We start from the raw sequence: 144179 nt of genomic DNA on the forward strand, positions 1-144179 counted from the left end.
TTAGATGAGTCAGTACATCTCCCTTGCACAGTGACTTGCTCTGTGCATGAGAAGGCTTTATTGTCATGCCTAGAGCAAGCCAGATGTGTGCTGTTATGCAAGAGGAAAATATTTCTGTGGAGCCCCTTTTGGTAGGTATGCTGAGGGCTATACTATCAATGCCTGTCTAAAAAGTTTTAAAGGAAAATAAACATGGATTGTATAGAGAGCTGTTCTGTTAATCCTCCTTATTTCTTTATTATTTCCAGAATGAAGGGAAGATATAAGGAGAGTTAACGGAAGTCAAAATGATAGTGTAACTATAAAATGCATTGCTTGAAAGCTGTAATGTGTAGAATTGTGGATTGGTGTCAAAAATATTTAAAAACCTTACTCTGTAACACAAATGTGTCAGCCTGTTCCTTCGTTATCTTTCTATTTTAAGAGGAAATGTGCAGCTAGGACAGGATGTGCATTTATATCTATTCAGTATTATCTGCTGATGTATGAGCTCCATGCCAAGTCTTATCTACTGTTTACAAGTTTCATATTTTTGTGACCGCAGAAAGATCAGCTGACCAGTGAAATCAGGAAGATCAGTGTCTGTTGAACACTTCAAGTGATGATAGTTTAGTTCTTATCTAAGTATTTTCTTTTACATAATTTTAAATATCTGGAGGAAGAAGTAAGTCCAGTTTCATAAATCACAGTGATTTGGATTCTGCAAGATTATAAGAAGCATGCCTAAAAAATTAGACACAAAGTACTTAGCTTTTTTCTTTCTTTTAATCCTGTAATATAGAATCATACATATACATATAAAATGAGATAATTTCCCAGTATAAATTCAGTAGGCCTTGTCTAGCTCAGTACTTATCTGAAAACCTCTTAAAGAAAACCTCTGTTAAAAAGTTGTCTGTGTTTATCGTTAAAATACATATACATGCAAGTTTTGTATGGGTATGCATTGTGCATCGTAAGTAGAAATAACATTCATAGACATTGCTATTACAGATTTCATATATTTAGTTAGTAGCTCTTCAGACATGACCCAAATGTTTCACAGCCAAATCTTTAACCTCATTTGCAGAAGTATTTTTGATTATGGGGATTTTCTGATAAGCAAAAGTGGACACCGCTCATCAGGAACTTGAAATGTGGTGCCTTTAATTGCTCTCTTTCACAATCCATGCAAATCTACAGAATCTGGAAGGGGTTAAAGCTAAATTGTAAGAAAAAGTTTTGATCTAGCCCACAACTGTAGTTCCTTGTGTTATGCGTGCAGAAACATTAACAGATAATTTTAGATTACTCCTCTTTCAGGTCAGGTAATCTTCCTAGAAAAATATAGATCTATGGATCATACTATTGCTGTGCGAAATTATGTAAGGCAGATAGGGGCATAAAATATTCACTATAAACTGTACTCCAGAACCTGGAGACAATCAGGGAGTCATTCCACATGCAATTAAGATAAGATTAAGAGCAATAAGTTGGAAAGCTGGGTAACCTAGAATTCTTCCTGTTAGCTAGAAGAATATTCTTTTCCCTTCAAGAATTTTTTTCTTCCTGGCACAGCCTTTCATCCATCAAGTGCATCTTCTATCTGTGCAAATGTGTGCTCTGTGTCACATTGACTAGGACTGTGCTGATTATGAAGAGAGTACTCAGTTTGCAGACTCAGAGGTGGATCAGCTACCAAAGCACTCGTGCTACTGGAAGACCACCCAGCTTCTGTCTGTTGAGTCGCTCCAGTTCTTAAGGCCAGCCTCACACATGATCCACACTGTAAGCCTCAAACAGTGCCTGAGCTGCTGATTGCATAATAATTTGCCTGAACACTGGAGACTGAAGTCCTACGTTGGCTTCAGGACAAATTAAATTCCTCACTGTCCTTTAGTTTTGTATTTTGTAACTTACGTAGGCAAACAGCTGCATTAAAGAATTAACAAAAAGTTAACAACAATAACATCTACAAGCAATAAGCCATTGAAAAAAGGGAAATACAATTTAAAAACATTTACTGTTAATTATTACTTAGTCCAGTCATGGGATCACTTTTGCATTTGGTTTTCCAGTCTGTCTCTCCTCCTGAATGCCTGATAGCTGAAGAGGATGTTCAGCAGCTTTACTGCTATGATTCTTAAATAATTGCTTTTTTTTCCCCCCACTTCACAGTCATATTTTGCTTCCCTTTTTTTAGCTATTACAGGAAATCTGGCAAGGATTATGATGCAGGATCAGCATAAAAAACCAAAAAAAACACTACTCTGTCGTTTTGTTTTGTTTTGTTTTTTTTATTGTCCTCTCAAGAAAAAGGTTAGATAATTTCAGATTGCAGTTTAATGGGCTGGATAAAATGCTGATGGTCAAAGATGGGTGTGGGATGTGGGATGCAGCCTGGGCCTCTATGGGGGAAACTACAGCTGCTTTAATACAGTCCTTAAGGCTGTTATGTGCCTGATATGTTGTACTGGTTTGAATAGCAAAACCAGTGAGACTTCAAGTCAGTAATACAATTTTTAATAGGGAAGAGAAAAAGGAAAAACAAAATACATGCAATAATTAAAAAAAACCAAAAACACTGATAGAGTCAGAATACAACCTGATACCCTATCAGTCAGGGTGCTGGTGCAGTTTTCCTCCAAAGGGTCCAGCGATGATGTTGAAAAAGCCTTGTTCTTCCTCTGGAATCCAGTGGAAAAAAGCTGCTTTTGGCGTTCTAAACCTCAGTTTTTATCTAGGTAGGAAAGGCTTGGCTCGTCCTCCTGGCTGGAGCATCTCCCAATGGGATGATGTAATCTTATCAGTTATACAGTAGGACTCAATGGCCCATTAACAGAAGACATTTCCCAGAGATAAGGATGATCACTCTTCTCAAATGGTAATAGAATATATATCTTGTATTGTAAACCAGGACATATGTAAATAATACTTTGTAAATAATAGAAGGCATACATGAATAATATTATGAATGTCTTCCTAGAGACAGACATTAAAATAATAAACTAGAGGTCAGGTAGAGATGAGGACTTACCAAAGTAAAATGCCAACCTGGGACTCATTTTTGCTGTGGTTGCACCAGTCCTTACAAATGAGCATCCATGCAAACCCTCACTGACTGGAGAGCTATTGAGGCATTATGATGACTGTTTCTTGATGGGACCAGGACTTACCTTTCAAGTTCCACAGGTCTAGCCAATGCTTTTGAAAAGGGATGAGGAGACAAAAAGGTGGGTGTTGTTCTTAACTGCCTTTAATTAGACAACATGATAGGAACCCTGTCTAGTCTGAATTCTCAGATGAGCCAAGAAGTCCATCCAAATGCATATGAACTTAAGAAATCATGTTAGTTTTGTAAAAACAACCAATACTGGCTGCTTGAATTTTGCAGGGCCGATTTTCTTATGTCTTTGCTATTTGTAGTGTTATGTAGTAGTGCAATGGCTTGTGCAGCTGACTTCCAAACGTGTCCTCAGGCACAACGCCATCAAATCTTCTCTCACTTCTCTTTCTTTCCAACTCTCAGTTATTTCCTCTGCATTGCATTCTGCATCCCTTTTTCTGGAACACAGTTGCAGTTCTACTACTCTAATTTTGCCTTTTCCAGAGCCTGGGAATCCAAAGCTGTAAGGAGACCACGAAGACTGACAGTGTCAGATATGGTGTTCATGGTCTTTGCCAGCCCACTATCAATGTTATACAAAAGTCATACTTTGTATTAAGAATTTTACTTTGCCTCCATTGTCACTTTCAGCAGCTGCATCTGTGGAAAGTAAAATATAGGACTGTAATATCAGAAGACTGAGGACTTCTCTTACACATATTTCATCCAGAATACACAAAAATAACTTTGTGTTAGTTAGTAATTGTAATTTTCAGCAAAAAAAATTACTTTTCATTAGATAAGAAACCTTCTGGAAGTGCTAAATTCTTTAATGCTAGAGTATATGATAGAATCACAAAATCATAGAAGGGTTTGAGTTAGAGGGGACCATAAGGATGGTCTAATTCACCCATTTTCATTAACTCAGACTGCCATTTAATTTAAACCTTCTCTCTTTCGGTTTACAACCACTGCCCCTTGCCCTGTCACTATCTGCCCATGTAAAAAGTCCTTCTCTCTCTTTTGTTCAGCTCCCTTTAGGTACTGAAAAACCTCAGCAGGATGTCCCTGAAGCCTTCTCTTTTTCACCTCAACTCTTTCAGCCTATCTTTGCTGCTGAGGTGCTCCAGCCTTCTCAGCACCATTGTGGCCTCCTCTGACCATGCTATTTGAAAAGAAGTATCATCAGCAGTCAACTGTCAATATCGTGTATTTGGAGCAATCAGTATTTGTTTGTCAGACTCCATTCCACGTAAGATAACCTCCATCTTGCACTTAGATATCTGAATCTGCCCTTAAACGTTCCTAACCTCTCTTGCAGACCATAATGTTCACAGCCACTTCTGTATTACCAAGAAAAGACAGCAACACAGAGCTGCAAAAAGAAATTTAACCAAAAAAACATAATCAGTTTTTAAATCACAGTTCAACAGTTCTTGAAAGATAATTTTTTAATATACAAACATCTCTTATTCATTAGCCGGGAGCAGTTTTCTCTTCCGTTTTAATCTATTTCACAACAGATGAGCAAAGGACAGACTTGAACTTCCCATCAGGTTCACTGTATATGGTCACTGAATCCTGTGTACTGGGCTGTTTTAACTTCCATTCTGTGGCTAGGGTTCAGGTCAGTGAACTGTGCCTGCCTGACCTGCTGTAAATCATTAACAACTTGCTTGTACAGGTATTTCTGGTGAGAAGCGTTCACATTTAGTCACCTAGAATGAACTACTGTGAATTTAGCTGATGAATAATTTTCCTCCACATCTCCTAATGCGGTTTATTGTGTATAAAGGGTTTAAGAGGAATTTTATGTATTGCTGCTGGTACTTCTGAAGTTTTGATTACAGTTACATTCTCTTGGAGGCCTGATCTGTTAATGTAAAGATAAATGTCTGAATGCAGTATAATAGAGAGGTTTGTTTAACTTTCTGTGTGTTCATTTATCCAGATCCATAACCATTTTATGTGTTAACTCAGTGAATTGTATTGGAGAGCCTAAAGCTGCCTGCTGGATTCCTGGCGCAACTGCATCACTCCTGTGAGAGGAGGATCATTGTGTGAGGATATGAGATCTGTACAGATACCCTGCTTTGGGCACTGCATGACTACATTTACTTCTTGGTTCACTATGCCAAGCACCAGGAGCCTCAGCAGAGTCACACCAAGCTGAAGGAATTTTCAGTTTTCCTCTATGGTTCACAGGACTGCCAAGTATTACTAAATACACCGGTATTTAATAATTACCAGTATTTAAATACAAAAATGTGGAAGATTTCCTACAGCTATGACCTTCTGAATCACCTCTTGGGTATCATCAGCAAATTTTTTATTCCTTCAAATGATAAAGAACCACTGGTTTTAAGCTCACTGTGGTGACTTGGAGAATTTATGGACTGACAGAATTATTGCAGGATAATTGCAGTAAGTAAACAGAGCCTGTAAGGAACTCAGAATAGATTTAGGTGTTCAGAAACTAGGGTCTGTTTACATTTGTAATCTGTGCGATGATTGTGACTGAGGACACATCTGATAAAATATTTCCCTTCCTAATGACAGTGTGCTTCAGATAGGTTCAAGCAGAGATAGGTTGTTCATTATTGTAATGGAATTTCCAAGTAGAAAACCCAAACATTTTGCTACTGGATCAGAGCTCCTTTAAGTCCCATTTTGTTTATAAGTGGACAATTGCATGTATCAGCTATTCCTTTGTTCACTCAAACATCTTCAGGCCTACATCAGAGAATGTCAGCTTTAGTTCCTTCCTTTGAATTCTGAGATGTGTGCATTTAGTTACATTATTCTGTGATTTGCTTTACTTCAGTGTATCTTTCTGCCCTTCACTTAAGTGACCCTTTTTTTTTTACAGCATTTATTCAGGTTTAAGGCCTCATAAACTAATAGAAATTTCTTTATATAAGCATTAAGTAACTCTAACAGCTGTTACTGTTGCAATATTTTCCACTATAAGGTATGAGTAACTACCTTGAGTTGACAGAGATGTCAGAGAAGACAGAGAAGAGCCAGTAGAGAATTAAGGTTCACAAGTGGACTTTGAATTCTGTGTTTATGACATCCTTCAGTCACAAGAGCAAAACAGGCACTGAAGTCCTAAGGCCTCACAATAGGGTTCATGCTGAATCTCTATTCTGCCCCCATCCTCCCATTATTTGCACATTACAAATCTCCACACCAGGCATTACCAGAATGTGATTTCTGACAGTCACAATTCCTTGTCCTTTGGGATTGTGGCATTGTGTTGGGGTTTTTTAATATATTTTTATAGTTTTTTTTTCTCCCACGAAATATGTACATTACCAATCTAGGTAACAGAAACAACAAACGATATTTCTGTGCTCTGTTGCTTTGAAAAGTTTGGAACATGTCAGAAAAGGGGAAAGCTTATGTTCAATAAGAAAGGAAGGGGGCTATTATTTCCACCAGATCTATTATCCTCCTGCAAAGAAGAAAGAAAATGAATAGAAACAGGATGATCATTAAAAAAATTATTGTTTGAAACTGAGGGCTTGTCCAAATTAGGAGTTCAGAACTTGCCTCCTGCTGTGAGATTGGACCAAACTCAACAACTAAGAAAATACTTGCAGTGGAAAGCAAAAATTAATATTTAAGAAGATTGTCTCTTTACAAGCTATAGACAAAGGGCTACAGAAGCCTATGAAGAGAAAGGGGATTAATGTAAGAAATTGAATGGTCAGACTCCTAGAGTGTTAATTTGACAGTTATTAACAGCTTTATCTATGTTCATTAAAAAATCCTGTGGAACTGGATTTTTTTCCACTCAGAAACAATAATTCTTCAGACTGAAGTTTAAGCATATTTAATTTATTCATTTCTAAACCAAATTAGTTACATCTATCTTAATCCACAACCAAGATTATATTTCCTACCACTTACTTTAAGGTAGAAGAAATTTTTTCCTTGGTAAATATTGAGGCAGAACAATGATCTCAAATAGGGTGAATGTTAAAAAGTAAGATGCTTATGGCTTATCACTGAGAACATAGTTGAAGTCGTCTTAATATTATAAGAGTTATAATAAATATAATAATAAATAATACTACATATAGTGTTTATTGTCACAGTGATAATTGCTTGCAACAGTTGCTTCTCATCTCTCAGTACGGCAACTGAGGGTCTGCAGGTGTCTCTGCATACTGTATGGGAGGAAATAATAACTTTTCCATAGTGACTGTCCATTTCCATCCCCATTGTGCTTTCTGCAGCATGGTACTTGTTTTACATGATAGCTGCTTCAGCTCAGTTCATTCTGTCTGTACTCTGAGTTCTTCAGTACTTGTGAGCTGCATGTCTCAGCAGCACTCAGTGGTATTACAATAGCGTTTATAGGTTCCGTACTTGTTAATCAAACCTTGTCCACATCCTCTCTGCAAAGGAAAAGGAAATGGAGATGGAGTACTGCTCTTCCTTTGATAGTGTCTCCACTTGTGTTGCTATAATTGGCAAGAGAACTGTCAGTCACTAATGAGCTGCATTACTTTTATTAGCCCTATTAATAGAGCTGTACCTGCTTCATTTTTGTTGGGTGCCTCTGTGCTCATGCAAGAATTGGTGGATGTGGTGCACACCAAATACTTCCAGCCAACCTTACAGGATTTTATCAGCACTGAGAATCAACCCCAACACTTGAAGCAGGAGGTGAGCAAATAATCTGTCAAATGGAACAGTAAAGGGCAGTATTGCAGATACGAGGGTTTGGTACCAACCCAGCTAAAGGGTACCCTAACAGTATAAGGAATACAAGCACATTCCACTATTTAAGAAAACTTCAGGTCTAGTATGAAGTCTGTCTGTTTCCTGCATTGTGTCTTCCAAGACTACTGAACAGAAGTTCACATCTTTCTAATTCTTTCCACTGACTAGTGGAAAAGAAGTGAATAGGATTTCTGCAGCATAAACCCCCAAGCTCAGCAGTTCCCTTTCTCGCATCCAGCCTAAAGCAAAATGCTTATCTGTGCAGAAGATTGCCTCGGGCCATAGATCTAAGCGGTATCAATCTCACCACCTTGAACTGTGAGAGCACACCAGTTTTTAAACATTGATTTCCCCATAAACACACATAACATGTACATTGAAGGAAATCAAAGCAAAGCAAACTGCTGTTGAAATAAAACCCATCACACATAAACAATTCTCTAACCAAAGAAAGAGAATAGGGAAACAGTTTAACCTGGATGTCCACAGATACCTCCATGATCCTGGGGTTAAGGAAATTAAATACAGTGAAATACGGAGGCTCGGGTACCTGCTGACAGTAGGTAGAGCTTAATGACTTTCGTGTACCTACATTGATTTAAATGTCTGAAGTTCTGGGGTCTAACTTTCAAGAGAGTTAGGTTCTACAGAGGTTCTACATAGAAAAGTTTGAAACCAGAGTGATATAATCAAGAGTGTCTGGGCCAAAGGAGCTCAGTATGCACATGCCCTCAGATGGAGCACAACATTCTCTAAGGCAAATATCAGATAAAGCATATGAGAAAAAACCTGCTAGCTCAGCGTTTTTGTAAATAGAGAAGTACCTTCTCCCCCTCACTGTGGTTACCACTGTGTTCTGAAAATAATGACTCCTCATCCCATTCCCCCCCCTCTGATCGTACCACTACCTCCAGCTGACTGGGGTGACTGACAAACTGCATACAAAGGTATTTGAAGTCATGATAGTAAAAATACATTGCTGTTATGCACAATAAATGGTTTGCACTTGGGATTAGTTAATGGAGAAATATTTTGGGTGCTTTTGCTCAAGGCGTTTCCTTTGCTTGCAGGGTCGTTCAGAAAAAGCTCCCTGAACTTTGAACCATTTCTGCAAAGTGAGATAAACAAGCGCCATATAAATACCACAGCGCTTTTCCCCACACTGCTTTCTTCTGCAGCGGAGCCAGGCAGAGCTGCCAAGAAGGGGGAGGAGGAAAGGGTAAGTGTGCTGGGTTTGCTGTGAAAGAGCTTAATGACTTAAGATTTGGCAGGGTGTTTGCTTGTTTCTTTGGCTGAAAAGGCGGACTGTGGAAACTTCCATTGGAAACCAAATGGAAAGTTGAAATATGAAGAGAAGTAGAAGGCAGGACATGGCTCTCCTGCAGCTCCCAGGGCAGACAGCTGTTGTTGGGCACTGCATGCCAGTGCTGTGGAAAGCTGCTGTAAAGGCAGGGAAGGATATCAAAATGTCATGGGAGTCTTATGTGTTTATAATGGATGCAAAGGCAGGCTGCTTTCCTGATGTGTGGAAAGAGTGGAAAAAGGCTGTGTTGGTATATACTGGACCACAGTTCAGTCTTCAAAGTACTTTACCTAGAACATCAGGAAAGAAATGTCATGGACAGCTGGATTTCACAAATGCAGCAACAAATTGCTCTTTTTTTGAAAGGCCAATTATTATTAATCTTTTAGGCAATGGCAAGATTGATGGAACATGTATTATTTATCAGAATTTATTTTTTCCTGACTATTTTGTGGCCACTGTCAGACTTTGATATAAGTGGTGAAGTTATACAATTCCACAACCTAGGACATCTTGGGGAGCAGCTTCATAATTTTATGCATTTATAATTTTAAATATTTCTTGGTAATGGCTGTTTAAGCAAAAAAATATGTTAATGGAATAAAACAAAAAGGTAATTATAGAATTTCCTCATGCTTACATTTCTTACATGCTTTGATTTTCACAGATGTAAGTATGGATATGAGATTTTTTAAGATCTGAGGAATCCTGGAATTGAGTTTTCATTTCTGGGTTCTTGCAAAATCGTTTTTAGTGCCTGACTTCTTCACAGATTTTTCTCAATGGTATCCAGATACTCCAGACTGACTTGTAAAAACCTTGAAGTATTTTTTATTATTTTCTGCTGTGTTCTGTAGTACTTACTGTGTACTGAAATCCACTGTTGGTGCATGCACTTGTAAGACAGTGGAATTACTCCGGAATCTGGAGTGAACTGTTCTAAATTCCTCCCGACATAAACAGGCTTGGCACAATTGATTTCAAAACACAAGCAGTAAGGCCACTTTAATATTACTGAAGTGTTAACAATGGTCAAAAAGAAGTTACAAAGAGGAAGAAATAACTTAGTCTGATTAGTAGTACTAAAAAAAATTCAGTCATTCTGAATGTTTACTTCGTAGCTGTTCAAACACAAGAACAAAAGAACCCCAAAAACCTTCAAGCACCACAAAGAAAAATACACTTGCCTCTATTAAAGAGGAACTCCACTGAAATAAATTGAGCAGCAAACAAATAGCTCAAATTTATTCTTACAGGGGTTTGATTATTTTTTTTTTAACTGAATGGAGCCAATATGCTGCTGCGTTTTCTTATGGGTATTTCAGAGTCTGAACTTTGTTTAGGCACTGGCCTCACTTTATTTTTTTCTCTTCTCAGGTAAAGCCCAGCCATGTGGGCAGGTCTGGGGCTAATTCTGGCCCTCTGTCTCCTCCCAGGAGGAGGGGCAGAGAGCCAGAACTGCCAGGAGCCCCCAGAATGGCGTATTGGGGAGGAGGACCCAATGTGGAACTCCAGAGGCTCAGTGACAGTGGTGGCTCTCCTCCAGGCCAGCTGATATCTGTGCCTGCGGCAGGCTTCCAGGTAAGCATGAATCTCGCCCCCATTTCTGTTATCCAGCTGGGAATACTTCATGTGCCCTGCCACAGATGCACTCCATGAATTCTAGCTGCCCTAAATGGCACATCACAGCTGGAATGTGTGACCCAGTTACCAGGCTCACTATCAGCAGACGGTTCTGTGCCAGGGTGTCACATTCTTTATCTCTACTCCTGACTGACAGATCATCTTTTCCAAATTATGTTTATAACATACCAGTATGATCAACTTAACATTAATGAAACCCGGACTACAGAAAAACATGACAGAAACAGCAACAGATGGATTAATGTAGCAAAAATGGTGAAGCCAAGAAACATTACGATTCTTCAACATGTTTAGATCATCTGAAATAGAGATATCTGAGATCACTGATTTCTTATCTAAGATCTGTAGGGGAAAAAGAAGTCAGAACATGTGCTTTTAATATGGCTTTTCAGTGTTCAGAGATTCTATGTAAATTTAAAAGGTCCAGAAGTTAAGGTAAATACTGTCCTTTCAAAAAGTTGATGAAGCATTCAAGGAAGCCAATGCTTGGCTTTCATCCAAGACCCAGGGCATTAGTGTTCTTTTTCTAGAACCTACTCCTTGCAAATAATTAGCTATCATGACAGTAACAACAGTCATAAAATAATTTCAAGCTGACACCCAAACAGGAATTGCATAAAGCTTTTATCTTTGATTCACTTGGGGATTGTGAAATTATTTTGGCTTAAAAATTCATAGTGCCAGTTTCAGATTTGGATTTTAGTCACAGTGACAACACCTTTGTTTGTCTCTCTATGCTCACAACTAGCATTGTAATAGGCTTTGCAAGTTTATTAAGAATTAGATTTAAAAACATTGTAGTAAATCAAAGTTGAAAATGGGCTTTGTGTTTGGCTTTCAAGATAGCTGAGTTTGGTTCTAACATTTTAGAAAAAAATTTAAAGAATCTTCCACATTCTAGACTATTTCCTGTAACTGAAAATAAATGTTTTCTAGAGCAATTCCACAGGAAAGATGCAAATGAAAAAGGAGAAACTCCACATCACACAGCCGTAGTAAAAGCGAGATGGAGCATATTAACTTTTCTGGCAAATCTAATGATTCTCTAATGGTTTATGGTCTTGCTTCTTTACATTCCCACTAGTTTGGAGGACCTGCGAGTAAAGTTGGAGAATGAAGGATTGGTCAACATCTCGTATGTGGTTGTCAACCATCAGGGAGCTCAGTCCCGGAGGGAATTTCACCTACTAAAAGAACGTGTTTCAGACTACATTACTGTCTACCAGCAAGATGAACAGCAAGAGGATGTCTGGACTACTTTAAATGGAAACAAGGATGACTTTCTTATATATGACAGGTGTGTGCATACAGACAAGCATGGGAAAATATTTGCATATATTTTGAGTAATGATTTGTAAATCTCTATATTATTTCATTGATGTGCAAGTAACAAAGACATCATGCTCAGCTTCTAAGTTGAGCTAAGTGAAGTATTTACTAGTATTTACTGGAAAAACAAAGTTACAAAAGCAAAGTCTGTTTTTGCACAAGTAATTTTGGAATAAATATTTTTTTTCTTTATGATTACCATGGATTTAGATGAACATAAGTGAGTGTAAAATTTGGTAACATGTTAATGGTTTTATAGTGTTTTTCTTTTCAGATAACTTCATTACAACCATGCATGTCAAAGCAGAATCTTTTATCTCATGGAAACTTTTTGATGAGTGTTGTTGAAAATGCTATGTAGACATAAAGAAAAATTAGTCTTTAGGTAAAATTTAAAACTTCAAAAGAAAATTGCTTTTCAGTGTAGGATTCTGCCACAAATATATTTTGGCAGCACCAGTAGGAGCTGTAATTGAAATCCCAATTTTTCAATTTTGATGTGATGTAGTTACTTGAGAAATCCTACACTTGAAAATGTCCATCCTAGTTACTTTATATTACTGTAATGAACATTCCAAGTTCATACTAAACCATAAATAAACTTAATAAAGAGTTAGAAAGTTACTATTTTTCTGTAATGTGATGAATTTAAACAAATTAGCTACATTAGGTTTGTGCAGTGAAACTAGAAGTGGAATGGATCATCTTGAATGTTACAGCAGCTAATATGCCCAAGTAAGGAAGGCTGATGTCATACAACAGACAAACAGAACAAGGCTGTATTTCATCTGGGAGGTGGCCCAGACACCTTGCCCAGAGCATTTGAAAGGTTGACCAGTTCTGTGCTGTTGACACACAGGAGATGTGTACACTGTGAATTGGTTTAGCACTAGCCTGGCTGTGATGCACTACGGTTCTAGGAGCCTGTGTCCTTATTGTGCCTTAGACACAAAAGCTTTGCCTGCTGCTGGTCCTAAATGTGCAGTCCACGCATGGGGAGCTAAGGCCAGAGGAGTGAGTGCTGGCCCAGAACGAGCTGCCCTTGTGTCCAGGTTCTGCATTTACTCCAGCTCCTTTGAGCAGACCAGCCTGTGCAGTCAAGTGCATATCCGACACTCAAGTGCAGACATGGGGCAAGCAGGCACCATAACAATCCCCTCATGCACAATAAATCAGTAATGCAGGTGCTCTGCAGTGCCCATCCCAGTCAAAATACCTGTTATAAAAACACTTGGTAAGGATGCAGCAGCCGCTGTGCAAACAGCCCTTCTCAATAACCCAGTGGGTCTGTAATGAGTGCACCTCTGCCTGTCTTAAGTGCCCTAAAGGAGAGGCTTCTGGCAGTGCAGTTACCACATCAGCCAGAAATCAGGCTTCACATTCTGGCCAGTGCAAGTGAGCGGGCAAGTGTTTGTAAGGAAGATACTGGATTTGCCTGTGAACTGGAACAGAAACAGTCCCCATGGAACTGTACAGTGTGGGGCAATTGATGCACGCAAAATGAGATATCATAAGAAGAGAGATTGAATTGTAAGTATTTGTAACCACAGAGTTCTTTCTCTCCTTAGATGCGGCCGTCTAGTGTATCATCTGGGTCTGCCCTACTCCTTCCTGCATTTTCAGTATGTGGAAGAATCTATTAAGATTGCATACTGCGAAAACAAGTGTGGAAACTGCTCTTACACGGTATTTTCTTATCTCATTCTGTGTATAGTAGAAAAGGAGATTTATTTGGTATTTTAAAAAATTATTTCAGTGTGATTAATCAAAAAAGATACAATTTCAAGTTTACACATTTCACACATCTTGACAGATAGCTTTTAAACATTTTTCTAAGTGAATTAGATTTGATTTCCAATAGACTGACTGATTATCTGAGTTCCTGTCCTTGATAGAAATTAAAATAACTGTCAGGAATATAAATGCAGTCTTGGAGGGTAATTCTGTTTCTAGAGCTATATAGAGGTAGTGAGCAATTAACTACTCTAGTTTTGTGGGATTGTTAAGTACCTAAAAAAACCAGTATTTTTTTAAAACCCGGGAATCAAGCTCAAGCTGGTTTGCATTACTATTCATTGTAGTCTGCATTTAAACACAGTCTACAAGAGTTATTTAAAAAAGTGATAATATGGAGTGACAAATTCTTGTTACTGCTATAAAAGAAGGGTAGCCTTTTTTAATTTATCATTCAAGGTCAGAAATACCTTTAAGGATTATTAAGAAATGTACATATATAGTCATGGAAGTTCAATGAGAATAATAATTTTTGATCCCATCATGCAGCATTCTGGCTAAATGTAGACCACAGACAGGTCAGACATAGGATCAAGGGTAAGAATACTTGTTACTAGCAATTACTGAAATTATAATTGCTAAAAAAGCCCTGTCTAGCTGCCAGTGGTATGACAACATAAGGCTATTTTTGTTATGTTTATACATTTGTCAGTGAAATAGCACAAATAACTTAAAAATGCCTTTCATGCTCTGCAGAAATGTTAATATTTTACAGCTAGTTTAATAAATACAGCGCCCTGTATTTAATGCAAGCATCTGTTTTGCAGGAACCTGATATTGATGGTGTCTGTGAAAACATCACTAAAAAAGCAGGTGAAGAGCTGTCAGAGGTAGAATCCAAGCTGACAGGTCAGCATTCCCATGCCAACCTGCACAGACATGGACACCACCACCGCCGCCACCACCACCACCACCAGGGCAGTCGTGATCCCAAACTTGAGAACCACCAGGCTGCTTCTGAAACCGACAGGCGTCATCCTCACAGCAGCTGGCGTCACAGGCTTTTTGGCCCTCACAGACATGACCAGATAGGTAGTCAGGAGCACGTAGACACTGCCCTTCCAGAAGAAATTGAGGAAATTGTACAAGATAGAAAACTACGAAAGAAAGGGAAAAACAGCTGCAAAAACCAGTTAGCTTGAAACTGGCAGACAGGATCAGACTCAATCTCTAGCAGCTGATCCTGTCATTGCCGACACCTTTTGTTTGAAGAGCTAGGGAATTCTGTCACTTGACAGTGTCGTGGAGCACTACCAAATTCTTGCAGGTGACATGGGCAGCTGGCAGCAGAGGACGTTACTGAATCTTGACAGTGACGTTTGCTCTCTGCTGCCTGACATTCAACACCAGCAGGAGCAAGTGAAACTAGTGACACCTGACAGTGACAGGAAAAGGCAAGAAACTGATCCTGAAAAACAAACTAAGCACCTTCCAGAAACAAGGGAGTCCCAATAACTCAGTTCATGTAGTTGCAAGTGCAGAAAAATGAACGGATTAAGTGTTTTTATAGTGCAAAATTCAAAATTATAGTGACAGGCATGGAAAGTTAAAATATTGCAAAGAAGCATATTTTTAAAGCTGCACTCTTAAAATTATAGAATACCTGTCAAATTCCATCAGTGAAAAGCTTAATGATTTAAGGGAATTTGGTTGACCCCTAGTTTGTTTTTCAGTTCCACTGAAAGGTGTCTGCATTCTTGATTAATTTGTCTTCCTTGTTTCTCTTCTAACATTCTGCTTGCATTTGTGAGGACAGGAGCATAAACTATGACCTAGGGGTTCCTGTCTGATGTTTTGCAATCAGGAACAGAAGATAACCAAGACAGATATTTTAATAATTTTTTATTAAGAAGACAATATATTTGAAACTTGAGATTTATGTTGTTTCTTTCTTTTTTATTTTTAACCTGGGGATACAAATCATGTACAAGCAAAAGTTACTCCTAAGCAATGTGACAGGATAATTCCATGTCAAAAATGTAATATACAGATAGTAACTGCTTTATTTTCAAGTAACAGATTGATATGCTTAACTTTTGTGGCTCTTAGATACAGTAAGAGGGTCCATTAATACATACTGCTATGGCCTGTAAAATCCTACTAAATCAAATAAATAATAAATCAATAAAATCACCCTGAAGTGAGAACTCGTGTTAACAACTCAAGAGTCAGAATCAAAAAGAGGGCAGTATGAAACAAGTTTAATCTTGGTGTAATGTTGATCTTTGTTTATAATAGTGCTGAATTTGATAAATCTGTAACAATTAGTAACATAAGATACCACTTAAACTTGTATAACTTCTCTGTCTATAGCCTAGCATTCCTAATGTTTGATTAACTGAGTGGAAATAAATCCAGTTGTTTGAAGGATTCCTGGATGAAGAAGAGAATATTCATGAAATGAAAACTGCTATGAAAGCATACACCATAATTAATGATGGTTTAATAGGAAAATTACTATTCCTACAAAACCTGAATCTTTTTATTGTGAATGCTGATTAGCAAGAGAGTAGCTCTGAATATACACAGAATGCATGTCTTTGGAATATTTGACAAGAGTGTTTTCAATAAAACATACTTTCTTCATCTCTTGTTTTTATGTTGAGATGCACAGTTTGAAACACTGAAATACTTAATATCATTTACTCAGAATCTCCTCCGTTTGAAGGGCAGGTCTTGGCCTTTATTAAGACGTTGCTCCAAGTCTCTTATGGTGTTTCGGAGAATTTCAATTTCCTTGTTTTTCTCTTCCTGGAGATGTTGCAGCTTCTGTAAATATGCAGGCAAAGGCTTCACTCTTAAACATCACATAAAATTACACAACAATACATTTTGCTACTACAAGTAAGACATATTCTAATAAGAATATTTTCCTCGGTATTTTGTATCACAAAATTACAAAAACTATTTCCCCAAAATCCTGTGTTTTGGCCATCCCAAAGTCTGAAGCCTACCACAAAAAAAAGAAAAAAAAAGCACATTCAGAATTTATATCAATGTCACTGATATCAGTTCTAGTTTAAGTTTCTAGGTTAGCAATTCTGTAGGAATTTCCTCACACATAGCTTGTTGTTGTCGCTTGCCCTCAGTAGTATCAATATGTCACAAACCAGGACAATTGGACTTGATGATCTTAAAAGCCTTTTCTATCTTAAATTATTTTAGATTCTATGAATTCAGTTATGTAGGGGTCAGACAGGTGTGTGGGAGAGAACACACAGAGAATCCCCAGGGAACTCCCACTTCAAACACCCTGAAACAGTATCTGTATGCTACAGGCTATGAAAGAACCTACCCTCCGATAGATGCTTTGTGGCAAGACTGAAGCATCTGAAAATGATTTGGTGGTTTTATCCTGAGCTCTTGCCAATTTAGCATTGAACTGAAAGAATCAGGCAAAGATAAAATGGTAAGAATAAACAGGGTGTGTGGGGGGAAGGTGTATTAAATAAGTGCAATTTTCACTTTTTATTAGTTGCATTTTTTTACCTGAGGGTAGTAGCAGTAAGCCTTTCTACTAATCCTAGAAAAATTAAACTAATGTTTATTTCAAAAATAATGCAGTTACAACCTATGCTCCTTCAAAAAAAGCTTCAAAGTTTTGCAAAAATATTACAAATATGATAAAGTAAAACCATGTAGATAAAAAAGATGCTTCTGAAAAAAAAAGAATAAAATTGAAAGCTTCTCTGCCACATAACTACAGGAGGAGAAAATATAAAACCTCCAAAACTATTATTCTTCTCTTATGTTACAAGAATAACTCAGCCTGAACACTTTCACATCTTATTTCTTTTTTGATGTGTGAAAGGTTTGAAGTACTTCCTTAATTCTTTCTGTAATGGGAGTTGTTTAAAACGAGAGCAATGGAATACATGTTGAATGCTCTGTCTTAAATCTCTGCAGGGCTAGTTTTTTTTTTTAATTTTGTTTAAAAAATATATATTCTCACAATTCAGAAATTAAAAAGAAAAAAGTTAAGCAAAAAACGTTGAATTTTTTAATAGCTCAAATTCTAAAAATGTTTTGTAAGCAATTTAATTTGGAACAAGAACAGAGCAACCTTCAGTCTCCCTCCATGGTAGTTGGAACTTGACTCCTGTGCAATAGTCAGTTACCATTGTGGAAGGGAGCACCTGCTGCTGATCCTCAAAAAGACAATAAATAATTAAGTTTTCTAGATTCCATCATATTACTTTGTTAAGTAGAAATTAACATTTTTTCACTGCATGGTCTCTTTGATGCTTACCCAATGCCCAGATCAACTCTAAGTCAGCTTTGTAATGCATACCTCTATCTGCAGTTTAATTATTTCATTCTGCTTCTCTTCATTTTGAATTTTCAGCTGTCTAGTTAGCTCTAATATTTCCAGTTCTTTTTTCTCTCTTTGTTCTCTATACTCCATTTCTTTTACTTCAACTAGCAACACATTAACACAAAATATTATGATTGTAGAAGATGTTTAGATAAAAATTAACATAATTTTTCAAATATTAAATCTTTCTTGAACATCAGGTCAACATTTCACTGGAAGACAATTCAAGCAAAAACCATACTGAAGCTATATGAAAACCACACTGTCCTATCTCGGTTAGATGGTGTCTTTTTAAAAAGCATCATAATTTACAAAAACTTTCCTTGTTGTTTTCTCCTGTATGGAAGACCAAAAAATCTTACTTTTTAAGGTTATGTCTCTAATGGAGAGAATGAACCTAGAAATCAGTTTTTTCCCATTGCAATACTATTTATTTGTGAAAATAATGTCCTACTCTCCTTAACACATCTAGAACATTGTAACAGCAGTCGAGCTTACAGTTCAGAGCAAGGTTCTAGTTAACACTTAACCCAAAACTTCATTACTTGAGATTTTTAGACCCACATTCCCAGCCTTTGTTCTATTTGGGAATTTCTGATCATCTTGTGTTGCTGTACTACCACTTCATTACCACTGTTTGCTCTCTTCAGCAAAGATAAAATTTCATTAAACACTGCCCACTTCTAGTGTTCACGTATTTCCACTGAGAAGGGGAACTCATATTTATCCTAGAAGCAAAGTAACATCTACAAGTAATGATATGTTTTACTCATTGCTAAAGCATTCAGGCTTCAGAGAACTTACATTTTTTCCTTATATCACGATTTAACTGTGTAATTTCTAATTCGTGGTCTTCCTCTTTGTTTTTAATTTCTATCATGAGTTTCTCAATTTGATCTTTATACTCCTGTGAATGTAAAATGTTTTATAAAGATCTTGCAGTTTCTGTGCTCTTAGCCTTCTGCCAAGCACAACCATCATGTAAACAATATACTCTGTAATTCAGTACTGGCTTTATACTCAATCTTGTAAATTTAAATTCTCAGTCACTTCTTGCACGATCTGGCTCAACTCCACTGATGAAAAACATAGCAGATTTCATTGTATTACAGCTATCTGTTAATATAAAATTAGAATCTGTACTTCTCAGAACAGGCAAATGGAGAGGTAATAATCCTTTCCCAACAACAGTATCTGACACAATGATGCAGTTAATTAAGGGGCTACAGTTTCACCTTTGTGAAGGTTTGCATCAATCTAGGATTGCATGATTCCAGTGTGAGTTTTGTTAGTATTGCTTATATGAAGGATTCCACAACTTCAGGTTGACAGCAGTAGACACATCAGTGATACCAGCAGTAGTGATGCGGGTGGCACTGACACTCAGAATTTGAAGATGGTAGTTATAAATTTACTCCAATAACTACTCCAGAGTTATAAGGAATTGTCTGTAGCTGCCACTGTCAAGGTGCTCACTCCAAAGCCTTCTGACAAGATCTCCACTCACCAGAGTAATGCCCGAGGGCACTCATAAAGGCAGTTACTGACAAGGGATGAGTACATGGGGACATAGTCGGGCGCCTTCAGAACCACACCGTGCTCTCACGTGTGTTTAATGGGTGGAATAACAGTTTTTCATATTCTTCAGAAGGCATTACTAATTTTTTACTTGAATAGTCAAGATAACAGCTCTACTAGTATAAATATTTTATTTTAACTCATAGTACAAACACAGGCAAAAGAAATTAGCAGTGAGATTTCTGATCCTAAACAGATAACAGATGTGCACTCGTCACACAGAAAACTATGAAAACAGAGAACTATGACTAGCACTGCTGGTTTTACCTCCTTTGCAAAGATGATTGCCATAGATAAAAAGTACAGAGATCATATATGAAATTTATTATGAGGTACAGTTGAGACTCATTATCTTTGTGGTATTTGTTCCTGAAAGAACTGTACAAAATTCAGACTACTCCCAATTCTCTGGCAGTACAACCAGGCATCTTCAATGTGAAAACCGTATTTCCACACAAAAAAAATATTTTAGTGCAAGGGGTTAAAATTGTGAAGGTGAAGTTTAATTTAAAGCTAAATACAGCTTAGGAAAAAATCCAAGCGCATCTTAGATAGGGTCAAAGTTCTCAGCACCAAGGAGTTTTAAATTCTTAGTTCTTGTAACACCTTCTCATATGGATACTGCCATGAGAACAAGCCTTCTCTTTTTACACATGAAAAACATTAAAAGCAGCAATAACAGTATCAGTAGCAAACCCTAAACAAAAAGATATACAACATAGTTGAGATACAATATTATTCCTCTACCTAAAGAATGATAATTTGTAACTTACCTGTTCACAAGTCTTTAATTTATCTTCCAAGATGTGAATGGTTCCCTTCAGTCTATCATTTTCATCTACATAAACAAAAGCTATATGGTACACTAAGAAGTTCATATTGGCAATTTCTTTAGCATGAAAGCAGAAGAAGGAAATTACTTGCATTTTTTGACTTGGCTGAACTTTGAGAAACTTTTTTGTAGACATGATAATCATCATTACAGAACTACATACCATCAGTTTCCTTTTTTTAACAAGAAAAATCATAGTCTAATAATAACAATATTTGCCTGGTATTACTACATACTTTATTTAGTTGTCTGATAAATGATTCGAGAAAATCTAGATGCAAGTTCTTTGACTAAGAAAATAAAGGACTATTATCATGGCTACAACAGTTTCAAACTGGAAGATGCAAATGTTTAAGTACTTGTTTCCTAAAAACTAGAAAACAGTATTCAAACACAAAATTTAGAGAAAATAGATTTAAAAAAAATATTAATATCAGTTTGAGTATTAAAAACATTCGTATACAGCCAATGTTAGAGTTTTATTAATATATATGCTAATATGCTTTGAATGCATAATGGTTATACAATTAACTTCTTGATATACTGCTGAGCTGTAGTATAAATACATAGCAAATATTTGCATATTCTATTTCAAGTAAAAATGAGTAGTTGTCAAGTATATTGGATAACAGCAATAACATTTATTAACATTATCTGCTAAGATAAAAACACTTTGGTTTAAGAAAGTAATAAAAAATAAACATAACATAAACATTGCATAGTCTACAATCCAACAGCTGAATGACACTTTCTCACCTTTTGTAAAATTGCCTCTGTTATGCTAAAACAAGTTTAAAGCCCAACTATTGATTAAAATAACCTCCCTGAGGCAGTTTCTAAGTAAGATAATGGCAATAGACATTTATTACTGCACAAGATTGATTTTAGATAATTTCATTTGTTTCTCTTTGCCTGCCAGTAAGTTTCTCTGCCTGAAAAAAGTCAGTAAATATAAGAGAAAAAATTAATGCCTGCTCATTCAAAATTACAGTACAGCATATATATAAAATAACATTTTTGCCTTTACCTTTCACATTGCACTGGTTTTCAATGGTTTGTGTTAGACCCTTTATCACATTCTGTAAAGTACTGCATTCTGAAAGAAATTGAAGATCCAGTATTTTTGAATAGTGTCTTCATAAATTAAAATTTTGTTTACAAAATTTTCTCAAACATTTTATAATAATTTTGGTTAAATATTACTCTAAGTATTTTTACTGACTGTAGAAATGACTCAGATTATTATTACATGGTTACTGCTTAATTTTAGCCTTTAGTTTGATGATTGATTAAAATCAATTTTATGAAGCAATACAAAAAATTTCCTAAAACTATTACATGTTTGTTTCTAGTCAGAGAACAAGCATCTTTTTGTTTACTGGGCAATGCTATACATTTTCCATATCAACCTTCCAGCAATTTGATGTGTTTAATGAAACTGAGACTTACTTTCCTGACATTACTTCCTTTTAAACAAAATATTATGTGCCAATATTCTTTTTAACAAGATCAAGAGTATCCACTCATTGCAGTTTCTCACCACGTTTTTACCCCTTTCTTGATGCATGTAACATTAATCTTGTGGTTTAACATAAGCTTTGAGAGATTCAGATTGTGTGCTATGTCTCCATTATCTCATTTCATACAACAGAATTAAAGACACAAGCTCATATCAGTTTGCATACTTGCATTTAATAATTTCATTTTTAAATGGTATTTTTAATATTCAAACACCATATGGATTTCCTGTAATATAGGATTTGTTTTTCATTAAATATGACTTTTATCCCTTATGTTCATTGTATATTTATCAGTAAAGAAGCAAAACTGCCAAAGACTGAGAACAGTGGGGGCTCTACAACTGAGGTTGCTTACTTTTAAAACATCTCCTTCTCTTTCCTGAGTACCACTGCATTTTTTAAATGATTTCCACAACACATAAAAGTTTGCAAAATAACACTCATCACTCACTCATCTCATGAGTCACTCATCTCATCAGACTAAAGTCCTTTTGAAGACTATCTATCACATAATTAAAGACTACATTACAAATAATGTTGTGACGAAGATGAACTAAGATCCCAGCTAACAGGTTGTTTTCTGCTCAGTCTTTTTGACCGCCAGCCTAATCTTCCATCAAGTCTGCTTTTCATGCAGCCGAGTACGGTAGCCAGATATCTTCTCCCCTTCCGTGCTTCCAAAAAAAACAGTAGAGGGAGCACAAGCAGCACAGAAACACCGCCTGCCCCTCAGTTCCTGTGCCGGATCAAAAGCAACTGTGGAAAAATCCTATTCAAAGTTGGAATGACGAGATCAGCATGCCCGTTGGTACCAACTAGTTCTACTACAAATTTCCTCCCGTTTGAAAATGTACGGAAATAAACTCAGATGCGTGTAATTCATGCACAGTTTGGAAAGACATCTGAGTCAACACTAGAGCAGCAGCTAGTCTTTAAAAAGAACCACACTATTTAAGTGTAAGCATCTCTTTTGTACAGTCCCAAGAATATCTGCTTATCTTTCTTAACTTTAAAGGACATATCTTGGCAAGTCTCATATGTACTTAAAGTTGCGACTGGAAAAAATTCCTGGGAACCCACAAGTTTTGCTTGCCTACATTAAAGAAAAGAAACAGAAATTTGCTTAATGTTTGCAGCCTTGTTGATCACTGTCATAGCATCTGCTACAGATTCTGTGTAGTTCCTTCCCTATATGGAATACTGCCTACACGCAGAAAGATTGAACAGCGTAAGTGTTCCTCCACATTTATAATTGATTTTTTAATAGGGCAATTACACCAACCACTTTTTCCTTTAAAAAAGAAATTTCCTTAGAAATGCTTAAATAAACAAATACACAACCCTGAAGATGCTAAATAGAACCTCCTTAAGTGTTTCACAGACAAACATGTGAATGCTTTCTTTTAGAAGACTACATTAGAATTTAATTCAGAACTGTAGCATCAAAAGAGTCTATTTAGCCACCATAGAAAAGGTTTATGAGTAGAAAACAAAGATGTCAGACTTGTATCTGTCTAAAACACATGTGCAATTATGTGCACAAAACAAGACCTGCTGTTTTGAATCTCATCTTTATTTAGCGAAGAATGTATCAAGAGAAAATAAAGTTAATTTCTGACCTCTCAGAGAGTATACACACTGGCTAAGCTACTTTTCTTTTTCCACCTTATCTTAAATAGAATTGTTTCACTGTCCTCTCCCTTGTTTTTTAGATGTTTTTTTTTTCCTTCCTTTGCATCTCCTTCAGAAGTTCCAATCTTCTTTTACCTTGAACAGTTCTAGGAAAGACTTTTGAAAAGGATGTCAAAGAGTCTTCAGGTTCTCACTTGTTAGAGATTTCTTGGGGTATGAAATGCTTTCATTTGTTAGTTTGTTTTTGGTATTTTTGATTTTTTTGTTTGTTTGTTTCTTAAAACAAAGTGTTCTTCAGCCAGGATAAAATTCCACCTCCTCCAGCCGCCTACCACTGCCTCAAACCCTTCAGGGTAGGTGGTACAACAGCCTTTCCTTTCACAGCACTCTTTCTTCCTGTTCCTCTGCTGTAAGCAATTTCTGTTGCCTTTCGACCAAGTCTTCAAAAGATGCCTCAGGAACTGTGGCTGAGTTGGGTTCTGGGAAACAGCTTGGGACATAAGGCTAGGAGAAATTTTTTTCCAAGCCACAACTGGCAGTATCACCCTATAAAAGCCATTCTCATTACTACAGTCTGTTAGATAACCATTGTCAGACTGAAGATTGAAAGCTATCAGTGATGCATGTGGTCTCTGTGCCTCTCCAGTGCTGCACAGGACCCCTCTATAACCCCATCATTATTACAGAGGATATGGGGTCTCTTTTAATCCCACAGTGCCTTGGCCTTTCAAAAGATTTTCATGTAGAATTGAACTTTTACATGCAAAAGTTTTAGTACTATGATTCTGAATACCACATGTGCTATTACCTTTTTTGAAGAGTCAGTGTGGAAGGTCAATTTAACAAAGATGCAAAGACCATTTCTATCAATTGCAACCAGAAAAAGAAAAATGGTTTAGAAACTTCATAGACTTACTGATTTATAATCACTACATCAGCCTTTCACATCCTTTTGAAATACTCTTAATGACACCACCACATCTCACAGGCTCTACTCATCTCCAGTAGCATGTTAACTGTTTACCTGAAGGTTTCTGTGACATATTCTGCCACAGTTTATGTCAATTTTCTGCCCAAGATGTTTTTTTGAAACTCTGCTTTATGAGCACCAACAGTGAATACAGTTCAAAACTACAGACTTACAAGCATTTATGCCCTGATATTTGAAGGGTTTACCTTACTGGGAAGTGCATTATTCTAATAGTTCACCTTACTGCTAAGTACAGAATCACAGCATCATAGAATGGGCTCTTACTGGGTCATCCGGCCCAACCTCCCTGTTCAGGCAGGGCTATCCCAGAGCACATGGCACAGGATTGCATCCAGATGGTTTTTGAATGGCTCTAGTGGGGGAGATTCCACAACCTCTCTGAGCTAAACCTAACAGAGCAGTTGTGAAAATTGTCCTTATTTCTAAATAAATTCCATACCTTTGGTGACTTACTCATATTTTACTTCATTATCATCAAATAACTTTCAGAATCACCTCTTGGATGTCTCACATTGTTCCAAGGTCCTGATCTTCACTTGTTTTTGTCAAATTACTATTATCTCTGCAATAACTCTTATTCATTGACCAGGATCCTTGTCTTCCAGCAATTCTGCCTCCTATATGTATCTGCATTATCCCTATGACTTCAATATTGTTGAGATTTGTTTTTTTTCCTGACCATCTCTGTTGCTGAAACTTTAGTTCATATTTCAGGCTGATTGCTCTGGTATTTTTACTTGAACTTCCGCCACCCACACTTCTTTTTCTATCCTGTGTTTCAAAAGAAGCTCCACAGGCTGTTCTCTTGAGTTATATCAGCGTAACTATCTCATAAAATAATTTCTCTCATCACATGAAAGTGAGGCAATACTGTTTACAAAGCTCAGATCTCTCTGCTGACTTTTATCTGTTTTCAGTCCATTCCTCTTTCTTACTGCAGTCATTCTTGCTGCTCTGGTTTCCTGAGTTGTCACTTTCACTTGCTCTGCTACCTTTTATACCATAGATTCTATGGTAAGAATGATTTCTTTTTGTCCACCTTTTCCTTTCCTAGTTTTACAAACTCTTTTATATAAAGCCACTCCTTTCTGGTTTCAATCAATAAAGAAGCCTCTTCAGTTTCTGACTGACTGTCCTGCACTGTCTGACTTCTGTGCTTAATAGATGTAGAAGTGTTTCTGACTCAAACCAAAGTTCCATCCAGTTCTCTATGCCATTTCACAATACACACTACAAGATAATTCAGGAAAGATGAAAAAAAGCTAGATAAATGCAACCATTGGCACATTAATACATCCTCTCAACTTCCCAAACACAGAATGAAGGAGGACAGTGAGAAATACTGTTTTTGTGTTTAAAAAAATGTTTTTTTTCAATTTTTTCCCCAATCTTTTTGGATTAATGTATACTTCTGTTATGAATTCCTGTGGAATTGATTTATTTTGTAATATGTGATAAAGTTCCTCCTTTTGTCAGCTTTAAATAAATAAATAAACATGTTTTATTTCCATCTAGCTTTCTTATTACATTAGATAAAGAATATTCTACTCTACAATCACGTTCTCTGTGCTATTCACAATTTTACAGCTATGGGTAATATCAACTCTATTATTTGTCTTGGCTGAAAAGTTCGTAGTCAACCAAAGTCTTCCTTCAGATATTCCAAAATTGTGACCAAACCTGTGAAAATCCCATGTGCATTTTCCCCCATGCACCTTTCTGGGGGTTTGGCGGAGCACAGGGGCACCGTAGAAAGAGTATAGATGACAACAGTGAAAAAAAGCTGGCAGCAGATTCAGAAATAGCTGTCTCTCCTTCCTGTGGGAGCTGCTTGTAAACTGAGGCTTTTGCCCTTGGCTTGTTCTGCAGCTGTGTGGTAGCCACACACTACACCCTGGTCATGACCGAGGGAGTGATTTTCTGGGTTGATATAAGACCTACCTCATCACTTGGGACCAAGGAGAGATCCTTGTGTCATGTCTGGCCTTTGTTACAATTTCTGAACTCCATTCTGACTCAGCCTCCTGAGTTACTCCCATCACTAAACAGACTTGTTTGGTAATGCTGACTTTTGGCTGACCATGGCATTCCTTGCTGGGCCAGCCCTGCATGGGCACAGTGGGAGTGAGCCTTGCATGGTTAAGACCCTAGATCCATGGTCCTTGTTACAGGAGTGTTTTCTGATTCCTTGTACCTTGCTCCTTCCTGGAAATACCAAGCCTTGTCTCCTTCTCTGTTACCTTTTCTAGTTCTGCTATGTCTATTTTGAGATATGTGGACCAGAATATGACATAAAAAGACCTTATAGAGTCGTAATGCTTATTTCTCTTTTTCTTCCCTAATCATGCCTTACCACTGTGTTTGCTTCTTTGTCTACTGATATTTTAAGAGAATACAAATATTTAAAGATAACTGTTTAGAGGACACCAAGATCTCTTCCCTGAAAAGCAGTCAACTAACATCAACCATTGTTTACATAAAATGCCTCCCATTTGCACTGCTACTGGTGTCCATCTCCCCTTTCATCCTGTACCATGAGTTTTTTGGTATATCTGAAGAGATTATCACCATAAGCAAACTTCACTCACTCAATAGCTCAATTTCTGATAATGCTAAATTATCCAAGTCCCAGTGAAGATTTAAATAAAACCCAACTGGCAATCTCCTTCCTCTGTGAAACTAAGTTTATTCCCACCTTGCTTCCAAACTGAACAGGTTGACTTCCCAGAGATGAAAGTCCTACAACAAGATGTACCTTTCAGCTACTTTACAAACTACAGAAAAATAAGCAACCACAAATCCAGGCTAAGCAGTAGACATTGTTTCTCATTTCAAATAGTCATCTGAAAACAGTTCTAGAATAAACAAATCTTAATTTTATAGTTTTCTCTGTAATTCCTCCTTTGTTTCACAATTTAAAAATTATTATTATTATAGACTTATAATTCCCATCTTTAAATGGTAAATGACATTTTATTAGCATCCATTGAACAGTCTGAATCCTCATAAAATTAATATGAATACTAATATTTACTGCGAGATGGATTTCATTACAAGATTCAAAATTAGGCATTACTGCTTTTCCCACAGTATCTTATATCCTTGCTATGTTATTTTTATGGCTGAAAATAATGGAAGTATCTCAGAACTTCTTGAATATATGCAAAACTCATACCTTTCTAATAAAATAACTTACCCTCTTTTACTGATTCCTCCTTTGATTGGCTTAATGTTAGCAATCTATTACATTTTTCCAGCTGATGAATCAGAAGGTTATTTGCTTCATTAATTTCTGATATTTTCTAGAAAATGGGAGAAAGACTAACAATATATTAACATGTTTTAAGTTTCAAGTGAATAAAAAATTAAACAGCTCTGCAATACTGCAGTCCAAGCCTGTATTATGTCCTATTCAGGAAATTCCTTTATAGAGAAGAACAATGCTAGACTTGAGATCCTTTGCTATTCCAAGTTTACCCTTACATCATAAGTTATAAACTATTTTCCTCTCAGTTTTATATCCCAGAGTCTGAATCAATCCTTTGCAAAGTTCTTTCTACTGCTTTGCCTATGAGGCTGTCAACACTCTTGCAGAGCAAGAACTTGAACAGTATGTAGGAACAGGAACTGGTATAATAAGTTTATTCCAAGAGAAATGCTAAATTTATTTCAGGTGCTCCTTTTATATTACTTCTAGTATGGATTTGCTGACCAGGAAATCAGCAGAAAGCTGACCAACATCTGTCTAAAACGAAACACTGTAGTGATTTTCCTCAGAGGGTCAATCTTTAAAGAAATGACACATGTATAGATAATGGAAGCTCAGTACATATGGAATGTAGGAACCTGTGCTCCTGATAAGGCAGTGACGTTTTTCTAGAACAAGGAACAACTTCTGAAAGGATACCCCAGCACTAGTCCACATAGTCTGGTGAAAAGTCTCCCTTCCTACAGAAGGGGGCTTGGAACTCAGTGGGTTTTAAGGTCCTTTCCAGCCCAAAGGATTCTGTGATACTATGAAAGCAGTGCAATACAGTTAATCTTCAATACCATCTTCCACACTCTTAATGAGAAGCCAATTTGGCCTCTGGATGATTAAAATTCCAGGGCAGAAACAAAGGCTTCTCAGACTTCACAGAATCCACTCCTATGACTCCAGGATGTGGGCAATACAGTTTTCCAAATGAAGCTGGTATTACAAGGCATAACAATAAGCTGATACAACTTAAAGAAATGTTCACTCAAAAAGATTTTGAAAATGTCAGTAATTATACATGGAAGTCTCAACATTTTTTATCTTCTTCATTTACCTTTTCTATCTCTGAGAAGTCATCTAAAAGTTTATCAAGGTTCACTACACTGGTTTTCTTCATAGTTTCTTCATCAGTATGATTCATTTGTTTATGGACCATATAACCAAATTATCACTAGATGTATGTAAAAAATAGATCTATAAATTAATATATTTCTCATTCACACCATGTAAATTCTTAGGCAAAAAATATAAGAAGAACAAAGAAAACTCATTTTTAAAATTAAAACTATTTTTGCATTAATGCTAAACTTCAGCCTATTTAAGATCTTGCATTTCTAGGAAACACAATGAATGTCAGAGACCCCAAAAATAACTGTCAAACTGATATACTGTGGTTGAATTTGGAAATTTTTCTGCAATTATTAAGTTAACCTGGATCCATTTGCATAGACTGTGTAATGCACCAGGCACGTATTAATGCAGCATCTTTTACCTGTGTAGATGCTCTAATATTTGACTACTCAAGTTTAAAGGTACTTACATATTTTCTTATAAACAAGAGTTAAATCAGTGATAGGCACTGCAACACATAAACCTTGATGCAGAATAAAAAGACAGTATTTTGAAAGGGACCCATATAGTTCCAGGTTTTTCACACAACTCCTATTTTTAGAAATTCTACTTACAGAATCTTCAACATATATTTACAAGATGGATCTGGAATACACAACATGAATGCTCCTAAAACTATTCAAACTATCTCTCAACATCAGGCTCCATGAGACAAAAATTTCAATACCAGTAAACCATGTGGTCAAAACAAAATCACCACTTCTATGTGGTAAAGTGTAAACAGCCTTTTTACAAATAACAAAAAAAATGTAATCAGGGAGATGAACCAGAAGTTAAAATGTGTTCACCACCCAGAAACTGAATGAGTTTCCAGACAGAAATACTTGCAGTAAAGTTAGGCTGAAATAGGTAAATGCACAACACTAAGCAGGAATCAAAATTACATAACTGAATAATTTTCTCAGTCATTCAATATTTACTATATTTTATATGTAACTTCTAGAACAAAGCAGTAAGATACTGGTTCTGAGTGTTTAATATTTTTTTTCTTGTGCCCACTCTGTCCTCAGTGAGACTAAAACTAAATCTTAAGTAAAAGCTCATTTTTTTTTAAATTAACAGTTTTCAGACTATAATAAACTTTGAAAAAAATAATGCTTCTAAGTTAAATTAATGGGGTTTTGTTTTGTTTTAATTAATTAGTAATCTTAATGACTTGCAACTTACTACAATTCAATGATTTATTAAATTGGGGTTTTAAATATGTATTCAAGACACTCAGATTTTTAAAACAATTACCCATCTTACGTTAGTTGATAATCTAAATGTACCCTATGAATGTCAGTCCTTTGACTTTTCCAACCATTATCACGGACAGTATCTTACATTTGTCAATCACCATTCTTTTCATTATACTTTTAAAACTGTGTTCCACTCTCCACATTTTGACAGAGGGTAGAATTCAGGGAGCTGCCACGTTAAGCAGTTTTGTTTGTGTGTTTCCTTATTCTATGGCATCACTTGTTTTCTTGAAAGACAGGATGTGCTCAGCACTTGGCAACAGTACCACTGGGTACAAAACTCCTGCTGAACTGGAACACTAAATTAAAAATAATGTTGGATTATTAATGTTTTATTTTTTTTTCCAGCAGGAAAACTCATCACTGTTATTTTTGTGCATATTACTATTACACATTATGTCTTCCAAAGGCATTTTAATTAAACCTCTCATGACTGTTTTTGAACAATATTTATGCCACTGGAGAAAAAATTAAAGTATTTAAATCCTGTGTTTGACTGCTGCGAAAGTGACACCTTCCTTCAATGCCTCTCTGACTCCTTGCCACCCATGCTTTCCCAGTATCACTTTTAAAAGTATTGTAGCTGATAATCCCTTTTTAAAGTTTTCAAATTTTTGCTGCATGTGGCAGTTCAACATATATAGAGAGAGAGAGAGAGAGAGAGAGAGAGAGAGAGAGAGAGAGAGAGAGAGAGAGAGAGAGAGAGAGAGAGAGAGAGAGAGAGAGAGAGAGAGAGAGAGAGAGAGAGAGAGAGAGAGAGAGAGAGAGAGAGAGAGAGAGAGAGAGAGAGAGAGAGAGAGAGAGAGAGAGAGAGAGAGAGAGAGAGAGAGAGAGAGAGAGAGAGAGAGAGAGAGAGAGAGAGAGAGAGAGAGAGAGAGAGAGAGAGAGAGAAAGAGAAAGAGAGAGAGAGAAAGAGAGAGAGAGAGAGAGAGAGAGAAAGAGAAAGAGAAAGAGAGAGAGATTAACTGAATGTAGGAATTACTGAGCAGCAGGCACGTCAGGCCTTCCCGTCCTTGGCCGACCCTCCCTCACGCCGCCGCCCCTCAGGCCCCTGAGGGGAGCCCGCGCGCCCGCCAAGGCGGGAAACCCAGCCCCGCCGGCGGAGCGTACCACTGCGGGCCTGCAGGGGGCGCCCCCCCACCCCCCTCCCCGGTGGGCTCGGCCGACCCCCGCTTGCTTGTTTGCAGCCTGCCCTCAGTGCGATGAGTTCCCTCTGAAGGCTTGGATAAGTCCTCATGAAACAGAGACAGCTGTTAAATTACTTTATAGGCTGTATAACTGTATTCCTGCAGCTCAAGCTGCATTCTAGTATGTGACATTTCACCCTTTAGGGGAAGGGAATAGCCAGGATTGATAAATGCTTGTGGTTGAACAGAAAGACAAAAATCAGGGGGTCTGCAAAGGTGTGAAGGGTATGTCAGTTCCTGACCTACTCTCTAAGCATATGGCAGTGGGATAAAGGGATCGGATGGAAAAAGAAGGAAGGGGAAGGGGAAGGGGAAGGGGAAGGGGAAGGGGAAGGGGAAGGGTGCTTCCAGGGTCTTGATCCCCCTGATAGTCGATGCCCACTTGTAGGCCTTATTCCTGCACTTGTGCTGTGCTGGGTTATGCTCCAGAAACTGGAACAACAGTGTTTGTCCTGGAAAAGTGCTGCCCTACCTCTGCCTGGCCCTTTCTCCAGCCATATATTGTTCTTCCTCAAACTGTGTTAGTATCAACAGTCCTTGGTTATTATCAACAATTGTCTGTTATTGCCAGCAGTCCTTTCTTGGCTCCACAGCCATTCAGCTATCCATGTTTGAGACATACACATTGAGACAGACATCCTTATCTTCTAAGATTCTAGAATATAAATGGACTTCTTGTCCAAAATGCTAAATTCTCTATAGCTTTCTCAGATGACCTGGTTTTGTCTGTAATAGAGAGGGAAAGTATTACATTTTGAATACTTTTTGGTGCTGTCCCCATGAGCAGAACTGTCTGCTGTGCAAATCAGATGTGGGTGCATGCAGGACTTTTTGTGCCTGCAAACACCCAGAGAAACAACATCCTACCAGTCATGGTCACACGTGCTGTTTGGCAGGCAGCTGCTTTATCGGAACATCTGTTGGTTGGTTGTGTCCACTGGGACACTGACTAGGCAAATTGATGAAAATAATTTTCATGGATAGAAGGTCTGCAGCTGAGATATGAGTGGGGAAATGACATAGTGCCAAGTGTGTCATGAACAGATACTAATAGAGAAAGAGGTACCCAGGAAACCTGGTACATGCTACTTATGTTTTCTACCTCACTTTCCCTGCTTCACATACCAATTTTTACAAAACCTGTTTCACAGTTTCAGTTGTCCTTGTGAATGGCACAGATATTTCAAAAGGTTTGGTACTTTCAAAGAAGTATAATTAAAAATTTGTAATTAAAGTTAATAAAATTGTTAATCACAGCAATTAGTGTTCTTCGACCTAGTAAAAGTGCAGTCACTATTGGTTACAAAGAGAGAAAACTCCCAACAAAATCCTGAGTAGCATTTTACTGCACAGTAAACCACACTATATTGCACAGACTGTTTTTTGTGTTATTTAGCTGTAGCTTTATTGTATGGATTATATTAATAGGAAGACAGAAGTGAAGACTAAAATGCAAATATTATGATTTGACAAAAATGTTACTCACTGTTCGCATGTTATATTTGTAATAACGCTATGCTAAATGACCCATGTGTAAATATGTCATTTGACCTCTGGGAAGGTGATTATTGTGAACAGACTTGGGAAAAATGCAGAAAATAAACATTGATGGAAAAATGTTTGACAGATTTTAACATAGAAATACATGGAATGAAGACTATAAGCCAGGAGTAGATCTGGCTTGTAAAATGTTTAGTGGTCAGCAAATATTCTTTTGTTTTGGCTTTTAAAATATTACTCTTAAAATAGGCACTTTAACACTACATGCTTCCAAAAGACAGGAGTTTAATCTATAGTTCATTTGGAGCTCATTCTAATTTTTTTTTGTCCTTTTATAGGGTAGTAAGTTCTTGTGCAAGACAGTTCAAGAGTCTGGTGGTCACTGAAAAAATGTTTGACATCCACTGTGTATTGGGCAGGAAAGCAGCAGGTGGTTGTATAAAACATACTCCAACAAACCGAGAGTTTCTAATTCATATGGAAAGCACTGATGACTTTTATTGCCATTGTGAACATCCCTGTAAGTGAAACTGCTGCACCAAAGATCTGTGACAAACATTGTTTCATATTCTACTCCTCACAAACAGCATCATCTGTGTACATTCGAAATGTCATGGTTAGGCATGGACTTGAGCAGTGTTTTAGTGATTTTTATGCCATTTTGATGGTCTTTAACAGCCTTCCATACAACCCCAGCCTTCTCAAATGGAGGCCTCAGATTCCTTTACAGAGTTAAGCTTTGCAAGATTTAAGGCAGTTTACAAAATTATTCATTTTGTCTTTTTCTGAAGAACACACAAAAGGAAGAACATAGGTTTTAACATGCTCTAGATTGCCAGAGCATTCATCCCAGTGTTTAGCAGAGTATCACATTGACTTCAGTGTCAGACTGCAGTGTAGCTTAATGAGATGGGAGTATAAATTGTACTCTCATGCATCTGGGGCATCAGTGTACAGTTTGACATGTTATATTCTTTTTGAAAAAAAGGATTCATTTTTCTGGTTTAGGAGATGAAAACTGTCAGAAAGGATATTTGATATAGAAGTACCCATTTCTGTTGCCTTCTCCAAAATGTTTATATTTGTCAATGAAGAATTAAAGCAGAAATATACACAAAATACAGATAAATATATGTTTATTTGTATTGGGTTTGCACAGCCAAGTTTTGGTAGCAGGGGAAGAGTGGGGAGAGGTACAGGAGTGGCTACTTTGAGATGCTACCAGAAGCTTTCCCCTTGTCTGGCACAGCCAGTGCCAGCTGGTTCCAAGACAGACTCACCACTGGCTAAGGCAAATCCCATCACAGTCAGTAGAACCACCTCTGTGACAATGTGCTTAAAAAGAAAAAAAAGTTACTGTGCAGTTTTAATTCTGCTCGGAGAAGAGAGGAGTGAGAATTTGTGAGAGGAACAGCTCTACAGAAACCAAGGTTAATGCAGAAGGAGAGGCAGGAGGTGCTTCAGGCACTGGAGTAGAGATTCCCCTGCAGCCTGTGCTGACACCCTGGTAGCTGTGCCCCTGCAGCCTGCGGGGGTCAGTGCCAGAGCAGGTGGATGCCCAGAGGAAGTTTGTGACCCTGTGGGAAGCCCATGCTGGACCAGGTTCCTGGCATGCTGTGGCAGGCTTGCTGGGAGGAGCAGTGACCCTATGGGGGACCCATGCTGGAGCAAGCTGCTCCTGAAGGACTACACCCCATGGAAAAGGACCTATGCTGGAGCAGTTAATGAGGAACTTCAGCTCACGGGAAGGACTGACACTAGAGAAGTTAATGGAGAGCTGTCTCCCACGGGAGGGAACCCACACTGGAGCAGGGAAAGGACTCTCCCTGAGCAGCAGCAGGATCAACATGTGATGAAGTGACCATAACCCCAATTCCTGTCTCCCTGGACTACTGGTGGGGAGGAAATAGAGCTGGAAAAGGAGGAAGGTGTGGGTGGAAAATGTTTTTAAGATTTGTTCTACTTCTCATTATCTACCCTGGTTTTGATTTGTAATAAATTCAATCTATTTCCCCAAGCTGAGTCTGTTGTGCTTGTGGTAATTGATGAGTTATCTCTCCCTGGATTTACTTCAGCTCATGAACCTTTTGTTATACTTTTTCTCCCCTATCCAGTTGCAGAGGTGAGTGATAGAGAAGCTTTGGTGTGTACTTGGCACCCAGCCAGGGTCAACCTACCACACTATTAAGTAGGGTAATATAGTAGAACACCGTTAAATGGGTAAATAAATAAATAAATGTATATGAGCAAATACACCTGCTAAAGAGTATTTGTACCCATTAAATCACCTCAGGGAAAGAAGTTTATTTCATGTTCCTTACCTAAGTATTGGGGTGGGAGTCTTAAGGGCGAAAAAAATGTAACACTTTCAGCATGTGTTTTTGCTGTTATTTTCTCCAGAAACAGAAATTTATGTTCACAAAGTATTTTTTCCTCTGTTCTTTTGTCTTTTTGTTTGTCAAGGATGACCTAATCTTTGCTTTATAGCTTCAGTAGTTGAAAACAAAATGGTTCAGCATTAGTGATTAGTGATGGCATGTATAAAAATAAAAGTTCAATTTTTTGTAATGGGAGACTGGTAAGCAATAAATTTCCTAAGTTACTTATATGAATCCCATACCTTGAATTGCTAAGAGAAATATTCTGAGTATCATTCAGTGAATCTGTGAAAATCCACACCATCTTCTATGTGAACTGTACTACATGCTCAATAAAAACTGCCTTTGGTTTGCTTTGAGAAATAATTTCCCAAATTATTACAGATGGAAAACTAGCTCACTGTATCTTGCTGTCTAAAGTCTTTTTCTGGAACAGCCTGAGTTCATCTGCAGCATAACTCATAATAAAATACTTAGCCATATGGAATGAAGGTAGCCTGTTTCAGTGCTTTGCTGTGCAGACTGGTATTTGCTGTTTCCAGGAGGAAAAAAGCCCCTCATATGTAATTAGAGTCTGAGACCTTTACAGTCATTTTGCTGGTCAGAACAATGCTTTTGTTTTAAAAGTTTCAACCATCACCTAGGCTGGAGGAAAAGCTTTAATTTGTAGCACAAGCTGGTTGCTCTTTTTGTGACACAGATGTTTTTTTTCCTAAATCACAGAATCACCGAATGGCCTGGGTTGGAAGGGGCCTTAAAGGTAGTGTACTTCCAACCCCCCTGGTGTAGGCAGGGACACTTTTTGCTGGGCCAAGTTGCTCAGAACTCCATCCAGCCTGGTCCTAAAGACTTTCACGGATGGAGCATCCACTGCTTCTCTGGGTATGTATATATCTATGGCAAAACGGAAATCAAATACCTAGACTAAATAATTTAACTACATTAAAATAAAAGTTTAATTTGTGTTACAGGAAAGAGAGTGTCTATCTATATTTAGTTATCTATGTGCCCTGAGTTCTTCAGTAGTCAAGTATTCTTCATTAGAGTGTATCTATATCATCAATTTGGAGCCACTTCCAGAGAGAATGTAGTTATGCAAAACCAGATTTCTGATTTTGCTGAAAATCTTCAAGTCATTAGTATAATTTTATTCTCAGAATATTTTCACTTTGTAATTGACTATTTATACTACATCCATGTCAGCATTCCAATCATGTCAAAACTCTATACTGCAAGCCATGGTGCAAGCCTGTAAAAACTCCCACTCTTTTCTTGGAAGCATTTAACAGATATTCTATCCACTGGAAACAGGCTATGACAGAGATGACTGATCAATCTCAGAGGTGAAGAATAATAGAGAAAGAAGAATGAACTCAAGAGAAGTAATTGTGTTGCTTCCTGGCTTTCTAAGTAATCTCATGTATTCCTGTTCCTTCCCATCTACATTGGATTTATCTAGCTGGATTTTGCCCTTTTCTGACCCAGAGATAGGGCTAATGAGAGTCATTAAAAAAAAGTTTTATTCCATTTTCAGTCTCATATGAAAGGTGAGACAATATAGATATTATAATTTACACCATCACAATCAGAAGCCAACTATTTTTAATTACAACACACTATAAACGTTTTTTGGACTATTAGTTTTCATCACATCATGCTGTAAAATGCCTTAAAACCAATCATTAAAATTACTTTTTGTGGGTTCTATTACAATGCACCTCTCATAGCTCTATTTCTCTAAATTATCTAGTCTTATTTGCAAAGCCATCCTTTAAAACTTTTTCTAACTCCATTTCTCTCTTAACAATATTTGTCTTATTCTATGGCAATTCTAAGTCAGCATTTCTTATCTCCAAATTTACATACAAATACATACTGTGTGAGCCTTCTGTCAGGCCCTAAAAACTCTCTACAAATCCATTTCCCACATTATTTTTCTGCTGAATGCTGATGGGTCAAACTATTATAATTTCAATTTTAAGCACAAATATAACAATTGTATTCCCACAATTTATTTGTAATTCTGGATTTTTTTTGTATTTTTAAAGTAATGCTGAACTTCTGACCTGGTTTTCTTGTACACCTAAAAAACCACGGTGGTAGTGAGTGTTTAAAGCACATAAACATCTGGCAAGGAGCATATCATCTGAAATATTTTTCTCTGAAATCACAGAATGTTCTGAGCTGGAAAGGACCCAGAAGGATCACTGACTCTAAAGTGAATGCCCCATATAGGGATCAAACCTACAATCTCACTGTCGTTAGCACCAGGCTCTAACTGTGCACCATAGGATGTTTTATTAGGGACTGTTTTCCAGCGATTATAAAATCTTGTCTTACTGATCCCATCTGAAGCTGTCCACTTGGATGGTATTGTCTTTGTTTTCTTACTTTTCCATCCATTGATTATTAGTCCTTCTCCTATGGAAGTTAAACAGCTGGGGGCAGTCTTGTGAGAAAGGAACACTTGTCCATTGTGCATCATCTACTACATCATTCCCTTTGGAATCGAGAATCTAACTTGTAAAGACACACATGTCTATTGTATTTCTGTTTATGATAATGCTCCATTTCCGTGCCAAGCTGAAAGCATGCATTTTGCTTCTTAATAGTCGTATAATGCATTCCTCAACAAAGTAATTTCAGAAGGTTGTTGTAACTGATCAATTAGTGATTGGTAGAGATCAGCTAATTAATACTAGCTACATTTAAAAGAAAATGACACAACTTTGCCATTATTTATATTATAAAAGCAAGAGACCATGTGTCCCTGGAGCTTTTCATAAAATAGGTAGTTCTTTGGCTTTTCTGTTCTTGGTATCTGACTGTGACTACAAAGTGCATGAACCCCAATTTAGTAAAATTTAGCTTCTTCAAGCACAGTAGGTTTACAAGTCTAATTGCAATTAAAACAGGAACTTGTCTAGAGTTCCACATTTTTCCAGCAGTAGCTTGATTCAGAGAATGTCACTTAAAATTTTCATGGCATTTCAGGACACTAGTAAATCTTTCTCATTCCATCAAAAGACATGCTGTGAGAAAGAAAGAACTATACCACGTAGCTAAAAACTTGGCTTAAGGAACCCCACACAGCTAGGCCACAGGTAGAGGATAGGATGCTCATAATGATCTCTGGGTAACAACCATACCATGCTCAGATGTCTGTTGAAGAAGGGTTGGACCTACTCATTTGGTAGCACAGTTTTAGCTAGAAATTATGTTATCTTAAGTAAATTTCCAAGCCTGAGCCTTACTCTTCCAAGGGAAGTACATTTAGCTGGCTCACAGAATTAGTTCCTGAAGGAGTTTTTCTTTCAGAAGGGCAAGGTTGGTATTTCCTCTGTAACTTGAAACTGTAGCACTGTACATGCTAAACAGATAGCTGCTGGGAAAGAGATCTGAAATTTTAGTATAAGGAAGTTAACTGACACTGTGTTGTTCTATAGTTTATGTCTTTCCAGTATAATATTGCAAAGGTGTCATATTCAGGAGCAATAATATATAAAATTTAAAAAAATCTGTTGAAGTTATTATTAAAGAATAAAACAACAACAAAAATACCCCAAAACAACAACAACAACAACAACAACAACAAAATGAGTTTCCTGGTATGTCTAGGTCTCAGGTGTCTGTTATGGAACAGATTAACAACAACAAAAATACCCCAAAACAACAACCACAACAACAACAACAACAACAACAAAATGAGTTTCCTGGTATGTCTAGGTCTCAGGTGTCTGTTATGGAACAGATTAACAACAACAAAAATACCCCAAAACAACAACAACAACAACAACAACAACAACAACAACAACAACAACAAAATGAGTTTCCTGGTATGTCTAGGTCTCAGGTGTCTGTTATGGAACAGATTTCATTTCCTTCAGTACAAGCTCAAAACCACACCAAGGACAGTAGTGGAAGCATCACTTGTAGCATTGTGATGGGAAGCTATAGAAAGTTGTAAGCATAAGCTCTTCAATTTTGCTTTTACTCCCACTAAGCCTTCTGCAGACTTATTTCTTCCATTGTCAAGGAGTGGAGTTCACCTATGTTCTCTCACAAATTACCATATCATCTGGGATGATCTACTTTCTCAGACTAATTTCAGGAAACTAATGTATCATTAGTCAGCTAATTTTCATATATTAGGATAAAGAAGCTTATATTATGCAAAAGAAATACCAAATACTGTAGTGACAAAAAATTAAACCTGTCAAACAGTGTGCCAGTTTACTAGATGCATCAATTTTAATAACTGCATCAGCTTATCATGCTGGCAGCCACTCTGCTGTGCCTGTTTCTCTGACACCAATGGTACAGTTTCTCTTCTGCTTCTGAATGTTACCTACCTAATAGACCTGATTGGAGAAGATAAGGAAGCACTTGCTCAATGCAGTTGTGCCAGAGTGTTTAAGTAGTATACTAATCACAGAAATGGATTTGGACTACATCTTGCTTCTCTGTGGCCTGAGGGCATAGTTTCTATGGCAATTAAAGTACTGACTGTGTATGCAATTAATAATGATTAGTCAGAGAGAAGAATCTGTACTGCTAAATTGCATTTAGACAGAGTCAATTCCAAGAGAGAAATATATCCATTTGTATCACTTAAAAGTCAATTGATTATAAAAGCTGGTTAAATTCTTACAAATTCAATCATCTTAGTGAAATAGATATTCTGAGTTAAACCAAAAAATTGGTATTGCAAAATAAGGTTCTGTAATGTTTAATTCTTTTCCACACCACCCAAGTCTGCATTTCTTCTTTAATAAAAACAGTATCCAAAATAGCTCCAAAATTTTTCTCCCTTTTCCTCTCAGATCAGGTAGTCTGCATCAGGCACTCCTGTGCCTGGTAATAGGCCCCTGAGATAGCAAATCTCAATGCAGGAAAGAAAGTTCCCTGTGACTAAATGTCATATGGTTTGAAGTTCCTCTTTGAACCAGAGAATTACTTCTCATTTGTACAACTATGCTGATGCATATGTAGTTATATATACTAAGCTGTAAATGACAGGAAAGTGTTCCCAACAGAGACTGTCATCATTAAATGGAAGCATTTCTAAAATCATGGCAGGTCTAAAGAGCACTCAATGGTTTTTTAATATTCCACTTTAAAATAGAAAATATACCTTTCATAGTGTTAATTTTCATTCAGACTGAACAGCTCTCATAATCTGCTGATCACACTTCCTGTATTATAAGTCAGAAAAAATATTTTACCCCAAGTAGTAAAGAACAGTAGTGTAAATCATATGTTTGACAAAATTATTTCTTATCTTAATGGAAACTGGTATAGATGATGCTTTTTTTCAGTTTCTTGTAACACTAAGCACTGGAAATTTTCATTGTCTTTGATGGATCAAAAGCTCAAATCCAAACTTTTCCAAACCAAGGTGGCTTCTTGCTGACACCAACAGACAGCCAGCAGAGCAACTTGAGTCTTTGCTTTTGAGAACCATTATGGTTTCTGAATAGAGTTATTAGAACAGATTAAACTCTTCCAGTGATCTATGAATAAAGTGTCATACTAAGAAAGGGAACATGTGCAGGCAGTTTACATGGAGGCTGGCCAATATGTTTGATATGTGTTTAAGGGGAAGGACCTTGGGGGTGGGATCCAAAATGGCAATGTTCACACCATTGCATCTAATTAGGGAATAGGCCTGGCCAACCAGAGCAGTGACAAATGCTCCCTAGCTGCCTTCAAAGGTAAGAACCAAAAAGGTCAGCCACCTCAAGGGGTGGGTGGTGCGTGTGTGTGTGGTTGTGGCAATTCTGCGCCTCTCCTGGGAGACCTGCATGGCCAGCTACCTCCTTGCAATGCTTGTAAAACAATGCATGCAGCACAAGGAATAAAAAAGCTTTCTATTATGTAATGCTTGTCTGGGTAGATGAGGGGAGAGCAGTGGATGTTGTCTGTCTGGATTTCTGTAAGGCTTTTTAACACTGTCTCCCCTAACATCCTCACAGGAAGCTCAGGAAGCATGGGTTGATGAATGGACAATGAGCTGGGTTGTGAATTGACTGGCAGAGCTCAGAGAGCTGTGATCAGCCATGCAGAGTGCAGCTGGAGGCCCCTGTAGTCAGTGGTGTTCCTCAGGGGTCGGTACTGAGTCCAGTCTTGTTATTGATCAGTCACCTGGATGAAGGGACAGGTTGGAGGATGGCACAGCACTGGGAGGAGTGGCTGACACACCAGGAGGCTGTGTGAGACCTGGACAGGCTGGAAAACTGAGTGGAGAGGAACCTAATGAACTTCAACAAAGGCAAATGCAGAGTCCTGCAGCTGGGGAAGAATAAACCTATGCACCACTACAGGCTGGGGAGTAGCCTGCCAATCACAGATGTTCCAGTAACATGTAAAATAAATGAGTCAGCTAAACTGGTAACACGTCTTGGCCAGCTCTGGGTGCAACACGTCCTATCTCTATATACACATCAATTAGTGAAAACACTGATCACATAAGGCATTGTTTCTATTCTAAGAAAAGCAGCTTTATGCTTTATCCTACGAGAAATATTTGATTTCTCCTAATAAAATCTATATTTTCCATTTAAAAAAATTAAATATCTGCAAAAAAACACATTGCGTCCAGACAGCTCAAAGACAATACATTTATTAAACTTTGAGAAAAACAAACAAAACACTAACATAGAGAAAGTTAAATAGAAACTGAAAGACACATCTTCTGACCGGCATATCATGGCTTGTGTGACCAGTAAAGTACCAAAATGACATTCTGAGTTTGACTGAGGTATTTAACTATTTTTGGCAATAGAAACAGAGTAAGAAACTTCTTTCAAACACACACATAGGCATTACTTGCATTAATGTCTATCATCTATGAAATTTTACATGAAACTAAATAATGTAGCTGTTAGAAAATTATAGCAGCAAATTAGCAAAATATCTAATGCACATTTACCATAAAGTACGTGCTAAACTTAAAAATCCCACCCAGTAGTTGGGCCCAGTTGTGTAGCACTTGGTCACAAAAAGAGCATCAGTGAGTTCAGTTGGAGACATCATAAGCAAGACCTGAATTTGCTGCACATCATACACTTCAGGTCGAAGTAAAGAAATGAATGTTCCTATTTGCTTTCTAAGAAGAACCCTGCTGTGATGAAACCATGGCTTAGGAAGTTAACTCCTGAAACAGTAACAATTAATTGCAAAGCTCTACCAGGTTCTTAACATATGCAAGAACAAAGAGCTTTCCCCACTGAGTTTCGGTTTTCTCCCCTTTCCTTCTTAAAGTCTGCCTAACATGGTCAGAGGAGATGCTGTTAGGCTGCAAAATCGAAAACCACGTTTGAACAATACTGCACTTGATCCCCTTGTTCCACTGAAGTATTTTAATCCTGTTATATCTTTAAAAATTAACTGCTGGCTAACTTCTGAAGTCCTTTATTTATTTTTTTTTTAATAAAGACTTTATGTGGCACAGACTAATAAATGTAGTGATACCTTTGGCTCTGGAAGGGCTTCAGAAGTTGGTCAAATATGAAAATACTATGCTGCTAAGTTATCAGAGAATATTCACATGTTCTCAAAAATTTTAAGTGAAAGTTTAGTTGCACAGTGTTTAATACTGTGGTCAACAAGATTTTTCGTATAAAAAGTGTATTATTATTATTATTATTAGCATTAACTAGAATCTGATGAAGAACAGAATAATTTGCCCAAGTATGCTGCATATTTTAAAATTTTACATAGAACTTTAAATTGCATGTACATTTCTATACTAATTACTGTAAGAAAGTAATAGAATCAGTTACTTTTAAGTTCCTACAATACTTCAAAATTTTTCTATGGATTTTTTTGGTGGTATAAAATGGCTCTGTAAAAATCTATTTTTTCTTTTATCTGTGAACAAAATTTTAATTTAAAAACCAGAAAACTCCTTTTTAGGACTGCAGCAATTACATTACTTAAATGGGTCACCATAACTGAAATACAGTATTTAGTATAATAGAAAACATTTATGGTTTTATGACCAAAGTATTAAAATATATTTTACCAATTTATATAAATCAAAATAGATGTTTTATTTAGTCAAGCAACTTTGTGTTTTCAGCTATATGATCAGCTCCCAATTACTGATATAAAGATCTCTGCCAACAGCAATTTTTTTCTAAATTCTTACACTTTAAACCTCCTGATTTTTAGCTTTATCAAAATGCACAATTTACTGTACATTAAACAGTAATTTCAATGTTTAATTTCACGAAAATCAACACCCACAAGAACAAGACAAAACAGCCTCAAGACAAATTCATAGATAATATTTACAGAACACAATAGGAATATTTTGATGTATATTTTTATGCTGCAACATTTCAGATAAAATTATAGGAACCACAGAAAACATTTAGACTTCATTTTGATGGTTTCAGCATACCAAAGCCCAAAACTGACTCTCTGCTGTGAAACACTACACACACCTAGTCAAAAAAGAGCTATGGCATGATTTTGTTCAGCTGGTCTGTGCTCACATAGCCACAAGACACGTTGAATTCCTTGTCTGGCACCGGCAGCGCGGTCGCATTGAGCACAAGGCCCTGTGGAGACTGGACGATGTGGATGGACGTATAGTCTGCGACAGGCATCTCTGAACTTGGGGGTGCTGCTGTTGGAGCTCCAAGGTTGGCAACAGTAGTGGTAAGGCTCTCGGTGGTGAAGTAGCCATCTTCATTATAGCCTTGCTCCTGCACAGGTGGCTCATTCTCTTCGTGGGAAGTCACAGCAATGCATTTTTTCACATCTGCCTCACAGAAGTAGGTGTTGTCCATGGTGAAGTTTTGTTCTGTGCAGCCTTCATGCTGTGCTCTCCCTAGCTTGGATTTCTGTCCTGGTGAAAGTACAACCCTGCCTGCTGGAGTAATATCACTCACTTGAGCGTAGAAGTCAGTACTTGTCAGTGAATTCTGGTTGCTTATCTGGGTATGGACTGACGGACGGGGTGACTCAAGGCTGTCTCCAAAGGGTGCCCACAGGAGGCTGTTTTCAGACTGAGTATTCCTGTGCCGGCCTTGCGGGTCTGTGTTGGCAAGGCTTGGAAGGGACTCATCATTATCTTGTCTGTCAAGACACAAGAGATCCTCTTCTTTTTCAGCAGCCCTTTTGAACTGATCACTGTCAGAGGTGGCATCACACGTGTCGCTTGCACTGAAATCTGTCTCTGGAATATCTGGTTCACAACAACTGGCCCGTCCAGAATCATCATCCTTTGCTCCCAAGCAATTGTGAGATTTCAGATGATCTTCACTCAGGAGCCTGTCAGTGTCTGAGGCTCTGGTCTTTTCATCAGGGTCTTCTATGTCCAACTCAATAAACTCAACCCACAAGTCATCACTGCATAGCTGTGTCTTACAGTTGTCATGGCAGGCTAGGATGGAATTCACTTCATCTAGCTTTCCTTTCTATAGAGCAAATAAAAAAAGCATTTTATAAAGGAAGTAATAGAAATGCTTGTCCTTTTTATGATGTTAACTGATATAAAGATGACTATAGTTACGTAATAATTGCAAAGGAATTTAAAATTATTTTATGCAAACTAATTCTATGGCAACTGCTCTAATGTCAGAATTTTCTTCTACAAAATTTTTCTGCCTGGGACAACAGTTGTCACCTGTTACTACTACAAAGATTCTCACTGTAGATTTTAGAGTTCAGTATTACCTTCAAAAGATCTGGATCAATCCCTTTAATCTTTGGAACTGGCACAGGAGGAAAAATAAGCATTTTTAACCTGGGGAAAAAAAAAAATCTTTTAATTGACAGTGTCTTTTTTGAGGAAATTAGAAAGAAGACAGAATTACACTGCATTTATATTTAATTACTTCAAAACCTGAATGTTTGAAAAATAACATTTCAAATACTTCTAAGGAAAAGAAGTAATGTTTTCTCTCAATGCAAATTAAGAAACAGGTTTTCTGCAAGTTTCATTTTTGAAATCACTTCAATTTATGTGGCAAATCCATTTTGGAGCCTGGTCTTTGACAATTCAAAGCTGTATAGAAAGAGAGTAAATTCCTAGAGCTCTGTCAATAGATTCCCTTTTTACATACTTTTCAATGCAACCTGATACAAACCTCAGTATGTGGTGACTTTTCCAAAATTTTTTTCAGGGACACAGTAGCCTTGCATATGCCCAATAAATTTAAATAGGGGAACAGAAAATGGGAATTGGTGGAAAGAGTGAATTCTTTAGAACTAATAAATAAAACTGCAAAACATCTGCAAGAATTTAGGCTAGTATTTTGCCATCTCTGTGACAGTTCTTTTTGAATTATTGGTGCAACAAATAATACATAATTAAGGCAGGGGTTTACTCTTGTAGAGAAAGGTCTAGTAACTTGCTTGGGCATTTGCAGGCTGTGGAAGTACTTTAATCCTTCAGAAAGTTCATTCCTAATTTTTTAGGGGACAAAATAACCCTCCAAACCAAACCACCCCCTCTGCCCCTAATTCTAATAGAAATATGATCTTCCCTTAATAATAATCCAACAGTTAGCTGGTCATGACTATCTCTTCCATTTTACCTCCCTGCTTCTTTTGCAAACAGATAAACTAAAGGAAAATTCAAAACTCTCTTTACATTTGGTTAATTGCCTATTTTAGAAAGTAAGGTGTGGGAAATGGTAGATAAAAATACAAATATTAGTTTTGCTGCCTTTTTAGTGACATTGCTGACATCCAGAGAGGATCACAGAAGTCTTAAAGAGTGCCTAGAGAGAAATTTAGGCACCTTTGGCTTAACCATGGCATGACAAAATTCCTCAGATGTTTCTGGTTTTGAGCAGATCCTCAGTATTCTGCCCAGCAAGCCTAATGAGAGCCAGAAATCCAGTATTTTTCCACCTAATGCTGGGAGAGGCAGTGTAAACTGGTTGGGCTATCAGGGTTAGGACTTGTGCTTTACAGATGAATCCACAAATCAGGTGTTCTGACAGGACTGGGCTTTGCTTCTAGTGAAACAAACAAAGAATTTTACCACTCACTGCCTGGAGAAGACATTTGGGAGGGAGAACTATGCTCTGCTCCTTTCTTAGTCTAGTATAATTCAGGCTTTCATCTCTCAACTCTAATGACCTAAACCTATGGCATCTGTCCTAGAGAGACTTGTTCAAAGCCTGTGAGATCAGAACTGAGGAAAATATGAATTGGTATCTTGCAGAATCAGGAGGAAATCAAGCCTGGATATTTTGCATTATGGAAAACCTATGCAGACTGCCTCTCTGCAGAACACATTGCCATTCCACCACTAAATGCTCCAGTTTGAAGGAAAGGGCGCAAGCCTGCAGTCCAGAAAAATTTTCCACATGAAGGTCCTCAGTGGAGAAAAGCTTCTTTCAGCATTCATGATTAGCACGGAAGATATTTTTTTTCAGAACTGCTGCAAATGCACCATATTGTTTTAATTTCAGTATGTGAAATGAAATTTCACCATCTGATGGTACATGCAAAACTACTCAGCCTTCATTTTCAAAATGTATACACAAGACCACTGACAACACGTATCTGTGCACCTGGTCTTCACCATGGTGTTGCTCCACAGTGTACAAAAGTACTGATATGACATCCAAGTTGAATACTACCAAAACCTATCCCTGAAAACATGTATAACAGAATTAACTGATTTTAAAACCTGTCATGTTTAATTCCTTCATTTTTATATATGACACAATTTTGTAACTTTTACAAACAATGCAATTCTGTGCTTTGTTTAATTTTATTCCACAGGAGCTGCAATTTATCCACAGAGACCAAATATTCCCTGTGACTCAAGTTCTTTCCCTTGGCTCCAAGAAGTAGAGTTTAGTGGAATGGTCTAAGAACAAAATCAAATACAAAAACATAGGTTTATATGAAACTTTTAAATAGCAGGGGAATAAAAATTGCATGTACAAAATTTGAGTGAGGTAAAAAATCAGCCCCCTTCAAAACCACAGTAAATCAATCATGTAAATTCTGCAGAATAAAATGCACTGCACTGAAAGAAGAAGATCAACATAATCAGATTCCCTGTGCTAAAGGCCCCATACATACTAATTCCAGTTTTATGTAGTTTACAAGAATAGACAAAAATGTTCAAAATGGTTCCTAGTCCCCCAAATTAGAAATAATTGATTTTGGTTTTTTAAGCTACAGGTACATAAAACCCAACAAATAAAAAGTCTTTACCTTGGTTGTTTAGACAGCATGACTGAGATCACTGTTACAGCCAGCCCGCACACTCCAAAGACAGCAACTAAGAACCATGGAAACTCAACTTCTGAAACAACAAAACATGAACATATAAGCGGGAATCTCCATCAACATCACATCTTTAATTTCAACCTTGTCTTCTACCACCTGAGGATTCCAAAGTGGTAAAAAACTGATGAAAATTTTTGTTACTGAAATGTGAAAGTTCTGTGTTCAGCAGAAATAAAAATGTGCTTTTGTCCTAGTTCTGGCCAGCACTTGGAGGTTCTTTGATACCAGTTCATGACACTTCCAGGTGTGGACAAAGGGCCTCCTTGGCTTTCCAGGAGAAGGATATGACTTCTGGTTGAAAAATGTGGTGGCATTGTCTGACATTACTTGCTGTCTCTAGCATCTCTCACTCAGACAGTTTCAACCACCCTCTCTTTTGTATACTTTTGCTATTAATATTGTTGCTTTTACTGTTTGTTTTCTTATCTCATTGCTGTTTCTGGTAAACCCTTCGTGTCTCAACCTGTAATCTTCACTTTTTGTGTTGTCAGTTCTCAACTCCTTCCCACTGGAGCAGAAAGGGGAAGAGGGGCTGAGTGAGAGGGATGTGGTTTGGAAGAGTCTCAGTCGTAGCACTCAGTTGGGAAGCATCATTCCTAATCCATGGCTGCTTTTGGTCTCAGCAATTTCCACGAGTCCACTGAGACTCCTTGCTTAACCAGACTGATTTCATAAATCTAACCAAGATCTTAATAAAGATAATGTCTATAGCAAAACCAGCCATAAGGACCATTCTGCCTGCTTGAAACATGGTATAAGTAGTCCTGAGGGCATAAAATGCCACAGACCATGCTACTACCTGTTCATCCAAGCTGGGAGAACATTACTAATAGCACACAAAATCACAAACAAACTATTTTTCTCTCACAAAAACTAAAGTATGGTGGTGTCAGAAAACATGCTACTTCTCTTTCTAAAGACTGAACATTAATTATGCTGTGAACCAACTGAATCTATTGAAAAAAGCCCACCTTTTATTTACCTTGCAGGTGGCTACAAAGAATTTAGAAATTAGCTGAGATATGCAATCTAGTAGAAATGAAGAGCAATGCTGAAATGTTTTATCTCTTAAATACTAGCAATTCCATTATTCTTAATATGACATTATAAATTACAAATCACAGAGAATTTTTTTCTAGCTTTAGACTTAAGATTTTTCTCATTTTTTCATAATTTTAAATTTCCTACAAAAATTTCACTCTTTTTTTTGGGCCAAGGAACACTGGACAGAAAGCTTTAGAACTCTATATATGATCATAAATGACCATTCATAATAAAAACAAAATAAAAATTCAGGTACGAGTTTGAGCCCTGTGTTCCCAGCTCAGATTTTGACCATTCTTTCAGGCATCAATAAAGTCCTTTAGGGATATGTCTGTGTTAAACAGATCTCTATTTTAGTAACGAATAGTCATGTCAGTGAGACCAGCAAGTGTCCAGTTCCTTCAAGAAGTTAGAACACTGCATTAGAAAACTTTAGATTATTTATACGTGAAAGGTATCTAAAGTTTAATTCTGCGTTCCTGAAAGTGATATACCAAAGGAAAAAAAATAAATTCTCAAATAAAATTCAGCTCACAGCTGCTGTGTGAGGTGTGTGGATTTGGATCATCTTGAGAATCTGCATTTCAGTGAATAAAGAAAACAGCCAGTAGGATGACCTTAGATTTCTGTAGCACTTTAATTTCATTCATTTGAAAACCTTGCCACTTAATGTAGATGGGATTAATAAAAAAATTCCACATGTACAGAACATTAACTATTCCTATACATTAGAAATGAGAACTAATAATAAGAAGAGATAAAAAGGAGAATCTAGCAAGATTTTGAAAGATAAGAGTTACAGGTTGTTTTATGTAACATCTTCACTAATACCCTGGAAAATGATGTGAAGCAGCTTGTTAAAATTACTTGCTGAAGCTCTCATATTTTGAAGACTTAATTTAGGAGCTCAGACCTGAGAACAATTCTGGTAAAGGCAGTGTCTCATTCCTTCAACAGAAAAAATGTGATTCTCAATGGCTGCTTCTTCTTCTGTCTTTAACAGCACTTTAAAATGAGTACCAGTCATAAGGAAGAATGAGTAAAACACTCACTGCCCTTGACAGTATATCAGGATATTCAAAAAAGCACAGAATTCTGGGAAAAAACCTTAATCAACAGTATTACAAGAAATCACAATTCCTCTCTTCCCCAATGGAAGTGCTCATTTTAGATTATGAAGTGTGAGATTTAATTCTGGTTTAGACCCTATGAGATGTGAAACAGTAGTTATTTCTGATTCTTAAAGCTATTTGTATTTTTGCTCTCTGATGATCTGTGAAACAGTCTTGCTGAGTTTACTTCTGAACTTGTATATGGAACTTGAACAGTCTCAATCTCCCCAAATGATTCTCATGTAGTAGGCTGATTACCTATGTATTCAACCTTATAACATGGTTAAGCTATACTCCACCCCATCACCGAAAAGACAAGAATCACAGCTGTAAAAACACTTTGCTTATTTACCTTCTGTACAGTGATCACATCCAATGCCTATTTGAGAAAATGATACATAGAGGATTTCACTGAACTCCCCAAATTTTTCAGAAGTTCGTTGTCTTGATCGGATTCGTATCTCATAATCTCTTGCTGTCTTGAGAGAGTACAGTGGAACCATTGTTGAGAGCCTGGGTTTCAACTGTTAAGACACAAGGACTGTGGTTTATTTGTTTGGAGTTGTACTGGAAATTTTACACTGCTGCTTGATTTCAGGAATAAAAATTTTAAGGCATTTTTGCTACTGGGAATTTTAAGAATATCACAAGAATTCAGAGAACATTCACACCATTTACTGTTGACTTAGTAGTCATCAGGCATTTCTTTCATTCAGGGGACCAAAAGCAGAGAATCCAAGTTTTGGAGATAGTCAGTGAAGAAAGGCAACTTCCCCTAGTAACATGCTGTAAGTAGGTGGTGTGAACATCTTTCACTAATCTTTCAAGTTAGAAATCCTTTTTACCATTATAACACAACATTACTGATTGCAGAATGCCAAAAATGCTGTGAAAATAACACGGAAGTTCTAAAACTACTGCAATCTCCACTACAGACTTAATGGCTCTAACCAAACATATTGCATGTTAAAAGTGTTTTTATCTGGAGAACAATGTATAGGTCCCCAAAATCTTCAGCTATATACAAAATGTGATAATGGAGACTGTGTGAGAACTGTCATCAGACTGTTGGTCTTTGAAACTTCCATATTAGCTGAAACAGGCTTAGATACTGCTGAATATCAAACTGTTTAGGAAACCACACTGGAGGTCTTTATAGGTGAAATTTCTGCCTTTTTATATTACCCCTCTAAAAATATACATTTTAATTCCAATAGCCCTACAAAAGTATACCAAGATAAGGAAAAAGTACTCAAAATAGAAATCCATGTGGCAGATATTATATTCTACTTTTACTGCAGAATCAAGAATGATACAAGAAAAAATCCATCGTGGCTAGGACTTAAAATATCTGGAAAACAGCAGCCTTTGGGAAATTGAAGGAAGGTTAAACAATATTCCTATAATCTCTAGAGCTGCATAAGCTAAACTTGAGATACTCTTTGTTGGTAGGTATGATCTCTGGAGTTATCTGATCTCTGGTGACTCCAGACTCCAATGGTCTTACAACCAACCAGTCAGATTTTGGACGAGGCAGACTGCTTTTCTCTGCTAGCAGTTGAACATAAGATTGTGGAGAACCATTGCTGTACATCACCCATGTTTTTAGCATGTGAAGGATATCCATTTGGGAAGCATTGGAAAGATATTCAGTACATACCTATGTCATGCTATTACACCATAAAGAAATAGTTCACTGAAGTTTTATGGATAAGTTTACATGTATCCCAAATAGTGGTGTCACTTGGAAAAAACCAAGAAGACTGTATCAGAGCCTTTATGAAGGACTCCTTGATTGAGCAGGATGTTTGGAGTTCAGCATGAAGGGAATAGATGAACAGCATTTGTCATGGATCAAATCAAGTAAAAGCCATATGAGGGAGACATCATAAAAAGTAACCAATAATTTGTCTCTGTCTCACCCGTTATGTCAGGGTAGATTTTATTAAATTTAGAATGTTTCCCAAAAAATAATTTTGGTCCTCTTATCATTATAATTTACTGCTTTTAACACTTTACTAATTAATACTTTATCTATAAATTCTTTCAATTTAGAAATTATTTATCTTCAATTAGAAAATATAATGAAATATAATAAAGGCTATGCATAAAAAAGCAATCAATCATCCCAAGACATAGAGAAAAATTGCTCACAAGTCTCAGCAAGGGGGGATTTTGAACATGTAACTAATAAAAAATTAATTTATAGTACTTACTAGTGTACTAATCATTATGGTATATTTAAGCAGTTAAGGATTATCCTTTGTGTAAAAAACTAGTAATATCTAGGCATGCAAAACTTGACAATGTATAACCAGACATTTCTGTCTTAATGTGCTTCAACACTCATTAGAGAAGGCATTTGTAGCAAGGAATCTGAAGAGTGAAACTGTAGCATTGCTCCAATGTATTAGATTTTGAAGTTTAAGAAAACAATAGATAAATATTTTATCCCTGAAAAAAACTTGCATATATCTTGCTCTTCCTATACTTACTAATCTAACACACGTGTTTCTGAGTTTTTTAACATCCTGCCTGATCAACTAACTTGACACATAAAGTTTCAGTGTTTGCTAGAAAATGTGAGAAAAAATGCAGGCATATTTTTTAAGAATTAAGGCATTGTACAATTAGCAATTACAAACATCTTTTTCAAAGTGGTATAAGAGTGTTAGGCATAGAATAAGCCTGCACTGCACTATGACCAATGTATAATAAATATTTGTTTCATACCTCCTTCCATTTTGTCTCATTAACTTCTTTGTACTGCAATTCATACTCCAGAGTAATCCATCCCTTCCGAACATCTGCTGTTGGTGGTGGATCCCATCTTACCTGGATATCCCCATGGATCCCAGTCTGACTAGTATTTAGAAGAGTCCAGTTAAGATGGACAGGGGGATCAGGTAGTACTGTTTAAACAGAGTATTTGGAATAAAACAGCCAGTTTTCAATGTGAAATGAGCCACACTGATAAATTATTTCAGGACTAAAAAAGTATATTGACCATGTATTTTCTGATTAAAATCTAATTATTGCAATGTCAAAGTCATTGCAAGTTTGGTAACAAGTAGGCACCTTGCCAACTGGCAGTAGACAATCTGCACAAATTCTGCACAAATCTCACCCAAGCAACTAATAAAGAAGATTAAGAATGTATTCCCTACCAAAGTACATTTCTGAATAGCAGATAATAAAACAATAGATATAAAACAATTATTCATCAAAATTTAAATCTAGAGTTCTGACTAGAAATAAAAGCAATTGGAGTAACACAGACAAATATTAAGCAGCTAATATAGAAAAACACTAAAAAATTTTGGTATTTGAAAAACTAGTCCAAATTTGCTCAGCTGAATAAAAGAGAGCATTGGGCATTCTAATCACCAGTAGGAATAAATGATCTGGATATGCAGGTACACTACCACTCTGAACAAGCAATAACATCTGTAAAGTCCCAGGCAGTTACAATTCATATTGCCACAAACATAAATCCTAGCTTAGAAACACTAGACATCCTGATCCTTTAGATTACAGCTGATTCAGGAACAAAATATTGTTTGACTTCCAGAATTTTGCAGAATTAAGGTTTTAATGCCAACTTTGCTGTGCAAGGAGATGCACCAGCCATTAGAAAGGTCTCAAAGTGACAGCAAAGGCGAGCTCATTTAAGCATGCACACATTTGAGAGACCACTGGCATTTAGAAAAAGAAATCACATATTTGCTTTTATCTTTCAAGTTTACTACCAATATAGGCAATATTTTCTGGTGTGGATCACATTATGATGTTACAAAATCAAATCCCTTCCTATATATCATATACTTTAGGTACTAACTTTTCTGAGAGGCAATGCTTAAATACAGCCCAAGTAATACAAAAGCTTATAGAGGTAAGATACATTATGGAAGCATACCTATTTCATCAACACTGAAACATTTTTTATCATATACTTCATTTTTACTGGCAAGCTGGACACAATATGGTGTCCACACAGAGGTGTAGGATGCGTTGAAATAACAGCTATTTTGTCCTGAAGTGATATAATCAGGGCAGTCTTTCCAGTCTTCCTCATTACTAGAATGACAACAAAAACGCAATATTTGTGAGAGAGAGATTTACAGACCTTATAAAGTACAAATTACAGATGTTACGAGACACAGTGCTGATAAGCTGTAAAACTTACAAAAGGGATAAAACCATGCCAATATCGATGGTGATATACAATGAAACCACTACTGAAGAAACCTGCATAACTGAGTTTAAGTACACATGTACTCTTAGTAGACTGCAAAACAGTTGAACTTTAAGGTGCCTGCTAATCCAAACCATTTTATGATTCTGTTTTTCTATGATTCTGTGATTTCTGAGATGTCTCAGAGGAACTAAGAAAGCCAGCCTTACCATTAGGCTTAAGTCTGCTATGTAAATGTATCATTACCATTATCAAAAAGTGTCTGTAGATCAAAAAGATCAAAACCCTGTTCATTAGAGGGAACAGAAATTCACATACTCCTGCTCCTGTGAACAAAAGGCTATTTCCTTAACAGCCATTACTGGTAATGTCTGTGTCTTTTTTCAGGTTAATCATTGTAGCAACCTGAAATTTAAAAAAGCTTACAGTAGAGCTGAATCATAATTGAACATGGACTCAATGAAACATTACCCCAGTATCAGAGCAGCCTTTCCCTCTGGACCTGTACATTCAAGACTTTATCACAGCAATTCATCAATGGGGACTTCATAAAACTTTAACAGAAATTTGAAAGGGGCTGTATCCAACCTCCATATCTGTGCACACATATAAGGAATCTCAGTGTTGCAGGTTAGATAGATAAAGAATAAACTGAAATTGCATATTAAAAAAATCCTTACCTAAGCCATATAGTGTTCAGTTTTGGATTCTGCAACCTGGACCTAAATTTAGTCAGAATGTGTTCTTAATTATCTGTCAAATAATGCTCATTGCTGCAAATTGCTTAATAACTACCAATAAATTCTGACATTGGAAAAAATGTACTTAAAGCATGGTTTTATACCCTTAAAAACAGTATGGCTCATATCACAACAAAAAAAATTAACAGTAAAAACCTAACAAGCATAGCAAAATATATTACTTCTCTCTTTTCCTGTTTCAGCTTTTATTACCTCTTCTTGTATAATAGCTGTAGGATTCTTGGAACAGTGAGGTTATAAAAATTTCCAGCAGTCCAAAAACATGAAAATGTCTCCATTTCAGGTGATCTGCATTTGCTGATTTGTGGCCATTGCAAAAGGTCTGTCAGAAAAAAAAGCACAGGACAGAAGGACACACATTAAACAAATCCAAAGCCCAGACTGAACTGCTGTTAAAGGAAACTCAGCACCTTTAATGAGTATTTAAATTTTCTTCCAATCCCTTATGTACAATGAAGCAAAGATTTAAATTCATATGTGCATACACGTAGATGGCTACAGAAGCCAAATTTGAAAGATGAGTCAAGATCTCTTTTGTGCCATGTAGAAGTGGTAGTGTCACAGCCTGACACTCGACATAGGGATTTGCCAGCCTACAAGCTGTAACTGAATAGAACAGAAAAGTTTGTTTCAGATGGAAGGGACCTAAAGCAATGATCCAGTCCAACTGCCTGACCTCTTCAGGGCTAACCAAAGTTTAAAGCCTGTTATTCAGGGCACTGCACAAAATACTCTTAAAGGCTGGCAGACTTGGGGCATCCACCACTTCTCTAGGACGCCTGTTCCAGAGTTTGACCACTTAAAGAAAATCATCCTAATGTCCAGTCCAAACCCCCTCAGGTGTAGTTTTGAACCATTCCCACATGTCTTGTCACTAGCCCTCCTACTAGCCTTGCTTCCCTCCTCGAGATGCAATCAAATCTTGAACTGCAGGGCCCAGCACTGCACAGAGGGAGGTCACTCCAAGGCTGAGCACAGTGGGCTCACTGCCTTTGGACCAGCAGGCTGTCCCCAGTTTGGCTAGTTCAACACAGATAAACCTGAATTAGCACTTGCTTTAAAGAAGGTGTGGTACTGCAGAGCTTCTACTAAACTCACCACAGCCTAGGACATACCCAGCTGAGGCATTTCACAATGCTTGCTCATGACAGAAGCTACCTGGAGCTGAGCTCAGTTCGTGTGCACAATGCTGCGTGGATATAATCTTGTTCTGAAGGAGATAAGGGGACTTCTAAGCATGGGCATGTTATGCCATGTGCCACTTTTATATCCATAATTTCTATTCTTTGTCAAAATGAAAACTATGAAAGATCATAAAATGACTGCTACAATAAGTCAGCCATATCAACCCTTGTGAGAAATATAAAAGCAAAAGTTGCAGGTATGGCTCATTGCTTCCAAAGTAAAGCCTTAATGTTTTTCTTATTTTGAAGGTTCTAATTGCCAGTGTTTCCTATTTGGCCTGGAAAGCTTTCAGAGGAGGATCAAATGCACATGAAATTGTCGACCTCTTTTCACATACTATCTGGGAAATATGATTATTTATTTATTTAAGAAAACTTCTCCAAAATACACTTCAGACGTAGATGATAGTCAGGTATTTATGAGTGGTGAAATGATCCCTGAAAAGGGAATAACATGATTCTACTAGACCCTGCATGCAAAGTTCTTTGTACATGTTTTGGCAGTATCACAGCTGTGAATATCAGAATTGAAATGTGTTAGTGGCAGGGTGGTGAAACCCTGGAACAGAGTGCTCAGAGAGGTGGTAGGTGCCCCACCCTGGAAACATCCAAGACTAGGCTGGACAGGGCTCTGAGCATCTGGTCTGGTTGAAGACATCCTGGGTGATTGCAGGAGGGTTGGACTAGAGGATCTTTACAGGTCCCTTCCAACCCAAACCATTCTGTGATTCTGTGATAGTACTCAAAACAATATTTACCTTCAAAGTCAGAAAAATATACAGTCATCCACAAGCACTATGCAATTCCTGCTACACAAGGATATTGTGGCCTTCATGAATACTGACTCCTTTATTTATAGCTCAGACAGACACAGCAACTCCATGCCTCAGCAATCTCTGTTTCTTGGGCTCAGTGATTTTAATTGTGTACCTTATTACACACTGCCAAGAATCCACAACAGGCAGTAACTAATATTATGTATTATGTATCATAAAACTTGAGTATTATGAATTTCAGTTTTGCTCATCCCATAAAATTGCCTGATTTTACACATTGGATAATAAAAATGGCCTGAGCATATGTCTGTAAATAGATTTCACAAGCTGGTTAAATTAAACCTCTCTGCCTTCCCCTTCCCTCCCCTGCCTCCCCTGTCTTCTCAAAATGTTGAGAAATTATCTTGCCACCCTAAAATAACTGAAGTTTGATTGGAAAGATTTTTAAAAACTGATTTTTTTTTTCTTAGACAGCATGTTCTAATTCACTTAACTTTAAATAAGTTTCACTGTAAAACTGAAAGAAATTTTGAAATGAACTGTTGTTGCAAATGGAAAAAAAAAATGGCACTGTTCTTTTTCCAGAAAATATTTAAACAGAATGTTTTTACTATTGTGTCTGATTTTTTTGGTATGGTATTCAGTGTTTGACAGCTACGGCAAAACTCCAAAATGCTTCTGAGATTTACCTTGATTTGAGCTTTTACGCAGTTTTATATCATTTACCAAACAATGTTCATGTAGTAAATGTCTTTGTTAGAAACAGCATATGATCACAAAACTGCAAATCATCATAACATAAATCCAAAGTAAAATAGGATAAAAGATTCAAGAACACCATATAACTTTTTAGAAGTGTGAGTGTTCCAGCTTTCAAATTTGAATTTTCTTATTTAATTGAAAATCAAATTATTATATAAAAGCAAAACAAAGAAAAAAATAACTGTTTAAAAACAGAGCAAGAAAAGTGACTTAAATTTCCTGTCTTTACTTCAAAGATATGAATAAAATTGCCTCAATTGCATAATACCCACAATCAAGAAGTCACGTGTCTCTCCCTTCTTCTATAAATAGATAGCATGCAAGGAAGTACATGCTATGGCTTTTCCTGTTTCTATCCTAAGCTACATGAAAATATAGGTTTTTTTACTGCAACACATTAAGAATTTGAGAAAGTGATATATTGGAAAACTCTCCTAACTTAGAATATTTCTGTTTATGTATTTATAGCTATATTTATAGCTAGAATATACAATATTTAAATACCATGCAGACTATGATCTCATCTGTGTAAGGGTAAATAAAGTCACACTGTCACTTTTTAACATAATGAACTGAATTGAATCTAACTTCACTTAGATTTTGAGAGGTCCAGCAGAATCTTAGATACAGTCTCTACAATATCTTAATAATAAATTCTCTGGAATTTACCAGCATTATGCACACTTTCAGATGTACAAACTCTTTTAGGAAAACAGACTGTCACACAACCAAAATGGCATTATTCACAATGGAGAGGATTAGCAATGCAGAATACAGATTATGACTTGGTCTTTTGCATCCTAACTTCACAGGAATGTGTATCCCCAAGTCTCTATTTTCCACTTCATCATGACAGGACTATTAATTCTTCCACTCATAGATGTTCCTTCAACAGACACAATAATTTTTGAACAGGGAGGATTTTTGTTTGGGATTCAGTATTCCTGGTTAAGTAATTTATATGGATACATATACCTTTATTTTACGACTATTTGAAGGAAATATTATCCAAAACATTTCCAATTTCTGTGTCAAGTTTCCAGCCTCCAAAACTGCAGATTTTGTGATTGACTGAAGAAAACTTTAACATATTGTGTAAGGCTTGGCATTCCTGGGGTAGAGCTCATGAATTGCTTGTTTCCCACACAAGTCAATTATCAGCATTTTGCAGGATGCAGTGTGAGCTCCCTCTGAACACACTGTCCCAGAATGTGGTAACTGTAAGCAATAGCTCAGCTGAATGCATTTAGGCATAAAGGCAGCAGGGTACTGAAAGTAAAGGCTGTCAACCAAAATTTTAAACAGACTAGAAGAGCAAAACAAAAAACAGCAAAATAAAGCATTGATGCACACTTTCTCATTTCCTATCTATTCCAGTAAGTTCCAGTCAAGCTATCATTAATAAAACCACTCACTTTACTCAAGATAATGGCTTGACCAAATATGCCATTTCAACAGGAAAAAACAGAAAAAAGTGTCAGAAAGTTAATTCTTTTAGAGATTGACTTTCCTTTACTCTTTTCTTTTTTTTTTTCCCCTTCCCCTCCTTCCTTAAAAGTCCCTCTAATATAACTTTAAAAGGAGTTGGAAGCACGGAAGAGTAAAGAACTTAAATGTGTAACTGGGGTGTAGCAAATCATCTTGGAGAAAGTCCTACTGACACCAGGCCATTAGTGCTTTTGCAGGGACAACAGTGGAGGACACAAATTGTACAGAAATGTCCCTCTTACTAGTGTGGGACTTTGGTAGGTGAAATAATAATGAGCATATGAGTGATTGATAAAAATCAAGCTAACTAAACAGAGAATGATAAAAGGGGCTGCACTTTTGCTGAACAAAAGGAGGTGCTACTGATTGTGATTTTTAGAAGGTTCATGTAGAATTATCTGTTACCAGAACTTCCTGTACCAATCAAACCTACAGCAAAGTTAAACTCACAGAAGAATAACACATCCCAATATGCAAATCAGTGATAGTTGAAACCTTATGCAACTGCACATCTCTTCATATAATCAACTCTCAAAGCACATACAATGTGCCACTGCTGGAGTGCAATAGAGAAAGGTGGAAATGGCAATACAAAGAAGGGAATTCATTACATTTAACACTGAAAACAGCTATGAAGAGCTGGAGTGCTATTTCCTGTAGCTCAAATTTGTACATTGGCAGTAAATGCTCTGTCAATTAGGTCCTGCTCCTGAATCCACCAAGCTCATCAAAGGCTGGGTCATTTAATAAGAGCCAGTTGATTTCTATGCTACCAGCAAATTCTAATTGTTTAAATTGGGCAGGAAAATGAACCACATTTGGTGTCAGTGGATGGTATGTTAAATAGGTACAATCTAGCACTAATAAATTGTCAAACATCCTATAAAGAGAGTGGGACATGCAATACAGGGATACAACAGCCAGGTCACTTCATCAGGTTGCTTGCTAATCTGGTCCAATTTCTGCCCTAATTAAAACTTACCCAAAATCAACCAAGTTCTGGAACAATTTTCTTTTGTGGAAAAGAATAAAATTTATTTCATACCAGTATTAAATCAGATCCTTTAGTACAAAATATTTGACAGAAACAAAGCAAAGCTTAATAACTGTGATATGCTGTATCACAGTGAAAACAAAATGGAAATGCTGTGTAAGAGAATATTATGCCCATGGAGTAAGTTTAAATATTTTAATAGTTCATGATAAATTCGGGTGTTTTGCTTAGAAGCATTAAAGTGGGATGTTTACCTCTTCACTGAAGATTAATTTGGTGACTGCTACCTTAAAATACATAACTATATAGAACAGATAATTATTCTAGCTATTCTTTCAGAAAAAAAACCCAAAACTTCTTCCATCTTTAGCCAAGTGAGACTGATGTAGTTAAAAGCATAAAACCCTGGAGAACTTATTTGATAGCATAGAAGTCCAACAGCTGTGCTGGTTTCCCACACTTTCTATGCTATCAAGCACACACAGAACAGAAATCAATGTGGCTCATGCACGTGGTCCATAAAGGTAGTACACACAAACAAAGTAAATAAAGCTCAGGATTGAGGGGGAAAATGATCATGTGGCATTACCTGGTACTATTACCCATGAGACCGTACAGGGAGGAGAGAAGATGTGCACATGTGCCATGTTCCATCATGCCCTCCCATATGCAGTGGTGAAATCAAGTGATTTCTGTTGCAGGTAAGCCCTATCTACTGGCCTGCCTTCATATACAAGAAATAAAGAGAAGCAAAGCCAAAGGCCATGGTATTTGTAAATGAAAGGCAGTTAATGTAACACACCCACTTCCAATTCTCTCTTAATTGCTTACATAGTTGTAACTTAAATTGAAATTACCTTTTCAAGAAATTATGTACAAAAATAATACTGTGTAATGCTTTTATCTGTTACAGACATTGCTGGACATGTTCACTATTGAGTAGCATTATGTAGTAGGGCAAGTGAGGAAATCTAGAAGCACAAATGAGGTCCTGTAGACAAACAGAATGGGAATTACCAAACACCACAAAAGGTCTTCCATGCCCTTCTCAGTGCAAGCAAATTTTTCAGTACTGATAAAAATTTTCAATATCCTTCTTTCTCCTGCACATGTACTAACAATTTCTAGTCAGAAGCCCAGCTCAGAGTTAATATCTGTCTAAAACTAAATGCATTTGCCCCCCACCATACAGCGATGAGGAGTTATCCTTGCTGAGACATGGCCCCTCCAAAACTATCATAGATTGGTGCTCAGAACCAGCATCAGAAATACAATCTTTCCAAAAAGAGGAGCTCAAGTTCAACTTGGCATTCCCAATCCAGGCTCAAACACCTTCCCAAACTTTAAGGGGAAAGTACTCAGAGTACATGGTGAGTAAGACTGTCGGGTGTGACAGGTCTAAGTTTAAGGTTTAAGGTGAAGAACTGCAACTCAGGTTTAAGAACTGCAACCTAACAAAACCTAATGAAAAGCCATTCCAGGGCACATCTTAATGCTCCTGCCTAAATGTTGCAACTTACTTCCCTTGTTTTAACATTAGCTTCCTTCCTATAAACAAGAAGCTGTGTGGATGGGGCACTGTGACTGCACTACAGTGGCTAGTGGCATTGGGTGAAGGTAGCCAGGTCTTGGTCTGACCAGGGGAGAAGGGGGGACCAAGCCTTGAGCCTCAGAGCCTGGTGGAGGTGGCTGGTGCATGGAGCCCATGGTGGGCAGGCTCCTGTGGGGCACACCTTGCAAGACATGGCAGCAGCAAATGTCTGTGCAGTGGTCTTAGGAAAACAGAGAGTGCCAGCCTGAGAACAAAAGTGTGTTTGAACAAAGGAAAAGCTGCAGCACAGCTAACCTGTAATGGGAACAGATAAATGGAGTCAAAACAGAGAGAAAAAGAAAAAGGAGGACAAAGACACAGGTGAAAAGAAGAATGAGAATGTGACATGTTTGGAAAGAAAAGCACCAAAGGGCATAAGTGGTTATGACAGGAAGGCAGGAAAGAGCAGCAAAAGACTTGAAGTAAGGCAGAACAAGCGTAATATTGACAAACTGCAAATGAAATGTGTGAGCTGATGTAAGCCTGCAATCACTGTTCTTGGTTCAAACAGTGAAGACAGCTTCTCGGTCTGGCACATGCACACCCTGATAGTGTAGAGCAGAATCAGCATGCGCCTGGGATCATCCAAGAGAGATACTAAGGTAACAGACTGGAGGAGAAAGCATGTAGGGCTGCAAAGTCAGTGTGAAAAGAGACAAGCAAGCACTGATGCAGCAAACCTGTTCAAGAACAACTGCAGAATAATGACAGCACAACAGAAAGACTGAAGTCTTCCTCACAAATCTAACAAGTCTCAAACCTAAGGTCTAATATAATCAGTGCTCCATGAAAGCAGGGTTGTGAGTTTGCCAGGTTCCATTCACAGTCAAGATGCAGCTGTGCCTTAAAAATTATATTATATGCCAAACTCTATGGGTAACGTGACAATGACAGTATGTCCCAAACACCATGAAAACAATGCTTGTTATGCAGAAATGTGTCCTGATGTTTCTGGTTGTTTATTTCCCATCCACAATCTTTTTACATTTGAATGAAGTAACTCACAGAAACACTGACCCTCAATCTGGCCTTATTCTTGACATCCAGTCCTTTTAATTCACATTGTTTTTGGGAAACCAGAGTCAATCTCTAAATTCTTGTACTTTGCACTGTTAAACTTCCAAGTTATTTCTGACTTCTGCAGATTTGAACCATTCTTCAAAACAACAGCTGCCTGCTATATCTGCAGTATCTCTTTCATACATGACAGAAAAATCCTATCTCATACTGTACAGAGATTTTTGACACTATTTGAAATAGTAAAAATTCCAGTTCTATCCACAGAACAACTATCTGAATATCTTTGAAAGGCATTCTGAAAAGGCAGCAAAAATTCATTCATCAGTCCACAGGGAAGTTCCCTGTTACAGTCACAATATAGCAATTGAAAACCTATGGAGATAAAAACGATATGGAGGCTAGGTTACTAGGAGGGTCATTTGTTAAATCCACCTGGAGTGAAACTCCACAGGATTTTACTGAGCGATTCCCTGAGAAGTGCTACTACAGAAACCATCCTAGGCAAGCAAGGCCACAGGCACTCAAAAGCAGTCCAAGGATTCCTGTGGCACTGATGATTGAAAACTTTTTGAAGACTGCAAGTCCTAGTGATTCCTCACAATTCTTCATCATGACAACCACCCAACTTTATCCTTAGACAGACTGTGAAGTATACAGGGACTTATATGGTAGTTTCACTCTTTTTGCACCTTTAGACAGTAACACTTTCTTTTGCATCCCAAAGAAAACTGAATTGAGTATTTTAGAATATTCTGCCATGCCAGATTTCTCCTGTGCTTTTTAATGTGTCTGTTTTATTAGTGTAGCCAGGATGCTTACTCATTCCATAATTCAGAGCTTTATTATTGCAGTGAATCATGAACTGTGAGTTTCCAACTTCAAAGTGAAATATAAAAATCAAACCTGAGAACAATAAAAGTATTGTTTTCTCCTCCTTCTATCCTCAAACTTAACAAGAATATGAATCTTTTCACTTTTGCAGTGCTTTTGTAAGAATGTTCTTTTTAGTAGGTTTCAAAAGGAAAATCACTCTGAAAACAGTTTTGCTTCCTCTTAAGCAAAGTTCTAGTAGTCCTACTATGATTGTCCTTTTAATAGTATTTACAAAGCAACAATCTTCACTCCTAATGGTCAGAAATGAAGCCAATATTGTAACAGATCATTTTAAAGTCGTACTAATTTACAAACAAGTTTTATTTGAAAAAACCCTATCCAGCAAATCAGAGTACCAAGCAGTTCTCACAGCCATGACTTGACATATGTGCTTTGGATCCCAGCTGGATTCCTGCACATGAAAGGAAATCTATGTGACACAGTTGTAAATTACAAACAGGGAGTATCTGAAGTTCTTCCCAAAATGGGAAAGTTGCTGAGCTGGATGCATTGGACTTTATCTGAAATTCAGGATGATGTAAATACCAAACAAGAGAAGAGATCATGTCAATGATATTAGACTGATGGAATTAAATCAACAGTGGAAAACCACACCCCCACCCCAGAAGTATTGGCAATTTAGCACAAGGAGGAACAAAACACCAGAGAACATACAAATGGGAGAAACTCATGACTCAGAAGTGAGTTGCACTTAAGGGAATAATACATATTTTCTTTCAGCTTTTATTTTTGCCATCTGGCTGTGAACTTAAGAGTTCTTCTGATCATCTCTATGGAATTGGGTGGCCAGAATTAAGTCACCAGACTAATCCTTATTTTACTATCACAAAGGAGATTTGGACAAAACAGTCATATTCAAAATCACAGTGGACAGATTTATAGAGGAAATATTATATTTTTTTTGACAGACTGCCAAAAGTGATTTATTTACATTATGTATCCTCTGCTGAACTTGACTTTCTTTGGCACCTGTTTTGTCTTTCTAAGAATCCATTGCTGTCAAGCCCTAAGCTTCAGAACTTACATAGGGAAGGCTCACAGACAGAATACTTTAAGTACTTTACAGTACTTGAAATAAAGGCTCCTGAGATATTATTACAGTTTGATGGCTCTTAAAGAATGAACCTTTCCCATTTGGCTTGTTTCTCATCTTTCTCCACTGACATTTCATAAACTAGCCTTTTGAAATGACTACAGGAGGTGTTTAGAGGGAAGATGTGTTTTTTTAAACTGTCAAAATACAGACATTTCCTGACAGGAAAAAACTAAGCCCAGACATTCAAGTTAACTGAAGACCAACCTAGATCTCTTGAATTACTGTAGTCTCTAGCATGCCTAAGAAGACTTCATTTCTGATAAAAGTAGAGACTTAACAATACTATGCCTAGGAGGGGTTCATTCCCCTGAATGCCATTCGTGCAGAAGGAATACAGTTTCCATGTTTATTTAGATTACAAAAAGATTAATAGGTTTTATCAATAAGGGAAGATCTAATAAGCCTTTAAAACAATCAAATAAATAGAGGTCAGTCAGGAAACAGTCTTACATACTATTCATTGTAACACACTTCCTTCTCCTCCAGGAACTCTCCAATATGCAGTTAAAGTCAGGAGATTATGAACATTTTACACACAATACATTAATAGTTTTGCAGCTACCCTCATTCAAGGTATCATTAAAAAATTAACACATCATCTCCCCAAAATTACTGCTTTTTGCAGAGGAGAAACAGGAACAGCAGAGAGTTTTGCTTTATGAGCCTCAACTGAGTTCAGATGGTTCAAAGCAGAACAGTTGCTAAATCCAAAATGATTACTCAAAAAATCCTGCCATCAAAATTTGCTTCAATTTGTCAGACACACATTAAAGACACACTAAATGCCAGTCAGCTAGAATCTTCATTTGCAATCAGTTTTCTAAATGCAGGTGGTTAGTCACAGATATATGTGCTGTGCACTGACACTAGGTATTACAATGAGATACACCTTGCCTGCTTTAGAGATCCTGGAATTTTGGAAACCCCGAAGGCAGGTACTGCAGAACTCATCTCCTACAGTAACCATGCGTCACTTCACTTCTTGCCCAACTTTCCTTGCTCTCTTGAGGTGTCTCTCAGACATTTGCTACTTTGCAAATGTCAACAAACATGCCATTAAAGCCAGAAGTTGTGCTTTTGCTCCAGTGCCTTAGTAAGAGCAATTGATCTCAAAAAAAGTCACAAACCACTTGTGTACATTTAGCCAGATTTTCCTGACTGCAGTCAGGAAAACTGTGATGTGATGATTCCATCTACACCCCTGCTCAATAAGAGTTCGCTCCTCAGACAGATCTAAACAATAATGTTATAATCACACCATCTCCTCATAAACAACTGCAAGCTGTAATTATATAAAATGACCAAAACTACATTTCTGGCACACTGAGGAACATGAGATTAAGTGATTAATTACTTCACTCCCTCTTCAGGTGAGCAGAAAAACATGATGAGTTCAAGAAGGTTAGACTTGTCTTTAAAACAATGAATACAAAAACCTGTGAGGATCAGTCACGTGAGATTCTTCCTGAGTGATGATATGAACTTCTGCTTCAGGAAATTGTTCTGTGTCAGTGAAAAACTCCTGTTTTCTTAGTGCTGGTTGTACTACTGTATGAATCAACATCAGCAGGTAAAATGGAGTTACACAAGTCTAAGAGACAAAAACAAATCCAGTTCAGTTCTGGGTAGAAAGTAATTCTTTAATTTCCTACTACAATTAATGCTGTCAGCCTTGTTTCACATCCCGTGTAGTTTATCAGTTTTACTCAGAATATTGAATTTTTTTCTAAGAAATTGCCTCCAAACATGTATTTAAGGAAGTTTTGTAGAAGTTACCATGTTATTGCTCAGTCATGGGTCTTTTGCACTAATCCTGGCAGCCCCAAATACAGTGAACCACAAAGAAGAATATTATGACTTCTTTTTCAACAAGAAGACATTGACAGCAGTATTTTCCAAATTTTCAAGGTGTAGAATTTTAGTAATCATCAATAAGCATGTTTGCTCTTAGCAGACCATTTCTAAAGGATCTTTGAATTTTCCTGCATTTTTGAGATCCAGGTTTTCAGCATCATACTAAGAGTGGGTCTTCCCACGGTACAAACTGTTAGATCCCAAAGCCTATGGACAAATATCAACTGCATATTTTTTTTAATTTTAAGTCTAAGACACTCTCAACAGTAATATAAAGAAATTGTGAGATTTTGCTGAGTATTTTTTTTAACCAATGTAATGTCTTACAGGTCTTCTAAATTTGATATGATAGAATTTTTCCTAAGTTTTTCAACCTAAATGTCTAAGATATAATTTAAGAAAACAGAGATTAAATGATAGGACTAGAATCACTAAACAGCAGGCCAAAAAAGTATATGCAAAAACCTGTTTTAAAGCAAATAATGTGCAATGTTGATATGTGAAGGAAAATTAAAGGATAGCTAACCAGTTTCGGTTAATTTTCAGTAATTACTTAATAAAACAAAATCTGTTCAGCTAAAAGATGAACTGTATGTTTGATCAGATTTCAATGGTAAAGCAGTACTTGAAAAAGGAAAAATTTATAACTAACTGATGACTAAATTATATCCCAGAGTTGATTACATTTCTTGAATGCAATTCAGATTAGGATCAGAAAATGTTTGTACTTATTCTCATATTTTTGCTGTGCAGATAGCTGCTTCTGCTATAGCACCAAGAGTGACATTGTGAAACATTACCCTTTACTTAGGTACAATTTTTGATAACAGAGCAAATCATGCTGTCTCAGTTTATTTAAATTATTGCTAGGACTTGATGGTCCTGCAGAGCCAGTGCAAGTTTGGAAAGGTGAGATGGATTATACATTATGGCATGTGTTTCAACAGAATTTGTCAAGAGACAGCTGCAAAATCATTACCTTGAGACTTACACTGCTGAACCCCTCATACTACATTTAAATATTCCTGTATTTTCAGTCACTGCAGATGTCATTATGCTGAGCTAAAAGTAGCCCACAAAAAGTAGACGAAAAAAGAAGAAAAAACAGGATTAAAAAGCATGCAGAAAGAAGACAAGAACCCAAGTATTGAACTATAAATCCTACGACACTGATACCTGGAAGCAGCTTTTAAAATTCATGTTATAAAAAGAACCTTAAACAGAAGCTAAAAATGATCCAAAGTTTTGTGATTCTTTCTGTTTCAAAAGGCTATCTGCTTTTGCCTGATGGGATGCTGGAGCTCTCACCCCCTCACAAAGAGGCTGTTTGAGTGCCTGCACAAGCAGGGAGCTGTCCTGTCCCCAGCACAGCTCTGGGAGGGGTTCCTGCCATCCTGCACCACACAGAGCAGCCAGGCAGGCTCAGGGGACACCAGCAAGCCTGCAGGCAATGGCTAATTGGTGCCAAGCTGATCTGAAGGGTCGGAGTTTCAAAACCATTTCCAAGTCTGGACAGTGAGACGCAGCCTCAAACAAATTTGACTGTGATGGAGGAGAGTGCTCCCTCCTGCCTTACTAGGTGGAACAAACACCTGGCTGAGTGCTGCTTGAGGGATTGCACCAGAGACCAGAAGCCACAGCAGGAGGCTGACTAAATAATTCTATATAACCAGGTAAGAAGCTAAGGTATCAGTGATGTACACCTGCCTGAGAACAAAAAGCCAACGCACAAATGTTGCTATTCAACTGAAATAAGTGACACCAATTAGTCTGTCTGCATTACAGCCATAGGTGGATATTTATTCTGGTTTTCCAAAAAGTCAGAAGGGACTGTACAAATTGGCATCTGCCTTAAGAACCAGCCTGGGCTCATTCACAAGCTCTGAGAAACTGACAGAAACATCATAATTTTTAACAAACACTAGTTCTTTCAGAATATTTGATCTTTGCTATTTTGGGTAGATACAAAACTATTTTTTAATGAAAACACATAAAAAGAAAGAGCAAAATATTTCTGTGGAAAGTTGACATTCAAGAAACTCAAAGGCAGAAATTACAGCAAAATGCTAGATCTGAAAAAGCTGAAAACAGAGGAAAATGATTAGATGGCAAAAGTAAACACATGGTCTGTTTAACATGTTGCAACATTTCAGACCTACCTACTCGCACTTACTGGCATGTCTACGAAGTGAACTCGTCAATAAAAACCCATAATGTTTGCTCTCTGTCATTGATTTTGAGGTCAGAATGATCCTGAACAGTTGGACAGGTTTACATCAACCATAGCTGAACTTTGCAAATTGTGAAAAACATGGATTTGTTTTCTAAAACACTGCAGTAAAGACTCTACCAAAAGAACAACACTATTTCCATTAGAAAGCCCTTCCTTGGCAGATGTTTATTAGTGTTTAATGCTGGTCACAGCTGGATTAAACTCAGAAAATCCAAGCTCAGCACTTCAAGCTTGGAAGCTTATTTGCATCTCTACAGACAAATTCTTCCTCAGCTTGCAATCCAGCTGAGTATAGACAGGCAAGTGTTACAGGTTTTCTCTCCCATGGCCTTCAAAGCTGAGTTGTAAGTCTCTGAGCAGGGGCTCCCCTGTGACTTTCATCAACTTCCTTTTACAGGTGGGCTAAAAGTAATGTTAAAATAGGAAATGCAGTTAGACTTGGGAAAAAATAATTTGACCTAGAGACACTATCTTGATTGCTTCCACCAACTTTGCACTGCACCACATATGAAAACAGTCCCCAGAGGGAATATGCAAACTGCAGAGGGGACATTCAGAGCTCGGTGACCAAGACAACATTATACTGAATGGCATCAGCCGTCACATTCTGACCGTTACCTCAGAATTAAAATTCTGCAGAATTAAAGTTCATAGCATAATTCTGCTATGCCTGCCCAAGATATAGTATGAGTATATAGTATAATATCATTAGCTTCTGCACGTATGCCTAGCACAGACAGAGACAGGCCCAAGACAATAAACATACATATAAGTCTACTACTACTACTACTAACTGTTTTAATTTAGAAATAGGAAAAAATATTGTTAACTTAGGAAATGTGAAGATCATTCTTTCTGCAGATGCTTTCAGGTGTTTCTTTTGAAAAGGTAAGAAAAAATACAGATCACATCAGACGGTGTCCAGGCAATGAGAGAGATCTCTTTAACAGCTTAATCTTTCACAAAACAATAGGAAAGATGAAAAGATGTCCAAGCAGTTATATCCAGTAATGGTCCTCTAAGTTTTAATATTAGGCTCACCCTTCTTCTCTGAGATGCAAGCGTAATACAATAAACAAGAGGGACTGACATGGAGACAGAGGCCTCACTGGTGACACAGAAAAAAATTCCATCTGTATTTTACAATATGTCTCTCTGTCCCTTTTCTCACCAGCCAGTAAAGAGACTTTACTGCTTCAGGACTCACAGAAAGAGATGTGCAGACACAATTTGCATACACTTTGTCCTGGTGAAAGCGTGCAGATGTTATTGCAGAAAAGAACTGGCAATTGTCCTGAGAAGAGAGGACAATGGAAACATGACAGATTATATTCCCCACAACAGCATCATGTTCCCTCTGCTGCTCCACATATGGTCAGGACCAGCTCCACAAGGGGTGTCAGAGAACGTACTGCTGCTCTTGGGCAAGGCAAACATAAAATTAACAGTGCAGTTAATATCCACAGCTCAAAAGCCCTTCTTCACACTTACAGAACCAACAATGTGTTTTGATACAACCATTGGACAAAGTTTTGCCATTAAACCAGACTCCCAGGAACCTCACTTATGTCGACTCTGACCAGTGTGACAGCAACTGAAGATATCTGGGACTCTGCATGCACACATCACACATCCCTTCTCCTCTCGAGCCCACCCCCCAGGTCCCTCCCACCCTTCTTTCCTTTTCCCTGATGTTCAATGTGGTTCTTCCTAAGATAGGAATACCAGGTGGGTATTACAGGAGGACCTTGTCTGTATGATTGTACAATGAACACATTCCAGAGACAGGGAAGCTGAGATGTTTGCATTTACTTTGGAGCACATCGGCCAGCAAAAGGGTACAAAATGCTGCTGGAGACTGGGACAGCTGTGCAAACTGGCCTCCCAAGGCTTCAGACAGCTTCTGGGTGGATGCCTCCTCCCTGCCAGAAACACCTGCAGGGTCCATCCAGCCCAAAGATGGAACAACTCCCTTTTGGATATCTGAGTAAAAGTGAGTAAGATTCAACCAAATATGGAGAAAAAAAATCCTAAAGCATCTCCATAGGTGCTTTGTTGCTTTGTAGTTGTGAAATCTGCAAGTCTGAAGACTGTAAACCTGTATATTTCTAGCTGAGCCAGTTTATATTAGAACTCTTTAGATACTATAATTCACTGCAACAGATTATAAAGTTTAGAGACCAGTTTATTTAGAGACCAGCAATATTTAGATACTGTGTTAGCCATAAATCCAGTTATAAACATCCTCACAAACTCTGTGTCCTACTTCTCATGTCTAGCCAAGAACCCTTCCCTCTACAACTCGGCTACACACATTTTGCTGCCTTCCTTGCTCACGAAGTATCCCATGCTACCAGGGATTTCCTTCAACATCTCAAGACACACTGTTTACCTAAACAGTAAATCAAATCACATCCTAAACCAATGCATTTTCCTTAAGCAGGAGACAGATGATATGCAATAGGTACAAGGTGGATAATCTCTCTGTGGGTTTCCTGCTATTATCAAAGTAAGGGAGCACAAGGAATCTTTCAATGCTGCAATCAGTTGTCCCTGATCTCTACAAACAAGCCTGGCATTCCTTCTTTAACATCTGTAGCACAGTGATGTCAAAACGGCCCCACCAAACACTTCCCAGGCTGCTATGGATACATACCACTACTGCTGCCCTAAAGCTTTCCTTGTTCTGTGTGGGCCCTATCACTTTTCTTCTCCCTGGGCTTCTTGGCATGCTTTCTGAGTGCAAAGCCATGGAATCTTATCTTCTGATTTCAAAGGTCTTAATTCATGCCCTGAAGAACGGAGCTGAGATGCTTTGATCTGCCATATGAAGATACTGATCTGCCACCTGGAGAAAATGATCTCTCCTCCTCGGCTGCAAGCTCCTCCAGCAGGCACAGCTGGCTGTGCTACAGAAAGAAGGAGGCTCCAAGGCCACTTGCTCTGCCCTGGCCCAACAGCTGTATGAGCTGGTGGTATATGGACTAGGGAAGGGAAGCAGCTGACTGCTACCACGGGAGGTGGTGGTGGGGTGGGCTGGGGGCATGGTGGGGAAAAGAGCATTTTCCAGCCTAATCAGTTTGTCAAACCAGCCTTCCAGGTGACTGCAAAAAACCTTTTGCCAGACATGTGGGAGGCAGCCATAATTTGGAAACAAGCAACCAGGCACAGGTGAGCCCAATACTTTCACTGACATTGAAAGCATTTATTTTGGGAAATAAAACAAGAAACCACCCTTGTTCCATATGAAGTGCCTTAAGGCTGACTGCCAGTGATTTTGCACAGCTTAAGAATGATTCAGGGGTACATTGGGTGGAGTAAGAAGCACAAGCAGAAGTACATTTGGTCCCTTGTCTTGGCCTGTGGTGTGGCTCCAGCAGCAGGAATGAGCATGAAAGACAAAAAGAAACCAGCTTGTACTGTTTTCACTTGCCACACATGAACTTAATGAGAACAGTCTATACCGATTAAATAAACCTGAAATTTGGAAGAACTTTTCTGTGTTGACAGTACAACCAGCTCCAGCAACTTAGGCTCCAACAAATATGAGAACCATGTATATTAAAGATAATTAAGCAAGCTGGTTTAGGAAACAACAGCATGAGGTTTTATATAAGCCAGCTTTGCTTTGTTTGAAATTTAAAAAGCTGAAGATATTTTACACTTTTTCATATTTTTTTTAGTCTTTAACAATATTTTTAGGTCTACCAGGAAGAATAAAACAAAAAGTCAAATTATCAGTAAAAATATGATTTTCAATAGTTATTCCAACAAAACCGGAAACCAAAGAAAATGAGCAATACTACGGTATACCATGTAAAATTTCCAGGTTCATTTCTAGATGATTAAGCTTGAGGAAAGCATCCAAATGAAAACACAACATTTCAATGAAGAGAAAAAGGAAAAATATGGTAATCCAGAGACTGCAGTGATAACTGTAGAACAAAACTGAAAAACTTCAGCAGTTTTTATGACCTTATCTTAGCATAAGAGAGAAAAATTATTGGCAGATGGAAGAGTAGTGAGAGTAGATTCAGGGTCCACATGACAAAACAGAGATTAAAGATAGCAGAAACATGCTAAAATAAAACACATATGAGTGGCAGAGCTAACAATGCCATCTGCTAAGTCTTCCTTACACATCCCACTACAAAATCTAGTATTTTAATGTTTTAATCTTTGCTCTAATGTATTCATTTGAGGTGACAATATCAGTATCAGGTGCTTGTTTTTGATGGAAACCTCCACCTGAAACAGTTTGGTGATTCCTTAGTGGTTTGCTCATTTAAGTAGTCTGGGTGTTCTTCATTTTGAAAATAGCTTTTGAATTATAGAACACCACATAATTTTGTGGAAGTTTGCTCCAATTTCTCTACACAGCATAGGCTTCACATTGTGCCTAGATCTGCACTGGTCCTTGGCACAGGGCATGATTTTATCATGTGAAGCAGAGATACTTTTCTTGAAGTGACTGCTTATATAATGCTGTTATGGGTCAGTGTAGGTCTCAGTCTGTTGGTCAGATGTTTGTGCTGTTATCTGAGCTGGGAAACCAAACATAGGAGTGATCCTTTTGAGTCCTAAGGGCATGGAACATGGTGGCACATGTTGGAAATTCCTATGACAGTGGCAAAATGCTGACAGATTAATCTACACCTGGCCCCCAAACATGCCTATGTATGTCTCACTGAACCATTAATCAAATATGTTTTTACAAGTTTTCTTCTTTTAGAAATCACTCAGCAGATATTTTGAGCTGAAATCAGGATCCTTTTTCCCATAAAACTGCCAAGCCCTTTTCAAGCCATGTTCAGTGAGGAACAGATTAAAGTATCAGTTGCTTAAGCGTCTAGAGAAACAACATTACAAAGAAGTACCTCTAATGCTGCACTGTAGAAGGTAAGTCAAAAAACCATCACCCATTATCACTGCAGAAAGCCTGTAAACTTTTTCCAAAAATCTGCTGTTCCATTTGACAGCAGCAGATTTGTACGATGGGGTGTGCAAGTTCTACCACAGAGTTAAACTCTGAGGATGAAACAGGTGTGGAGCAGAGGGCAGAAGTTTGTGTACCCCTTTATGAGCACACAGGTACATCTCTTTCTCCAGCTTCATTGCAGTTGGAAAGGAAAATCAGCATCCTATTCTACACTGCTTTCAGAGAAGCCTATGGAAAAAGCTAAGTTACAGATCTTTTAACATAAATATGCTAGGACTTCCTCGTCTGGAAAAGAGATACCTAAGTAGTGAGATTTACAAAACTAGAAAGATGACCTGACTGACTAGTCCCTGTCTCCTTAAATTAAAACAAAACAAAACAAAAAAACCCACTCCTCAAAATAAAACCCAACCAGTAAACTAAACACCCCCCCCCCACCCCAGAACAAACAAACAAAAACCCAACACCACCCAAAAGAAATACGAAACAGCCCAAAAACCATAAACCAAAAAGAAAGCTAATGCAACTAGGAAGTAGCAGATTCAAAGGAACAAAAGGACACATTTCTCCACTCAGCTTGTACTTGGGCTGTGAAGATCCCTGCTAAATGGGATTTAGGATTCTAAAACTTTCTACATCTGTATATTCAAGAGGGCAATCATCAACTTTACTGAAAAAATATTCAAAGGTAATAAATATACATGTACCACCTCTGTCTCCAAACACCACAAAACACACAACACCAGAGGAAGACACATTATTCAGTGATTGCTCAACTCTGCTGCTCTTCACTGTGCATTTGGCAAGCCACCACTGGAGATACAGGAGATAGGATACAAAGCTAAAGGAATTTTAGGTTTTCATTGGCACAGCTATTACTATTTCACAATACTTTTGAAAAGACAGGCCTGCAAGGAAGACAGACATGAGTAGAAACTTGTGGTAGTTCAAAATATGTTTTCTACTACAAAGTAAATTACAATTAATTTAATTAGTCAACCTAGGTTTTTTATCCCTTGTCAGTACATCACAAAGTTAATAACACTTGCTATGTAATACAAACATGGTATGACCTCTTTCCTCTAATTTTAGTAAAGAAGTTCTGGGCAAGCTCATGTCATTTCACAGCTCTGTGCCAGCAATTCCTATTTTACTGCCAGGAGAAAACTCAAGTTATGTACAATATATACACATAGAGCTCAGAAGGAGGTATATGGCAGAGGTAGCATGGAATTCACATTTTTGAAAGGTGTAAAGCCCTCTACTCTTCTCTTGAACTCTACCCTGTCTTCTGTCTGTAAATGGCACCTCTCAGGCTCACTTACAAATTACTATATAAGCACCAATATTGGAGTGCAGCCAAACACGGGGAAGCTGCAATCCCTATTTAGTCCACAGGCAAAGTAGTTTCTTTAGTATCTTTCAGAAAAATAGGCAATTCCTTGTAAGGAAAGACATAGCAAACAAAATGAAAGATATCTTAATAAAGTCCCTTAAAAATAAATAATTGAGGACCAATAAGGCTGGTAGCTATCCCCTTGTGAAAAAACTCTAATAATTTTTTCATTACCAGAATAAATACAGCACTCATAGTGTTTTTTTTTGACTGCTCCAAACCCACCACTTACAATAGCCAGCAGCAACTGCAAGTTCCACAGCCAACCTTTCTGAATTTCAGGCACAGCTGTGACAAGCAGGAGCCATTTGAAGAACTAAAGGAAGAGAGCATTTCCTAAGCTTTTGCCATATGCTTATTCTCCAGATGAAACTGTACTAGAGATAGATGGGAAAATACTTTTTTATTTCAGGTTATGATCTGCCCCACTCCACACACCACCACCTCCCTTGCAAATCTTCTGGAGCACCTCCTGAAATATTTACTCTGTGATTTCTGAACTACACACAAATATAAGGCAGAGGATGCACAGGTTTGGGATCCAGTCACTGATGATAAACCACAATCAGTTTGAGAGATTAATAGGAGGGATGAAGAAAAGGGAAGGGTGCTATATTGGCTTGTAGGACTGTAAACTCTCTCAGAAGAGCCAAAAATACCTCATTTTCAATCCCTCAAGAATCAAGTCTGTGGCACCATTTCTGAATTCTGTGTTATAGTGTGGTAGGGCCCAGGACACAACAGGAAGACAATGTACCTAGTAGAATAATCTAATCCAAGTGTACAATGTCAGGGAAAGCTGAGCACACTTGGTATCAGGCACTTAGGTAAGCTGGAGTCAAAAGAAAGGCAATGCTAGGATTTCTAAAGTCCAGTTTGTAAAAAGACAAGATCTAACATTCTTGTGATGGGAAGACCAGAAGAAACATTCCCTTTCATGTGTTTCAGAGCATTGAGTGTCTCAGGTTTTGCCACTTAACCTAGCAACAGAAATCTTTTTGCACTTCTCCTTTTCTCATCCCCTTCTTCCACCCCTAAGATCTTTGTTTCCACTGATGTATTCCCTGCATTTTTCCTCAAGGTGCTTTCACAGAATGGGTCAGGTTGGAAGGGCCCACTGTTTGTCATCTGGTCCAACCTCTTTACTCAAGCAGGGCTATCCCAGAGCACATAGTGCAGGACCCTGTCCAGATCATTCTTGGATATCTTTGTTATGGGAGACTCCACAACCTCTCTGGGCAACTTGTTCCAGTTCTCCAGAATCTGTTCCAGTCACTGCACAGTAAAGAATCCCTTCCTCATGTTCAGGTGGAACTTCCTTTATGTCACTTTCTGCCCATTGCCTCTTGTCCTATTGCTCAGCAGAACCTCATCCATCCTCTTGACACCTTCTTCTCTCTACGTCTATTTTATTTTCTCTTTGATATGCCACACTGCTTGACTTCAAGTGAACATTGCCTCTGATGGGTGCACAAGGGAATGTCATAATTTCTGAATGACAGCAGACTGCTTGCTGAGGGACAGACCCTGGTGCGGTCCCAGGACACAGTTCTGTTTTCTGTTTAGGATTAAGAGTTCCCAGCAAACCTCCTGAAGTTGGATGACGGAAATGAGCTAATTTAGCTGAATATAGAGAGAGAAAAAAACCCCAAAAACTTCTCAAAAGATTTATTAAAGGATCTATGTTAGTATCTTCAACTAGAGTGCATCCAACTGTTGTCCTGCCTGCTCCACAGGGAACATTGAGTTTTTGCTATAAAGACAACATAGCTCACTACTAAAATTCAAAAAATACCTTTCGGCAAGTACCGAGGAAGAACATATGAAGAACTAGGAATAATTAACATTAGGAACAACATAATAGGAAGAAATTCTTCACCATGAGGGTAGTGATGCACCAGAACAAATTGCCTATGGAAGTTATGGATCTCCCATTCAGGGAGGTGGTCAAGGCCAGGTTGGAGATGGAACTCTGAGCAGCCTGGTCCACTGAAAGATGGACCATGCAGAGGGGTTGGAACTAGATGGTCATTAATGTCCCTTCCAACCCAAGACATTCTATGATTCTATGACTTGTGTGAATTCTGTTTTGCCATCTGAAGTCCAGAAGTGTCTGCGAGAACAACAGCTCTGCTATGTGACTGTGAAAACTTACCTAGGCATGTTTAAAGACTGCAACAATAAACACATCAAACAAAACTCACAAGTATTGCAAATGAAAAGGTATCAAGTCCTTAAAATACTGCAAAGCTTTCTACAAACTGCTGCCACAGAATCCTTGTCATCCTTTCTAAGCTCCTTGCATAATGTGGGTGTTGCAGCATTTAGTAATTTGTTACAGAATTTATAAATGGATTTACTTTTTGTCACAGGCACTCTGGTGAGAAACGTCTTTTTGACACAATGGCAATTTCCTCTATGAAAACTGTCTTTTAAGTTCACATCAAAGATACAGTGAGTAACCATTAACATTTCAACAGCTTTTTAGAAAGCTGGGTTGTATATTAGGCATGTCAAGATCATAGTGACGCTTAAGCAGTTTAAATCCTATCACTAAAAAGGACACAAATTAATTATGAAATGAACAGAGGGTGGGGCCAGTTCTGCCATGCTTACTTATGCAGAACAGGGTGTACCTAGACAATTCCCCCATGGGAATGTTCTGCAAAATGTGCTACAGGCCTGTTCAGATTAAATTGAGAAGAGCAATGTAATAAAAATGTTCCCTCTCTAACTTCTTAAAAAGCTAATATGCCAGTTCTAAGGAGACCAAACTACTGTGTTTCTGGTACAGTGCCTAGGTGAATTTTCTGGAAGCAGATTTATGTTTTCTTTTTCTGCAGCTCTACTGCACAGTGAAAAAAACCCACGTACGTACATAGGAAGAAAATATGCAATAAATATGAGTTCAACCTTCCTGAATTCCAACTGCAATAACACTGCTGGGATGGGAAATGTCTAATTGCTAGCACTCCACATGTTCTTTGCTTTGACATGTGCTTTGCTAGTGAGATTTGCATCCCTTTGGCATGAAGCAGCACACTGATGAGACAGAAATACAGTTCTAATTCAGGCTCTGGATGAAAGCAGGCTGTAGGGATTATACTTAGAGTTTCTGTGCCAGTGTGATCTCAAGCCTCAGTATCACACACCTGTGATTTGCTTCCTGACCTTATCACAGAATCCACTCTTCAAGTTGTGCTCCGCCCCCCCCTTTCCATCCAAACCAAATTTCTTTGTGTTTCACCACAGTCCTTCAACATACAGCAAGCTGCTGTGCAGGTACCTTCTCTTTCACCCTGTTTAAAACAGTCTAGGCTGTTTCTCTGGCTGTGTATCCAACACTGCATGTCTCAGCCAACAGGGACCCTCATGTGCCCTGAAGTTACACAATGCAAGATCACCTTTAGGAAAAATCTGCATCACGTTCACAGCAGCAGACAACAGGTACAGGCTGTACAGAGAGCTGGGTTCAACTGCACTTCAGGTAAGCTTATTCTAAGGGACTATCCAAAAACCAAAATTTCAATATTTCAAGAATATTCTCCTGGAATATGAAGACATCACTCCAGGAAGGAGTCGCAAATGCATGGAAGTGCTTATGAAAAGCAGATAGGCATCTACAGGGCCACCGAGATGCCTTCAGTTTACATCCACACAGCTGCATAAATACAGCACATGCCTGTATCCCTTCCTCCCAGTTTAGGTTTTGTCCCCACTAAATTTGAACCTATTCCCTCCTCCACACTGCTTTGGCACCAACAAAGGGGTCACTGAACGCACACAAGAGACAGGCTTCCTGCTCTTGCTTCCAGGCTTGGCCACATCCCAGCCCACAGCAGCTGGCTCTGGCTGCTGCAGGAGCTCTGCCTCATCTCTGCAGCCCGGGACACAGCGTGCTCTGACACCCTCCATCGGGAGCACACACAGGCTTGTCAGTGCTAATTGCTGGGAGAGCCTAAGCAAACTGTGATGTCAGGTTCTTTGGAGATTTTAGTTTCCAAGTGTAAGCAAGTTTCTACTGAGCACACACATACAGAACTGAGAGTTCCTGCAGGAGCACCAGAATTTGAGCATACACTTTCACATGCAGAGTAAAAGAAAATTCCATGGTAAATTACACAGGCAACCTTGAATATTTCAGTAGGAAGACTGAGGCAAATTGTGACCATGTAACGTGTTAGCACCACTGCCTACACTCATTCTGCCATCAGTCAGCTTGCAAGTGACAGGGAGGACATAAAGTGGTTAATTTATGATGCATCTCTTGATGAGAATGACAACATTCAGGGTAGGAGGGATCTCTTGGGGGTCATCTTGTTTAGTCTCAAAGCCTAAGTAGGGCGTTCTTTGAAGTTAGATCAATATGCTGAGAGCATTGCATATCCCATTTCAATTGTTTCAGAGATGGAGATCCTATGTCCTCTCTGGCAAAACCTTTTCTGTCTGCAGAAGAATGTGTTCCTTATGGTCACGCAGGTCATCTTCTCATGCAGTTTGTGAACTATTTCCACTTCGTACTTTTTGTGTATACCTCTCAAAAGAAACTGACTTGCCCATGAAAGCTCCTGTCGGTAACAGAAAACAAAGCCAGTTTCTTCCACTTCCCTTGTTTATCTTGTGCTCCCTCCCTCTACCCATCCCAGTGTCCCTCCACTGGACTGCCTCCAGCATGTCAGCAATATTTGCAAGTATTTATAAAACTCTCCAGATTGCTCAATCTGTCAAGAACACGCTGGCTTAACAACAGTAATATAAATATTATGAATACATTTCACAGATCCTTCATGATTCATTAAAGAAAATTATTGCAAACAAAGTGGCAGATCTGGCCAGTAATTACCACACATCACAGGGCAGTTTCTGTAGGTGTGTTGTACAGTAGGATTAAAAAATAAAGCTTATGCAATAATATAACTTAGGTAGAAAATTTCCTACGGTATTCAGGTACTTACACTCAACCTAAAAGCATTTTGGGTGTAAGTACAGGGTTGCAAATTGTGAGTCATAATTACTTTATTTATAAAGCACACATGGCAAAGCCCATATTTCTGTGAACTGAGATGATTTTGATGTTTCTGAAAAAAATAACTCTGAAAAGCCTCATTAATCCCTTTCTACACTTAAATACTGAAAACACTTCTTGTGACTGAACACCAGTCAGCTTGTTTGAAGTGGTTTACGGAGAAAACCACTCCAAATTATCCAACTCTTGGGAAACAATAACTGATGAGAACTCCTCCAGCATAGTAAGGGCAGTTACCTTATCCTATGGCACTGTTATGAAGCCCTCACACAGGATTTTATGGAGTTGTCAGGTCACAGCGAGTTCTTGACATGAAGCACAACTCCTTTCTTTTCATTGTACAGAGAAACAACAAGGAAAGCAGGAACCACATGGCACCAGTTCTGACATTACTGAAGGACAACAAAAATTATGTATTTCTGACAGTTCTTACCACTGCAAGCAGCAGGGCTGCCAACCTCATTCCCATATTCCTAATACCAAAACCATTGTTAGTGGCTTTGGGGAAATTCAAGTCCAGTTTTCCTGGAAGCATCCTTTCTCCTAAGAGTATTTCAGATGCGGCAGTGGATGAGCTGAGATGCATCAATACTGCCTGACACTCTTTGCCCATGTGACCCCAGAGGTGCCACTCTACCCTTTTGGTCATGCCATTATGGGTCAGGGCCTGTCAAAGGCTCTGCACTTCAATGTTTATACATAATACTCTTTCTCCAACTTCATTTAAAAATACATTTAAATCTCTTTCACAATAATAAATTTAAAAATTAAGTATTTTGGATTTGTCTACAAAGTCTGGTATAAAAATGCACTGAAAACACCAGTATTTATAAATTACAGCCTTTCTGTTTTATAAAGATCTGTAGTCATGGTGCTGAATGAGACTTGCTGAAACTTTGCAATGTAACTCTATATATTTATAAGCGTACTATTCTAAAATAATTATAAAACCACAACCACCACAAAAAAACCCAAACCAAACAAACAAAACAAAAACAAAAAACAACAAACCAAACCAAACCAAACCAAACCAAACCAAACCAAACCAAACCAAACCAAACCAAACCCTAAAAATGTTCAAAATTAGCATTTGGAATTGAGGAGCTAAGTATATTGAGATTGGTGCAAGTATATTTAAAGGTCCAATAACAACTTCTATTAAATATATATGGTCAATTACTATATTCTTAACGTCACCAGAAGTAATAAAAATACCAGCAATATAGTAACAGCATTACTAAAAGAAGGGATAGAAAAATATTTTTTGCTTAATTTTGTGTACTGCTATGTTCTTTGTTTCTTCTATGTGTAATGGTGCAGTCATTAATATCTTTGCACCTGGTCTGCCTCCCATACACAAAATGTAATAGCAAGACAAAAAGGGAAAAGAAAACGTGGACATTAAACTTCTATAAAGCTCCTCCATTTGCAGATAGGAGGAAAATGCTTAAATGTTTTTAGCATAATTTTGAAGACCAATTATGAAGGCATCTCTTCTAACTTGTATGCATTTTTGACAAATCTAAATAACAGATAAAGACTGCCAGTTAAGAGAAGTGGGGGTCATGTGCCTGATGTGCAACGTTACCTAAAAACCCATAACAACTGCCCCATTTCCCTGCCTATCTTTAAAAAACAGCTGTTGAACTCTCCTAACAACTCCCTGCTTCAGCTTCACATACTCCTTTCCTATCTGGCACAGCACCTTCTGCTATGATTTCCAAATGTCCTCTTGACACAACGCTTGTGCACGTACTGCTGCATCTGTTACTAATTAAGGAGGAATATTTAGGCTGGTTGGAGAATGACGCTCTTTGGCAGGGAAAGGAAGCCTGCAAGTTAGAAACACCTTTTCACTCTATTCCTATTAATTTTCATACACAGTAAAACAGAAAGAAAAGAGCCTGTGAACCCCCTACAGAAGGCCACTATATCTGTGCAGATTCAGGTTTCTTCCCAAGATGCTGGGAAATTACTTTTTTTGCCTTTCCTTTGAACTCCCAGACAGACTGGCATTTTTCCTCATACCTGTCCATGACCAACGTTTTCTATCAACAGCTTTAAAAACTCTGTTGAGGCTTTCACAGACTGAACAACAAAGTGATACTGCTCAACTCAGCCAAAAACTATAGTATGGCACTGTGGAAGAGAAACAGCAGATAAAATTATCAACTTGCCAGGAGATGTGCAGAGCAGACAAGAAAGCATTTATGGCCTACATTAGTCTAACGGGTAAACATTTTGGAGCAAACTAACTGGACATTTAGTACCAATAAAAGTTTTATAGTAAATTAAAGTATGTTCTTGCCAATGTTAAATGGTAAATATGGTGCTTCTAATGCCACAACGACATCCCCATATAAGTCAGCTTCTTCAGAGCACTGCAACTATCATATTTAGTAAGTCTGTACTTCATCTTGCAGGATTCCAGTACCCACAATTTTACAGACATGTGGTGTGACACACCAAAGGTGTGACTAATAGAATTGTTTTAGACACCCATGATGTATATAGCACAGTCAGCAGCCTTTACAATCAGCGGAGAGAAACAGGAAACATGTAAAATCAGATGGACAACTGCTTTATGATGAGCTCAGTCATGGTTGAAGCATGCCTGTCATTCTATCTCCAAACAGAGGTACAGGTGTTGAAAATTTCCCCATTTACTTTTGGAACACAGGTGAATTGAGTCTATCAGCAACAATTTTTTAATTCAGACAGTGGGCAGTGAAACTAAAATAAATGCTTTGCAGGACCTGCAGTTAAGGAAGAGCTGGTAGGGGATGTGAAGTCTACAGCAGCTTCATCTGTGAAGACCATGGGAGTTTTGGAACTCGTGAAGGCAGTGAAGAAGTTGCTGTAAAGTTCTGGTTAGACACAAAAATTTGTTTTCTTCCCCCACAATCAGGGTGGTCAAGTACAGGAATAGGTTTGTTGGACAGTTTGTGGAACATTCCAAACTTGACAAAGCCCTGAGCAAACTCAGCCCTTCTCTCAGCAGGTGGGTGGACTAGAGACCTGAAGAATTTTCTTCTGATTTAAATTATTTTGTGACAAAAGGATTTTGTGACTCAAAAGGGTACATACAGAACAGATGATTAACTGTTAACTAAGAAGGCTGTGGTTCTTCAGTTTTAAAGTGGGCTTCAGAAGTTCAGATTTGGTTGAAAACAGTAGTATCTGGAGATGTGGTGAGAACTGCTAGGGCTTTTCTAAATCAAGGCTTTCTTAAACATAATCACTCCAGACACATTTAAAGACTCAATCATTTCTTCCCTGCTGCAACGGAACAAAGAATGAGTGAACTCTGACAAACAGAAAATCAAAACAATCTTACATATTCTGCCATCTTCTTGATGAGCCAGCATTTTGCAGCTTTCATTTACACAGTTTTTTCAGAGGGTCCCTGATTTCCACTTTCCTCATATTGTTACTCTTACCCCTCCCTTCCCTTACTTCAGTTCTATGAATTTTTAATCCACTTCAGCCATACTGTGCTGTCCAGTTCATTCTTGACTTGAACTGCAATTGTAAAAATTACTTTGTTTACTCTCTCTCATGTTTTTACAAGACGTAAAAACATTCAGCTGAATATAGAAAAAAAACATGCATATACACACTGTTTCTGTTTCCATCTAGTGGACAAATGATGTTTAATTTGTCTTAACCCTCCATATACTGGTCTGTTTCTTTTATCCCAAAGACTTTTACACAATTCACAACCGAGCTAGAAAATGGGTATTTGTAAAACAACGTATGAAATCTTACTGAAGTCTTTTCATCACAGTAACATTTAGAAATAGGCCTCTCAGACATCTGGCAGCAAGACTAGGAAAATGATAATTGCACATCTCTATAAACACACCATAAGCATTTCCAACAGTAAATCTTGCTGTTTCCCTGGAACCTCTTATTCCACACAAAAGAAAACAAATCTGAAAACCATTGCTTTAAATGCTTGTGCTTCTGTCAGTAAAAAATGGTGCCACTCATTAAGAGGGAAAAACCCTTTTTATGAGAACTGCAAGTTCTGCTGACAAATGGAACAGCTTATCATGTCCCAGACAAATGTTCTAAATCAACAATTAGCGACAACAGGCAGAGATTTAGGGCTCACTGTCCTGACATAGAAGAAAAGCTTCCAACTTCCATAGCAATAATCCATGCAGAGTCCAGTTGTATCTGCTCATAAGACCAGGACAAGCTATGATTTGTTTTTAGAGTGGACTGCTATTTAGAGGATCACCTTAATTCTTCCTAAAGCACAAACAAGACTGTCCAACTTGTGAGAGCAGACAGGAGGGTCAAAACACACAATCAGCATGATGAGAAACTTAATATTTCCATAACCCTGAACTGAATTTGTTTGCTTGTTTCTGGAGGCATTATTGTACTTCTGTTTTGCATCCCAGATTGCCAAAACATAGGAATGGGTTCTTGTGATGACTGTGGCATATATGTACAGAAATAATGTACAGAGCTGCATATACTCATCAATAAAAATTTTGCCTTTTTGTCATGTTGTTTTATGTTAAAAATACCTAGTTGCTACAAATTCCTTTATTCTACTGGAAAAGAAGGAGCCTAAAGTACTTTTTCTTTGCTTGAACATACTCTACACTCAAATGCAGAAATAATATTTTAATACCAGTATCAGCTTTCTTCATTTATCCCTCCTTCTCCCAGAAAGTTCCATAGTCAATTCACAGTTTTTAATTGCTCTGGTCTTCCAGAAAGTATTCTGCCAAAGTATTTTCTTTGGTTTAAGTTCCATGTTGTACTAAACACATGCTCAGTACCATGGATCTGTCAGAACTGGCATCCTTCAGCACAGATCACCATTCCCCATGTTTCCTGTTCTGAACCACTTAGCAGTGTTGCTAATTTTCTCTCATGAAGCAAAGTAAATCCCAGAATTAATTAATCAACACCTTTCATTTTGAGTTCTGTTGGGTGTAAAGGGTGTTCAGCTCCTTGTAGAAGGAAATTAGTGCCTAACAGCCACAATCAAACATTTGAAATGTAACTGTTCTGTAAGAAATTAATAAATTACCTGCATAGGACTATAAACTAAAAACAGAGGAAGAGTGAAAATCTACTCCTACAAGTATTTAAACAGAAATCCAACTTAAAATCAGCGAACTTGGAATTTGCTGTTCATTCAGAATACAGACAATGTTCATCCTACTTTTCAACTTAATACATATCAAATGATGTAATTATCATTACAATTACTAAAAGAATATTGCTCTTGATAAGAGTGGTCCACTGTGCCACTAGCTTTCAATCTCATTCATCACCATTCACTTCTTTTCCTTTTCTGTCCTTCTCTCTTATATGGCATAGAACAATCTTCCAAGAAGCACTCTGCTGTGAGCATCTGCAGAGAGCACGCTGTCATAAATTCAATATTACCAAACAGCACAATCCATACCATGACATTTTTTCTTTGCACATTTTGCATGTATTTTCAGGTTTCAGGCAACATTTAAATCATTCTACCAATGAAGTGATTCAAGTGATTTCAAAGGAAAGCCAGAGTATTCTCATAAATTACATTTCGTAAATAAGTGATAAAAATTTTTGATCTCAGCAGACTGAAAGCTAATAAAATATAAAGGGTGTTACCAGCATTTAAGGAAAAAAAAAAATCTCTCTACTTCAAGCTTTCAGTGATGGGAATAGTCTCTGAAGTAAAGCAAAACACAAAATTAAAAGAAATACGTAAAAAATTTAGTTCCACCTCTTCCTGAGATAGATATACCCTAATACCAAATTTGACCTCAATATGCAGAATCTATTGATCTTCCCTTCCAGTAACTAAAAATCAGAACCAGATGTTCTTCCTGTTATGAAATTATAATGTATCAATACAGCACATACTTTGAAAACATCACTTTTATTAGTAATACAATAAAAATATGAAAAAATCAGTAAAATTAGAAACCTGCCTCTCCATTAGGATTTTAGTTGTTTCTCTGCCCAGCCTGCCCATTCTCAATCACCACAGCTCTGGAAAACCACCATTTCTTTATATTGCTGTTTCCCTCAGCAGTTAGATTAAAATAATTCTGTCATTCTGTATTAAATCTCTATTAAGTATTTTGATATTCCCAAATGCAATGTCCTCTGTAAGAAGCATATACAGAGGTCATTTTTACCTCCTATATATGGTTATGTTACTATGTCTGCACTGTATACAAAGACACCAAGAGCTTTCTAAGGATCATTTATCACAACACACTCTACTACTATTACTACTACTAAAGTATTTCACTTACTTTGAATCAAGTTGTAGCACTAGCACAGCCTAGGGATTTGTTTTTTAATGACATTGTGTCTTGCCTTGAATGGGTGACCAGGTCATAATTCTCCCACAGAAGTGGCTGGTGAGATTGCTTTAAATTAGCAGGCATTGCTAACAATTCCTTGAAAATAGATAGTCCTGTTAGAAAAAAATGGTGATCCAAATTCCACAATTTCTTCTTCTTTGTCTTTTTCCCAACAAAACTGTGAAGGTTTATTGATCTATTTATCCAACATTACTGTTAGCTGTACCTCTTTGCACTTAACATAAATGAGAAAACTGGAAAATAAGCCAAATACACTTACAAAGACTGAACAGTGATGTCAATAACTGAAATTTTTCCACACAATTCAAAACTAGAGTGAAAATTTGGATTTCACATGCAGCAACAGGTTTGATAAACTCACTTAGCTCCATTTTATCTTTGTGGCTAAACTGTTCAGCTGCTTATTTTTGAGGAGAAAGAAGACAAAAACCAGCACAAGCCCCCACCCTTAATCTCTAATTCTTTAATCACACAAAATAGATACCCTAAAACCTAAGAACATTAGATAGCCATGCCTGAAGTTTCTCCCTTAGGAAAGCTATTTCCAGTTCTCTTGCTACATCAGATGGGACCAGCTCGCTGCCAAGAGCATGTGTTTTTGGATGGGACTGCAGTTCTTGAGGACGGAGAAAGCCTCCTCAGCTGGAAAAACCTGGCTGCAGAAGGAACTATGAGACGAAACACTGAGTGCTGCCCATCCTTGTTCTGAAATGTTCTGAAATTTTTCTTCTTGTGTTTTTTTTCCTGTGTTTGTTTTTGTTTAGTTGTTTTTTACTCTAACTGGAATGGTACTCATTTCATACCAAGAGCAGAAGAGGAGCCAAGGACTCCCTCAAACTGACTACAGACTAGACAAGTTCCAGTATTTTTTGTGGAAACAGCCTAAACATCAGAAAGGAGGAGAACATGACAAAACAGGAGCTGCCCTTGTTCTCTACTACATTTCTATTACTCCTGCTCAACAATTGAATTTCCATCTGGGCACAACGTTTTTAAACTCTAGCTTAAAGTCAGCAGACAAACCAAACAACCATGGAAAAGTAAGACTTCTGAGACCCTTACTCTTTTATGGTTTTCTTGTTAACTGGCTGTGCAGTATTTGTCTCAATCAACTGTTTTTGACCATGTTCCTCCATAAAGCCTGTGTCGGATGCAATAATTAGTATAAGAGGGACTAGACCCAACCAGAATCACTTTAGCTATTTTGCACACACTGAGACAGAGTGTAAAATTAGCCATGCCAGCAGGCTTCTTCTCTCCAGGGTATGGCTTGATGCAACCTACTTGCTGCCATCAAGTGATGTCTGCATGCAGCAACCCAGCTGGTTTCTGCAAGCACAGGTGAGAGACACCTTTGTTTTTGAGGCTCTTGCTTCTTCATTTCAGGACACTGATTGCAGGAGCATTTGAGGAGTAACAGCTTGGGAAAATTGAAGGTGAAGAAAGACCTTCAAGGAATTTGTTCTGGTGCTTTGCTCATCCTTATTGGCCTTCTCTGCACTTTTCCAGCTCTGCTGCCTGTCTTTGGTGTGGGGAGGTACAGAGCTGTGACAAGCAGTGAGCTGACCTGAGGGACAGCCTGTCACAACAGCGAAATCCCATCTTTGAGTCATAACACTTGGAGTGCATGAATTTATGTACCATGTTAGGGTTGTATTTTGCCTACAAGCATCACTCGACATTTACCACACCGAGCATTGTTTGTTAATGATTTATTACCTAGGCATTTGCCTTGTAAGGACTTTCTGCAGCTCTTTAACTAGTCCTTTTTGGTTTAGTGGGGCATCAACAAACTTCTTGTTTTGCAACTTCAGCATTTGGCTCCTCTGCTGAGTTGTTTATGAATACACAGAAATGAACAGGTCCTGGCACAAATGTCACCTCACCTCACTGACTCTTGCTCTTTGTTATCTAGCCTCTCCTGTACCTCTAAGGGATTAATTTTTCCAACACAGATGAGAATGGTGTCCCTCCTATTAACGGTTGCTTTACAAGTGCCTCCTGTTTTGTCCCAGTACACTAATGACAATTCAAGGTGAAAAAAAAATTCCAATCAATTGTAATGAACCTATTAGATTTCATACACTTTCCTGAACTGATGTACTCTCTCACTCAGCTTTGCTGGTTTGGCACACTGTGCCTACTGCTTTTAGGGAAGAGCTGTGTCCTGGTTTCAGCTGGGATAGACCTGGCTTTCTTCCTAGCAGCTGGTACAGAGCTGTGTTTTGGATTCAGTATGAAAATCACACTGGTGACATAGTGATGTTTTGGTTGTCACATAGTAGCACTTACCCTATGTCACGGTCGTTTCAGACACAAGAATCTGCATGTGGCCCCCAAAACGTATTTTTTGGGGTTTTGAAGTTTTCAGAGCATTTTTATTCACTCATTCTGCAGTTAAATTAAACTAGTGGTTTCAGAAAATAAAAGAAAAAGGAGAGACACTAATTCAGCAGGAAGACCGAATCCTGACTTGGGCAATGGTTGTGATCCAACTCTGTCCTGGAAGCGTGTAGTTTAAACTTTCCATACTACTTCATCTTTGAGGATGAAAGAAGGATTTCAGTTTCAACACACACCACTTCAAATACACCAAAAGTAATAATAATAATAAAAAAACAACAAAAACATACAAATGGAAAAAAAAGTCTGTTACAGTAAGAAACCTCCCACAACACTGAACTGAAATGCTCAAAATATATTTGTCTCCTCTAAAGAGATTTCATTTGCTGTATTTTGCTGCGTTTTATGAACAACGAACTATTTTAAGCTTCTAAATTGCTGTATGATTCACACTGATGATAAAAGCCAGCAGAACACATTTGAACTTTGCACACATCCATCTATCCTTGTTTTTAATGGTTTAGAACAGCCCTAATGTATTTACACAGGTTAGGCTGCTTAAAAGCTGGAACACAGGAAACCTTTGGGCTAAGCTCAATATGATTAAAGTTCACAGTAATGGATGAAAAGAAAAATAAGAACACACTACAACAAAAAAAATTCTAAACAACTGTTTTGCAAACAATTAAAATAGCAGAATGTTGTTGTTACAAAAACCAACCAAATACTGTTTTCTCACTTATTAAAAACTACTTTTATTACAAAATTTTCTTAATTCATCAACAAATAATTCGGCAAAAGGATTAAATATTACATCTGGAATATGTCCTTATGTAGCAGATTTCATGCTTTCAAGCAACCCATATACCTAAGAATCCATTTTCTCCAGTGAGGCACTTTACAAAATGAAAGAAAAATAAAGTCAACTAGAAACTCTTGTTGTGCTCATGGATCTACAATTACAACTATAATATGACAAACACCTGTAATTGTATTTCAAGGAACTGAAAGCAGAGATTTATCTAGTTGGAGATCTATGAAGATATTCTAAGTGGCCCAAGTAATACACACAAAATATTATGGTAACTCATCAAAAATAGAGATAGCAGTTATATAAATTACCCTGAGGGTGGAAAAACAAAAGTCTTCTTCTTTTACAACTTCAATATTGGTATTTCACTAAAAAATGTTCTTTCCAAGATCATTAAAATCTTTTGTAGCTTGAACAGGTTTCTGTCTCATTTATGCAATTCAGTTTAACTAATACTTAAAACCCTTTAAGAGCATTTAAAAAATAGTGAAACTTTAATACAATATATTTTAATTCACATGCTTTTTGTACCATGTTTTTTTCATTAGTAAAATACTCAAGACTAGGAAAGGGAGGCAATAAGCATCAGGTGGCCTACATGCAGAGGTGTTTAGCTTGGTACTCTCACTTTCAATAAAACAAAATCCGTTAGGTTGGGAAAGAGCTCTGAGATCAAGTCCAACCTGTGGCTGAACACCACCTTGCCAACCAGAACATGGCACTGAGTGCCACATCCAGTCTTTCCTTAAACACCTTCAGGGATGGTGACATCACCACCTCTCTGGGCAGTCCATCCTAATGTTTAATCATTCCTTCTGTGAAAAAAATACTCCCAATGTCCAACATAAACCTACCTTGGCCAGCTTGAGGCCATGACCTCTCTTCCCATCACTGGTTGCCTGGGAAAAGAGGTGACCCCCATCTGGGCACACTCTCCTTCCAGGCATTTGTGGAGAGTGATAAGGTCACTTATCAGTGAGCCTCCTTTTCTCCAGGATAAACACCCCCAGCTCCCTCAGCTGCTCCCCACAGGACTTATCCTCCCCACCTGAGCCTTCACCAGTTCTGCTGCCCCTCCCTGCACTCACTCCAGCACCTCAGTGCCCTACTGGAAGTCTATATGTCAGTATCTACATTAATTATAGGTAAAGGATTATGGTTTTTGTGAGTTCTCCCAATTTAAAGCAAAATTGTCATTTAAGGAAATGCAAGCATAGCAACAGTGTAACAACTAGGTGTAAACCACATCTCAAAATCCCACTAGTATGCCTAGTCACTTGCAGTCATCTGTAGTATCATAATAAAATTAAATTCACAGTATGTGTAGTCTCTATTTCTTCAGACTTAAAAAAGCCTTTCAAAACCAAAAAAGGAGGAAAGCAGGGGAACAATCTAACAAATTATACTAAGTCACACAGTTAGGGGATCATTAAGGCTCATGCTCATGTGACAGCTGTAGCTTATCCTTTACACAGAAAGGACCTGCTGGAGGCAAAAGGTGCTCACACACAACACGAAAGTGCAAGACAGGAACAAGTGCTAGCTTGCTGTCTCAAATGATGCTATAATTAACATTTATATTAATCCAGTCAGTATTTGGGTACGCAGGAGAAATTGGCAGGTTAGACTGTTTTGAAGGCAGGGAGGGAGCCAAGCATTGCACTCTACTGCTGGTGTATCTTTCATCTCATTAAACGGTGCCAAATTCACAGTCCAAAGCAAATGTGTAGCTCAGCCAGTGACAATGCAGTCTTTTCCACAATATTCTATCAATATGTTTGAATGTGCTTCACACAGATCTGCTTCGAAAGGACAACAGTACAGTGAGAGAAGTCCTTGTATCTTTCTTGACCCTAGTGATTCTATAATGCTGCTTGCTAACAAGTAGCTTGGCTTCAATAAAATTTAACCTATCAACAAGTGTATCTCAAATTGACTAGAGCACCTGCTTGTCCAAGTACCTTCCACAAGTACTTGCTGGTTAGCAGAAACCACATGCCAGTTGACATAGCCTTCTGCTGTCCAGCAGACACCTCAGTCACCACCTGCACCAAGGACTCCTATGTCCCTTCCAGCTTCTCCAAACTTCAGTCATCTGAGCTGGGATTCTCCAAATCAAGTGCACATCTCACAATGCAAGTATTTTAGAAAACTTCACAGGACAATACACCCTGAGTACAAGAAAAGGGGAAAATGGGTTTTTAATTCAAAACACAGTACTTTCTTCTTTGAAAAGCTCCAGCATTTGCATTTTAATGTTTGCATCATATTTTATTCTATGGGGAGTAGGGCTGCAGAGTCACACTGGCAACAGTTAAAGAAAAAGTGAAAATTTCCTAGGAGTGGCTGTGCCTTTCTGTCAGCCCTGAGCACACCAATGAACTGAAGGAACACTACAGGGTACTCTGGGTATGTCAGCACTGGAGCAGCCCCACAAGACACAGTGTTCCAGGTGCGGTTGACACTTCCAGAATCTTTAACATGAAAGACAACCTTTCATAATTCAACTTGACCATGCTGCACCAGGGAAGAAACATACATACACACTAACGTGGGTATGCTGACACACAGATGGAGCAGTATATCTGAACACAAGCTCCATTCACATATAAAAGCGTGGGTGGCCATTTCGGAGTTTCCCATGGCAACAATTAGTTATGGGCCCACATTAGCATAAGTCCTTGCCTGTTGGAAGAAAAGCAGTTTCTGCAAGTATGCAGATTTAGGCAGAAAACAAATATGCACTGGAGGACACTTCAGTGTTTTCTCTGCTTGTGGGTGGTGTCCCTTCCCTCCTGACAAGCACACAGCCACCTTGTCCTGCCTTGGCAGAGGAGGCAGCCTGCCAGCCTCATGAGCACTGGAAGAGGAGATAGTTTTCCATCATTTTACCCTGCACAATAAATGCAATACTGTTGACAGAGGATATTGCACAACCTTAGCAATTTCATTCACCATAATATCTGATAAACTCAAACAGATTAAGAAGTTTATCCTTAAAGTGCCTTCTCACTTTTCAGCTAGGGAGCCAGGACACAGATATTAATCAATTTTCCAAGGACACAGAGGAATTTCTGTGGCACAGCCAGATGTTGAAAGCTTGTTTCAGACCAGGGTCATTATCACAGAACTATTACTCTTCCTGGAGTCACAGGGATTTTGCCTTCTTTAGGACAAATAAATGGCTGTGGTAGCTCATCCATTTCTGCCAACATGCCTCAGCCTTATCTGGAGAGCTCAGATTATTGCCACTGCTTTGCCTTTCTGCTGAGACCAGTAACAGGTATGTATGTCAGTGACAATTCAGGTAAATGTTTTGCCCCAAGAAACAAACAAATTGTAATCTCACACCAATCAGATGAGAACCACTGCACGAATAATAATAATAAAAAAATCCAACTAGCCCCCCAGCTCACTCATAGCACTGAAATAAACACTTGAGAACTCAGGACAATGTAAACCTCCTAGGGACATATCTACCCTATAGCCATCTCAAATACGGAACAACTTTTATTCTTTATTTGATACCTATGATTTGCCCTGATTAAAAAGAAAGAAGATTCATATTTATTTATTTTCATTAAAAAATCATGTCTAATATGCTGCATTTAAATCTCACAATGCATTAACAACCAGGAAATGCTGTGAGACTTCCCCACATATACAAGTCTGGGCAGTTTTACCTCAAGTAACAACATGCTGGATTCAGGGTTTCTCTAAAAGTAATTTTTAGAAGACTACAGTAGCTTTCCACAAGCTACAATTGAATGCATGATGGCGTTCCCACAGCAATTAGAACAACATACAGAGGCCACTTCTCTTTAGATCAAGGATTCCTACCAATGTAAGCTATTTACGATTTTAATCAGTTCCCACTTGCACTCTTAAACAGGGTTAAGAGCCACATACTAAGGCTAATGCTTTGTTTCCTTTAGGGATAGCTATGACCTTGGGAAAAACAATGCTGTTTTCTAGAAAGCCAGTGCTTATATATAGGTATCTTGGGATTACTGGAACTTGTACTTGTATTTCACACATCTTTGCAAGTTGCTGAGATGTGAAACGCATGAAGTGAAAAGCATTGACATGATCATAGCTCATGTTTCTTGAGAAATTTCCAGGAGGTATAATGAATCTAGGAGGTATAATGAAATTAAATAGCAAGGCTTAACTGTTGACACTTCTCTAAAACAGAAGAAAACACAGTCTTATTCTCTTAAAAAAAAGCCCTTTTTGGCTTTGCAAAAAAATACATTAACATGCTCTCATAACTGAAAAACAGCATTTAACAACAATTTACAATCAAGTCTTCTGTTATAATGCTGGACAACACAGACCAAACACTAACTCTGATAGATGTAATCCTTTCAGTCCTTCCTGTAACTAAAACTGCTACTTGAGACAATTAGCTAAAAAAACTGGTGTAGTAGAATATCAGCATTGCTGTACTGAGGGGATAAGATAACATGTCAGATTGGGAGCTCTGCAAGGAGAATATAGTTATTTTGAGATGGACAGGACTTCTGGAAAGAAACCCTCACCTCCTGCAGAACACCAACTGGAAGCTGTCACTCACTTATCTCAATAAAACATTCACAAGCTTCTACCACATGCAAACGTGCCAGATTCTGTAACGCATGTTCCTTCTGGTAAAAAACAAATGTTTCTTGGCTCAGGGAGGAAAAGGACAAACCAGAGAAAAATCTACTTTAAACTGTGAACAGTGTTCACAGCCTTGGAAAAGTACATATCAGCGGCATGTTTTGGGCCACCACATGAAATTCTGATGGATTTGTCTCTGTTACTTGTCTTAACATGAAGTGTCTGTCAGGAGAGTTCTTGCAAGATTATTACAAGTATTTTTGTAGACAAGGATTTAACTCAACTTAACTAGCTTGGCCAAGAATGGGAGGTTAAACAGAGTCAGCTGAGACAGCTGGACATCCTGAAAAGCTCCCAGTGCATCCTTTCAAGAGCAAAATCTTGCCCTCTGTATCTGTAAAGTATGACATGATCCAGCCAGGACTTTAATTGAGTTCTGAAGGTCCCTAGGTGAGTTGAAAGGCATGTGACAAGACTACACGGAGATACCTTGGGCTTCTCTGATAAACTTCTACAGCTTCCTATTGTGAAATAGCTATGAAATCAGAAAGAAAAGATAATAAATTATCGATCTCACATCTATTTTACTACTTGTGGAGCTGCCCTAGATGTTTGTCTTCTTACTGCAAAGTGGCTTAACAGATCTTCACAGCATGAAGGCTGAGCTCTGGAGCCAGGTGGAGATATCCTTGGGTAACTGAGCAATCTTAGACAGGACAGTTACAGTCAAAGCCAACTCAACAAGCTAGCAAGACCAAACATCCTCTACAAATCCACTGAAGAATACACTTCAGATGAGAATGACACAGTTCACTAGAAAGTAAATTATGTTGTTCATGTATACACATGCCAGCATTTCTGACATTTTCCCCCACTGTTTTATACCTCCCTTTTAATAAACCACTCATATTTCTTTTGCCTTGTGAAATAAATGGCCTTAATTAAGTGGTGGAGAATAATCAGACCAGTGATTTGCACTTTCAGACACCTCATTAGGATGAACCCCAAATATCACATGACAGAAAATACTGTGTTATACTCCAACCTCAGCCATTACTGGTGCAGAAGCTCTCTAAAAGAGACACCAAGAACTTAAAAAGGCATTTATTTTCCTTGCCAAACTATGAACCACTAATAATTTCCATTCCTTTAATAATTACTTTTAACTTCCAGAAAAACGCTTCACTGCAAGCAAAGATTAACCAGGATATATACAAGGATTAAAACAGATGGTTTGAATTAAAATCTACACAACAGTAACTATAGCTGACATCAGCATTTTTACTGAAGTAATTACATTGACCATTAATTATTTGATCACTAACAGCAAATAATAAATAATGTTAACATTTACAATTATTACTGACATTTGCTTCCTTAACACTTGCAGTTTTCCTACTAAAAGTAAATTATCACATTGTTCTTTGTTCAGTGTTTCAGCTACAAGACCAGACACAAATTCAAATGGCATAATGACATTATTTTACTTGTACAAGTTCTTTGTTGAAGATTTACTATTTATGAAATACTATCTGGTTTACCTGTTATACAGTAGGCACAGGTAGCAAACACAAAGTGTATTTTAAAAGCAACATGATACATATGGTGTTTGCCTGCCAGGCATGTAATTGGTCTTGTTATTTTGTCTTTACAAAGTGAAAAACAGAGGAGGGTTCTATAAGATAGGGATTCAGGGTTAAATTCTCTATCCAAGCCACTTTTCAAATTTGCTTCTGAAGTTTCTGTGTCAGCCCTAAAGCCAAAAGTTCACATTTCTAGGGGAGTAAAAAATAAATAAAATTTCAGACCAAATACAAAATAAACATATTTCCTTTCAGCATGTTTCCCTGAATAAGCTCAGGATGCAGTTTGGGATAGCCCACAGAAGACACACTTCTCGGTCAGGGTGAATCTGTGGTGTTTCCCTGGGCAGCCCCCACTGCACCATTCCAGCAGCGCCGTGCTGAGTGTTGGCACACATGGCTGTGGGGCTCCAGCAGCTCCCACCTGCATCCCTCTCCCTTATTCCCTTGGCGCCTTGCAGAGCTGCACTGCTTTCCATCCCACCTCACCACACAGAACAGATCTTGATTTCATTCCTTCCTGAATAATCTGTAGTCAGGAGGTACCCTTAGATGTGGGAACTCTTTTGTTCCTTTTTCCCCCCTTTTGATTAATTCTTTAATCCATACAAGTCCTTCCATTTCATCCCTGGTGCTTTTTAATCTTTGTTTACAGTGCTGTATCTCACAAAATCCACGTGGCAGGGAGTGAACAACTGTCTGTCTTCCTGACCAACTGAATGAGAATGAAACACAAGACTGAATTGGCATTATGCATGGCTCTTTAGACAGTCCACCAGCTTTATTAGCCTACATAATGGCTTTTTGACACCCCTTTGCACCAAATTACTTAGCATCAGACATTTAATTATCTGTAAAAAACCCACCCTGTACTTCTGAAAAAGAAAGTCATCACTGCATTATGCAGGAAGAATTTAAAATCCCTGACAGAGTGGCAATCTGTTAGATGTTCTGAAGAAAATCAACCATAGCTGTTACTACTTGATTATGCTTCTACAAAAGGCAAGAAATAGCAAGCAGAGAAGCCTCTACCTTGTTAAGTAGCAGGACTTGTTCCAGGTTCAGAAGCTAGAGAGTCCTACTCATAGTTTGCAGCTCTACCTCTCACCTACTGCATCATTCTTCCACAGTTCATTCTGGGCACCTCTCCAGTAGTACAGAAGGGAAACAGATTATGCCAGGTACTTTTATACTCCACGGGGAACCTTGCCAGAAACTCGTGGAGGGTCACATGACAGCCAAGCTCCCCAGTGGTATCTCATTCCCATTCCCCTTTCCATCCTCAGAAGTCGGTAATCACCTGGGTACCAGTTCAGTGTGCCAGAGTGTAACAAGGAAGACTGGGGCAGTTGCCAGGGTTGGAAGGAGGGGAGTATCTGGAGCCCAAGAGACCAAAAATTCCTCAAGGCTGGAATTAGGCACACTTCAGATGGTGGCTCCAGTTCCAAATTACCCAACTGTGCTGAAAGTTCTGCTGCAGCCCTGAGAATCATCTGGTTCTGCTGCAGGTGGCAGCCAGTGTAAAGCTTCCAGAGTCACTCTGTGTGACTCAAGAATGGCATATTGTGAACTCTGGCTCTAGAATGTTTCTTGTTCATTTCTGATCCCTTGGTTGAGGGAAACACCCTGTTGTGCCAAAATATTGCTGAGGTGCTCACAATACTCCTTCATTTATATTGACAGAAACCAGGTCTGTTCAATTACAGCGCTCCAAATTCCAGTCACACTTTCACTCAGTTTCCAGTACAATTCCCACTGTCACAGCATGGAAAGGGAATGAGCAACATTGCTAAGAGTCTCCTGGTTGTAAAAATCTCGTGTTTTAAATTAGGCAGTGCAAGTATTGCACAATAACTGCATCACTGTTCAAATTAACGAAAAAGTCACCCCTTTTCATGAGCATTTCATTACATACTATGAATATGAAGCAACTAGAGGTTCTTTATCCTGTTAGAGATGGATAGTATGGAAAGAAATTAGTTCTGTGTGTACTTTACTGTATGGAACAATTCATTATAATTCATGTAGTCTGTTTTTATAACACAGACTAGTGTTTATTTGCTAGAACTACTTTTCCTTCTCCTGGTGCAGTTAGTTTATTAACTGCATTGATTTGGCTAGTGCAGCCCACACTGTTTCTCTGATTCACATTAAATACACAGTTACATTTAAAATACTAAGTGGAGTTAAAGACTATAACTAGGAATTTTAGCACTTGCTAGCTTCTTAGATACTGGTAAAAAAACTGCTGTGCAAGGTTTTGCATAATTTCCATCATCTGATCTTCCTCCAAAAATGCACAGGCTTCACTGCAAGCATGGGGAAAGTTTTGTGTTTCAAACTGGTCTCAGTCCTCTGAAAACAAGTCAGAGGTGGCCACCATCAGTCAGTGGTTCTCGGTGCAGCTTTGTCCTGGTAGAGGAGGAGCAGTTCTGGTTCACAGGAGGATCAGTGTGTGTGTTGGTGGCTAGGCTGCAGTCTGCAAGTCTGCTTGGGAGAGCAAAGACCTGTTGGGATCACAAGCTTTGCCACTTCGATGGAGAAAGATCACCTCTCCTTCTCACTACTCCAGGCACTAACCACTGATGAGTTGCTAATTCTTGCAAGTTTCCTCAAAACCCAGCAATGGAGGATAGCAAATTGGAAAGTCTGTGTTTAACAGAGAAAAAAAATATGACAACGACAAAAGAGCAATGGAGATACACACAATAGCAGGAATATTAAGGATGACAGAGATAACTGGATGGGGAAACTTTGGCATGTATGTTATTTTACAGGGTGTCTGATTGCAGCTGATTGTCCATGAAGTGTTTTTGGCAGGCTTGCAGGTGAAGATATTCAAAGGCTTGAAAATCTTCAGTAAATGCTGGAGTCACAGATGTGGTTTGGAGGACAGGACAAAGCAAACAAGTTTCTGCATCCCAGGTTAGCATTTAAACCATTGGATCTACTCAGATACAAGCCTAAATACAGACATTTAAGGGCACAATTTCAGGCTTCAAATACCTTAACATGTTTTTTATTTTCTGAGTTTTCTTATAAAATATAGCCCTGCCTGCAATTAATTTTCAGCATGTGTTTTCCACATTTAGAAATCCCAAACAGATTTCTGTAACAGACAGGCAAAGTGAAATCCTTTCCTCTCCAGGAGATACTGTCCCACAGGCCCAGACAAATGCTTTACCTGAAATATATACTACTGGGTAGGAAGCAAGAGCGGTAAAAGAACTGCACTTCCTTGGCCTTTCTTTGGATTTTTCTGCTAGTCATCAAAGCCATCCTTAATCCCAATGGAAAGTGATGATGGAAATACTATTTTTCTCTCTGCCAAAATGAATCTTCTCTTCAGCTGAAATGGCTTAGCCAGATTTCAGTGGTATAACTTATGCTTCTCTGTGCCAAGGTTTCTGGCTCTTGGAATGTGTCTATAGCAATTTCTTCTACATAATGGAACACATTTCTTGCTCAGAAATACTTAAAATAAGCAAAAAGGGCAGCTATTCTAAGGGCTTTGTTTTCAGGTGGAAGTTTTAAAGCTGCATTCTCAACATCTCTGCCCCCATCCACGTACACCAGGATGCACCTCCCTGATCACGGTTTTCAGCTTCTCAGATTTTACTGCCAGCTCTGCTTGGACTTGTGCTCCATATCTAGCTGCATTTAAGTGAGAAAACAGACAAAACAGAGAAAGGCCATAGCAAAGACGAACCAAACTAAAATAATTAAGAAGAGAAAATGACCACTATGAATGAATGACTACCAACACTACAAGTAGTTTTATGGCACCACTAATTACCAAGATAAGCTAGGAATGTTTGCAGTTTAAGCTGAGGAAGATTGTGTCCTTTTGTCCCTTCCTAAAAAGATTAGGATTTTAATATATGCAAGTATGTCTAATCTTCGTGATTATGGAAGAAGTAAGTAAGAAAAACCACAACAACCAAATACCTGAGAAATGGTTTGTCACTGATGGCATATATAAAATTTGAGTTCATCTAAATCACAAAACATGGTCTTGTTTTTCAGACAAGACCATTTTTCTGAATGGTGCAGGCCAGGTACCTCCTGACTCCATGAACTGATGGATGAATTTCCCTGTCCTAGAAGAGAACATGCTGCCATTCAAAGGCACCTTTCTGCTTATTCTAATTATAATAATTCTTTCACGTGTCATAAAAGTCTTTAGACAACTTGTGTCTGCTACTAAACTTAATGGTGACAGCAAGACCCCAAGTTCTTTCCTGTCAATCCAGTGAGAAGACTCCTCACCTTGGCAGTAGCAGAAAACCTACAGTGTGTGACTGAGCAGCTATGACACTACCCAGAAGAAAGCAACCGGAATTATACAAGGTGCAACAAGGCAGCTGCAAAGATGAGGCTCAGTTCAAAACAAAGACACCTAAATTTAGCTCTCTTTATGCCACATAGGGCAAAATCTAGTTTCCAAAGTATCTGTCTCTCAGACTGCCCAGGATACTCTGCCTTCGGCTTCTGCTTAAAAGGCACAGGTGTGCTATCCACAAGCTCTACGCAGATTTTTTGAGTACCTAGAGGATATCCCTGTGATGAATCTTACCCTTAGGTGTCCAAGCTCCTAATCACCAATAGAGAGTTAGTCAAAAGAGGCCCTGGAACCACCAGTAGCAGATATAGTTGACTTAATTCCCTGAAAAGACTTGGCAATTATGTATCAGATACCTGGCCTTAAGGTTTTTAAAAGAGCTCTGTAAGCTTCTGACATCCCAGGAAGATGCATATGTCCTGCAGGTCCTCTGGTATCACTGGGAGCCCTGGACACAAGTCTTGGCTGCTCAGGCATGTCTTTAATGACACTGAAGTCCTATGCCTGGGTTATGGATTCAATCTCCAGTTCTGCAAGTGGAGCACTGATACTCAGTGCACACATATAATTAGATGGTTTTTCATCAACATGTAATGCATACAAAGCACCAAAGTGCAACAACAGATACCAGTAAAACAAAAGGACATCCTGATGGAAATAAAAAATTGATTTGTTTCAGAAAGGAAAATAACTAAGTCTCTTTCTTAAATAAAAATTATGCAAATAGAATGTATGAGCATAGCACATTCATAAAATAATTTTAAAAGTTGTGATGGAAAAAGATAAATACATTTTTCAAATCCTGTTAGATAAAGTGAACAATAATTTAAGGCTGTTGCTCTTAAAATTGTTATTGTACAAAACCTTTTCACTCAAAATTATTTTTCTTGTGCTATCATTAAAAATTAATGCCTTTCTAAAGCTGTTTCAGAGGATTAATTAATGTAACTGTAATAGTCTGGAATGAACTTTGATCTAGCATGAAACTATGGTAAAAGACATTTCCCACCTTTTTCCCTGGGAAGAAATTAATTTTCAAGCTCTTTGATCTTATATATTGTTTTATTAACTGTGACTAATTCCCAGTTTATTTCTCTATGTACTTATTTGACTTACACTCATCAGTTGTAGAGAAGGAACAAGCAAACAGTATCACAGCTTTCATCTTGCTTCCTAAACAAATTTCAATCTATGTCTAGAGCAACTCCCATCAACTGCCTCTAATGCCAGCAGGTAGAGTAAACCAAAATACCTTGGTGAATTCTGGATGCAGTTTCAAAACACCACAGTTACATTAATGTAAAATCTCAAATACAAACTGTGTATTTGTACACAAATGTAAGCTGAACAACAATTTTCTGGACAACAATTAATACTGCACAGATGTACATCTGCTTATGACGCAGTACTCTTTCTTGTTTATGTACCTAATTAACTAAAATGTCAAAATCACACAATTCCCCATCTTCAAAGCAATCTAGAAGCCTAACTCTGCCGACAAAAATGTCTTAATCAGCTGTGAAAATGGCCTTGTGCTTTCCAATCCAGAAGGCACAAAATCCAATAACCTATGGTAATTATGCACCTATTAGAAATTATCTTCTTGTTATTGAGGCCTTTACTTTCCTTCTACGACTGCCTCTGTTCTGCCTTGTCACTGTACATCAGGCAGCTCAAGGGCATGGACAACACATGGATCAGCAACCCTGGGGAAACGCTGCAAGTCCCACACTGCTCAGCCCTGAATTACAGTCAAAGACCAGGGGCAGTGAACATGCTTGGTCACTTTGAGCATCACCCTCTCAGAGATGGTGGGCACCCTTCTCACTTCATGCTAACTGCAGTCTCAGTTTAGGGAGCTGGAAGCCAGGTTCCTTGCAAGAGGAGAGCATGAAAAACAAGCTAAATCAATCCAAAGAACTCCAGCAGAACTGGATACCGGCCTGGAGACAGCAAATAGTGACTAAAAGTCCAATATCAAGTCTCAAATGTTGTGCAGTTCCCTGGCCAACTCCTGGCCTCACACCCTTGATCCTGCCAGAAGGAAACTTCTGTATGAGATTTCACTCTGTCTAGGGTAGATCTGACCCCATGGCACAAAGCCAGCTCCAATCACTCTCTTGTAAGGCTGAACTTAAGCTTTGTTTATTTTCAAGATACAAAAGCATCACATGTACAAGTCTATATTACAGTGAAACAGTAGTGGGCTTTGGTACAACATTACCAAGTATATGCATTTTTTATTTCTTCTGCTGCCAGAAGAAATAGAACTACTGAAGTGACTTTTTTAGGGGGCCATGACACCACAGATCCAGTCCCCAGGCAGCATATCAGATATGGTACAAGTATGGAGCACATTTAATAAAGTTTATACAAAGGTCTCAGCAAGACTATGCTGGGAAGAATACTGTAAGATTGTCAGGATTCATGACCTGAGTGGGGCTGGATCCTCATGAAAGCTTTGTTAGATATGAGCACATTCACATGGGAGAAAAACAAAATCCAAACATGTAACAAACAGATCTTGTCTAATACTCTTCCTAAATCACAAAAAAAACCCCAGCAAATGGATGTTCTTTCATGCTGTTATCTCAAATACCACTGTTCAATTTATACTTCCTTCTCTGACATTTTCAACTGAGCATGTGCCCAACTTATTATGAATGTGTCAAAGCAATAAAAACAATTTAGTCATTCACAATCACTAAAAAAAAGTGATTCCCTTCACACACACAATCTTTAATAGTACAGCAAATCAGGACAAATATTTAGTACTGTATCTTGTATTTAAGCACAGAAACAACCAAAATATTCTTAATTTTTTGATTCTGAAGGTAATCTCATGGAAGTTACTATTTCATCAGCGTAGACGAAGTCACACAAAGATGATGCTGTGGTCAAGTTTTATTTATAACACAGATTTTTACTGCAGTTAGGACATCTGGACCACAGCTCATCTGCCAATGATCATATAATCCTCATGTGCTCTTAAAACTCAAGAGAGAAATCAGTTGGTCTGGTAGACTGCCCTGGGGATTAATTTTGACTTTTGAATGAGTCTACTGTAAAACGCAGACATGGCGAGGAAAGGATCGAGTCAGGACACATTAATTTTTGTTCTACTGACCATTCTGTGGTGGCAGTGAATAGAAGCTGGTACATATGAAAGAAAAAGCCTTAACTATCAGTCTTACAGATTCTCTTTCTGATAACATAGAGGACAAGCATTTGAGCCACACACATAGAAGTAAAGAAACTGAAACTTGTGTTTTCTCCATCCAAACCTGTTTGCTGATAAACAGAATTAACTTCATACAAGAATTGTCAGAGAATTGATCACCCGAGTTTTAATTATTTCTATTTCATCTTAATGTCTCCATTAACATCAAAGTAACACCCCATATGCCTCTCCAGTGCTTCAGCACATACAAGATACCTAGAAATTCAAAGTATGCAACTCCAAGAAAACACAAAACTCCTGATAGAACAAAGAGCTATGGTTATACCTTTAAAATGTAAGCCAGCTGTGAATACAGGCAACTATGTTGTAGCCTTTTGGATTCTACCATATTCTAAAACTAGCACTAGAAAGGCAGATGAAACATGGTTTGAAAGTCTGTAAATGTTTAATTTGTGCTCAGTAAAACTAAAGTATGGACCTAAAGAAAAAAGTGAGAGATGTCAGAAACTTTCACTGAAAACTGTATCACTTTATTTAGAGTTTGCTGTGGAAGCTGTTTTTATCCCACTTCTAATAAAATTTCTTGACAAACAGCCCTTTGTGACTTGCTCTGCTGACACTGATTTTGATTAGGATGTCAGGAGGGGCACCTGTTTACAGAGCTGCAGCTGCTCTGTACCTTTGGGAGAAGCATGACATGTCTGCAAAAAATCAGTTATTATGGAAAACTGTTACTGCTGTCTGTTCTGAAGACCAGCACAGGACAGAGCAGACCAGGTTGAGCTGCGCTTCTTTACATAATTAGATCACAGAACACATAAGCAGATCAATCTGACACAACACACTGGTCCCACTGGAGTTCATGGGTTTTGTTAAATGAGTTAAAGACCAGTACCAGCTGCCTTATTGAGGGTACACGTTCTTTTGAAATCCCATAATCTCTAATCAAGAATTACTAAATTTCTTTCTTATGAAACTTGTTCATATTGGCTTGAGATTCAAAGCTTATGGTCTTTAAATGCTTTCTCTGTATGTCCAATACTTAAGATATGAATACACTAAACTTAAAATATGAATATACTAGAAGACTTGTTTTTTTAGGAAAAAACAAGTCAAAAATGAACAACATACAAAACAAAAATGAACAAAACAAAAATGAACCTCTTACAATTCTTTCATAGCTTCAATACCCACAGAAATAAAATCCAGACGTGTAACACCAATGTTGATACATCTTGCTTACATATCACAAACTGTCAATGAAATTCACCTTCATTCTGCAACACGTCCCAACCTCACCCACTATATTTACAAAAAGATTAACTGATGCACACTAGGTACCTGGGTTCCTGCAATCAACAAAGTTGCACAGTCATCAAAAATTCAATATAAAAGTAAAGTTTATATAAAGCTACATATATATATCTACCTACACAAAGACATGGAAAGGCATCATAAAACTTACCATCACTTGCAGAAAGTGAGTCATTTGCACAGATCAGAGCCAAAGTAAACAGCAGATGCCGAAGATCCATACTTCTAACTCTGTAACAACAAATGACAGTAAGAGAGTTTCTTTACAAACAAATACTACTAACACAAAACGACATTTAAGCTATTATCTAGTTTTATTGAATTTTTGATTTGATTTAAACCAGAAGTACATTTAGTTTATTGTTTATTGCCTCATAAAGTAATACATAAACTTGCAGTCTAGAACAGATAGTAAATAATGTATTTACAAGAGAAGTAGCTTATGCATCTCTAGTCCATCAAATATAGAGGGAGGAAAAAATCAAGTACTGTCAACTGACAGACTACATCTGCAAATTACTTTAAAACCTCCAAGAACACAAACACTTACAAGGCTAGCATAAACCACCAAGCCTTTACAACTCCTCATTTTCCTTGATTCACTCGTGCCACACACACACACACACACACACACACACACACACACACACACATCGTACAACCCCATCGCACAATCCTGTTTTGAGGCACTGCTTTGCTCCTGCCACTATCACCAGCATCTGGTGAAGGGCAGCAGCTGCGCTATGCTGGACTTGCAGACTTTGCAAGCTTCTGCACAAATGGTACCTTGCTCTCAAAAACCTCATGAGATGTCCATAGGAAGTATGGGAAAAGCATCCATACCATGGATCCATACCTGACCATTTATAGCCATAGAGATTACCAGAGACCGTCAAAACTAAAGCTACAATACATATGCTAAAATGAGCATGGATGTTTAAACAAGTCAGGAAACATTCTTTGTTCTGTGGCACCAAACTAGGACAATACACTGACACCTTGCTCAGAGAGGCACTAGAGAGAGAACAGCTCCACTTCCACATCTGATTGTAAATTGGTATGACAGACCTTGATTCTACAACTGGACTATTTCAATTGAAAGATTTTCCTTCTTTATCTAACAGGAGATTAAATCACAAGTGTCTAAACAACCAAGCCAACTAATGAGTAACAATCTCTAAGTAGGTGTTATCAAGTAACAATTCATGCTGGGTATCAGTCTGGGTATCAAAAACTAGTCAGTTTCTTAGTACAGTTATCAAAGTTTGAATTAGGTTAAAGACCATAAAACAGAAGAATGCAGAGAACATAAAGCTATAGCTGTGCTGGATTTAAAAGGTAATTCCCTCATTTTTTTACACTAAGAACAGAGTGAATCACAGTACAGAAAAAACCCCAGAACTACTACCAACTCCAGATTTCTCATCCATGCTGCTCAGTACAAAACTTGAAAATCAGAAGGTATTTTCCCACATCCTCCTTAAACTTAAATAATTCTCAGGTTTCAGGCTCAATATAAGTGGCATTCATTCAAACTGCTCTAGACTAATAGAACCTAAGCCAGACCTGCAAAGGCAAGCCAGGAAATGCTCCCCACTGTACTTACATCAGAGCAAGTATGTCCAGCAGCATCACCCAGACAAGCCTCGGCCAGCCTGAGTAGGCATGGGACTGCCACATGAAGAGAAGAGCTGTAGGAGCTCTTTGGACTGGCCAAGCACCAGCAGGACTTCGCCAAGCAGACATGGGTCACACCAAAGGTGGAGGGACGGATAGAGGGACGGATGGAGGGAGGAAGATAAGGAAGAGGAATAAAGCAAGAAAGGAAGAAAAGTGCTTTAGTGAGGATTTGGGGCAGTGTGGGAGTGAGACAACTTAGGGAGCAGAAGTGACAACTGCAGCTGTTGGAATGCACAGACCTGGGACAAAGCTAATAAAGCAAATCACAGGCCAAAAATCCTCCTAACTCTCAGAAGAGGAGCTACACTCCCACAGTACAAGGTTCATCCAAGATTAGCTACATCTTCAGGTAGCTCCATTGCCCCCCTGCTTCATCTGTACTTCTGTCTACAGGACTCTTTTTAACTGTTTTAGTAAATCCACTATAAAAATGGGCCTCTGTGTCAAATCCTCTCCTCTTACACAACTTCTATCCCATCAGTCTCTTCTCCTCCTCAGCTCTCTCACTTTCTCCCTAAAGTTTTATTTTCTCTTCCCCAGGCCTGAGCACGTCTTTTTATTTACAACTCTCCTTTCCCAGTACCCAGGCATCCCATGCTGCCCTCCTACTCACACCTTCCTGTTCTCTCACATCCACTAGCCTTTGCTAATTTTCCAACCACTGTTTTCCAAGCCTTTCTACTTCTTCCTGCCTAGTAACAGCCACAAGAAAAGGCCAAATCCTCACAGGAGTCCTCCTATGAGAATGAATGTGATCAGAATCCATCATTCAGAACACACTGTCTCCTTTTTCATAACCACACCTAACAACTCTGGTGGGACCAAGGTTGGTTCCCTTGTGCAGCTGTCACAGCATGACTACCCTTCCATCTCTGCACACCTGACTGGTGACCATCTCAGCTTCCTTCCAAGAAGAGTGGTTTGACAGCTGAAGCACTGACCCAGGAGCCTGGAAGCACATCACAGAGGTCAACAAACACACTGCACTTCAGAAAGGCCTTGTTATTGCAGAGGAAAACAATCTTCTTACAGTACTGTTGTTCCCTCTTGCAGTACCAGACTTGTTTACATACCTGCAACACAGTGAACTCCATCACGAGATTGTACTAGTTAAAATGAATCCATAAACATTTATTGTAATGAACCTGTAGGTAAACTAGTTTTATCAGGACTCCCCAAAGACACAACCCAGGAGCAGAGCTGGGGCAGCACAGGCATGGGAATGAGCAGTCAGGGTGGAGGGGAGGGCACAACCACCCTCCAGCAGCAGCTATTATTTAAGAGCAATTCTACAATTATTGGGAAATTTCCTGCTCAGCCATAGGTCTTGACCAGCTCTCAAACAGAGCACAGGATAAATTTGTGTTCCTAAACCTCAGAGATGAACAAAATTGCTGCTTCATCCCTTGCCCTTTTGCTAGTAAAACACAGTATAGAAACAAATGATGCTTCTTCAGTGGACTCTCACAAATGCCAGAATCTCAGTGAGACAAAACACAGTCTTGGCTCTGCCTAAAACCACATGGGATATCCTACTGAGTTATCCATTCAGACAAGTTGTGTTGTCTGTTGTCTGAAAAAAATCCAACTGGTATACACTGAACATACCCAGTATGGGCAGGACTGAGCTCAAAAACTGTAACTGCTCTCATCTGAAAATACGGATGTATCATGCTCCACCCTTTGTGCAAGAGCCTCTGTAAAAGGCCAAGTTGTGCTATCTCCTTGGAGCTGCAACTCAGAGCCCTTGGGACAGGGCTTGTACTCAAGGCCTCACCCAGGCAAATGGAGCTCTGCATGGGGTGTGAAGGACCAGCCAGGGATGTGACTCTGCATCCAGCACAAACACCAAAAGCTCAGCTGGGCTGCAGTTATGATGTCCACTTCTGTTTGAGATGAAGTGAGAGCTATGCTGCCACAGCTCCAGTCTCATGTGAAAACATCTGGTGGAAAGCAGGAGCTGCCCCATTATGATACCACTTTTGGTGGTACAGAATAAAAATTCTGAGAGAAGGGTCCTCTGAAGTGCCACCTGCATCACCATCAGACAACTACTGCCCTGCAGAAAGTTCTCAAAGATCTGTTTCAAAATGATCCATTGCGCTTCCTCTAAGACACTCTTGTGAGCTTGCTATGAATAGGAACAGTATTATCCAAAGGCTTCAGTGTTAACCTAGAAAGAGACAGCTTCTCTGTAGGCATTACGGCAAAACTGACCTTTTACAACCCTGTAGTATATACCTCCCAATACCTACTCTATGTGCCTATGAAAGACAAATGGCTCTTATTCAACTGAATGAAAACACCTTCAAGTTTCTGTAGCATATTATTCTAAAGAATAACATTCCATGTCTTACCCAACTCCAGCAGCTTGTAAGAATGAACAGAGTTAAAATCAGGAAAAAAAAAATTACAGCAGCTGACTGTCCTCAAGCCAGCTGAAACTTGACCACAGAAACATTTGGCTAGAGGTCAGCTCAGGCTAATTACTTCAGTATAGAAATGGAGCCAGGAGTTATAAACAGGATAAAAAAATATCTTGGCCCTTTTCTATAGCAATGTTGGAGTAAGGTCAATCACAAGTGAATTTAAACACAACATCTCTCCAGTGGGACATGAACAGAGTCAGCATAAACAAGTGAAACTGGGCTAAGAAGCTTCCTGAGAAAAGAAATAGTTTAGTCACAGCTCACTGAGTTGTTTGCATCTACTCTGGTTGGGTAAAAATGTTAACACTCAAAGTAAACCAGAAGGAGTCTTGCTTATTGCTGTTTGAAGTGAGATCTTGACCTTTACATAGTCTCTGAACCTGAAAGGACAAGAAGGAAGGACAAGGACATTGAACTGCACCTATTAGGGCACTTCTGCTTTTGCCACCACCATTAACTCAGAGTACTTCAAATATGAGAGTTTTCCCCCAGTAACCTCCTCCAGTTTATCATTGCTTGCCACAGCAGCATCTCTGCAGCTAGTACAGAACAAAGGGTAGCCTCTCTGCTGCAAAACAAAACACAAAATTACTGAGTGAAGGATTAACCTGAGGAGCTTTCCACACACTACTGTTTCATCATTCCATTAGATCACAAAGAGGCAAGAGCAGAAGAGTGTGCCATGCATATGAATATATGCCATCAGAACCACCACCAAACAAGAACAAGTGCCTAAGAAAGGAATGTAACTCCAGCCTCTCCAGGTCTGCCCTGAATCTTCTTTATGGCAACTACCAAATATGTGTGCATGTACTTGTGCAAAATTTTTCTGGGTGAAAGGCTTTTATTTTTTATAGTGTGGAAATTCCTTAGAAGTTATTTCAGGGCATGACCAGTGACACCAAGAAGTAATCCTTCTGTGCTTGCCTAAAAACATTCAGATCACTTTGGCTGATCATGCATAGCTGAACTCACTTTGCCTATATGCCCTCACTCCTCTGAGTGCCAACAGGATGGAGTCATGGTTCAACTGGAATTAGTTTTAGCCCTTTCGATCAACACAATCTAAAGCTGCAATGCACTTAAAGCCTTCTTCCCTTGCTTGCTGATATTATGGCTTGATTAAGTCATCAGCAGCCCTTGGACGAGTGCCTGTTTTTACAGAGCCCTTGTCAGGGCTCTATACTCAGCCACAGTAAGAAACAGAAATAACAAATTGTCTCAGCTGATATGAGTAACACACCATTCACCTACTGTGTACTGTTATCTTGGATATAAAAAGGACAAGGAATGATACCAAAGAAGCAGAAGTTATGTACTCCAAATTAAAAAACTAACCAACCAAAAATCTCATAAAGGGCACATTTCACTTAAAAAAAGCCAAAACTTTAACAACAAAAGAAACATAAAGTTGCACTTATTAGGCGTGTTTTTATACAAATTTGAGGACTACAAAAAGGTCCACTATAAATACACTTAAACTGTTTCATAAGTTAAAACTTAACCTATGGAACAGAGGCAACTTTATATTATTAATTAGGTCCTTATATCAACTAAATAACTTACAGTGATTTCAAGTGTTAAAATTGCAAATTGAATCTACTGAATTAATTGCTCCTTTTGGGTTTAAAAGATTTTTTTTTCCCCATATGAACTTTCAATTTTGGAATAGAGAGTACATGAAATTTTAATTTCAACACCCAGTGTGTCTCTGTTGTAAGAAACACCTTCAGTGCTTTTAGCTGGTTTATTTTTCCTGTGGATTGATGTGTTTGTTAATTACTCTGATTTAAACCTGTAACAGGCCAAATGATTATCAGTTCTTTGATGTGGTTAAGGAGCCCTTCAGTGAATACATATTTGGACATTGCTCTGGGCTTGTACTGAAAGCTGTTTAAAGTCATTCTCCAAAAACTGGCTAAGAAGTCTAAGGATAGGTGTGGCACATGAGGTATCACTTCTTTATTTGCTATAAAATATGCTGTATTTGGACAGCACTAGCCTGATGGGCTAGGTACAGAGAAGGAGGATCTCAGCTCTAAGACTAGTAGATCTCTCCACTGGAAAACAATGCCTAAAAGAGGACTGAAGTTATGGTCTTAAGTTTCTGCCTACTAGACAGATAGAAAAATTTGAATTTATTTGAAATTAGAAATAAATTAATCTCAGATGAAAGTGCAAACATTTAGCTGCACAACATGCAGATACGAATTGCTGAGCAGATACTCAGCTTTGCATATAATTGTATCATTAAGGAAGATTCAGGCCTATTTATGATAATAGTTTCTTTCTCAGCTATAGTACTAATTCTTCCAAGGCTTCTCAATTTTTTTATTATTACTTTTAGTTACTATTAGTATTTAGATAGCAGTCATCCAAAGACAAAATTCTTCTCTTTGCTTTGTTATTTGTACAATGAATTGCAAAGAAAAGTGCTAGAATTTTTTTATACAGGCAAATATATATTCCAGTCTGCTTAAGGAAATATGATACATCCATTTAATGTCCAGTATCATGTCAAGAAAGCAAAGAGAAATATCTAAGTCTGTATCTAGAACCAACACCCTAGTAATCAGTACTAAAAAAAATGTGGTTTTGCTTAAAAACCTTTCACTGAGATAATTATTCACACTTTACATAAAGAGATTAAATGATATTTCCAGCTCTGTAAAAAAATTTTGTGCAAGTGTGAAAAAACCCCAAGCCACAAAGCAAAAGCTCTTCAGTGTCTTGCCAGCACTGAAGTTCAAATCCCGTCAGGACTACAGCACTGTGGACCCAATCCAGCAAAGCAGTAAAAAACATCTGATTTCAAGCAGGCAAGATGATACATTCAACAAAAGAATATGGCTAAGAAATTCTCCTAGCACTGCAAGAGAGCTTAGCACCTCATAGAAATTAGGAACCACAGTGCAAAGCAACCTGTGTAACAGCACTGGGAGTTTAGGCTGGAACATGAGGGAAAACAAACAGGATTAATTTTATGCTTGATAATAAATAACCGTAATTATAATAAAACACGTGATGCTGGATCATCACTACACAGTGGGTCAGCTCCACTCTTCAGTCAGCATAACCTCTGCGAGCTTTCTCCTGTGTGTCAGTATCTGCATTATTACTCAAATTAAAAAAACATATTACCTGGTACTTGGGCAAATACAGTCAGTTAGGTTTCAGCACACATCATAAATAAATTGACATCTGATCTCTTTGAGCTTTTCTGTTACATGAAAACCTTGCTCCCTCTGATTTCCTTAAACTGCTCTTTGAAGTCTGTAAGGCAGGTTTGAATTCAAGGTGATTGGAAGAAATAGACGATGCTTTGCTCAAAAATGCTCAGCTATAACACAATTCTGTTTCACTGGAGATCACCAGGAGTTTCATCATTTTGAAACAGTTTGATAATAGCCAATCATTTTTGCTCAAAGAACAATTTCGGGAAAACAGAGGGAGCAGACTTTTAATTTTAAAACATATTTATATTAAAAAAACCGCATTTCTTCTAGGAAAAAGCCATCTTCAAGAAGTTGCAAAATTGAAATTCAAGTCCTGGTATTTAGCCTAGACTAATGGAATTACTTAACAGTTCGTTACCATGGGACAAATTAATTACATGGTTTAATCGCATGCTGAATTATTCGTGTGCTCCTAATCAGATTAAAGACTACATAACAGAACCCGTATGGCATTTAGGAAGTCATTAACTTGAATAGCACAGTAAGTGAAAGCCAGTAAATGACAGACAAAGCATTTCTCAGTGTATTTCTGGGTAGCCACTCAGGACTCCAAGCAATCATATATTTACTATCAGCTGGTCTGCAGGAAAAGAATAATCTTCTTGGCAGAAGGTTTAACAGTAACCAGTGCATTTTAATTCAGTGCAGTTTTGTATGTCCTGCAGCTCATTTAAGATGTTCAAGATATGATGCATATCCATTTATTTTGAATTTGTAACATGTCGACTGAAGCCAACTTTGAATTTCAGTTAAACTGATGCAGAGTTAACATATGAGCACACCTATTCAATGCAACTGTTTTTCACAATAACTGCAAGAAAAATCATCTGTTTAAGAAGTTCTGTGTTAATAAGAAGCAGGATGATTGACTTTCCACATGTCCTCTCTAAGATCATACCAGCATTGCTCCCTCCCCCATTTGCAGTTGATTTGGTGCTTTAAGTCCACACAAATCTGAATAAATAAATGGTGGACACCTACCCAACAGTATCTCACTGCATTCAACAACTGCTTAAGCTACTTCATACAGACATATAGAGAGCTTTTGAGCTAGATCCTTAATTGTGAAAATCAACACAAAGTTGAAAGAAGTATTGAGTTAAACCAGCAAGTGTAGAAGATCACTCAGTATTTTCAAATGCAGCGCTGACAAAACAAGTTTTAATGAAATATGAAATAACTTGTGAAGAAAATCTGATCTCTGTTCAAATATTTCATGAAATTCTTTAGAAGTCTGTAAACTTCTGCTTCCACTTGCACTGGTATGACCTTGAATACAAAATACCCAACTTTCAAATTTAAGGTATGTATTGATGAAACATCTCACATACAGAGACAGATTATACCCCCATTTACCAAAGTGACTTAAAAATATATGAGCATTTTTAGATACCAGCCAAACAGGATCTCTAAAAGCTTTATACTAAAATGATCACTTCTGATACATATTTTTATGACAGAGCTGTTGATAACACTTTTTAGGCCAAGAGCTGTAGGAGGAATGCTGCAAATTTTTAATTGGAGATTCTTCCAAGGCTAGAGTGTCTAGTATTTCTAAATATAGGGAGACTGACTAGCTTATTTTGCAGACAGAATTTACTAAAATCCAATCCATTGTACAAACTGTGTATATGGCTTGACTTTTCATGGGCTTCCAGTAACTTCTTCCAACACCCATTTTGTAACTTACCATGGTATTATTTTAGCTGTTTCAGTTATCACAGGTCCTGAAAGAATTCTTCCCAAGGAAGCAGCAGAAGTGGGGTCTGGTTTGTGTCCACGTGCTAGCACGCACTTAACACCCACATGCACACAGGCATATTCATGTTTTCATGGAACCTGAAGGTGCACCTTCACAAGCACTCAGCTCACTATTTATATCGTCTATATATTTATTAACTTATTTATTTTTATCCTTAAAATTTATATATGAGAGGGAGACATTCTTTCCTATGAGGCAGATGAGGATGGGTTAGAAGACAAAAGATAAGTGAGGGAAGGCTCATGGAAAGCCTTTTCTCCTGCACTGGAGATGCAGAAGGGTATGTGACATGGGATCCAGAGCTAATTATTAAGGAGTGGAGACAAGTTTAGATTTCTCACTGAGTGATGAAGCCAGCTTGCCTTCTAAGGGGAAGACATGCCTGGTAATCTCCAGAGTTAATGACCTACTGAACAGTTACTAGTTTATAGTGATTACCTCCTAGTAAATCTGCATGGGCACCTGCAGCTATCATAGCACTACAATGATGGCTTCATCTGCAAAGGAGACAAAGAGAAATGCCATGTTGTACTTAGAAATGTGCAATGGAAACTGACAGAGGCTTGTCCCGACATCAATTATTTCCTGTAAGAAAATTTCACCAATGAAGAAATTAAGAAGTATCTGTAAAATAAGTCACAGAAACAATCACATTAATTTTAAAGATAATTTTACAGATCTGTTTCTAAATAGGTATTTTAATAATGCCAGATAATATTTTCCATCAGCAAATCCTGAAGCAGTCTGCAGCAGGAGTCAGTAGCATTATCCATTTAACAGACAGAGAAAGGGACATACTGAGAAGAGGAACAGATTGCCTACACTTACACCGCAGCCTAGCAGCAGAGTAAAGCATGGACTGCCACCCCCCATTACATACCACAGAATAATACAGTCTTGTGGATACACAGCCAGCCATCTCAACAACACAAAAGAAAGTTGTAGCGGACTAAAAATATCCCAAACCCAAAAAACTGACAGAAAGAATTGCAATTAAGAGTAAGACAAGCTCATCTGAAATACTCAGGCAAGTATAAAAATCATCTTAATAAGTGTATAGCTCTTTCACAAACAATAGGAATGAACTGTGCTCTTTAGCTGTGGTAACACCAATGTAGTGAATATAAGCCTATCATACCACATATACCACTTTTCAAATGTCAGAGACAAAAGCAATCATAGTTCACCATTGCAGCCTTTGATTTTAGACATCACACATAAAGCACATGAACTTTGGACTGATCAGCTCAAAATGGGACACTATGCAACAAACAGGTGCTGCAAACAGAGCTGCCCAGTGCAAAGCAGGCTGGCTGGCCAAAGGACAGCATGCCCGCCTCCAATTTTATGACTTCCTTCTCTGCAGGAACTCCATCACAATACCACCTCATTAAAAAAGTGAAACTTTGGAGCACATTCAACTGTTCATTAAAAGCAAGTAGTGGATTCACATTTTTCCACTGCTGTTACTGTTATTTTACATAGGGGCATGAGGAAATGGATATTTACAGATAACATTCACAAGGTACCAGGGCTTGGGCCTTCACCCAAAACCACTCCAGGTATTTCTCTGACACAAACCCACTCTGAGCTGTCTATTCACAAATATAAATCCCACACCAAGCTAGATCTCAGACATACGGTTCAAAAAACAGAGGGGACTAAAGGGTAGGACATTGGAAGGAGTTTTGTAAAGCCCAGCTTGGGGCTCTTCTCATCTAGCACATTACCCAATGCCTCTGAAGTCTGACCAGCAGCCTTGCCTCAGTATGCGTTTTTATACTGAAGCAGGGAGTAAAGCTGCTTGCACAGATGCCTGCCAGCAAAAGTCTTAGGAACTGGCTCTCTTCCATTAATCAGGGCACCACTAACCACACTCACATCACTCAGCCCTGGGCTCTGAATGGCAGTCTCACCCACATGGCCATGTGGAAAGTGTCAGGATGGAAGGGAAAGAGCACGACTGCTCTTTTTTGTAGTTCTTGTACTGAATAAATTTAATATCACAGGAAGCTGTATTTCTGGAGAGATCAAAGGCTTTAATCTTAAGAAAAACTTTTAAAAAATGTAATATAAAAATATATACACATTTACACATAAGAACGTTTCATCTTTATTTTTAAGAAGTCATTAACAGTTATACCATCTGCTCTTAAAATACGTACGACACTTTCCAATCACACCAATCTTGTGAAAGCAGCCATGATCACATAAGCATGATGAGACTGACTGTTCTTAGGATCAACACAAATTGTATAGCAATATCAATAAATCACTGCCTCATAGCATATATTTTCCCCAACATTATTAAGATTGTGGAATATCACAGCAGAATTGCCCTGATGAATTGCCCTGATGCATAAATCAGTCCTTATTTTTAGTTCACTTGTCGCATACAAGCTTTTCTTCAGTAAACATACTTGATAGCAGGTGACCAGATTCACATACTTGAAAGAATAAAAACCTGTCACACTTCAATGCAAAATATTTAAATTCTCCCCTGGTAACACCATGTTAACATCACATCAAATATGGCACTGTGCAAATAACAGCATTTCCTAAGGATTGGGATCCTTTGCTCCCTTCTGAAAGTCCATAATTACTACCCTTCATTTATAGATAGGAAACTGAAACACAGCAAGGTTACAGAGGGTGACAAAACCCAAGTGAGTCTGTGGTGGAGCTCAGAAGCAAGGCCAGACCCCTTGTCCATGCTGTGTTCTTCCAGGGCTAGGCTTCTTGCAGAGGAATCTGGAATGGGCAGTTTAGCTATGTATCAAATGGCTCCCTGGACAAGGAAAGCCAGGAAAACAGCACAGAAGCAGTTTTCTGTATGGTTGTTTGACCATGTTTCAGCTATAAAATAACAGAAGTCATTAATAAACTGTTTTCCAGGTGTGCTGAACTCTGCATGAAAAGGCATGGTAACCACAACAAAGAAGACTTTGGTTAAGGACGTCACTAATAACTAATTTATGCATACTTTATAAGCATTTTTACAAGTAACTTTTTACTATTCTGACCTTCTAATTTTCTTGCTGAAATTGGCATAGACAAATATCCCAAGCAGAGATCCATGGTGCAATGAATGAATCTAGAGTTATACCATCTGGTTTCAGAAACATTAAGAACACAGACATAGCATAGCAAGTTTTACCTACTGTTATTGGAACTAAAGCTAGAAGTAACTAGAATTTCTCTTCTATTTAATGACAGTACAGCTGTGTACACTTAGACAGGAATAGCAAGTTCAAGTCTCATAAAACTGCTACAGTACACAGATAGCAGCTGTAAAGTCTCATGCAGCAATTTAACAGCAGATAACAGCTTTTCAGCTTCACGCCATGAGCAACCACAGGTCTGAATCCCTTACACAATAGCATATTTCTGTGATGTTTGATTCAAATTTACCCCACTGTATTCTGATTAGGCTTTCAGTAATACATGAAAGAAGCAATGAATTAGACATGATTTAGAACAAACACATACATTCAAACTCAGTGACACCTGATTTTTTATCTACAATGTTCTGATAGGCATTTTCACGTTATCTCTCACTCATAAAACATAGATTTTTTTTCCCCTCTATTTGTTTCAATAATATGTATTTAAAGTCAGGCAATTAATATCCTAAATAACACTTTATGTGGGAAATGGCTCCTTAAAATGCAGTATAATAATTTTTCTCTGACAAGGAAAAATGGCTTTTAACCACTTTTAAGAGTCATCCACTCCTCTGTCTCAAATGCTGGCTACTAGAGATTGACAGAAGGGCTTGAATTCATCAATTTAATCAGGACTGAATCTGACAGCTTTAATTCATACATCTCTATTGTTTTGGGTATTTAAACATGACAATTAGATCCCAATCAGAATATTGTATAGTGCATATTATAATTATCACCTCTGGCAGGAATTAATCCTAGGATCTGTGTGGATTAGCTGAAGGGCATTACGGGATACTATTGATCAACCTACTTAGCCAACACTGGTAACAAAGACATTTGCAGGTAAGATAAAAAATTATCACAGTACCTCAGATGTCAGCAGGGGATGGACGATGCTTCACGCCTCCCTCAGCTCGACTGCAAATCACGACCTTCTCCAGCCATCCCAGCACCTACATGAAAACAGGAGAAGCAGACAAGAGGTGAGTTCTGGAACAGCAAAGGTCACCTGTGGTGGGAGGGCAACATGACAAAATCCAGCTATGTGTCCTGGTCCTGCTGTCCCTCAGGGAAGGCCACCAGCAGGGCAGTCTGCCTGGCGGCCCCGAGCGCAGCACCTGGGCTTCTCACTCAAACTGCACCAGTGGCCTGAAACCCCGTGTCACTGAGGGCTGCCAAGCCACAGCACCCCGTGCTAACCTCGACATTAAAGTGAACACATATTTAAAAGGCAAAGAGAGGTCAAGGTGACTGATCAACTTATTCTTAATGCACATTCCTGGTGAAAATCAGCTGCCCTGGAAGTAATCTCTGGGCTATCAAGAGGATGAGTAGTATCTTACTACCACCACCATCACAACAACAATAACTACTGCTACTACCACCACCACTTTAGACAAGAAATTACAGCACAGTAACTTACAACAGCAAAACACAGTAACTTAAGAACCGGTGAAACTACAAAAATAACATTTCATTTTCCTCTAAAAGGACAGTGGCTAAGTCTCAGGAAGATGGCATACTGATAAAGAAAAGTAGTATGTTATGTTCTGAATTCCTAAGCACATTTTCACTGCCATGATATCTTGGCACAGCAGCAGCATCCAAAACAGTTCTGGACTAGTAGCATTTCTATGTTAAAGAAAAATAACATAAATTCAACACGGAAAGTTACTACTTCCCAAGGATCCAAGTCAGCTTTTAAAAGCATTTTAAAAAGTCAGACATGGTGCTCACATTATTTGAATAATGCACAATAATCTGATTTCTAGTGGGATGAATTACAAAAAGAAGACCAGATTTCACTGTATTGAGCTCTTTAAAAAACTAGGGGAAAAAAAATAAGTCTGCAAAACCCTACAAATAACATCTAAAAAACTACTGTGTACATGCAAACTGCATGCCTAGGGTCACACTGCCCTAGCCTGAACAAGAAAAAGTAACATTTTAAAAGAGAATTTTCCTTTACTGAGTTAGCAGTAGCTGAAAAAAGAGCAGCAAGAATCTTTTTGTACCCCCAGAATTTTCTCCCTGTTGTATGTATAATTTTAATATGCAGATAGATCACTAAACAGTGGAAAGCAAAATGTGCTTTTGAGTGAAAATTTCATCAATATTTCTCTGGAATCCTTCTAATCCTTCAGAGGCTGTCACCTCTATATTTATACTAAGAAAACCTAAAACAATACCCTCCCCAACTGCCAAATGAAAAAAATCCTTCAACATAGAGAATAATTAAACAGATGTTTGAAATAACGAGAAAGCCCTTTCCATGAAAAGTGTGACTAATATGTAGTATTACTGTAAAATAAATCAACCTATGTGTGGTTATCCAAAGTAAAACCTGTAAGCAGGGTTCCCTCCTGGCTCACATCATGAAACAAGTAGATTAGACAAGTTCCTACATAGTAAGTCTTTATGTTAGTCTACCCCAAAATATGCACAGCCAAATTCTATTATCACACTTTTTAGAAATTGCCCGCTCACATTTCAGCAGGCTGAAAATATAACTGATTGTGTTCCCCACTCATACGTAATTCTACAAGGAGTCTTGTGTTAATTTAATTTCTGACTTTTGAAAGAACTCTGAATTTCAGACAGAAAACTGAGCAGTGAGCCACAGCGTTCTTTTCCAAAAATAAAAAGACAGCTTAGTGTGGAACAAAGTTATAAAGTTTTACCCAGCTGTTGACTAAAGTGAACTACTAAGGACTACTGACAAATTCCTTTTTCAAAACACTCACTATGGCATTAAGAAGAGGAAATGACCTTTATATGACAAAGTCAGAATCCTATTACAATAGGACAGAAAAAGTTATTCCAGTAGTACTTCCAAAATATTTTGAAATCCTGCTCAGCAGCAGTAAAGATCTCTCAGCTACTTTATGGGCAACAAAGGGAAATGTCCTAACTTCTGATTACCTGATTGTACTCAGAACATTTTGTTTCACTCTTGGCAGCTGTGGCAATGTGCTCCAACCCCTGCAGTTTTCTGCTTGTGCAACAGCCACCCGGGGTGGTTGTGACTGCTACGTCTGGCTCACAGATATCAACACAATAGTTAAGGGCCATAAATCTTGCTTGACACCTAAGGGCCGTGAGCCTTGTTCAACAGCTGAGGGCTAGTTGAGCATGCGCCAAACGAGACACGATGCTGTGCAAATATGACCATTAGTCAATCATCTTACTCCATAAACAGTAGACAGCTGAGGCTTGTCCAGCTCTCCTGAACAGAAGGGGCTGCGTGTCAGGAGCTCCCCTTCAGCATGGACACCTCTCTGTATTACTCCCTGGCACTGAGAGATTCCTTGCCATAGAAGATTCTCAGTAAGTGAATAGTAACAGGCTAAATTTTGAAATCTTACCTAAGTGACATAAAATATTGATTGTGCACATACAATCCTTTAGCCATAAAGTGCTGACCAAGCCTGGGACTATGTCTGGGTCCAGTCACAACTAAATCCCAATAAGAAAATTTAGAACACAGGGGAGTTCTTTCTGAACCTTATGACTCAACAGGGCAGTCTCCTGCACAGGTTTGTCTGACCCCATCCTCTGTGCTGTAAACAATCAAATATGCCTTGCCATCAAATATTGTTAAACTGCTGATGCATTTACCACCAAACTTTGTTAAATGGATGTTTTACATCAATAGAGAGATCTCTACTTCTCTCTTGCAGGTGAAGTACGTCAGTCTATCTGTGGCAGCAGCAAGGGATGACAGCACAAAAAATGTCAGCAGCAACAGTTTAGAACAGCCATACAAGCACAAAATCAGCTATATTTGCACTTGGCTCTGACAGTTCATTATGTGTGAAAAACAGGCATTACTGTACATAAGGTAATAAGCTAGATGTTAAAATGATTAGCAGTCTCCCTCTAAAATGATTCTTGGAAAAACAGCAGTTTCGCAAAAGGGTAACAGGTTCATATGTAAGTGATATAGGTGAAGCTCTTTTTTCTTTCCAGAGATACATATTTTGACAGAAGCACATTCAGTTACTGAAATCCACAAGGCGAACAAAAGGATTACAGCACTGAGTTGAGAGAGTACATCCAAACTAGCTTGTTTCACAAAATAAGAAACAGACTCGGATTCATCAGTGCCTTGATTAGGATGTCAGGATCTTTGCCCATTATTATCTTCTCATTATGTCCTAAGATAACCTACCAAAAAAATAATAATCTGGACAAGACGAAATGGATTCAAATGTGCCAAAAGTTCTTTTGGTCCTCAAAAAAGAATCTAAGGAAAGGTCCAGGGCTGAAAAAAAAAAGCTGGAAAGATTTTTTAACCTGTCTCATGTAAAATCTTAATGATGAAGTACAAACTAGTGAAATGTACTGAAAACTGGCAGAAATGCCAGAGGATTTCAACCAGTGGTAAGAAGTCCAGCTGAGGCACAGCCACTAAAGAAGCAGCCCAAGAGTAAATGCTGTTTAAATCTTCATTAATGACCATTGTTATTGAAGAGGGGACCAAACAGTAGAAGAGACTGCTTAGAGGTTGTGGGGTCCAGGGGTACACAAAACTCCAGTGCATTCAAAGCATGACCGAATTAACGAAATCTCTGAACACAAGGGTTGGACTAGATGATATCCAGGCATCCTTTCCAACCTCAGTAATTCCATGATTCTACAATTCTGTGTATTTACACATCTAACTGAAAAGTTGCAGGCAGAAGACAAAAAATAAGGAGGGTATAAATTACGTGCTTTGGAAGAAAGATTGCAAACCCTGTGATTGCACGGAACACTGAAAAGGAGCAGACTACTTCCACGCAGACACATGATATGGATTCACAAGTCCCAGGAGTTCCTGCTTCTTTATTATGCTGGGCTAACAACAGACACATCAGAGGATCCTGTCACTTGTGAAATCTGCCACCTATTTCCAGAGCATTTGTGCTTCTGAGATTTGATCTAAGGAAGCTTAACTGTGTCTTTATTCTATTTCCCCTGTATTTTATTTATTTCCATTTCCAGTTAAACCACTACTCTACATCTTAAAGGAAAACAAAACAATTTGTCTGAGATGTATTCCAATTTTATCTCAAAAGCACTTTATTTCCCTAGATTGCAATGTGATGTGTGACACTTGCTGAGAGTCTCAAACTACTTTTCCTAAATCTTTTGAAAGTATTTATCTCAGACAGAAAGAACAATGGACTCTTCATATACATTTTTTAAGTCATTCCAACCATTTTATGTCCAGTTGAACATGAGCCAGCAGTGCCCTGGCAGCAAGGAGGGCCAACACTGTCCTGGGGGGAGTAAGGCACAGTGTCATCAGCCAGGCAAGGGAGGGTATTGTCCTGCTCTGCTCTGAGCTGAGGCATCTTCACCTCCAGTGCTGGAGGCAGCTTTGGGTGCCACAATATAAGAATGACATCGGATTGTTTATGAGTGTGTCCAGAGGAGGGTGACCCAGATGGTGAAACCCTTGAGGGCAAAACTTATGAAGACCATTTGAGGTCAATTGGCCTGTTCAGCATGGAGAAGACAAGGCTGAGGCTGGCAGCAAAGTACACTTACCTCATGGGGGGCAGAGGATGGAAGGTGCTGATCTCCTCTCCCTGGTGACCAGTGGCAGGACATAACCAAGTGGAATGAAGTTGCACTGGGGGACTTCAGGTTTGACATTAGAAAAAGGTTCTTCACTGAGAGGGTAACTAGTCACTTCAACAGGTTCCCCTGGTCATGGCACCAAATCTGTCAGGGGTCCAAGACATTGCTCTTGGTTGCATGGTTTAGTTCTACATGGTCCTGAGAGGGGCAGAGTTGGACTCAACTATCCTTACAGGTCCCTTAAAACTTGAGATATTCTGTGTTCTTTCTTAGGCTCAAACTTCTTACCTTCAAACTTGTAATGAGGTTTCATATCCTTAGCTGAAATAATGTTCTGCAACTGTGAACTCACTCGTTAAATGCTCTCATCAACTTTCTCCTCTACACAGGAATTCCCTAAATTCCTCCAAGGAAACACTAAGAAAACATATCAGAACGTGACATAATCGTTCCCTTTTTCTTCTATTCAGATAGCAAAAACTTTGATTCTGTTTAAGCTTTACACTTGTCTCACCAATCTATACTGTACAAGGGATTAGATTCTAGTTCCAAATCTGAGTCTTCCCCACCCCCCCCCAATCTATTAATATCTTTAGGAGTCTAACAATAAATCTTGCCCTTCATGCTTTAAATACTTCACTGAACCACATTTCTGTTCTTACAGACTTGGCAGTTTTTGCCCCTTTGACATAACAATAACTGGAATATTTTCTTAGCAGCACTAAGCTGAGGAACAACTGATTGTTTTTTGACACTCATGGTAGGATAAAAGATGAATTTATGTTTTCCACTGCATAATGGTTACAAGGGTATATATGGACAGGATAGTTCAGGAGGTTTACACTGTAGTGGAAGCCAAATATAGGAATCAATACACCTCTTTGGTCTTTTAAAAGAAACCATCAGTATTGTAAAGGATGCAAACAGAAATCCAAGCAATTTCACTTGACAACCAAGATAGCTCTTGTGGTGCCCAGAAATTCAGACTGCCTTCCTTAAGTGAAGTACGTCAGCTACAGCTAATTATCTTATTGTGCTAAAGGAATGTTATGAAGAACAGTTTAGTCAATGTTTATAGAAAGTATTTTGAGATCTGAGTAGCTGGAAATTCAGAACACTAATATCTGAAACCGTTGCTGACATATCAGTAACTTAAAAGGAAAAGTCTTCTGATAAATTAACAGGAAAATATCAGAAAAAAAATCTATTACTGGATTTTTATAGACAGTTCTTATGTCCACACTTAAGAGACTAACAAACTTCAAAAGAACACAGACATAAAAATGTTGCTTGAAGTCTGGAGCACCTTTTCATAATCAGGGTAATAGCCAGTTAATTGAGAAAAATACATGATGGATTACTGTACCTGATCATAATCCACATGTGGAAGAAACAATAAGCATTAGATAGCTCTTTAATGAAACATAAGAGATACTGAGGAATCAAAAACAGAAACAAGGAGCAAAAAAATATTTTACAAGGTTGAAATAAAATGAAAACTGGAATTTACTAAAAGATGAACAACATTAATTTTTAAAAATCTCCATCACTTCAACTTGCTTTTCAAGTTAAAAAATTACTGGGTACAAGTAACTGGTGACCTGTGTAACACAAATGGAGAAAATCAGGCAGTGCAATACTGCCATTCCAACCCCATTCTTCACAGCCAGATCGATTAATGCTATTAATGCAATTCAATTAATCTCCTTTTTGATGAAATATTTCTCAATAGGCACATAAAATGTCAATTGATATGGAAAAACAAACCTATTAATACTAACCAAAGCAAGAGTAAAAACCATGGTTCATGGAACTAAGACTGTAAAATGGAGAAGAAAGAAAATAAAGAATTTCTGAGAAGAAAATACAGCATATTAAGAAAATCACCCCATACATGTATGTTGCCAAACTTGTCACTGCTCTAAGAAAAGACACAGTGTATAGAATGGCTTGGCAAACTGCTAATACAGAAACATACAAACAGTATTTACTGGATCAAAAAAGCTCATGACTAACCAGCACAATGGGTAAACATTTTAGGCTTTGAAGTGCAGGGTTTGTAATTCAGAGATACAAATGTTATTTTAGGCTTACTGATGCCTTAATATGTAACTCAGGCAAAAATGAATCCTCCATGGCTCCCATTTCTCCTCTAGTTTGTGAAATGGTGAGACCATTGCAGATTGTTCTTGAGAACAAAGGAGGGAGATTTAGGGGATAGCAGCAAATTTACCTTATCTCCATCACTGCTATGTTTGAGTTTAGTTTGGCTGTTAAGTCTTGAAGCTGTTACCCTAAGCATTCCTAATTTCTAAATGACTGGCTTTACAAGTTCTACAGACTGGTCACATTCAAAGAAAGCATTAGCTGTGAGCGGTCATTTTCTTCAAACTTCACTCAACAGCAAATACAAAAAGCCCACTTTGTTGTCATACCTCAAAACAGCTACTCCTTTTCCCACCTGTCACTTCTTTTTCCTTAAAAAGAGCAATTTTTGCCATTTCAGCTTAGCAGGTTCAGATTTCACTGACAGGAGAAACTTAACTCTTAGTGAGCTACTGAGTATTTTTGAGTTTCACCCAAAATTATGTAGCATAATGGCCTGATCTTTCTACACTTCTGAAGTATGTTATCAGCTTTTCAGTCGAGAACTGCACTTCCTCAGAGCTTCTGCAGAGTTGGGGGAATCTGGACAACACTTCGCTATGCAGAGCAATGCCTAAAACCTACACTGCTGAGCATGCAGCTCCAAGGTCTGCATGAGTGGCACTATCAAGAAGGACCCCTGTGAGGAGACTAAGCTTCAAAGAAAGGGGGGTTTACAGAAGTTTGCTAAGAAGAAAGGTGTTGAAGTCAGCCAGGAATGGTACGTGTGGCTGGGAAGTGTGAAGGCATGTAGGGCTGGAGGGCTAAAATGCAGCCCTTCCATCCACTCTAGATCCCCAGCCAGGGGCTGAGTTGGGCATCCAGGCCTCACCAGCTGCTCCTGCAACATGCTGAGATACTTTTAGCCTCAAATACTGCTGGGATATGAGTCAACGCACTAATCGTGTTAAAAATCAATATTTTGCTAATATAAAACACTGATCTTAATTTTGTTCATCAACAATCACCACTGAGGTATCATGTAACACGCAAAAAGGATCTCTAGGATTTACATCTTAGTTGTGGCTTTTCTATTGCCCTCAGTTGCAAGCTACATATGTACTTTATGTATTTTCATACTCTAAATATATTCCTATTGTGGGCGATCCTCCACAATTTTGGAAAACAAATACTCTTAATGCTAGAGAGCTGTCTGTTTAACGAAGCCACAGAAGTCATATATGCTATGGCTTTTAATAGCTGTTTTCCAAACCCTAAAAATTGCTGAAGAATAAACATTTTTTGTTGGTTTTTGTCTTCTCTTTCTTCATACTTTCAAAATTTCTAGTTTCTAAAGTCTAATTCTGAAGAATAACCCTGCAACAAAGAAGCTAATAGATCAGGGAGAAAAAAAGGTATCATTTAAATGTCTCAAGCAAGACACTCAACATTTTATTTCAGAGTCAAATGTTTCATCTAGGGAGATCTCCAATCCAGTTCCTTAACTAAATGAAGATTATACATGGCATTACTTGCCTGTATCACCTGTGGAGAGACCCAGAAGGGATAATCTATGTCACAAATTCTGAAGCCTATACAGCAAGGACACTTCAGAGCAGATTTTGTATTTTTCTTCCATTCTATTTTAAATATTCCATTATTCAATTCTTTTATTACTCAGATCAATAGAAGAAGGAACAGAGCTCCATAATTCTTCCCTGGAAGTCAGTCACAGTGAGGCACTTGGGAAATCTGAGAGTTTAATTCATACTTTCCCATTAATCTTTCCGAAGACTGCCTGGGTTTGCATATATGTATACATTTAAATTAAAGGATTTATGCATACAATATGAGTTTCCATTTCATGCTGCAAGTTCTTGTCATAGCCATAATTTATTGTCTTTTAAAGTCTGCTTCTGATTTTCATGTACATTTGCACTCACACTCTCTCTTTAACTTAAAGTCTTTTTGATACATCTCAGGAAAAGAGCAAGACAACATGTTATCCAGCCAATGAAAAACGGAGTTCATTTAAAAGACCATCAGTATCAAAAATAAAGATGTTTTTACCCGTGGCTAACTAAGGAACACAAAGTATCTGTGGCAGGAATTTTTCTGGGGATGGGGTCAGAATTTACATAGGAACGGGATGGAGAATTCCTCCAGAGTGTGTTTTACCTGAGGTGACTAGTGAGAACACATGTCTTGTGCAATTCACATCTCCAGCCAAGTACTTCTCCATTGATTTAGGGTTGTTTTTCATTCTAAAAATATTAAATCAACAATCTTAAATCAGACTCAGGAATTCAAAGAGGCCTATTTTCAGGGGTTGGCAGAAACACCACTGATGGCAGGAATCAGCTTCCAGCCTGTAGCCAATATTAGACTGAATTAGGAATATAAATTTACTTATGTATTTACATACCTATACTTATTTCATATAGGTATTTACTGGCAATTCTGTCATGTTTGTTTATACAGCACACAACAGAAATACTGAATAACTGCAAAGGAGAATCAAATAAACTCACCTAACGCTTTCAATTAAAAGAAATGGAGAGGGCTTCCTCTTCCCATTTCAGTATTCAGACATCATAAAGGTTCACTGAAGAGATTCCTATATGTTTAATCAGATAATCTGTAGTAGCTTCCTTATGAAATACTTACACCTTGATTGTAAATGTCGTCATTAAAAACAAAGGGATTTACAGTTTTCTTGCTAATGTGTTCATAAATTTATACAGATATGAATCATGTTTCCCTGTTCTTTCACTTAAGTTTCATGGTAAGTTTCATGCAGAGTTCAATTTACCCCTTCACCCACTATTACAAATTTGATTCCTAACTTTCCATTACTGAATCATTAATTTAATGATGCTCTAGTTTACCTTGTCAGTGTTTAAGAACCGAGACTAAGGAACCAAGGGTTTCATTTGTGACAATGTGAGTCTTTGAAAAGATTATTTACAAGCAGCTATTTCTGTAAGCAGTTCTGTAGTGAGTACAAAGAAAAATGAAGTCAACTTTCTGGAAATAAAACCTGAACATGATTTCAGAAAAATAATGTACCAAACCCAGAATGAAAAAAGTGACCTATACAGATAAATAAAAGAAATTTTACTGAAATGAAACCCTGGGTTAAAAAAAAAAAAAAAAAAAAAGAGTAAGCATATTTCAAACAACTTCCAGTTCAACTTGTTCCTCATTAACTCTGGTGCATGCTACCTTGCCTTGCCAAAAATAACGAATCAGAATAGTGGACAGCAGTTAGATTACCAGGGCAGCATGAATTATAGAACAGATCATTGTCAGACTGAAAACTCACAATAATGGTTATAAAGATAAAAGTCGCATTTCAGAATCTGGCCACAGATCTGAAAAAAAAAGTGTAGATACGGTTTTGGTCAGTTTTTAGACTGTTTTGCTTCCTTCTAAAGTAGCACTAAGTCCTCAGGCCACATGCTGATATCAGAACATTTTAGTAATTCTATGCCTTGGAACTTTAGATCAATCAATGATTTAAGTTTTTTATGAAATATAGATTACTTGGTAGCTGATTATTCAAAGACCTATAAAAGAAAGCAAAATTGTTTCCAGCAATTTGAGTTGCAGTAGCAGTGTGAAAAACTGAAAGTGCTTCTCACCACAGTGAGTACCATTCTCCAAACTCATGAATTTTTAATAAAAATTACCACATAAAATCACACCCAAATACCAAAGCAATATGCAGTTACTGTGCCATGAATCTGTTGTTTCTGAGTATCAGCCTGCTAGAGAGCCCAGCCGAAAGAAGGAGCTCTACTCATTCACCTGTGAAAGCTAGTGCACAGAAGACTGAAGTACGAAGAGATTTATCCTGTGAGAGCATTTCCTACCAGCAGCAATCCATTCCTGTAACCACAGCTCCATCACGAGAAATTGCCCCAACAATTACTTGATCTACTTAAATAATTTACATAGGAAAGAAATTACTTGATTTACTTAAATAATTTACAAGCTAACAGTACACCCTCTTTTCCTCATTAGTATACCACAGACCCACTTCCTTCAGAATATCCCAGCTGCCACTATTACTATAGCAAGTATCAAGACTGGCAGGTAGAATACATGTCATGCCCCTCAGTCCCATCCTTCAAAGGGAGTTCATAATCTTGACAAATGGCTCCTAAGAATCTTTCAGCTTTTTAGGACATGGTGTGTCCTATCACATCTCTGAGAACTAGACTTGTCAATAGGGAAGTGTAAGGACATACCTGAATGAGCACAGATGAATTCAACTCTGACAGTGCAAGAAAGAGCTCAAATGACACTTCCTGTGCATTAGAAAGATAAAGTGAGAAGAATTAAGAGTGTAAAAAAGCCTGAGGGTGGAACGAAACATGTAGAGAAATTAATAGAGTAATAAAATATTCGCTATTTACACTTAGTTCAAAGGGACAAGGATGACTGCACAGGCAGAGTGAGACAGAGGACAAGAAAAGCCTGGTAGGGTAGATATGCTGGTGAGGTGGCTGGATGTCATGGACCAAAATTTGGATTTCTCATTCACCATGAGCCAGAAGACAGTCTGTGGCAAAATTTTCAAAATAACCAAGAAAGATTCAAAACAGACCAACACAACTCCCAGTTTTGTACAGCACAGTCTGTACTGGTCAACAGCCCATCTCCAGGCTGGCCCACAGACCAGCTCTTCCCACTTGGGTGATGACTCAAGGATAGCATCATTCAGACAGCATGGGTGGTGTCGCTCTGCTGCAGAGGCCCACCTTCTTTCCTAGGCATCCAAAAAGTTCTTCAGGGGCATAATGGAGAACACTGAACAAACTTTGTAAATCAACATTCAAGCCATTCTAAGGCAGGAAGGAGAGGGTAACTACAGGTCACATCAACCTCCTGCTTACTGAGAGATCTCTGAACAGTGCAGGTAAAATATACCAGGGAGCTGCCACACAGCCACTCCACATGGGTCATTGTCCCAGTGCTGCCAGAAGATCACCAGCCAGTACAACTCATCTGTGACCTTTCCCCTCTGGTATCTTTCCCTTTAGAGGAAGGAGGAAAGGAGTGGATTAGTGTTGAAACAGTCTGAAGATTTCTCTCAAGTATTAAGCAGATTAATTTTTTTTGTTGTTTACTGTAAGTCCTTCATCTCCCTCCTCTTGCTCTCTGTCCTAGTACCCCTGTCTCTTCCTCCCTCTCATGCTGTCTTCTGACCTTTCACTCTAAGGCTCTCCTCTTCCATTATAAATATGTTTGGTATTTCTCATCTTACAAAATTCCCTGTTCTACCAGCCTGGAACTGTCATGAGTCTTTCTAGAATTTTCACCTCAAACTCATCACAAAAGCAAATGCATCCACACACTAAAGGTTTAATCATCCAGTTTGTGGGCCTGACTTTAAAATATGAGTCTTTTTCATCTCAACAAAGTTCCTGAAGATCTGTTTTTAGAAAACAAATCAGTATCTGAATTCTGCTCTCAGTCTCCTTTTCTCACAGCTCTTCTTGAACTCCAAAAATCTGTGGTTTTTTGTGATGGCTTCCATTTGACCTCCTCACCTTCATACTCACAGTACTCCCTCCTTCCTTCTTATGTTTTGGAAGTCTCACCTACAAACACCAGCTTTGCATATATGTAAAATCCTCTGACTGAGCACACCTCCTATATCTTATTCCAAATCAATTTCTCTAGTCACACTGAAAAATACAGTTGGGAATTAGTTTAAAATAACTGTAAATTCAAAGAGAACTTTACAGACGTGAGTGCAATAAAAGTCTGCAATAATTTTCTTTTCTTTCCCCTGAACTTAGTACCCAGTGTAGTATTATATAAAAAGGCAATGATTTTTTTTAAGACATTACTTAAAATTTTACCTAAATTTTACTTTAAAAGGTTAAAGGACAGCGGAAATGAAAAATAATATTTAAAGGCCAAAGCAAATTTAATCACTTCCTCATGTAATTAAAAAAAATAAAGGCAATTCTTGACAGAAGATAAATTGAACAGCTTAAAGCTCACAAACAAGAAAATCAGTTCATAAGCCACTGATCTCATTTGTAGTGAAAGGTTGCTGAAGCCCAGTTTTTTTATTACCATGTCAACACAAAAGAATACAAAAGGAAATATGAAGTGTCTATCTGATATAGACACTGAAAAATCACTTCACTGAAAATCACTTCACTGAAAATTACTTTGTTTATTTTATTTGGTGCCAAAATAATAGTAAATCAAGACAATCAGAAGTCATTTCACTACCACTGTTTATATTTCTGATAAGCACAAACAGCTAATGCTTTTAAATGATAGTAGCCTTCTCCACACTAAGAACAAAATCACACTAGCTTCTGATTAATCAAAACACATCAGTTACTCTACTTTTAATTGAATTGAGATATAGATTGCTTCTATCTATATTACTTCCTAAATATACATTTATTAAAATAAAATGGCAATTGCCTACCTTTCATAATAATTCGTGCATATTATTAGAATGACTGCTTATTTTTTCCTCTGAGATGAACACACTTCCATGCCATGTGCACTTAGACAGATGTAAATTCTGCAGAGAAACCTCTTAATATGTTTTTAAGTTTTTTTTTTTTTTTTAAGAGAAGAAGAGCAGGTACAAAACAAAGTAGAGTTAGTGAAATGTGGTAGGCAGAAACAATACATTACAAATCCAGGAACATTTCACATATTTGTGACAGATGTAGGCACTAGCATCCTGGAAATCTCAACTCCTACACACATTGTGGCCATATGATGTCCTCAAGTGGTACAAATGTCACAGGAAGAACAGGGCAGAGTTAAGCATTAGGAATGCCTTATAATGGCAAGATACACTAACCCAAATACCACTCATTTCAACTGCAGAATAGCAATTCTGGCATTACCCATACAACTTCCCTCCTTTTTAAACAGCAAAAACAAACTTGTAGGGCTATATACATACATTGAACCAGCAGTTCAGTTGCTTACCAACTAAATTCTTCCACTGTCCTAGCTCAGAACTCATTAAACAAAATCTAATTATCATCAAGTGCCATTTTATTAAACACCCCCAAAAGAAACAAGCTTGCACAGGCACTGTCAACTACTTTCTCCTCTCCACCACAGGGCAAATATAGAGTATCTACAAAAGGAGTAGGGCTTCCTAGGAATAGCCTGCACTTCAGTCCAATACCAACAACACGGGTAACAAGAATATGTAAAATAAAAAGTTTGAAAATGGGAGTTAAGTCTTCATTTTAAAATTGACACTTATTTCCCCCTACATGCTACTTGAAATCTTCAGAGTATGATATTTTCCCCTTTGATTCTCCAGAATGTTGCTTCCAGGTCCCCTGATATATTAGTCAAATCACACAGGCGCAGAGAATATATATTAGTTCAGGTATGCTGTAATTGCATTATATTTTTTTAAAGTAAAAGGAGAAGCATCTCTTATACAGCAAAGAAGAGGGCATATAAAATGCTCTTTTTATTTTTTGGTGGTGATTAGCTAATTATGTATATGTGCAACATATGTGTAGTTCCTAACATGGAAAATTGCCAGTGCCTGCTTATGCACCAGTTACACTGAGAATTAGACTCAGTTTGTAGCCATAAACCCGGGTAGTTAAGATTTCAAAGATACTGCAATACTCAGGAATGTTCCCTCACCCCACTCTTACTGCCCTGGGCTCCTGCTGGAATGGTCTGTGAAGCATCACTGCAGCCTATTAGACAGATGGCTGAGGGATCCTGGACAGAAAAGGGGGCATTTGTAATGAAGGGCTGAAAGTTCTTTTTCCCACAATTCCTTTACATGATTTACAACAATTGTGGCAATTTAAAACTGGAAACCGCAGACCAGAATGCTTGACTACTATTGTTTCAGTAGCACAATCAAATTACCCCTTTTGGGCTTTTACAATTAACTTGTTACATGCATATATTATCACTTCCTAAACAGTAATATTATCAGATGAAGAAATTCAGCAGGGAATAGTGACAGGAAAAATATTGTGAATATAATTCCTAATCTGAGCCCCAGTGAGAAATCCTTTATCATGATGTGCATTTCATGCATAGATATAATTTTGGAAACTTTTACTGTAATCTGTTCTTTTCCATTCCAGTCCTACAAAAAGAATGAAGGCCTTTAAAAATAAACACATAAAATTCCTGAACACTAAGATAATTGCATGGATGTTTAAGTAATCCCTCAGGCTCTCAAAGGCTTAATTAAGACTCTAAGCTACAAAGAAACCAACTGCCAAAACTAACACCAGCCAGATACCTGCTTCTCTGCCATGTTAAGATTGTGAATTATGGCAAGATCCTTCTGTAAGCATGCATGATGAATCAGCCAGAAGTGTAAAAGGTCATTCTTTTCTTACATTCACTTTTTGAATGAGATTTCTCATCAACATTAATAAGCAAATTCCACAACTGACATGCAGCTGCAAAACACTCAGAACATTACAATAAACATCACTGCACTCCTGTCACTGTGGTATTGCACTGCGCAAGAAGAATGCAGAATAAAGCCTTCTTTATGCATCACCTTGAGGAAGAAATGATGAATCACACCAGATAAGAAGCCTAGCAGTACTTGCTCTGTAAAATAACTGTACAGGAAAAAAAACTGGGGTCACTTGGCAGTTTTACTAAGGAATCTGGATGTTTAATAAACCACAGAATTGCAGTGAAGGAAGTTAATGGTTCATACTAATCAGATCACTTCCTATCCAAGCAAGGGTATGGCATGGCAACACTGGCAGACACCAGTCCACGTTTACACACTGTCCCGCCCAGCTGTGGGCAAAAAATTACCTGAATGTTGTGTGTAGCTCCTCTGTTGCTGCTCAAATCCTCCCTTCACAATCAGGTTTGTTTTACTATGGTTCTGACCCTGGAGAGACAGCAATCCCTCAGAGGTATCCTTTTTGTTTACTCTGCATTTGGGATTTCATCCAGCAATCTCGTGGCTTGCTTCTGTTAAACCCAAATTACATCTGCCTGAAGCGTTAAGGGAATGGCCCCGAACACCAAACCTTCCACATGTCTTGTAGTAAAACAAAGATTTTGCAAACAGTATCATGGTTAGCTACTCTTAAACACAGCAATAACTTGAAAATTTGGCTTCAATTAAATAAATATGATGACTCAAGAAAAGTTACTGTACTGCCATGAGAAGATACCCACACCCAGGTGAGCAGTACCAGTATCTTCAGAAACCTCCCTGATGCTGGCAGCTCTGTGGGCATGAGGGTCTGCTGTAGTACAAGAATGACATAGGTATTTCAAACCACTAAATGAACAGTGCTCATTTAAAGAACATTATTATCATCTTTGGAAGCATCAAGAGATACTGATTTGGTTTTAACAGCAGAAGAAAACTGAAACAGTTAGCTTTATAGCAGAGAAGCAAACATGTTGTGACCAGATCCCTACTCAGTTGAAATTATTATGGAGATATAAGACATCATGGAAACCCAGCTGGCTTTGCTACAGCAGTCTTCAAACTAAGAATGAAGAACTCAAGTGATTTTCCCCTATTTTCTCTGAAGTTTAAATATATAAATACCTAAGAAGTTTACTTGAATGTCAAGTTTAAATAAACCAAGTCAATATGGGAAAATAATACTTTCACCTTTTAGTCAAAGTTGTAATGGTGATGAGAAGTCTTTGCCTTTTCTTCATAAAAGGTGATTAGAGCCCTTACACTTTTGCTTCAGAGTCTTTTCCTGTTGTTCTCTACTTGTCATATACTTAATTTCTTGTTACCTCAGAACATCAGGGATTAACGATCTCCTTAAACAGTGTTCAGCTAAAAAATAACGGTCTGCAATATTTAAAATAACATCTCACAGTGGTATGCATTATACACCTTAGACACAGCTCAAGAGCCTGACAAACAATAGACAGACACTCTTAGGCTTCTGAAGACAAAGGTTTAATGCCCATGGAATTATCAGCGCTTTCCAGAGTAACACTTGTAATTTTTGGGCTTGTTATTTGTAGCCCAAATCTTGAAGAATTTCATGTGTTTATTCTTTGTGGAGAACATGTATTTCGGGTATTTCAAAAGCATATGAAAAACTTGCCACAGAGGTACAAATTACTATCCTTTTGTTTAATATCAGACACAGTTATTTTCAGGTGTATTCTCTTACCCCCCCAAAAAATCCTGGTATTTCAATGTTATGTTCATACAAGTCAGTTTCTTTTATCTATATTCCTTTCTATTTAGAACCCTGCTTTGAAAGCTAATTATTTGCCAGCTGCCAGCTTTAGAAAGAAAATGCAGAAAGATGCAAACTAGTTTGCTATTCAACAGAGGAAAGATTAATTTCTCATTAACTATGGGTCAACAGAATGAATACACTTCAAAAACTTCCACAACCTATATTTACTTTCTGTGCAACACAAACTTTGTTACTGAAAGGCAGGGATCTATCACTGTCTATAAACTGGGCTTGTGGCAAACCAAATAGATCCAATATGAACTACATGACTTCCTTATTATTGCTCCAACCTGCAAATTATTTATAAGCAAAATCCAGTAGCTGCACCACCTGGTCTGGGGCAGAGTGGTCTGTCTTCTCTCTGGACTGCACAGAGGGACAGGTGCTGGCAGCCCTGACAGCATGGGACGATGGCACTTGTATCCAGAGGAGGCATTGAGAGCCACTCAGCTTCCACATAAAAGAATTCTGCATAATATTCCAAGGGACTTTGATAGATATGCTGGAAAAAAAATTGATTTATTTCAGGTATTTTTCCACTGGAAATTCATGCTGAACACAGCTCAGACTTAATGCAGCCATCTTGTTTTAAGAAACACCTACTAACTTCAATATATATCATGGGTTTTGTTTTGGTTCTATTTTTATATTTAGGTGCTATTAATGTACATTCTAGTAGTAGTGGTAATTGATACATATACAAAAAAGCTATTAGACCTGGAAGCTAATTTCCTGAAAACCTGTACAATTAGAGTCAAGCCTTAATGTTTTTAGTTTTGATGGAACCCCATAGCACTTTTGAAGAAGCTGTTTTGCATTTATAAGCTTCTGAACCCCATTAACTCCAGGCATTACTAGACACAACTGCCCAGTGACACAGTGGTGGCCATCAAAAGGTCAGGTGATGCAAACACTAGGATTATTATTATTATCATCATCATTATCATTTTATTATCATTATTATATTGTTATTATTATTATATTGTTGTTATTATTATTATTATTAGTTGAATACTGCACTGACTGCCAAAACCACAGAACAGCATCAAAGTATGCACACACAATTCAAAGTGTCTGGATGTTAAATACGAGGTTCTGGGAAAATTGACCTTGCTAAGACTAAATTGTAACATTTAGAGATTAATTATGTTATTGAGAGAGATTGCCTAGTGTTTTGATACTACCAGAAACCAATTATACAATATAATAAGCACAAGAAAAAGAAAAACCTTGTGTGATGTCTCTGTTGGAAAGCCATTAAAAACAGTTTTATGCAATTATGAAATTGAAACTAAAATGTTATTCTCTCCTTTTAAATTAGCTCTTCACCAAGTAAAGGCTTTCCTCCTGTTCAAAATTCTTGGTCAATCTGGCCTTAGCATCCATCAGGATATTCCTTCCTCCATTACAGGAATTCACCATAGTTACTGCTTTTTTGCTCACAAACATCAGAAGAGAGTCCAGGTCTTCACCACCAGATTGCTGAAGCCATAATTACCTCAATATGGTGAGGCAGAAGAGGAGCAAAAAGACTAGTATCTCATCTTACCACTTGGGCTAGGTGTCAACTAAACATGGGAATGTTCCCAAGCAAATTGTTCCTGAAAGAACAATTATCCCTTTCCCAAGAAGCCTGGTTATCTCACCATGGTCCATGGCAGATCCCTGGCTTGGGTCAAGTCCCACAGATGAAAACAACTCTTAAGCGTGTTTTAAGAACAAATCATCTTAATAGTAAAGAGGTGGCCATTCTGCAGGTCCTAGTTCCAGGTATGCTTAAAGTACCAATCCACAGCTCCCAGGCAACCATTTCCACCTACTGGATACACCAGTCTCAGGGGGATGCTGCAAGGTCATTTTTAAGGGGCTGTGGTACAACATCAGGAACACTGCAGCCATGCCTTGTCACTCCATGTCTTTAGACCAAATATCTCTGTGGTTCCCCAAAATATGTCATCCAAGGAAACTCTCCTGAAGAAAGGATAGAAGGATGAAAGCCAGGGGCTGGTGTTCAGCAAAAGCACTTGTTAAAAGTATTTCTGGGATGGCAGGATGAATAAATGGACAGTACTAGTTGCCCTGTTTCACACCAGCACAACCCAGTGGTGCTGTCAGGAGGGTATCCCAGTGAAGTCATGGACAACTGCCATGTGAAAGAGCCAAAAATAATTGGCAACATCCTGAAAACAAACGCAAATATCTCCACCAATTTTAAATATTGTCAATCACACCAGTTGTCAAGCCAATTTCAGCAGAGGTGCAGTCTTAAAAATAAACAGAAGCTATTACCAAAGACCAAAACTGTGAAGGTTCGTAAGAGGGTATGCTGGGAATGACAGACAACAGAATATGCAGAATTCAAAATTCTGAGAAAATAAAAACAAAGAAACGAACAAAGAAACAAACAAAACCCAAAAAACCCCAGGCCGTTTAACAGTCAACAATATCCCTAAGCTCAAAACTCTGTTTACCATAGTGTTGGATGTTCAAAAGAGCTACAAACCACTTAAAATTTTCTATTGTATTTGAAGTATTTTTCTGTAAAGGAGGGGATTTTTAACTAACTATATTTCTCATTAATTACAAATATGTTATACACCAATATGTTAGGCTGTAAAAACAGCTAGGAAAGAAATCATTAACTATGGTTTTATTTGTTCAGAGTAATGGTAAAATGAAAGTGTGTTGTAAATTTGTTTTGCTGGTTTTATGACTACATAGGTCAAAACAAGACACCTATGCTATATTGATGTCTAATTATTAATGGCCCAGCTGCATCTTGAACTATTTTGTTGTACTACTTGTGCCTTAGAATATTTACAGCTTCATCATCTCTCCACTAGTTGGAGTAGTCATTTGTAAAGCACACACTGAACTGTAAATTTTGAACCACTATGATACCATGTTCATTTTGGAACCAGGACTGGCAGATTACCCCAACTGGCTTGACAAACTTGTAACAAAAGATTCAGAGTGCAACTGCCCAGCCAAAATACACGTGAGATGCACAGAGTGAATAAAGGCATAAATCAGTCTCCAAGCACACACACACCCTTAATGGGACACATCAAAATCAGAACCTAATTTTCAACAAAATGCTACTTAAATTTAAGTTACCCCAATTAAAATATCCTGCTAGATTTTATAGATATTTTTTCTAATTTTACATAGGGTATTTGTCTTCCTTGTTGGCATAGTGCTGGATAAAACTGACATACATACTAAATATTAGTCTAAAGTACAGTGAAAAGCCGAAAGCAAAAACCACCCAGCAAAATAGACAGAATAATAATTATTTATTAATTAAACCTTTACTGAAAATCAGCAATTAATTCTTTTTCATGCATTCTTTTATGGCCTACTGGTTTTTCAGGTCACCAGAAGCAAATCTCACTTCCCACTAGGCATTTCTACATCAGTTAGTGCAAGTCATAAAAAATGATAATTAAATCACTTTTGAAGTAGAAATACATAAAGGGAAAACAAAACTATCCCTTCATAAACTGATCACTTTGCAACCATTAAGTAATTCAGCACTAAGAATTTAACTACTGAAATGTACACAAAGAGAAATAGGGAAGAGTAAAACATGACATGAATGTCACCACTGGATGATTTATGTCAAGCATTATCCATTCTCTGACAATGGCAATCAAATTAAAACCTGTAAGAAAACACTAAAGGTGAGAAGGATGAAAGCATAAACTTCACCAGATGAAAGCACGACTCCCATCCCTTTTGTCGACAGTAGCAGAGCTGGCCACAGTCTGTACCATGGGACAAGGGTTCAAAATTTGATGTCTGTACAGTGTGTCCAAATATAAAGCAATAGTAACCCTGAACACAGGGAGGAGAATGCCATCTCAGCCTTGTGACAAAAACTCACTTCCTGCACAGGTAAATAAATAATAATTAGTTTACAAAACCTCATGATACAGAGAGTAGGCAAATTCTATGTCTTTATTTTGGGGTGGCCTTTTGTGAACTGGGCAGATAATTACAGTTATTCAATATCCACTCATGAGATCATAATCAAAATCACCAAATGCGTTACACATAAAAAGGCAGACAAGGGCTTTGAGACTTTAATATCACTAACTCTATCAAATAAAAACAATTATCAGAAGGCTGAGACCAAATTGATGTCTGGGGGTTTTTGGTGTTTTTTTTTCTTTCTTTGTTTATTTTTTTTTTAAACTAAACTGATTGCAGCAATCAATAAATAAGTTTCAAAGAGCTCTTTCAGTAAAGACCAGGCCCATCCAGCAGGTATTACATTAACAGTCATTATCAATTAGGGCTCACTGGGTACAGACATTATTTACAAAGCAAGAGTTCTGGGAATCCACTCATGTGTTAAAAGAACTTCTGTACTGCTCCAGAGTGATGTTAGCAAAGCTAAGTGCTGCTTCATTAAGAGCAGTACACACACTTCCTAATGGAGAGCAACTTTAATTCTCAGAGGAAGTCCATATTTACCATCCAGTGTGGGATAAACACATTCATGTAAGGAACAAGAGAAAACATCCATTTTCTTTCTTCACCCCCCCCCCCCCCCCCCCTTAGAAAAAGACATCATAAGTAAACTAGACAAATATTCTTCAGAGCTACTAAACTCTTTCAGCCCTTAGCTGGTACAAACATAGTGAAGGAAGGTTAAAAATTACAAAATATTTCACCTTCTGAGAGCTATCACCTTAAGTCAATTCAGAGAGACATTGATCACCCCAGTTTATAATGGAAATAGCCACACACGGGGAAAAAAAAAGAAGATAAGTATTTCTGATGAGTCATTTTGTTATTTCTCAATAAACCCTTCTCCTCCCTTTTCTAAATGCCTCTTCCAGTAGATACAAACATCAGAAACACATTTATTAAGTCATACTGCACTTTTGAAAAAGCTGCTCTTTTGATATTTTGATGATTACAAAGCATGCATGTCACACAAATACAGAAGTATCACTGTAGCTGCATTTGACTTGAAGAGAATGTATTAACTAACAATGCTGATGGTCAGCACAGCAATAAAACAAACTTCTCTTCTGGGTAATCAAGATTTGAAGAATATAGGTTTGGGTGCAACAGTATAAGCCATAGGTGACAAGGTAAACAGCAGTATTCCCTGCAAGAGGAGAAGGCTCTGGAATGCTGTTAGTATTTGCACTATGACAATGAAACAAATGTACAAATGAATACATCAGTTTCTTTTGAGAGGAAAACATCTTAACATCTAAAATATCTTAAGTAGTACAATTAAAAGGGTTTAAAGAAATCCTCCATTGCAATCAATTAAACACAACTGTCTCTCCTTTTAATTAAAGGCCACTTGTCACCACCCTGAAGTGACAAATAAATTGCAAAGGGCAAAACTGTTTCCCATTTCAGTGTTCATTTATCTCCAAGTGATAAGTGGTTTTGAGTGTCATTGAGAGGGTTTAACTTGCTTAAATAAAAAGTACAAAGAAGAGGGCAGAATGTGTCTTCACTTTTAAAAGTACCTTAATGGTGAAACGTGCTGAAATTCCTATACTTTGGTAAAGTTTGGGTAACATCCTATTAACTGAGAGCACACTCTCCTGAGGTAACAGTTCAGCTACATGAAATTCAGCAAGCAAACACAACTGCTGATTATTTTAACATGGAAAGTATTTTTTTATGTTTTTAAACAAATATGACTCACTCCTATATATTACTTTTACTCCTGTCCCTTTCTTGCACTTGAAACAGTTTGTCCAACATTTCCACGATAAAATGTATATTATTGCTCTCCCTCAACACTGCCAAGACATTTTCACAGAGATGCATGTGTTCTCATCCTGCACCAGCATTTTCTACAGTGGTTTATGCTTAAAAACTGCACTGCAGAATTGCAATCTAAGTAGTGTCCACCCTGAGAAAGCAACCAATATACAGCATATACATGTGCACATCTGTTTGCTCACAGGCTGAGAAAGAAGATGTAGAAAAAGCTGCTGTTTCTACTCTCTTTGTTTTAAATAGCTGAGGAATTCATATGCCAAAGATGGTGAATGGGATTGTATTAAAAAGTTACTTGACTTGCCAAGCTTGCCACAAGCATTCAGCATTCAAGATGCTAGCTTAAAGTTGAGTTTAAAAATGGGCTTTCTTATTTCTTTGGGGACCTCAGCATCTAGGATTTGCAAAATCCTGCAGGCAACACTGAAGGCTGTAAAATTTTGTTAAAACTAAGAGAAAGGCATATTGCATCTCTTTGAAAGTAAAATGCTTTTAGGCATTTTATAGTATTATGTGTAAGATAAACCTCACACATTGTGATAAATGGACATGGAGGTAAATCAAACAGAATGAGTCTTGTTACGTGTATTCACTTCTTTTCAGCATCCAAGCCCCTCCAAGCGTGACATTATCAATAAATAAACAGGACTAATGAGAAGAAAGGCTATATTCCTCCACAAGGCATTTAACATTACTGACTGTCACAATATTCAAGTGGACAGTGCCCTTTAAAAAAAAACAAAACAAAAAACAACCCCTTTACTACAGTCAGATGGCTTTATCAGAAGCTCATATCCATAATCTCTCAAAAATCCCAGCCTCTCTCAAGTAGTTGAGCATAAATGGTAACATCTTACACAAAAACACTCCTCCCACCTGCCTGGTTCGCCAATTTTTATTTAAATATAAATAGCATTAACTTTCTCCATGTGATTAATTTAGCAGGTTAAAAGGTTCACAGGAATATACAGTACTCATTTAAGTGGCCCAAGGTGAGCAGTAATTATATCTGAGCTGTCATTGTGCAAATGGAATGCAAGGTGATTAATGTTGTACAGGGAAAAATCATTATTCCTAAATATGGAACACACCCATCTTCAAAGCCTCTGTAAACCAGTCTTTTTAACCCAGCACTACTTTTTGTCCTTCTTACCGCCTAAATGCATGAAAATAACAATTAAAATATTAAAAAATCCAGCATCTGGATTTAGATGAACAAACAGGCTGCTATATGGGAGCTTACCTTTTGATACACGTGCAGTGATGGTCAAACTGAAAGGCAAAAAAAAGTTGGGATGTCCAAGAGAAGGAGATAGGCTGGAGAACAAAGGGTGCAATCTGTGCCCAAGACGAGTGGCTGAAGGTCAGTAGGTGACCTCAGTCAAGTCTTACCTGCTGCAGCCTCTCCCAGACACCACCCCTTCCCACTTGCTCAGTCAGAACTCCCAGCTAAACATCACACCCATGTGCTACCTGCCCATCTCCATCTCTAGGCATGCACCCCATCCATTCATTGTCTCTGGTAATATTATATTTTAGCACCATCTATGGTGCTAAAAAAATCAGTAATGCAGAAGATGTCCGCTATGCATCTCACCAAGTGATTTCACAGCAAGAGAGATCACCCTAAGCACAATTTGGAATCTGTGCTCATATTAAGTTTTCCAGGAATAAGCCCTCTGATGGAATAAACAAGAAAATCTGTAAAACGATCAGATGGAATTTTAAAGGCAAAACTATTCCGTGTGAGAGCAAGAGCCCTATGTACCAAAAACACAACAACAACAACATTCCAAGTATTCTGGAATATGAACTCAGTATTTCTTTTGTTATCAAAGTTTACAAACCTGAGTTGATGCCAAAAAGAAAGGGAACATTCTCATTTTGCAATAAACCTCAGGGAGAGAGAAAGCCTTTTGAGCAAAAGGGCTCTCCCTGTATGTAGTTGAAGACAAGCAGCTTGCCAGCATAGGAGCTGTATGTGCAATGTTTTGTAAGCAGCAATTAGGATCCACAGGGAAGCTGTACTGTCAGATGCTTAGCTTGGCCACTGCAGTTACCACCTTAGCCCATGAAAAAAGGAGAGCCAAGACCTTTGCATACCAAAAACCAAACAGGATTTTGGTGTTGGCTCTGACAAAGGACAGCAGCAGGTCATTAATGCTAATACATTATGGGAATTGTCCAAGATCCACAGCAAATCCTGTCATGCTCACACCTAACCTGGAAATAAAGATGGATGTGATGTGTTTCACTAAAGCAATTTTCAGTCTGAAGCTACCTCTAACACACATTTTTTGGGGCAGCATCTGAAGAAAAAAAAGAAAAAAAAAAGGAAAAAAACCAGAAAAGACCAAACAAAAACCTGATCACATCTACAGATTTCTCATGTTTCAGTATATTTTTGTCATTGTTTTATTACAAGATTAAATGTGTCATATTGTATCACTGACCGATGCAGTGTAAAGAGTTACAGGCTAGGCAGCAACTCTGCAAGAAGAGAGGAAAAAACCAAACCACTGGAAATCAAAAGGGAAAAAAGTTGGTGAGAAAATGCCATTGTCCCACAGGCACCTGGAATTCTGTAGCACATTAATGGGAGCAGCACATGTTAGAGGGCTGCTCCTTTCCGATACTGATGCCAAATGAAAGGCTGTGCCAAAGAGGGCAATGAAGATAGTATGTTCAGAAAACCTGATCTGTGGAGAAAGCTTTAGAGAGTGACAGTTTGTTTACAGAGGAGATGCAAGACTTGTGATGGAGCAAGAAAAAGGGAGGTGAGCCAAAAGCACTGCAGCCTGAAAACCACACCGTTGGTGGTGAAGTAGTTATTTTCCAGCTAGGTAATAAAGAAAACCAAAATGACCCTGTAGCAGACCCTGTGTAGCTCACTGGAAAGTGCTGAGGGGCTCTGCTGATCCATCTACACAAGAGGTGACAGCTTCCTACACACACTGCACACTCCCCAAAGGACAGAGGTGTATCCACTCCGGGGTCCAGCACTCATGGCACCAGCAGCAGCATTATGTCTACCACAATCCTTGCCCAAGAGCAGCATCTGGCATAATCAGCACCTTACATCAGTCAGTAATCATTTAACAACATTTTGTCTTTTCCAAGGCATTTCAGTATCCTCATGAACATTGGAAAAACACTTACTTCTCTAATAAAAAAAAAATGACAGCAGATAACCTGGCAGCAAAAGACAGTTTAGTAACAGACCCTTCTGGGGACATGAAAAAAAATCAGTTGGTTTCATTCATGTTGAGGTATGATTCTATAGGAAGATTGAAATTTTTATTTCTAGTGAATTTGTACCATTTTATGCAATACAAAATATTTTTTATGTTTGTATGAATGCACTTGAAATTATTCTGATTTATTTGAAATTACTTTTGTTTAGCTGGTTTTTAACCCATTAATATATTTCTTGAGATTGAGAAAGCTTTTATTTTAAATATGTTTATCCAGTCCAGCATTTATGAGTTATACAGTCATAGCTGCTTCTGAGAGATGAAACTATTACTCTAATTCAAGCCAAAAGCTGGAACTGGCCTCATATTTTGAAAACTTTTGTTTTTCCAGAAAAATTACTGGCAATTCAGAGGCAATCTTATAGTAAAAAGTTTATACATGTCATTGCACAGAAGAG

The 144179-nt window shown here is 38.0% G+C and overlaps 3 protein-coding genes across 3 annotated transcripts; 1 reads left to right on the forward strand and 2 right to left on the reverse strand.

Moving 5' to 3' along the window:
* The first annotated feature begins 9001 nt into the window (after positions 1–9001).
* SELENOP (selenoprotein P) lies at positions 9002–16399 on the forward strand. Its single transcript, XM_062513150.1, has 5 exons — positions 9002–9038; positions 10500–10703; positions 11851–12063; positions 13664–13781; positions 14657–16399. Exons 2-5 carry the CDS (start codon positions 10513–10515, stop codon positions 15311–15313), a joined length of 1179 nt encoding a protein of 392 aa, XP_062369134.1. The 5' UTR covers positions 9002–9038; positions 10500–10512; the 3' UTR covers positions 15314–16399.
* A 136-nt stretch (positions 16400–16535) lies between these two features.
* CCDC152 (coiled-coil domain containing 152) lies at positions 16536–29154 on the reverse strand. Its single transcript, XM_062512811.1, has 8 exons — positions 29068–29154; positions 27954–28059; positions 21642–21710; positions 20556–20620; positions 19009–19111; positions 18181–18308; positions 17185–17271; positions 16536–16658 (listed from the first exon to the last, which is right to left on the reverse strand). The coding sequence occupies exons 1-8, from the start codon at positions 29152–29154 to the stop codon at positions 16536–16538; spliced, it is 768 nt and encodes a 255-aa protein (XP_062368795.1).
* Positions 29155–43915: 14761 nt separating this feature from the next.
* Positions 43916–104835, reverse strand: GHR (growth hormone receptor). The gene is made up of 8 exons (XM_062513122.1): positions 104763–104835; positions 55022–55151; positions 53790–53950; positions 52607–52785; positions 50226–50397; positions 47643–47733; positions 45138–45207; positions 43916–44878 (listed from the first exon to the last, which is right to left on the reverse strand). The coding sequence occupies exons 1-8, from the start codon at positions 104830–104832 to the stop codon at positions 43916–43918; spliced, it is 1836 nt and encodes a 611-aa protein (XP_062369106.1). The 5' UTR covers positions 104833–104835.
* Between the last annotated feature and the right edge of the window lie 39344 nt (positions 104836–144179).

The sequence above is a fragment of the Cinclus cinclus genome, chromosome Z (assembly GCF_963662255.1).
Source record: "Cinclus cinclus chromosome Z, bCinCin1.1, whole genome shotgun sequence".
NCBI classification, from domain to species: domain Eukaryota; kingdom Metazoa; phylum Chordata; class Aves; order Passeriformes; family Cinclidae; genus Cinclus; species Cinclus cinclus.

Coding starts and splice junctions, on each gene's coding strand:
- CCDC152 (XM_062512811.1), bottom strand. CDS start 29,154: ATGAATCATACTGATGAAGAAACTATGAAGAAAACCAGTGTAGTGAAC. Junction 19,112..20,555: donor AATTAAAGACTTGTGAACAG/GTAAGTTACAAA, acceptor TTACATTCACAG/GAGTATAAAGATCAAATTGA. Junction 18,309..19,008: donor TCGTGATATAAGGAAAAAAT/GTAAGTTCTCTG, acceptor ATGTGTTGCTAG/TTGAAGTAAAAGAAATGGAG.
- GHR (XM_062513122.1), bottom strand. CDS start 104,832: ATGGATCTTCGGCATCTGCTGTTTACTTTGGCTCTGATCTGTGCAAAT. Junction 55,152..104,762: donor CTCACTTTCTGCAAGTGATG/GTAAGTTTTATG, acceptor TTTTTCTGACAG/ACCTTTTGCAATGGCCACAA. Junction 45,208..47,642: donor ATGCTGTCTAAACAACCAAG/GTAAAGACTTTT, acceptor TTTTTTCCCCAG/GTTAAAAATGCTTATTTTTC.